This window comes from Xenopus laevis, chromosome 6L (assembly GCF_017654675.1).
Source record: "Xenopus laevis strain J_2021 chromosome 6L, Xenopus_laevis_v10.1, whole genome shotgun sequence".
Classification (NCBI taxonomy): Eukaryota; Metazoa; Chordata; class Amphibia; order Anura; family Pipidae; genus Xenopus; species Xenopus laevis.
In genome coordinates, this window is record NC_054381.1 from 164,112,954 (window position 1) to 164,223,596 (window position 110,643).

Sequence of the window (110,643 nt, forward strand, 5' to 3'; positions counted from 1 at the left end):
CTTTCCCTGCCATTACCTCTACAAATGTGATGTTTATTTCTATAAATGTGCTGAGGGTCGTGTTTGTGCTCATTAACCATTTGGTACAATGATTTTGCCGTTATAGTAAAGCTTTCAATCTGCCCATTTTCTGCACTAATCTCTCTGGCATATTTTGGGTTAATGTGTTTATAATCCATAATTTACAGTGATCTTACTAAGTGCAGTTAATGTCATCATAATGCAGTGATCTTATTGGCTTATATGGGTAATTATAGCTAAAGGGTTTTATCTATTGCATTTTGGGGAGTTTCAGGCTTCGTTTTCACCTTCGACCTGTATTTAGTTGAGAAAGCCCCACTCAATCATGTACATAGCAGGGTGCAGTGAAAGCTGTAAGGGGTGGTGATTGTGGCTGCACGTTTGTGTTCAGGGGGCCCCAGGGGTTTCTGTGTGAGAGACTGAGTGACATTGTGTTAGACAACAGCTTTCCTTCAGTGTGTTGGACAGGCAACATCTGATTGTCTATATGACAGATACTGAGTGTGGCTTATATAATAGTAGCTGACCAGTCTTGGATAGACACCTGACCCTCTGCTTCTCCTCAAATAATTTCCCAATAGATTTTTTAGCTGTTAGTGTCCTGTATAGTTCAGCACATTCTCATGATTTATACTCTCTACTTATACTGCCCTAGTTATACAATTATGTTAGTTGTGAGGTTTTGACAATTTATTTGATTTCCTACAAATGTGACACCTTGTTATTTGTATTCAGGCTTAGTCTAGAAATACAGGTTGTTTTTTGACTGATAACTTTGCCCCCCCTGGAAAATTTTCTGCGGATGCCCATGAGCCCAAGTCATCAGGCCTGGGGCAATGGGGTGATAGTGGAATTGTTAACTATGATAGATACTTCTAGGATGTTATGAGTTTTATTTGGGGGAAAAAGAAGAATTTTAGAAAGTTTTCATTTAGCATTGGGACATAGAAGTAGAGAAAGACAGGCAGGAAGAGAGTTATACGTGTTGGGTTGAGATCATGAGAGGAGAATAGATCTGAGTATCAATAGCATAGAGGTGGGATTGGAAACCATATTAATATGTTTATTTGTTTTGCAAGGGAGGAAGTATAGAGAGAGAATACTAAGGGGTCAAGGATAAGCCCTTGAGGAAATGGGGAGAAAATGATATTATATTGTAAGAGACACTGAAGGAACAATTAGTGAGACAAGAAGAGAACCAGGACAGTAATGTGTGGCCAGGCCAAGAGAATGAAGGTAGTGGAGGAGGAGAGGATGATCCACAGTGTCAAATGCAGCTAAGAGATAAAGTAGTGTTAGTAGTAAGAAGTGACTGTTGGTTTTCACTATTACAAGGTCAATTAAGGCACCATCAGTGGAGTGTTGTTGCCTGAAACCAGAATGTAGGGGTCCAGCAGGTTATTGTCAGTCAGTTATAGACTGGGTGTTGAAGCAGTTTAGAGAGGAAAGGTATCAGAAGTTATTGAGATTGGAGGAATAATGTGTAGATATTATATATAAGGGTTATGTATGAACTACAATGATTATAGAACAGGACACTGCCACAGAACAACTGTGTTAAACTTCAAGGTTAGAGGCCTTTCTACTAAGAACAGGGAATATATCTGTTGCCTCAAATCAGAAGAATTCTTAGTGCAAAGTTAGGAAAGACACATATAGTCTCAGCCACTGCTCACATACCAGTCTGGACACTCACTGTACTAGCACAGCACATGGACTTATCTGCATACTATACTAAGCTTAGAAAGTCTATACAATGGTTAAATCATTGAATGTTAAATTACTAAAATATCCCGCAACATCCTCATGAGCTTTCAGGACATATGAGCATTTATTTAATACTTTAATGGCTGGTTAAGTTCCTGAGTAAATCTGATTGGTTCAAGTCAGGCCCAGGGGGAACTTTGGGTTCCAGGCTAGATTTGAGTAAGTATTTATTTAAATCCAAGAGAGACTTACTCATTGTGAGGGAGAATCTTATATCCCTGGAGGACTATAGGAGAATAAATCCGACATCAAGAGAGGTTTTTTTTTTCAGAATGGGGGTAACAAGTGCACATTTTAGCTCAGAAGAAAAGATTCCAGTTGAGACTTAAATAGGTGAGTTAAGGCTTTAATTAGACAGGGATTGGCATTGGGAGGTTTGGAAGGAATGGGATCAAGTGAGCAGGTAGTAAGGTGAGAGTAAACTAAAAGTATTGATACTTCATCATAAATCACAGAGAAGGAGGAGCACAGAAGAGATTTGGGAGTATGGACAGGGGGTGGTGATTGTCTGGGGGGTTTAGTAGTGATGTAATGTCACTTCTCATGCTTTTGTCACCAATATCTGATTAGAGACAGATGCAAACAGAGGGGGTGGGGAACAAAGAATGTTAAAAGTAGAGAAAAGTAGAGTGAAGTAAAGTAGGTTTGTTTGGCTTGGGAAAGGCTGGTGTTATAGGAGAGGAGTTCAGATTTGTATCTGCAAAAGTCTGATTCTAAATAGGATTTGTGTCAGTGAAGCTGCCCATAGATGTTGAGATTAATAAAAGATCAGATCCTGATCGTGAGACCACGATCTTCTCAGAACGATCGTACGAATTTACCATCAGCTAAAAAGACCAATTTGGCAGGAAAACAAAGAGGAGCTGCTTGTCCCTGCAGACATAGATACATTGCACTGGGACCCACAAACTGGGACCTGGCCGATCAATTTCCTGACAGATGTCGGCCGAAAAATCGTAAAATGTACGATCGTTCGAATCCCACTAACCGCACGATAATTTCGAAGGATTGGTCGGACTTCCCTAAAATCAGTCGTTCAGCAAGAAGAATCGTCACGTCTATGGGGAGCTTTCCACTTAAGTGCATGTGAATGTGTTTGAGAAGCTTTTGTATGAGCAGTTTGCCAAGGTTGAAGCTGTTTGGGTCTAGCGCATTTAGTTTTGGCAGGAAAAACCTCATTAAGGACAGAGGTATAACAGCTATAGTAGTTGGATTAGGAGAAGAGGTGGCTGAGATATTAGAGGGAAGAGAGAAGAGAGAGATGTGACACGTCTAGTGTTTATAAGACATGGTAGGTACATGTTTGGGGAGGAGCAGGGGGTGTGGAGGCAGTTGGGAGAGTTAAATGTTTGCAGATTGTGGTCAGAGTGGGAAAATGGAAAATCAAATCAAATTTACCAAGATTTTCGTTTCCTGTACTGAAGCATGGCAGTGGGTACTAATGGGTTAATCCCTGGTCATGTGACACACAGGAAATAGCAATAAATTTGAATTCCAGCCCCAGTAATCCATCTTTATTTTTCTGTAACACAAGGGCCGGGAAACTTGTAGCCACTGCCATGCTTCAGTACTGGAAACCAAAATCCCGGTAAGTATCATTTGATTTTCCATTTTCCTGTACTTCACATGGCAGTGGGTACTAATGGGACATACCCAAGCAGTATACATTCAGTATTAGGGAGGGAAATACCTGCAACACCATATCTATAGTAGTTAAATTATACAACCACTGAGATACTAACATGGCTATAACACCCCACATGAATAATTATACTGTACCATAATATCAATAGTATAATTAGAGTAAGACCAACTAATACTTGCAGTAATCTTTGGGTCTCTTTTACTGTAGAAAAAGGACAGTAGAACTTATAGTACCTTACAACACCATAGCCTATTGAGAACAACCAGTCCATAGATGTTTGTGGTTGAATTCATACTCACCACTTTGTAACTTTGTGATGCTCCTTATTACTAGCAGGGATGATGAACCCTTCCATACTTACAAGTTAAATAAAAAGGGTAGATGAGCTAGTTAAAGGAACTTAAACCTGTTGAAAGATAGATCATTTTTTAAAACCTTCAGATAAATAATGTTAATTATTATACTGAATAACATGTTGGTAAGATTATGCAGTGTAAAGTAGTAGACAAGAAAGCATTGTGTAAAAATGTCTATAGAAGACCAACTGAGCCAACATGAGAGCATAAATGATGAAACTATATACAACATATTGTGTTGAATTGGCTACACTACAACAAATAGTACTAAAGATGAACTACAGAAGGTTAAATATATCAAACCCACATTACAAGGTGATTTATTGACTTGGTGCACATTATATTTACCTGTTGCAGCCGAAACAAGTGTCATTGTAATAATGAACTGAAAAGAAAATGCAAAATATAAAGGTAAAAAGGGTAAGGCAGGAGCATGGATACTTCAGTATCAATCTGCTGAAAGGTAAAAAGATACTATATACACATACTACAGGTATTGACATTTTTCCTCATTACTGATATACTGATAAATAACTTACAAGTCTATAGCACCATTTTGAATGAACTTACTCATTTACTACTGTAAAAGAAAAGAAAATGGTTTGGAACATTAGCTGTAGCTTACATACACAGAATCAGTAATGTAATGTCAACCCCCCCTATATTAAGAACATAGATGTTACACAATGTAGAATTGTAGAAGAGCAATACACAATATAGATCCTTTGTTAGTGTCATTTAGTGTGACAATGCCTAAGCAAATCTCAACTATTTTATCAGAGTTTTACGATAACCCTTAATAATGTCGTAACCTGCAGCATCACTCCATGCAGAGAACCCTGTATGACTATAGACTTATGTATTACAACTTCTCTACCTTCTTATTACAAAATAGATACACTAACAGCTGAAACTGGAATATACTACTGAAACAAGCTGCTAAACTTACAAGCAGAATCTCTGATATGGTATAATAATCTGTATATGAGAGAGATCACTTGCAGATCTAGAACTAATAATATAATGAATTTACCATGTGTTGGTTTACTGAAGTTGTACCATTATAAATTGAATTATAATTGATAGTATAAACCATTGAAGTACAAGATGTAACCTGTAACAACAATAATTAATTGCAGATACCAAAGTATTAACACCTTGCTTGATTACTACAGGGTCATTGCTCATAATTGGAATTGTTCTGCACAAAGTTACCTGCACCACATCCGATGTATTTGCAGAGATGATGAACCAGGAGTAACATGAATAATTCTGTTATGTTAGTTACATATGATAGTGCTGAACTGCAAGAAGTATGCAGTATTAATACAAAAAAAATGTACTTAATAGAACTGTAGAAACCATCACTAGTGAACTAAGTGAATTAAGGATGATCGTTGTGAAATAAAATCTTGATAATAATCAGATGGTACAAAAACTATGAATGTATGGAATTAATATGCCAAGAATTTATATATGTATTAAGTATTTAGTAGTAACATATAGTACATATGGATAGTAAAATGCATGGCTTAAATTAATGAATAATTATATCTGCCATGTTAACTGCACATTGTACAGTAACCTGCCTGCTTATAGACTGTACGATATATATACATATATATATATATTTATTTATATTTATTAAGCCATTTATTAAGCCATTGCATCATGAAAAAAAGGAAGAACTGCAAATGTCCAGTATTAATATAGTGTGTAGTTGACAATTATTCTAATCTATAGAATACCCAGTATATACTGAGAATTGTCACAAATTGACCCTTTAACTGCAGAACATATGTTGCACTAAGTAGTTGCAATCTAGTTATAAATATGACTTTATGTGCACCTTTATCATTTATAGTGACACCCAGAAAAAAGATGGACTGCTGAATGCAGATTATTTAAATGTTGAAAAGTTGCAGCCAGTAAATGAGCTGGTGAATCCGCACCTGTGTATGTATAGTGTTTGCACTAATTATTAGCCTTAGAAATGTTGTAGAACTACATATGTACAATATTTATACTTCTTCATTTGCCTCATGCAGTGATTTAGTGATCTCTAATGAGCCAGAACTTATAGCAAATGTGCAAGTCATTGAACCCCTGGGTAATAGTGACCATAATGTTATATCATTTAATGTCTCGTGCAAAAAACTAATATATACTGGGGCAACAAAAACCAGGAATTTTGGAAAAGCTAATTTTAGTGCCTTGAGGGCTGCCCTACAGAGTATTGATTGGGGCATTAGGTTTTCAGCTAAAAATACAGAACAGAAATGGTTGTCCTTTAAACTGATATTAAACTGATATTAAATCATTTGTGTTCTCAATTTATTCCCTTAAGGACTAAACGTAGAAGCTCTAAGAATCATCCTGTGTGGCTTAATACAGAAGTAAAGAAGTTAATGGGAAAGAAGAGAGAGGCATTTAATAACTACAAATCTGTAGGGACAGAAGCTGCATTTAATGAATATAAACACTGTAATAAATGTTGTAAATCAGCAATCCGGAAGGCAAAGCAAGGAAATGAAGAGTTAATTGCGGTGGAGGTGAAAACTAACCCTAAAAAGTTTTTTAAATATATTAATAGTAAAAAGATGCAGGTTGAGAGTGTTGCTCCATTAAATAATGGTACCAGTATGGTTGTAACAGATACAGATAAGGCAAATGTGTTAAATCAGTTATTTTCTTCAGTGTATACAATAGAGGAGTGTGAGTTCCCAGGCTCACTTTATAGCTGCACTAATGGCTCAGCTCAATCTAGTCAGTGGCTGACTCAGGATATGATTCATAAAGCTTTAATATAAATTAATGTAAACAAGGGTCCAGGGCCTGATGGCATACACCCCCGGGTTCTAAGATCTATTTCTGATTTTCTCAGATTCAGTCATCTGGTATGGTGCCTATGGATTGGAGAAAAGCTGATGTTATTCCAATATTTAAAAAGGGATTACGATCTCAGACTGGCAATTATGGGCCAGTAAGCTTGACATCTGTGGTGGGCGAATTATTTGAAGGCTTGTTAAGGGATCACATTCAAAATTTTGTCCTAGTGAATGTCATTATGAGCAACAATCAGCATGGCTTTATGAAGAATAGGTCATGTCAGACTAATTTGATTGCATTTTATGATGAGGTAAGTAAGATACTGGACAGTGGGGGGGCAGTAGATCTATTTGGATTTTGCCAAAGCCTTTGATACCGTGCCCCACAAACGACTGCTTTCTAAACTAAGGTCTGTTGGGCTTAATGAAGTCGTTTGCACATGGATAGGAAACTGGCTACAGGATCGGGTACAGAGGGTGGTTGTTAATGGGACATTCTCTACGTGGAGTAAGGTTCTTAGTGGGGTCCCCCAGGGCTCAGTATTGGGTCCACTTTTATTTAACTTGTTCATTAATGACTTGGGGGAGGGTGTTGTAAGTAATGTATCAGTGTTTGCAGATGACACAAAACTATCAGCCCAATTAATTCCATCCAGGATGTGGCACTTGCAACAGGATCTTGACTAACTGGCAATCTGGGCAGCTAAGTGGCAAATGAGATTCAATGTTGATAAATGTAAAGTCCTGCACCTGGGATGTAACAATATCCACTTATACCCTTAATGGGACTGCACTAGGCAAATCCATAATGGAGACGGAGCTTGGAGTCCTTGTAGATAATAAACTTGTCTGTAGCAAGCAATGCCAGTCAGCAGCATCAAGGGCAAATAAGGTCTTGACTTGTATTAAATGGGAACAAGAAAAGCGAAGCACCGGGAGAATTCAGTAAAATGTAAAAAAATGAAATTTTATTCAATAGACATGTAAAAACCAGTTACAGCAGCAACCCGTGGCTGCCCGCTTAACGCGTTTCGTGGCGTCCTGCCACTTCATCAGAAGCTCTGATGAGCTTGAGCTTCTGATAAAGTGGCAGGACGCCACGAAACGCGTTAAGCGGGCAGCCACGGGTTGCTGCTGTAACTGGTTTTTACATGTCTATTGAATAAAATTTCATTTTTTTACATTTTACTGAATTCTCCCGGTGCTTCGCTTTTCTTGTTCCTGGAATTCTTGTGACCGTGTGGGATGGCGGCTAGCTGTACAGCACGTCTGAATTCAGTGTCCGGTAAGTGCTCCCACTAAAACATACTTTTTCTTGTATTAAATGGGGCAGAGAGTCACAGGAGGAGGGAGTCCCACTGTATAGAGCACTGGTAAGGCCCCATCTAGAATATGCCCTACAGTTTTGGTCTCCATCACTCAAACAGGACATTATTGTATTAGAGAGGGTACAGAGAAGGGCAACTAAGCTGGTAAAGGGGAAATCTTAGCTATGAGGAAAGACTGGCCAAATTGGGGATGTTCACTCTGGAGAAGAGGCGCTTAAGGGGAGATATGATAACTATGTATAAATATATAAGGGGATCATATAATAATCTCTCTAATGATTTATTTACCAGTAGGTCTTTCCAGCTGACACAAGGTCACCCATTCCGATTAGAAGAAAAGAGGTTCCAGCTAAATATTGAGAAGGGGTTTGTTACAGTGAGAGCTGTGAAGATGTGGAATTGTCTCCCTGAATCAGTGGTACAGGCTGATACATTAGATAGGTATAAGGAAGGGTCGGATGCTTTATTCACCAGTAGCTCCTCCCAGCAGACAGGAGGGAGCCAATGAGATTAGAGGACGGAAAGGGGTGTTACAGGGAGAGCTGGGAAGTGAATCAGTGGTACAGGCTGATACATTAGATAGGTACAAGGAAGGGTCGGATGCTTTATTCACCAGTAGCTCCTCCCAGCAGACAGGAGGGAGCCAATGAGATTAGAGGAGGGAAAGGGGTGTTACAGGGAGAGCTGGGAAGTGAATCAGTGGTACAGGCTGATACATTAGATAGGTACAAGGAAGGGTCGGATGCTTTATTCACCAGTAGCTCCTCCCAGCAGACAGGAGGGAGCCAATGAGATTAGAGGAGGGAAAGGGGTGTTACAGGGAGAGCTGGGAAGTGAATCAGGGGTACAGGCTGATACATTAGATAGGTACAAGGAAGGGTTGGATGGTGTTTAGCAAGTGAGGGAATACAGGGATATGGGAGAGAGCTCATAGTACAAGTTGATCCAGGGACTGGTCCCATTGCCATTTTGGAGTCAGGAAGAAATTTTTTACCCTCTAAGGAAAATTGGAGAGACTTCAGATGGGTTTTTTGCCTTCCTCTGGATCAACTGGCAGATAGGTAGTTAATTAAAAAAAAAAAAAAAAAAGATGGACATGTGTCTTTTTTCAACCTTACTTACTATGTTACTATGTTACTATGTTACATACTACATTATGTTTAATGCTGAGTAATTGCCACATGGTAAAATGATGATGTATATGCACAGTGTATATATCTACACACATATACCTACACACATATACCTACACACATATACCTACACACAGAGTGATTGCACCCGGTAGTAATAAAGAACTACAGAACACCATAATTAAATGGGGATAGACTTAACATGGAATGCTTAATGTACATTAATACACTGAGTAATCTCCATCTAGTAGCAATTGTGAATCAAAAATAATAATGATCACTGGATGCATAAATATATACCAAGTAGCTGCATAGATAATATAGAGTCGTTACAGACTATAGATTGCATAATATAAACTTGCTGAGAAGATATAACATGGTATTTACTGAATAGTTGCTTGTAGTAATTATAATGAACTACAACATACACAGTATTAATATGCGGAGGAGGTTTCAACACTGGAATATGATGAGTACAAATGTACAGCATTAGATATTGAGGATTTGTCACATTGTAGTAGTGAAACCTAAATGTCCAGTATAAAACTATTAGTTGCTCCATGTTGCCATAGTGGGCTCTCCTGTCTACTTAACCACAGCTCTATGAGATAAATAAGCCTGGCATCTCATCTTCTACCAAATGAACAGTTATCACATGTATACAGAGATACCGACAGTATAATCTACTGGTGACAACCTGGTAGCACAATAACTTCAGAGAGACAATAATATAACATACTGATTGCAACAGTGACTACAAGCATGAGATGTTATTGTGCGAGTTGAGTTAATCTGTCCATACTGATCAACTGTTGATATAAACAATATGAACATATTAAATTTACACGTGGTAATATAAATATGGAGATGCAAACAGGCCTCCAACTCATATTAGTAGGAATACAAGCTGCAAGTCCTAGTCCACCAAAGACAAAGGTGATCATATCAGAATAGATAATGGCTTGCCTAGCCCTGGAATAAAGGGATTCATACCTGTAGTCTGTATAAAACATACGTTGTGCTTATACACACCTTGCACACTGCAAATTACCGGACTCTGAGATTCACATAATGCAGGTTCCTCCCAAGATGCTGAATTTCTCAAGATATATCAACGACACTCTGATATTCTCCTGTAACTCACCCACTTAACTAGAATTCCTCCCAGTACCCATAACTGGGGGTAAGGAAAAATCACTATTTAAATCACTATGTGGCATAGAAATTTGCCTATTGTACTTACATAGCAGGCTTCAAGCTATTAAACAGAATGTACCTGAGGAGAGACCTTGTCCTTGTTACATTCTCAAATCATTTGGAATTCAACCATCGACTTACTGTGCGACTTCAACTTACTTTTGGAGAGAGAGAGTCTGAGCACAAGGTTGTTCAGATTGTTAACAGGTATATTAAAGATATATTAATATGATGGATGGATGGGGTGTCAGATAAAAGGTAATAAGGAGACAAAGCAGTGAAATTCAGAGGTTGGCCCAGCAGTCGATATATGACAGCAGTGCAAAATGATACAGGAGAAAAGACCCTCAAACGAGGAAAAAGACTCAGAAGAAACAGGTGGAAGAAATGTAAAAGTGAAGCAGGAAGAGAGAAGTAATTCTACCCAACCCCCTATGAGTGAGGTGTAGGCCCCAATAGTATAGGGCACCTGGTGATGCAGCATCAGTGGGACAAAGCCAGGTTTGGAATTAAAGGAATTAATAAAGAAATGGTTATATTCAGCAAATGGAGCGGCTGTTCCATAGAGTACAGGTAAGATGAACTATGTTTTTGTGTATAAGGATAGTAGTTCTGTGATACTGGCATTTATTTAAAACAAAAAGTAAAGAGGCCTTGGCTGTGAAATAACTTGGATGGTGTAAGGGCCAGGGTTGAGGAAAATCTCACCATCTGAAATCAATCGAAAGAAGAGAAAAGCTAAATGAGAGTGGGATTTGTAAGTTCTAAATTTGAATGAAGAAAAGGAGTTTCGTGGAACAACAAAAGAATACTTTGTATAAGTCATATGTTAAACGTGAAAGGAGGAGAGAAAAGGAGAGAAGCTAAAATTTCTATATTTTCCTGAATTGTTGGAGTAGGTGCAAGAAAATCTTTTTGGAAGGATAAAAGTACAAAGAGGAAAAATACAGGCTTAAACAATGGTATAGTATGGAGTAAAAAATTACCAACTACAAACCTGCAAGTTATCCCAGTTGGTTCAATGAAGATTGCAGAGAATTTTGTGCCTTCAGCCTTGTCAGTGCCTTGTCCAACTGCCGTGTTTAACTGCCATATAGTAACACTTGTGAAATATTAGCACTTAGGAAATGTTAGCACTAGTGCCATGCCCCTGACACTAGTGCCATCCCCTAGATTGAGTCTAAAATTATAAGAAGATAATTTAGAAAACCAGAGCCTAATTAACTAATTAATCAATAAAACAGAGATCAAACAGTAGAGTTTTAAAGACCCAAGAACAAGGATTGGCCATATAGAAAAACCCTCTACATTTATCAATTAGAAATGTGTGCATGAGATAGCTATCACAAAAAGGCCTAACAAACATAACTTAAAAGTCATAAAACAATAGTCAAAGTTGACCAATCACAAGAGGACTTTCCAATCCATGTTAAAGACTGCCTGTCAACAACATAGCCCTTTGCCTAGACTCTATGACAATTTGACATTGCCGCTATCCCGTAATACCATAGGGAGAGAGAAAAAACAGCAAAGTCTTCTTCATTTCCATATCGGTCAAAGTTGACCAATCACAAGAGGACTTTCCAATCCATGTTAAAGACTGCCTGTCAACAACATAGCCCTTTGCCTAGACTCTATGACAATTTGACATTGCCGCTATCCCGTAATACCATAGGGAGAGAGAAAAAACAGCAAAGTCTTCTTCATTTCCATATCGGTCAAAGTTGACCAATCACAAGAGGACTTTCCAATGCATGTTAAAGACTGTCTGTCAACAACATAGCCCTTTGCCTAGACTCTATGACAATTTGACATTGCCGCTATCCCGTAATACCATACGGAGAGAGAAAAAACGGCAAAGTCTTCTTCATTTCCATATCGGTCAAAGTTGACCAATCACAAGAGGACTTTCCAATCCATGTTAAAGACTGCCTGTCAACAACATAGCCCTTTGCCTACTATAGATTCCTCCTTGCCATACAAAGAATAGGAAGACCCACAGCCTTCTATGACAAGAGCTGTCAGTCCCATATCCCTTTGCCTAGGCTCTAAGGCAAATTTTTTTTTTTTATAGCTGTACCTATAAAATAGGCACGCTTTCTTTATTTTGAAAAAATTTCAAATGGAACAAACATTTTAGAAAAATTACATATTTTACAATATATTCAACATTACAATATTTCAAATAACAGAGGCCCATTTCTTTACATACCATTTCTTTGCTAAAACATTATCACGTTTTTTGTCAATTAGGTAATATAAATACATTTCACTAAAAGCAAGACTTAAAACATTGTTTACAGATAAAATCTTATTTTGAAAAATGAGGATATTTCTGGCCTTCCATAGCGCTTCTTTACAACAGTTGATTATTTTCCATGCAATAAGTTTTTGATCATAAAAGGGACAGTCCAGTAAACCGTACAAAATCATAAAATAGTCCATGTTGTTTGCATTTAAAATTTTTAAAAGAAGAGGTTTGATTTTAGTCCATAGTTCTTTTGCAAATTTGCAAGTCCATAAAAGATGAAGAACAGTCTCCTCTTCGCTGCAGTAATCCCTTGGACATTTGGAAATTTTTACTATACCCCGCTTATACTGGAAAGCTCTACATGGTAGACATTGATGAATACACATCCATGAAAAGTCTTTTTGTACATTAAAACAATGTGTAAAATTAACCATTTTCCAAATTTCTTTGCTTTTTGTTTCATTAAAATTACCCACTAAAGAAATGTCAGCCTCTTGTTTCAAATTACTTAACAATTTTTTTCCATCTGATAAAACCTTAAGCTCTTTTCCTTTTAAGTTGTATAAAGACACAATTTTTTCCAAAATCTTGTAGCTTTTTGGTAACTTAAAAGCATATGGACAACTCAAAACCGTTTTAAACCAACCACATTTTCTCATAAAAAAACCAGTATTAAAACGGATAAAAAAGGACCAATAGTTATCTTTAAAAAGAGCATTTAGACACATAGTAAAAAATCTAAGTAAAAGAAATGCCTTAAAATCTGGAAAATCTTTTCCCCCTTTTTCTTTGGTTTTTACCACAATTTCTCTTTTGAGTTTTTCAGCTTTTGAACTCCAAAAGAAAGTAAAACAAACCCTTGTAATTTTTTTTAGAAGATATTCTGGGGGAGGGAAAACCAGACTTAAATACAGCAAAATTGGTAAAATGACCATTTTGATAATTAAAATTTTTCCTTCCATTGACAGAGTCCTCAAACCCCACATACAAACTTTTTGATTTATCTTTTTTGCTACAAGATCCCAGCTTTCAAGACCATTGTTGAAACCATCAAAAATAACACCTAAATTTGTAATTTTTTCTGATACAGGCACCGGGACGTCCCTTAAATCCAGATTTCCAAGGTTCAAAATTAAACTCTTATTTAAGTTAATTTTAAAACCGGAAGCACAAGAAAAAAACTGGATTTGCCTTAAAACTTTTTTCAACGAAAGGCTATCTTTACAAAAAAAAATCACATCATCCATATAAGCAGATATTTTTGCTTCTATCCCACCTCCACCCGGCAAAGACACACCACGTATTTGTTTGTCTTTACGAATTGAGCATAACAAAGGTTCTAGAGCACATATAAAAAGTAAAGGTGACAAAGGACATCCCTGTTTTACTCCAGACTTAAAAAAAATGTCTTTTGTTGTAAAACCATTGACTAAAATCTTACTTGAACAGTCAGTATAAAAGGATTTTACACACAATAAAAATGACTCTGGAATACCCATATGACTTAAAACTTTAAAAAGATAAGAATGTGAAACCATATCAAAAGCTTTTTCGAAATCCACCGACAAAATTGCAAGGTTATCTTTCCTATCTTTAGCATCCTCAATGATATCCTTTATGAGATTAAGGTTTTCCCATACACTTCTACCTGGAACGCCACAGACTTGGTTTGCGTGAATCAACTTTTCAATAACCATTTTTAATCGGTTTGCGCATATTTTTGCAAAAATTTTGTAGTCACAATTCAACAAAGTTACTGGTCTCCAATTTTTTAAGTTTGATTTATCACCTTTTTTATGCAATAGCGTGACTACACCTTTTTTCCATGACACTGGTAGAATATTTGAATTAAAAACCTCTAAAAACATTGATAATAAATCTTCTTTAAGAATATCATAAAAAACCACATAAAATTCAATTGGTATACCATCGTCCCCGGGGACTTTACCTTTTTTAAAACCTTTAATTGCATCTAAAACCTCCTGTTTGTTTAAAGACCTGGATAAAAACCTTTGAGAAACATCATCCAGTTTATGCTCAATTTGTTTTAATGAATCTTCAACAAAATACTCATCAATTTTTTTTTCCTTAAAAAGATCAGAATAGAATTCCTGAACCTTCCTTATAATACCTTGTGAATCTGATACCCCATCAACATTATTAATAAAACCACGATTTTCAACTTTTTTCTTAAAAAAATATCTGGAACATGTTTCACTTTCTTCTATATGTTTGACTCTTGAATTGAAAATGATTTCTTTACCTTTTTGTTTCAGACATTTAGAAATTTCCTTTTTTAATTCCACAATGTCACTTGAAACCTCAATACCACAGCTTTCCATTTTATAAAGTGCTTCTAAGCGACAATTAAGAGTAGCAAAGAAATCCCTTCTTTGCTTAGCCTTCCGAATGCCAGCTTTAATGAAAAAATGTTTTATCTTTTTTTTCATTTGTTCCCACCATATACAATATGAAGTATTTGCATTTTTCCTTTTCTTACAATTTTCATAAAACTTTTTAAAATCTGTTATAACCGTTACATCATCTAAAAGGGATATATTCATTTTCCAAGCAGGTTTTCCCTTAAAACTTTTAGTACCTGTTTTGATACCAAAAGATAAAATCTTGTGATCGGAAAAAACATTGGTTAAAAGTTTACAAGAAATTGGTTGAACATTTTTGGAGGTAAAAACAAAATCTATCCTGGAGCTATACAAGGAATTGCTCCAGGTAACTCCATCTTCTTCCGGTAAATCCTTATTACAAAGCTTATAAACATCATTTAAGTTAAAATCAGAAACAATATTTTTTAACATTGCAGATGTTTTGTCATAACTCCGGTTTTTAGATTGTTTAAAACGTTTTTCCCCCTTAAGAATACAATTAAAATCACCAGCTAAAACCAAAGGGCAAGAATTATCAATAAATAAAGGTAAAATTTCCAACATTTCAGATCTTTCTACCCTATCTGGTGACCCATAAACATTTAAAAATTGCCATTTGACACCATCAATAAAAACTTTAACCAATAAAATCCTGCCTGGTAAAATTTCTTGTTTAAAATCCACAGTAAAATTTCCCTTAAAAAGTATGGCAATTCCCGCACAAGAAGATGTATTGGAGCCAGACCACACTGAAGGCCCATATACCCAGTCATCTTCATATTTTTTATAATTCAAGCTATGCGGAATGCCACACTCCTGTAAAAAGAATACAGATGCGGTTAAAACAGATAAAAAGCTAAAAAGAGCAGATCTTCGAACCTTGGACTTTAACCTTCTTACATTAAAAGAAATACCATTAACCAATGACATTTCAATTAATTAGAAGCCATGAAAAAGACCATTTAAACCTCCTCATTTTCACCGGTCAGACAATCCATGTCACCGGAACTAGATTCTTCTATTTCCCCAGATTCAACAGTGCAGAGTGTTGATGTTGGAGAACTTCCACTCTCACTGATATCAAAAAAACCCTCAAAAAAAGGAGCTGGCCCATAATGTGACAAAACAGACACTACATTTTCTTCGTCAGCTGTCTTTTTTTCCTTCCTGGAAAAAGGATGTCCCTTCCCCAACCCCATCACCACCCACCAAAGGGTCTTCTGGGTTCAAGTTGGGTGTTTGCATCACTGAAGGAATTTTTGCCAGCTGACTCACTGAAGTCTCAGGGATCATGGAAGTCTCAGGGCCCTTTTCCTCTGTGCTGAAAGAAGAAGGGACTGTAACTGACTGCTCACCTTCTGTACTTTGGCAGGGCTCATCCTGCTTGTCTTTTGCAGTACGCCGTCTTTTAGTTTTAACCTCTGGGTTTATCTCTGGTAATTGAATGGCAGCTGGTTCAGCATCATCCGACTTCCCAGCAACCCCTACAACAAGGGGGGGTACTCTCGTCTGCTGTCCGCTGGCTGCCATTCGTTTCTGTTTACGCTTCTTCTTTTTGGAGGTCAAAACAGGTTGGAACTCTTCCTCAATTGGATCAGATAACTCTGTATCCTTGTCTGCCGTTGACTGCTCTTCCGAAGGAGGAGGTTGGGCCACAGGAGCTGAGGACACCACCACTGGAGTAGACACAGGAACAGAAACAGGAACAGGCAAAGCAGAGACAGGTTTGGGTGCTCTTAGAGGGCAGTCCCAGAAAAGATGACCAGTCTTTAAACACAGTCTACAGTCCTTACTTTTACCTTTAGGACACTCCTTGTCCGGATGTTCCTGGCTGCCACACCTTGTGCAGAGAGCTTCACAGTCCTCCTGCAGGTGTCCATGCTGTTTACACTTTCGGCAGAAAAGTGGCATTCCTGTGTAAAACAAATCTCCATTTACAGTTCCCAACCTAATTCTGCTAGGGGGGTGTTTCTTCCCTTCGTATCCATTTGGGTCTTTAACAAAAGTAACTTGGTACCGCCATTAACAAGTCCAGAAACCAAATTGATTGCTAATTTTACCCAGGTTTTTAATGTCTTTGAAAAAATTCCCTAAAAAGGTTCGAATTACATGTTCTGGGACAAAAGGGGAATACATTTTAACCACTAAAATAACGCTTTCGTCTGGAAAATGTGGTATTACATGTACACCCTTTAGGACAGGACTTCCTTTTGAGGTTTCGGCTTTGCGAACAAAGTCTTTGTATATTCCTTCTTCAGTGAAAGTAATATCAAAAATTCCTCTTTTAGGATAGTCTTGTATTGACAATACCTCAGTCTTTTGGATGGAGAAAAGATTGAAAAGAATATCCTCCACCACGTATCTGAGTCCACGACCATCTGCTCCTCCGTCTTTGTACTGGATCCGAACGGTGTTCTTTAGCCGAGCATAGGCAGGAACTACATCGGAATCAGGATCCATGATGATCGAAGGGCAGACCAGCACTCGTCAGTGAAAAAAGGGATTGCGACTTGTTAATCAGAGGAATGCCCCCTCCCCAATTGCAGCATGCAGGTGAAGTCCACTAAAAGTGGGCGATCCTGCAAAGGCAGAGGAGGGGGGTCTCCGAGAACCAAAATGGCCAAGAAGCAAGAAATTACTATCCCATCAATCAGGATAACAGCAGGGCGTCGTCTCTCATTTCTCCAAGGAATGCCCCCTCCCCAATTGCAGCATGCAGGTGAAGTCCACCATATGGTGGGCGATCCCGCTAAGGCAGAGGGGTCTCAGAATTTTAATCAGCCAAGGTGTCAAGTATTGCTACCATTCACACTTAACCAAAAAGCCGAGAAACGACAATGTTTGGAACATCAAACCATGATATAATCTAACATTCCCACACATTGCCATGTGTTGACCTGTGCCTACTAAGCCTCAACTTCCCTATCCCGTATTACCATAGGGAGAGACAAAACGGCAAAGTCTTCTTCATTTCCATATCAGTCAAAGTTGACCAATCACAAGAGGACTTTCCAATCCATGTTAAAGACTGCCTGTCAACAACATAGCCCTTTGCCTAGACTCTATGACAATTTGACATTGCCGCTATCCCGTAATACCATAGGGAGAGAGAAAAAACGGCAAAATCTTCTTCATTTCCATATCGGTCAAAGTTGACCAATCACAAGAGAACTTTCCAATCCATGTTAAAGACTGCCTGTCAACAACATAGCCCTTTGCCTACTATCGATTCCTCCTTGCCATACAAAGAATAGAAAGACCCACAGCCTTCTATGACAAGAGCTGTCAGTCCCATATCCCTTTGCCTAGGCTCTATGGCAAATTAGCCATTGCCTAAGCACTCCCAGGATAAAATCTTACATTCCAATACATTGCCATGTCTTGACCTGTGCCTACTAAGCCTCAACTTCCCTATCCCGTAATACCATAGGGAGAGAGAAAAAACGGCAAAGTCTTCTTTATTTCCATATCGGTCAAAGTTGACCTATCACAAGAGGACTTTCCAATCCATGTTAAAGACTGCCTGTCAACAACATAGCCCTTTGCCTAGACTCTATGATAATTTGACATTGCCGCTATCCCGTAATACCATAGGGAGAGAGAAAAAACGGCAAAGTCTTCTTCATTTCCATATCGGTCAAAGTTGACCAATCACAAGAGGACTTTCCAATCCATGTTAAAGACTGCCTGTCAACAACATAGCCCTTTGCCTAGACTCTATGACAATTTGACATTGCCGCTATCCCGTAATACCATAGGGAGAGAGAAAAAACGGCAAAGTCTTCTTCATTTCCATATCGGTCAAAGTTGACCAATCACAAGAGGACTTTCCAATCCATGTTAAAGACTGCCTGTCAACAACATAGCCCTTTGCCTAGACTCTATGACAATTTGACATTGCCGCTATCCCGTAATACCATAGGGAGAGAGAAAAAACGGCAAAGTCTTCTTCATTTCCATATCGGTCAAAGTTGACCAATCACAAGAGGACTTTCCAATCCATGTTAACGACTGCCTGTCAACAACATAGCCCTCTGCCTACTATAATTTCCTCCTTGCCATACAAAGAATAGGAAGACCCACAGCCTTCTATGAGAAGAGCTGTCAGTCCCATATCCCTTTGCCTAGGCTCTATGGCAAATTAGCCATTGCCTAAGCACTCCCATGATAAAATCTTACATTCCAACACATTGCCATGTGTTGACCTGTGCCTACTAAGCCTCAATTTCCCTATCCCGTATTACCATAGGGAGAGAAAAAACGGCAAATTCTTCTTCATTTCCATTACGGTCAAAGTTGACCAATCACAAGAGAACTTTCCAATCCATGTTAAAGACTGCCTGTCAACAACATAGCCCTTTGCCTAGACTCTATGACAATTTGACATTGCCGCTATCCCGTAATACCATAGGGAGAGAGAAAAACGGCAAAATCTTCTTCATTTCCATATCGGTCAAAGTTGACCAATCACAAGAGGACTTTCCAATCCATGTTAAAGACTGCCTGTCAACAACATAGCCCTTTGCTTAGACTCTATGACAATTTGACATTGCCGCTATCCCGTAATACCATAGGGAGAGAGAAAAAAACAGCAAAGTCTTCTTCATTTCCATCTCGGTCAAAGTTGACCAATCACAAGAGGACTTTCCAATCCATGTTAAAGACTGCCTGTCACCAACATAGCAATTTGCCTAGACTCTATGACAATTTGACATTGCCGCTATCCCGTAATACCATAGGGAGAGAGAAAAAACGGCAAAGTCTTCTTCATTTCCATATCGGTCAAAGTTGACCAATCACAAGAGGACTTTCCAATCCATGTTAAAGACTGCCTGTCAACAACATAGCCCTTTGCCTAGACTCTATGACAATTTGACATTGCCGATATCCCGTAATACCATAGGGAGAGAGAAAAAACGGCAAAGTCTTCTTCATTTCCATATCGGTCAAAGTTGACCAATCACAAGAGGAATTTCCAATCCATGTTAAAGACTGCCTGTCAACAACATAGCCCTTTGCCTACTATAGATTCCTCCTTGCCATACAAAGAATAGGAAGACCCACAGCCTTCTATGACAAGAGCTGTCAGTCCCATATCCCTTTGCCTAGGCTCTATGGCAAATTAGCCATTGCCTAAGCACTCCCATGATAAAATCTTACATTCCAACACATTACCATGTGTTGGCCTGTGCCTACTAAGCCTCAACTTCCCTATCCCGTAATACCATAGGGAGAGAGAAAAAACAGCAAAGTCTTCTTCTTTTCCATATCGGTCAAAGTTGAGCAATCACAAGAGGACTTTCCAATCCATGTTAAAGACTGCCTGTCAACAACATAGCCCTTTGCCTAGACTCTATGACAATTTGACATTGCCGCTATCCCGTAATACCATAGGGAGAGAGAAAAAACGGCAAAGTCTTCTTCATTTCCATATCGGTCAAAGTTGACCAATCACAAGAGGACTTTCCAATCCATGTTAACGACTGCCTGTCAACAACATAGCCCTTTGCCTACTATAGATTCCTCCTTGCCATACAAAGAATAGGAAGACCCACAGCCTTCTATGACAAGAGCTGTCAGTCCCATATCCCTTTGCCTAGGCTCTATGGCAAATTAGCCATTGCCTAAGCACCCCCATGATAAAATCTTACATTCCAACATATTGCCATGTCTTGACCTGTGCCTACTAAGCCTCAACTTCCCTATCCCGTATTACCATAGGGAGAGAAAAAACGGCAAAGTCTTCTTCATTTCCATATCGGTCAAAGTTGACCAATCACAAGAGGACTTTCCAATCCATGTTAAAGACTGCCTGTCAACAACATAGCCCTTTGCCTAGACTCTATGACAATTTGACATTGCCGCTATCCCGTAATACCATAGGGAGAGAGAAAAAACGGCAAAGTCTTCTTCATTTCCATATCGGTCAAAGTTGCCCAATCACAAGAGGACTTTCCAATCCATGTTAAAGACTGCCTGTCAACAACATAGCCCTTTGCCTAGACTCTATGACAATTTGACATTGCCGCTATCCCGTAATACCATAGAGAGAGAGAAAAAACGGCAAAGTCTTCTTCATTTCCATCTCGGTCAAAGTTGACCAATCACAAGAGGACTTTCCAATCCATGTTAAAGACTGCCTGTCAACAACATAGCCCTTTGCCGAGACTCTATGACAATTTGACATTGCCGCTATCCCGTAATACCATAGGGAGAGAGAAAAAACGGCAAAGTCTTCTTCATTTTCATATCGGTCAAAGTTGACCAATCACAAGAGGACTTTCCAATCCATGTTAAAGACTGCCTGTCAACAACATAGCCCTTTGCCTACTATCGATTCCTCCTTGCCATACAAAGAATAGGAAGACCCACAGCCTTCTATGACAAGAGCTGTCAGTCCCATATCCCTTTGCCTAGGCTCTATGGCAAATTAGCCATTGCCTAAGCACTCCCATGATAAAATCTTACATTCCAACACATTAGCATGTGTTGACCTGTGCCTACTAAGCCTCAACTTCCCTATCCCGTTATACCATAGGGAGAGAGAAAAAACGGCAAAGTCTTCTTCATTTCCATATCGGTCAAAGTTGACCACTCACAAGAGGACTTTCCAATCCATGTTAAAGACTGCCTGTCAACAACATAGCCCTTTGCCTAGACTCTAAGACAATTTGACATTGCCGCTATCCCGTAATACCATAGGGAGAGAGAAAAAACGGCAAAGTCTTCTTCATTTCCATATCGGTCAAAGTTGCCCAATCACAAGAGGACTTTCCAATCCATGTTAAAGACTGCCTGTCAACAACATAGCCCTTTGCCTAGACTCTATGACAATTTGACATTGCCGCTATCCCGTAATACCATAGGGAGAGAGAAAAAACGGCAAAGTCTTTTTCATTTCCATCTCGGTCAAAGTTAACCAATCACAAGAGGACTTTCCAATCCATGTTAAAGACTGCCTGTCAACAACATAGCCCTTTGCCTAGACTCTATGACAATTTGACATTGCCGCTATCCCGTAATACCATAGGGAGAGAGAAAAAACGGCAAAGTCTTCTTCATTTCCATATCGGTCAAAGTTGACCAATCACAAGAGGACTTTCCAATCCATGTTAAAGACTGCCTGTCAACAACATAGCCCTTTGCCTAGACTCTATGACAATTTGACATTGCCGCTATCCCGTAATACCATAGGGAGAGAGAAAAAATCGGCAAAGACTTCTTCATTTCCATCTCGGTCAAAGTTGACCAATCACAAGAGGACTTTCCAATCCATGTTAAAGACTGCCTGTCAACAACATAGCCCTTTGCCTAGACTCTATGACAATTTGACATTGCCGCTATCCCGTAATACCATAGGGAGAGAGAAAAAACAGCAAAGTCTTCTTCATTTCCATATCGGTCAAAGTTGACCAATCACAAGAGGACTTTCCAATCCATGTTAAAGACTGCCTGTCAACAACATAGCCCTTTGCCTAGACTCTATGACAATTTGACATTGCCGCTATCCCGTAATACCATAGGGAGAGAGAAAAAACGGCAAAGTCTTCTTCATTTCCATATCGGTCAAAGTTGACCAATCACAAGAGGACTTTCCAATCCATGTTAACGACTGCCTGTCAACAACATAGCCCTTTGCCTACTATAGATTCCTCCTTGCCATACAAAGAATAGGAAGACCCACAGCCTTCTATGACAAGAGCTGTCAGTCCCATATCCCTTTGCCTAGGCTCTATGGCAAATTAGCCATTGCCTAAGCACTCCCATGATAAAATCTTACATTCCAACACATTACCATGTGTTGACCTGTGCCTACTAAGCCTCAACTTCCCTATCCCGTATTACCATAGGGAGAGAAAAAATGGCAAAGTCTTCTTCATTTCCATATCGGTCAAAGTTGACCAATCACAAGAGGACTTTCCAATCCATGTTAAAGACTGCCTGTCAACAACATAGCCCTTTGCCTAGACTCTATGATAATTTGACATTGCCGCTATCCCGAAATACCATAGGGAGAGAGAAAAAACGGCAAAGTCTTCTTCATTTCCATATCGGTCAAAGTTGACCAATCACAAGATGACTTTCCAATCCATGTTAAAGACTGCCTGTCAACAACATAGCCCTTTGCCTAGCCTCTATGACAATTTGACATTGCTGCTATCCCGTAATACCATAGGGAGAGAGAAAAAACGGCAAAGTCTTCTTCATTTCCATATCGGTCAAAGTTGACCAATCACAAGAGGACTTTCCAATCCATGTTAAAGACTGCCTGTCAACTTCATTTTTCCACAGTGCCGCTGACAAGTCAAGAAGCCGAAAAGTGCCGCTGTTCATCGCCTACGGCCACACCACCCTGAAAGTGCCTGATCTCGTCTGATCTCAGAAGCGATACAGGGTCGGACCTGGTTAGTACCTGGATGGGAGACCGCCTGGGAATACCAGGTGTCGTAGGCTTTTCAAAGTTTTCAACTTTATTTTGCCACAGCATCGCCGACAAGTCATGGAGCCAAAAGGTGCTGCTATTCATCGCCTATAGCCACACTACCCTGAAAGTGCCTGCTCTCGTCTGATCTGTGACGTGATACAGGGTCAGGCCTGGTTAGTACCTGGATGGGAGACTGCCTGAGAAGTTTTCAAAGCTATATATTTTCAACTTTTTCAAGGTTTGATTTTTTAAAGTTTTCAAACTTTGAGTTTTCAAACTTTGAGTTTTCAAAGTTTTCAAAGTTTAATTTTTCAAAGTTTTCAAAGTTTAAGTTTTTTCAAAGTTTTCAAAGTTTGATTTTTCAAAGTTTTCAAAGATTGATTTTTTCAACGTTTTCAAGGTTTGATTTATCTATGTTTTCAAAGTTTCATTTTTTCAACGTTTTCAAGGTTTGATTTTTCAACGTTTTCAAAGTTTAATTTTTCAGTTTTCAGTTTCATTTTTCAAAGTTTTCATTTTCATTTTTCCACAGTGCCGCTGACAAGTCAAGAAGCCGAAAAGTGCCGCTGTTCATCGCCTACGGCCACACCACCCTGAAAGTGCCTGATCTCGTCTGATCTCAGAAGCGATACAGGGTCGGGCCTGGTTAGTACCTGGATGGGAGACCGCCTGGGAATACCAGGTGTCGTAGGCTTTTCAAAGTTTTCAACTTTATTTTGCCACAGCATCGCCGACAAGTCATGGAGCCAAAAGGTGCTGCTGTTCATCGCCTATAGCCACACTACCCTGAAAGTGCCTGCTCTCGTCTGATCTGTGAAGTGATACAGGGGCAGGCCTGGTTAGTACCTGGATGGGAGACCGCCTGAGAAGTTTTCAAAGCTTCATTTTTTCAAGGTTTGATTTTTTAAAGTTTTCAAAGTTTGAGTTTTCAAAGTTTGAGTTTTCAAAGTTTGAGTTTTCAAAGTTTGAGTTTTCAAAGTTTCAAGTTTTCAAATTCAAAGTTTTCAACGTTTTCAAAATTTGATTTTTCAAAGTTTTCAAAGTTTAAATTTTTTCAAAGTTTTCAAAGTTTGATTTTTTCAACGTTTTCAAGGTTTGATTTTTCAACGTTTTCAAAGTTTCATTTTTTCAACGTTTTCAACGTTTTCAAGGTTTGATTTTTCAACGTTTTCAAAGTTTAATTTTTCAGTTTTCAGTTTCATTTTTCAAAGTTTTCATTTTCATTTTTCCACAGTGCCGCTGACAAGTCAAGAAGCCGAAAAGTGCCGCTGTTCATCGCCTACGGCCACACCACCCTGAAAGTGCCTGATCTCGTCTGATCTCAGAAGCGATACAGGGTCGGGCCTGGTTAGTACCTGGATGGGAGACCGCCTGGGAATACCAGGTGTCGTAGGCTTTTCAAAGTTTTCAACTTTATTTTGCCACAGCATCGCCGACAAGTCATGGAGCCAAAAGGTGCTGCTGTTCATCGCCTATAGCCACACTACCCTGAAAGTGCCTGCTCTCGTCTGATCTGTGAAGTGATACAGGGGCAGGCCTGGTTAGTACCTGGATGGGAGACCGCCTGAGAAGTTTTCAAAGCTTCATTTTTTCAAGGTTTGATTTTTTAAAGTTTTCAAAGTTTGAGTTTTCAAAGTTTGAGTTTTCAAAGTTTGAGTTTTCAAAGTTTGAGTTTTCAAAGTTTTCAAAGTTTAATTTTTCAAAGTTTTCAACGTTTTCAAAATTTGATTTTTCAAAGTTTTCAAAGTTTAAATTTTTTCAAAGTTTTCAAAGTTTGATTTTTTCAACGTTTTCAAGGTTTGATTTTTCAACGTTTTCAAAGTTTCATTTTTTCAACGTTTTCAACGTTTTCAAGGTTTGATTTTTCAACGTTTTCAAAGTTTAATTTTTCAGTTTTCAGTTTCATTTTTCAAAGTTTTCATTTTCATTTTTCCACAGTGCCGCTGACAAGTCAAGAAGCCGAAAAGTGCCGCTGTTCATCGCCTACGGCCACACCACCCTGAAAGTGCCTGATCTCGTCTGATCTCAGATACAGGGTCGGGCCTGGTTAGTACCTGGATGGGAGACCGCCTGGGAATACCAGGTGTCGTAGGCTTTTCAAAGTTTTCAACTTTATTTTGCCACAGCATCGCCGACAAGTCATGGAGCCAAAAGGTGCTGCTGTTCATTGCCTATAGCCACACTACCCTGAAAGTGCCTGCTCTCGTCTGATCTGTGAAGTGATACAGGGGCAGGCCTGGTTAGTACCTGGATGGGAGACCGCCTGAGAAGTTTTCAAAGCTTCATTTTTTCAAGGTTTGATTTTTTAAAGTTTTCAAAGTTTGAGTTTTCAAAGTTTGAGTTTTCAAAGTTTGAGTTTTCAAAGTTTGAGTTTTCAAAGTTTTCAAAGTTTAATTTTTCAAAGTTTTCAACGTTTTCAAAATTTGATTTTTCAAAGTTTTCAAAGTTTAAATTTTTTCAAAGTTTTCAAAGTTTGATTTTTTCAACGTTTTCAAGGTTTGATTTTTCAACGTTTTCAAAGTTTCATTTTTTCAACGTTTTCAACGTTTTCAAGGTTTGATTTTTCAACGTTTTCAAAGTTTAATTTTTCAGTTTTCAGTTTCATTTTTCAAAGTTTTCATTTTCATTTTTCCACAGTGCCGCTGACAAGTCAAGAAGCCGAAAAGTGCCGCTGTTCATCGCCTACGGCCACACCACCCTGAAAGTGCCTGATCTCGTCTGATCTCAGAAGCGATACAGGGTCGGGCCTGGTTAGTACCTGGATGGGAGACCGCCTGGGAATACCAGGTGTCGTAGGCTTTTCAAAGTTTTCAACTTTATTTTGCCACAGCATCGCCGACAAGTCATGGAGCCAAAAGGTGCTGCTGTTCATCGCCTATAGCCACACTACCCTGAAAGTGCCTGCTCTCGTCTGATCTGTGAAGTGATACAGGGGCAGGCCTGGTTAGTACCTGGATGGGAGACCGCCTGAGAAGTTTTCAAAGCTTCATTTTTTCAAGGTTTGATTTTTTAAAGTTTTCAAAGTTTGAGTTTTCAAAGTTTGAGTTTTCAAAGTTTGAGTTTTCAAAGTTCGAGTTTTCAAAGTTTGAGTTTTCAAAGTTTCAAAGTTTAATTTTTCAAAGTTTTCAACGTTTTCAAAATTTGATTTTTCAAAGTTTTCAAAGTTTAAATTTTTTCAAAGTTTTCAAAGTTTGATTTTTTCAACGTTTTCAAGGTTTGATTTTTCAACGTTTTCAAAGTTTCATTTTTTCAACGTTTTCAACGTTTTCAAGGTTTGATTTTTCAACGATTTTCAAAGTTTCAATTTTTCAGTTTTCAGTTTCATTTTTCAAAGTTTTCATTTTCATTTTTCCACAGTGCCGCTGACAAGTCAAGAAGCCGAAAAGTGCCGCTGTTCATCGCCTACGGCCACACCACCCTGAAAGTGCCTGATCTCGTCTGATCTCAGAAGCGATACAGGGTCGGGCCTGGTTAGTACCTGGATGGGAGACCGCCTGGGAATACCAGGTGTCGTAGGCTTTTCAAAGTTTTCAACTTTATTTTGCCACAGCATCGCCGACAAGTCATGGAGCCAAAAGGTGCTGCTGTTCATCGCCTATAGCCACACTACCCTGAAAGTGCCTGCTCTCGTCTGATCTGTGAAGTGATACAGGGTCAGGCCTGGTTAGTACCTGGATGGGAGACCGCCTGAGAAGTTTTCAAAGCTTCATTTTTTCAAGGTTTGATTTTTTAAAGTTTTCAAAGTTTGAGTTTTCAAAGTTTGAGTTTTCAAAGTTTGAGTTTTCAAAGTTTTCAAAGTTTCAAGTTTCAAAATTGATTTTTCAAAGTTTTCAAAGTTTAAATTTTTTCAAAGTTTTCAAAGTTTGATTTTTTCAACGTTTTCAAGGTTTGATTTTTCAACGTTTTCAAAGTTTCATTTTTTCAACGTTTTCAACGTTTTCAAGGTTTGATTTTTCAACGTTTTCAAAGTTTAATTTTTCAGTTTTCAGTTTCATTTTTCAAAGTTTTCATTTTCATTTTTCCACAGTGCCGCTGACAAGTCAAGAAGCCGAAAAGTGCCGCTGTTCATCGCCTACGGCCACACCACCCTGAAAGTGCCTGATCTCGTCTGATCTCAGAAGCGATACAGGGTCGGGCCTGGTTAGTACCTGGATGGGAGACCGCCTGGGAATACCAGGTGTCGTAGGCTTTTCAAAGTTTTCAACTTTATTTTGCCACAGCATCGCCGACAAGTCATGGAGCCAAAAGGTGCTGCTGTTCATCGCCTATAGCCACACTACCCTGAAAGTGCCTGCTCTCGTCTGATCTGTGAAGTGATACAGGGGCAGGCCTGGTTAGTACCTGGATGGGAGACCGCCTGAGAAGTTTTCAAAGCTTCATTTTTTCAAGGTTTGATTTTTTAAAGTTTTCAAAGTTTGAGTTTTCAAAGTTTGAGTTTTCAAAGTTTGAGTTTTCAAAGTTTGAGTTTTCAAAGTTTGAGTTTTCAAAGTTTGAGTTTTCAAAGTTTTCAAAGTTTAATTTTTCAAAGTTTTCAAAGTTTGATTTTTTTCAACGTTTTCAAGGTTTGATTTTTCAACGTTTTCAAAGTTTCATTTTTTCAACGTTTTCAACGTTTTCAAGGTTTGATTTTTCAACGTTTTCAAAGTTTAATTTTTCAGTTTTCAGTTTCATTTTTCAAAGTTTCATTTTCATTTTTCCACAGTGCCGCTGACAAGTCAAGAAGCCGAAAAGTGCCGCTGTTCATCGCCTACGGCCACACCACCCTGAAAGTGCCTGATCTCGTCTGATCTCAGAAGCGATACAGGGTCGGGCCTGGTTAGTACCTGGATGGGAGACCGCCTGGGAATACCAGGTGTCGTAGGCTTTTCAAAGTTTTCAACTTTATTTTGCCACAGCATCGCCGACAAGTCATGGAGCCAAAAGGTGCTGCTGTTCATCGCCTATAGCCACACTACCCTGAAAGTGCCTGCTCTCGTCTGATCTGTGAAGTGATACAGGGGCAGGCCTGGTTAGTACCTGGATGGGAGACCGCCTGAGAAGTTTTCAAAGCTTCATTTTTCAAGGTTTGATTTTTTAAAGTTTTCAAAGTTTGAGTTTTCAAAGTTTGAGTTTTCAAAGTTTGAGTTTTCAAAGTTTGAGTTTTCAAAGTTTGAGTTTTCAAAGTTTTCAAAGTTTAATTTTCAAAGTTTTCAAAGTTTAATTTTTCAAAGTTTTCAAAGTTTGATTTTTTCAACGTTTTCAAGGTTTGATTTTTCAACGTTTTCAAAGTTTCATTTTTTCAACGTTTTCAACGTTTTCAAGGTTTGATTTTTCAACGTTTTCAAAGTTTAATTTTTCAGTTTTCAGTTTCATTTTTCAAAGTTTTCATTTTCATTTTTCCACAGTGCCGCTGACAAGTCAAGAAGCCGAAAAGTGCCGCTGTTCATCGCCTACGGCCACACCACCCTGAAAGTGCCTGATCTCGTCTGATCTCAGAAGCGATACAGGGTCGGGCCTGGTTAGTACCTGGATGGGAGACCGCCTGGGAATACCAGGTGTCGTAGGCTTTTCAAAGTTTTCAACTTTATTTTGCCACAGCATCGCCGACAAGTCATGGAGCCAAAAGGTGCTGCTGTTCATCGCCTATAGCCACACTACCCTGAAAGTGCCTGCTCTCGTCTGATCTGTGAAGTGATACAGGGGCAGGCCTGGTTAGTACCTGGATGGGAGACCGCCTGAGAAGTTTTCAAAGCTTCATTTTTCAATTAAAGTTTTCAAAGTTTGAGTTTTCAAAGTTTGAGTTTTCAAAGTTTGAGTTTTCAAAGTTTGAGTTTTCAAAGTTTGAGTTTTCAAAGTTTTCAAAGTTTAATTTTTCAAAGTTTTCAACGTTTTCAAAATTTGATTTTTCAAAGTTTTCAAAGTTTAAATTTTTTCAAAGTTTTCAAAGTTTGATTTTTTCAACGTTTTCAAGGTTTGATTTTTCAACGTTTTCAAAGTTTCATTTTTTCAACGTTTTCAACGTTTTCAAGGTTTGATTTTTCAACGTTTTCAAAGTTTAATTTTTCAGTTTTCAGTTTCATTTTTCAAAGTTTTCATTTTCATTTTTCCACAGTGCCGCTGACAAGTCAAGAAGCCGAAAAGTGCCGCTGTTCATCGCCTACGGCCACACCACCCTGAAAGTGCCTGATCTCGTCTGATCTCAGAAGCGATACAGGGTCGGGCCTGGTTAGTACCTGGATGGGAGACCGCCTGGGAATACCAGGTGTCGTAGGCTTTTCAAAGTTTTCAACTTTATTTTGCCACAGCATCGCCGACAAGTCATGGAGCCAAAAGGTGCTGCTGTTCATCGCCTATAGCCACACTACCCTGAAAGTGCCTGCTCTCGTCTGATCTGTGAAGTGATACAGGGGCAGGCCTGGTTAGTACCTGGATGGGAGACCGCCTGAGAAGTTTTCAAAGCTTCATTTTTTCAAGGTTTGATTTTTTAAAGTTTTCAAAGTTTGAGTTTTCAAAGTTTGAGTTTTCAAAGTTTGAGTTTTCAAAGTTCGAGTTTTCAAAGTTTGAGTTTTCAAAGTTTTCAAAGTTTAATTTTTCAAAGTTTTCAACGTTTTCAAAATTTGATTTTTCAAAGTTTTCAAAGTTTAAATTTTTTCAAAGTTTTCAAAGTTTGATTTTTTCAACGTTTTCAAGGTTTGATTTTTCAACGTTTTCAAAGTTTCATTTTTTCAACGTTTTCAACGTTTTCAAGGTTTGATTTTTCAACGTTTTCAAAGTTTAATTTTTCAGTTTTCAGTTTCATTTTTCAAAGTTTTCATTTTCATTTTTCCACAGTGCCGCTGACAAGTCAAGAAGCCGAAAAGTGCCGCTGTTCATCGCCTACGGCCACACCACCCTGAAAGTGCCTGATCTCGTCTGATCTCAGAAGCGATACAGGGTCGGGCCTGGTTAGTACCTGGATGGGAGACCGCCTGGGAATACCAGGTGTCGTAGGCTTTTCAAAGTTTTCAACTTTATTTTGCCACAGCATCGCCGACAAGTCATGGAGCCAAAAGGTGCTGCTGTTCATCGCCTATAGCCACACTACCCTGAAAGTGCCTGCTCTCGTCTGATCTGTGAAGTGATACAGGGGCAGGCCTGGTTAGTACCTGGATGGGAGACCGCCTGAGAAGTTTTCAAAGCTTCATTTTTTCAAGGTTTGATTTTTTAAAGTTTTCAAAGTTTGAGTTTTCAAAGTTTGAGTTTTCAAAGTTTGAGTTTTCAAAGTTTGAGTTTTCAAAGTTTGAGTTTTCAAAGTTTTCAAAGTTTAATTTTTCAAAGTTTTCAACGTTTTCAAAATTTGATTTTTCAAAGTTTTCAAAGTTTAAATTTTTTCAAAGTTTTCAAAGTTTGATTTTTTCAACGTTTTCAAGGTTTGATTTTTCAACGTTTTCAAAGTTTCATTTTTTCAACGTTTTCAACGTTTTCAAGGTTTGATTTTTCAACGTTTTCAAAGTTTAATTTTTCAGTTTTCAGTTTCATTTTTCAAAGTTTTCATTTTCATTTTTCCACAGTGCCGCTGACAAGTCAAGAAGCCGAAAAGTGCCGCTGTTCATCGCCTACGGCCACACCACCCTGAAAGTGCCTGATCTCGTCTGATCTCAGAAGCGATACAGGGTCGGGCCTGGTTAGTACCTGGATGGGAGACCGCCTGGGAATACCAGGTGTCGTAGGCTTTTCAAAGTTTTCAACTTTATTTTGCCACAGCATCGCCGACAAGTCATGGAGCCAAAAGGTGCTGCTGTTCATCGCCTATAGCCACACTACCCTGAAAGTGCCTGCTCTCGTCTGATCTGTGAAGTGATACAGGGGCAGGCCTGGTTAGTACCTGGATGGGAGACCGCCTGAGAAGTTTTCAAAGCTTCATTTTTTCAAGGTTTGATTTTTTAAAGTTTTCAAAGTTTGAGTTTTCAAAGTTTGAGTTTTCAAAGTTTGAGTTTTCAAAGTTTGAGTTTTCAAAGTTCGAGTTTTCAAAGTTTGAGTTTTCAAAGTTTTCAAAGTTTAATTTTTCAAAGTTTTCAACGTTTTCAAAATTTGATTTTTCAAAGTTTTCAAAGTTTAAATTTTTTCAAAGTTTTCAAAGTTTGATTTTTTCAACGTTTTCAAGGTTTGATTTTTCAACGTTTTCAAAGTTTCATTTTTTCAACGTTTTCAACGTTTTCAAGGTTTGATTTTTCAACGTTTTCAAAGTTTAATTTTTCAGTTTTCAGTTTCATTTTTCAAAGTTTTCATTTTCATTTTTCCACAGTGCCGCTGACAAGTCAAGAAGCCGAAAAGTGCCGCTGTTCATCGCCTACGGCCACACCACCCTGAAAGTGCCTGATCTCGTCTGATCTCAGAAGCGATACAGGGTCGGGCCTGGTTAGTACCTGGATGGGAGACCGCCTGGGAATACCAGGTGTCGTAGGCTTTTCAAAGTTTTCAACTTTATTTTGCCACAGCATCGCCGACAAGTCATGGAGCCAAAAGGTGCTGCTGTTCATCGCCTATAGCCACACTACCCTGAAAGTGCCTGCTCTCGTCTGATCTGTGAAGTGATACAGGGGCAGGCCTGGTTAGTACCTGGATGGGAGACCGCCTGAGAAGTTTTCAAAGCTTCATTTTTTCAAGGTTTGATTTTTTAAAGTTTTCAAAGTTTGAGTTTTCAAAGTTTGAGTTTTCAAAGTTTGAGTTTTCAAAGTTTGAGTTTTCAAAGTTTGAGTTTTCAAAGTTTTCAAAGTTTAATTTTTCAAAGTTTTCAACGTTTTCAAAATTTGATTTTTCAAAGTTTTCAAAGTTTAAATTTTTTCAAAGTTTTCAAAGTTTGATTTTTTCAACGTTTTCAAGGTTTGATTTTTCAACGTTTTCAAAGTTTCATTTTTTCAACGTTTTCAACGTTTTCAAGGTTTGATTTTTCAACGTTTTCAAAGTTTAATTTTTCAGTTTTCAGTTTCATTTTTCAAAGTTTTCATTTTCATTTTTCCACAGTGCCGCTGACAAGTCAAGAAGCCGAAAAGTGCCGCTGTTCATCGCCTACGGCCACACCACCCTGAAAGTGCCTGATCTCGTCTGATCTCAGAAGCGATACAGGGTCGGGCCTGGTTAGTACCTGGATGGGAGACCGCCTGGGAATACCAGGTGTCGTAGGCTTTTCAAAGTTTTCAACTTTATTTTGCCACAGCATCGCCGACAAGTCATGGAGCCAAAAGGTGCTGCTGTTCATCGCCTATAGCCACACTACCCTGAAAGTGCCTGCTCTCGTCTGATCTGTGAAGTGATACAGGGGCAGGCCTGGTTAGTACCTGGATGGGAGACCGCCTGAGAAGTTTTCAAAGCTTCATTTTTTCAAGGTTTGATTTTTTAAAGTTTTCAAAGTTTGAGTTTTCAAAGTTTGAGTTTTCAAAGTTTGAGTTTTCAAAGTTCGAGTTTTCAAAGTTTGAGTTTTCAAAGTTTTCAAAGTTTAATTTTTCAAAGTTTTCAACGTTTTCAAAATTTGATTTTTCAAAGTTTTCAAAGTTTAAATTTTTTCAAAGTTTTCAAAGTTTGATTTTTTCAACGTTTTCAAGGTTTGATTTTTCAACGTTTTCAAAGTTTCATTTTTTCAACGTTTTCAACGTTTTCAAGGTTTGATTTTTCAACGTTTTCAAAGTTTAATTTTTCAGTTTTCAGTTTCATTTTTCAAAGTTTTCATTTTCATTTTTCCACAGTGCCGCTGACAAGTCAAGAAGCCGAAAAGTGCCGCTGTTCATCGCCTACGGCCACACCACCCTGAAAGTGCCTGATCTCGTCTGATCTCAGAAGCGATACAGGGTCGGGCCTGGTTAGTACCTGGATGGGAGACCGCCTGGGAATACCAGGTGTCGTAGGCTTTTCAAAGTTTTCAACTTTATTTTGCCACAGCATCGCCGACAAGTCATGGAGCCAAAAGGTGCTGCTGTTCATCGCCTATAGCCACACTACCCTGAAAGTGCCTGCTCTCGTCTGATCTGTGAAGTGATACAGGGGCAGGCCTGGTTAGTACCTGGATGGGAGACCGCCTGAGAAGTTTTCAAAGCTTCATTTTTTCAAGGTTTGATTTTTTAAAGTTTTCAAAGTTTGAGTTTTCAAAGTTTGAGTTTTCAAAGTTTGAGTTTTCAAAGTTTGAGTTTTCAAAGTTTGAGTTTTCAAAGTTTTCAAAGTTTAATTTTTCAAAGTTTTCAACGTTTTCAAAATTTGATTTTTCAAAGTTTTCAAAGTTTAAATTTTTTCAAAGTTTTCAAAGTTTGATTTTTTCAACGTTTTCAAGGTTTGATTTTTCAACGTTTTCAAAGTTTCATTTTTTCAACGTTTTCAACGTTTTCAAGGTTTGATTTTTCAACGTTTTCAAAGTTTAATTTTTCAGTTTTCAGTTTCATTTTTCAAAGTTTTCATTTTCATTTTTCCACAGTGCCGCTGACAAGTCAAGAAGCCGAAAAGTGCCGCTGTTCATCGCCTACGGCCACACCACCCTGAAAGTGCCTGATCTCGTCTGATCTCAGAAGCGATACAGGGTCGGGCCTGGTTAGTACCTGGATGGGAGACCGCCTGGGAATACCAGGTGTCGTAGGCTTTTCAAAGTTTTCAACTTTATTTTGCCACAGCATCGCCGACAAGTCATGGAGCCAAAAGGTGCTGCTGTTCATCGCCTATAGCCACACTACCCTGAAAGTGCCTGCTCTCGTCTGATCTGTGAAGTGATACAGGGGCAGGCCTGGTTAGTACCTGGATGGGAGACCGCCTGAGAAGTTTTCAAAGCTTCATTTTTTCAAGGTTTGATTTTTTAAAGTTTTCAAAGTTTGAGTTTTCAAAGTTTGAGTTTTCAAAGTTTGAGTTTTCAAAGTTTGAGTTTTCAAAGTTCGAGTTTTCAAAGTTTGAGTTTTCAAAGTTTTCAAAGTTTAATTTTTCAAAGTTTTCAACGTTTTCAAAATTTGATTTTTCAAAGTTTTCAAAGTTTAAATTTTTTCAAAGTTTTCAAAGTTTGATTTTTTCAACGTTTTCAAGGTTTGATTTTTCAACGTTTTCAAAGTTTCATTTTTTCAACGTTTTCAACGTTTTCAAGGTTTGATTTTTCAACGTTTTCAAAGTTTAATTTTTCAGTTTTCAGTTTCATTTTTCAAAGTTTTCATTTTCATTTTTCCACAGTGCCGCTGACAAGTCAAGAAGCCGAAAAGTGCCGCTGTTCATCGCCTACGGCCACACCACCCTGAAAGTGCCTGATCTCGTCTGATCTCAGAAGCGATACAGGGTCGGGCCTGGTTAGTACCTGGATGGGAGACCGCCTGGGAATACCAGGTGTCGTAGGCTTTTCAAAGTTTTCAACTTTATTTTGCCACAGCATCGCCGACAAGTCATGGAGCCAAAAGGTGCTGCTGTTCATCGCCTATAGCCACACTACCCTGAAAGTGCCTGCTCTCGTCTGATCTGTGAAGTGATACAGGGGCAGGCCTGGTTAGTACCTGGATGGGAGACCGCCTGAGAAGTTTTCAAAGCTTCATTTTTTCAAGGTTTGATTTTTTAAAGTTTTCAAAGTTTGAGTTTTCAAAGTTTGAGTTTTCAAAGTTTGAGTTTTCAAAGTTTGAGTTTTCAAAGTTTGAGTTTTCAAAGTTTGAGTTTTCAAAGTTTGAGTTTTCAAGTTTTCAAAGTTTGATTTTTCAAAGTTTTCAAAGTTTGATGTAGGCAGTGGTACATGACATGAAGCCATGCGAATGGTCACCGCAAGTATTCATGGACTGTTCAACATATATAACATATAAACCATTTTAACAACCAGTGTGGAAGTGATGACCAGTACCGGATCTCTATGTTTGTCGCTATGTCTCAGAAGTGCTAGGTGTCGCAGTGCCGGAGGTGCCAGTTACCCACGTTGTGGGTGTTCGTCACAAGCTAATAGGAGGATCCCCACTTATAGTTCTCAAGGAAAACCATTCTGTGTGTTGGAAGCATTCTTGTAGCCTAACCTTTATTGCCTGTGGAATGATGTCAATAAACGTCTCCCACGTTTCGAAAAATCGTTGAACTATTGTGTTTTTATTTAAGGACGATTCTACCCAGTCCATATAAAAAACTCTGACTAATTTCTCCAGAAATATCTTGACAGTGGGCGGTGTATTCAATATCCAGACCTGAAGGATCGTTTTCTTAGCTACTGCGGATATAATTAGTAGTAATCTTTCAGTTTTTCAGTTTCATTCAAGTTTTCATTTTTTCCACAGTGCCGCTGACAAGTCAAGAAGCCGAAAAGTGCCGCTGTTCATCGCCTACGGCCACACCACCCTGAAAGTGCCTGATCTCGTCTGATCTCAGAAGCGATACAGGGTCGGGCCTGGTTAGTACCTGGATGGGAGACCGCCTGGGAATACCAGGTGTCGTAGGCTTTTCAAAGTTTTTCAACTTTATTTTGCCACAGCATCGCCGACAAGTCATGGAGCCAAAAGGTGCTGCTGTTCATCGCCTATAGCCACACTACCCTGAAAGTGCCTGCTTCTCGTCTGATCTGTGAAGTGATACAGGGGCAGGCCTGTTGAGTTTCAAGTTTGAGTTTTCAAAGTTTGAGTTTTCAAAGTTTGAGTTTTCAAAGTTTGAGTTTTCAAAGTTCGAGTTTTCAAAGTTTGAGTTTTCAAAGTTTTCAAAGTTTAATTTTTCAAAGTTTTCAACGTTTTCAAAATTTGATTTTTCAAAGTTTTCAAAGTTTAAATTTTTTCAAAGTTTTCAAAGTTTGATTTTTTCAACGTTTTCAAGGTTTGATTTTTCAACGTTTTCAAAGTTTCATTTTTTCAACGTTTTCAACGTTTTCAAGGTTTGATTTTTCAACGTTTTCAAAGTTTAATTTTTCAGTTTTCAGTTTCATTTTTCAAAGTTTTCATTTTCATTTTTCCACAGTGCCGCTGACAAGTCAAGAAGCCGAAAAGTGCCGCTGTTCATCGCCTACGGCCACACCACCCTGAAAGTGCCTGATCTCGTCTGATCTCAGAAGCGATACAGGGTCGGGCCTGGTTAGTACCTGGATGGGAGACCGCCTGGGAATACCAGGTGTCGTAGGCTTTTCAAAGTTTTCAACTTTATTTTGCCACAGCATCGCCGACAAGTCATGGAGCCAAAAGGTGCTGCTGTTCATCGCCTATAGCCACACTACCCTGAAAGTGCCTGCTCTCGTCTGATCTGTGAAGTGATACAGGGGCAGGCCTGGTTAGTACCTGGATGGGAGACCGCCTGAGAAGTTTTCAAAGCTTCATTTTTTCAAGGTTTGATTTTTTAAAGTTTTCAAAGTTTGAGTTTTCAAAGTTTGAGTTTTCAAAGTTTGAGTTTTCAAAGTTTGAGTTTTCAAAGTTTGAGTTTTCAAAGTTTGAGTTTTCAAAGTTTTCAAAGTTTCAAGTTTTCAAAGTTTGATTTTCAAAGTTTTCAAAGTTTAATTTTTCAAAGTTTTCAAAGTTTTCAAAGTTTGATTTTTCAAAGTTTTCAAAGTTTGATTTTTTCAACGTTTTCAAGGTTTGATTTTTCAACGTTTTCAAAGTTTCATTTTTTCAACGTTTTCAACGTTTTCAAGGTTTGATTTTTCAACGTTTTCAAAGTTTAATTTTTCAGTTTTCAGTTTCATTTTTCAAAGTTTTCATTTTCATTTTTCCACAGTGCCGCTGACAAGTCAAGAAGCCGAAAAGTGCCGCTGTTCATCGCCTACGGCCACACCACCCTGAAAGTGCCTGATCTCGTCTGATCTCAGAAGCGATACAGGGTCGGGCCTGGTTAGTACCTGGATGGGAGACCGCCTGGGAATACCAGGTGTCGTAGGCTTTTCAAAGTTTTCAACTTTATTTTGCCACAGCATCGCCGACAAGTCATGGAGCCAAAAGGTGCTGCTGTTCATCGCCTATAGCCACACTACCCTGAAAGTGCCTGCTCTCGTCTGATCTGTGAAGTGATACAGGGGCAGGCCTGGTTAGTACCTGGATGGGAGACCGCCTGAGAAGTTTTCAAAGCTTCATTTTTTCAAGGTTTGATTTTTTAAAGTTTTCAAAGTTTGAGTTTTCAAAGTTTGAGTTTTCAAAGTTTGAGTTTTCAAAGTTTGAGTTTTCAAAGTTCGAGTTTTCAAAGTTTGAGTTTTCAAAGTTTTCAAAGTTTAATTTTTCAAAGTTTTCAACGTTTTCAAAATTTGATTTTTCAAAGTTTTCAAAGTTTAAATTTTTTCAAAGTTTTCAAAGTTTGATTTTTTCAACGTTTTCAAGGTTTGATTTTTCAACGTTTTCAAAGTTTCATTTTTTCAACGTTTTCAACGTTTTCAAGGTTTGATTTTTCAACGTTTTCAAAGTTTAATTTTTCAGTTTTCAGTTTCATTTTTCAAAGTTTTCATTTTCATTTTTCCACAGTGCCGCTGACAAGTCAAGAAGCCGAAAAGTGCCGCTGTTCATCGCCTACGGCCACACCACCCTGAAAGTGCCTGATCTCGTCTGATCTCAGAAGCGATACAGGGTCGGGCCTGGTTAGTACCTGGATGGGAGACCGCCTGGGAATACCAGGTGTCGTAGGCTTTTCAAAGTTTTCAACTTTATTTTGCCACAGCATCGCCGACAAGTCATGGAGCCAAAAGGTGCTGCTGTTCATCGCCTATAGCCACACTACCCTGAAAGTGCCTGCTCTCGTCTGATCTGTGAAGTGATACAGGGGCAGGCCTGGTTAGTACCTGGATGGGAGACCGCCTGAGAAGTTTTCAAAGCTTCATTTTTTCAAGGTTTGATTTTTTAAAGTTTTCAAAGTTTGAGTTTTCAAAGTTTGAGTTTTCAAAGTTTGAGTTTTCAAAGTTCGAGTTTTCAAAGTTTGAGTTTTCAAAGTTTTCAAAGTTTAATTTTTCAAAGTTTTCAACGTTTTCAAAATTTGATTTTTCAAAGTTTTCAAAGTTTAAATTTTTTCAAAGTTTTCAAAGTTTGATTTTTTCAACGTTTTCAAGGTTTGATTTTTCAACGTTTTCAAAGTTTCATTTTTTCAACGTTTTCAACGTTTTCAAGGTTTGATTTTTCAACGTTTTCAAAGTTTAATTTTTCAGTTTTCAGTTTCATTTTTCAAAGTTTTCATTTTCATTTTTCCACAGTGCCGCTGACAAGTCAAGAAGCCGAAAAGTGCCGCTGTTCATCGCCTACGGCCACACCACCCTGAAAGTGCCTGATCTCGTCTGATCTCAGAAGCGATACAGGGTCGGGCCTGGTTAGTACCTGGATGGGAGACCGCCTGGGAATACCAGGTGTCGTAGGCTTTTCAAAGTTTTCAACTTTATTTTGCCACAGCATCGCCGACAAGTCATGGAGCCAAAAGGTGCTGCTGTTCATCGCCTATAGCCACACTACCCTGAAAGTGCCTGCTCTCGTCTGATCTGTGAAGTGATACAGGGGCAGGCCTGGTTAGTACCTGGATGGGAGACCGCCTGAGAAGTTTTCAAAGCTTCATTTTTTCAAGGTTTGATTTTTTAAAGTTTTCAAAGTTTGAGTTTTCAAAGTTTGAGTTTTCAAAGTTTGAGTTTTCAAAGTTCGAGTTTTCAAAGTTTGAGTTTTCAAAGTTTTCAAAGTTTAATTTTTCAAAGTTTTCAACGTTTTCAAAATTTGATTTTTCAAAGTTTTCAAAGTTTAAATTTTTTCAAAGTTTTCAAAGTTTGATTTTTTCAACGTTTTCAAGGTTTGATTTTTCAACGTTTTCAAAGTTTCATTTTTTCAACGTTTTCAACGTTTTCAAGGTTTGATTTTTCAACGTTTTCAAAGTTTAATTTTTCAGTTTTCAGTTTCATTTTTCAAAGTTTTCATTTTCATTTTTCCACAGTGCCGCTGACAAGTCAAGAAGCCGAAAAGTGCCGCTGTTCATCGCCTACGGCCACACCACCCTGAAAGTGCCTGATCTCGTCTGATCTCAGAAGCGATACAGGGTCGGGCCTGGTTAGTACCTGGATGGGAGACCGCCTGGGAATACCAGGTGTCGTAGGCTTTTCAAAGTTTTCAACTTTATTTTGCCACAGCATCGCCGACAAGTCATGGAGCCAAAAGGTGCTGCTGTTCATCGCCTATAGCCACACTACCCTGAAAGTGCCTGCTCTCGTCTGATCTGTGAAGTGATACAGGGGCAGGCCTGGTTAGTACCTGGATGGGAGACCGCCTGAGAAGTTTTCAAAGCTTCATTTTTTCAAGGTTTGATTTTTTAAAGTTTTCAAAGTTTGAGTTTTCAAAGTTTGAGTTTTCAAAGTTTGAGTTTTCAAAGTTTGAGTTTTCAAAGTTCGAGTTTTCAAAGTTTGAGTTTTCAAAGTTTTCAAAGTTTAATTTTTCAAAGTTTTCAACGTTTTCAAAATTTGATTTTTCAAAGTTTTCAAAGTTTAAATTTTTTCAAAGTTTTCAAAGTTTGATTTTTTCAACGTTTTCAAGGTTTGATTTTTCAACGTTTTCAAAGTTTCATTTTTTCAACGTTTTCAACGTTTTCAAGGTTTGATTTTTCAACGTTTTCAAAGTTTAATTTTTCAGTTTTCAGTTTCATTTTTCAAAGTTTTCATTTTCATTTTTCCACAGTGCCGCTGACAAGTCAAGAAGCCGAAAAGTGCCGCTGTTCATCGCCTACGGCCACACCACCCTGAAAGTGCCTGATCTCGTCTGATCTCAGAAGCGATACAGGGTCGGGCCTGGTTAGTACCTGGATGGGAGACCGCCTGGGAATACCAGGTGTCGTAGGCTTTTCAAAGTTTTCAACTTTATTTTGCCACAGCATCGCCGACAAGTCATGGAGCCAAAAGGTGCTGCTGTTCATCGCCTATAGCCACACTACCCTGAAAGTGCCTGCTCTCGTCTGATCTGTGAAGTGATACAGGGGCAGGCCTGGTTAGTACCTGGATGGGAGACCGCCTGAGAAGTTTTCAAAGCTTCATTTTTTCAAGGTTTGATTTTTTAAAGTTTTCAAAGTTTGAGTTTTCAAAGTTTGAGTTTTCAAAGTTTGAGTTTTCAAAGTTTGAGTTTTCAAAGTTTGAGTTTTCAAAGTTTGAGTTTTCAAAGTTTCAAGTTTTTCAAAGTTTTCAACGTTTTCAAAATTTGATTTTTCAAAGTTTTCAAAGTTTAAATTTTTTCAAAGTTTTCAAAGTTTGATTTTTTCAACGTTTTCAAGGTTTGATTTTTCAACGTTTTCAAAGTTTCATTTTTTCAACGTTTTCAACGTTTTCAAGGTTTGATTTTTCAACGTTTTCAAAGTTTAATTTTTCAGTTTTCAGTTTCATTTTTCAAAGTTTTCATTTTCATTTTTCCACAGTGCCGCTGACAAGTCAAGAAGCCGAAAAGTGCCGCTGTTCATCGCCTACGGCCACACCACCCTGAAAGTGCCTGATCTCGTCTGATCTCAGAAGCGATACAGGGTCGGGCCTGGTTAGTACCTGGATGGGAGACCGCCTGGGAATACCAGGTGTCGTAGGCTTTTCAAAGTTTTCAACTTTATTTTGCCACAGCATCGCCGACAAGTCATGGAGCCAAAAGGTGCTGCTGTTCATCGCCTATAGCCACACTACCCTGAAAGTGCCTGCTCTCGTCTGATCTGTGAAGTGATACAGGGGCAGGCCTGGTTAGTACCTGGATGGGAGACCGCCTGAGAAGTTTTCAAAGCTTCATTTTTTCAAGGTTTGATTTTTTAAAGTTTTCAAAGTTTGAGTTTTCAAAGTTTGAGTTTTCAAAGTTTGAGTTTTCAAAGTTTGAGTTTTCAAAGTTTGAGTTTTCAAAGTTTTCAAAGTTTAATTTTTCAAAGTTTTCAACGTTTTCAAAATTTGATTTTTCAAAGTTTTCAAAGTTTAAATTTTTTCAAAGTTTTCAAAGTTTGATTTTTTCAACGTTTTCAAGGTTTGATTTTTCAACGTTTTCAAAGTTTCATTTTTTCAACGTTTTCAACGTTTTCAAGGTTTGATTTTTCAACGTTTTCAAAGTTTAATTTTTCAGTTTTCAGTTTCATTTTTCAAAGTTTTCATTTTCATTTTTCCACAGTGCCGCTGACAAGTCAAGAAGCCGAAAAGTGCCGCTGTTCATCGCCTACGGCCACACCACCCTGAAAGTGCCTGATCTCGTCTGATCTCAGAAGCGATACAGGGTCGGGCCTGGTTAGTACCTGGATGGGAGACCGCCTGGGAATACCAGGTGTCGTAGGCTTTTCAAAGTTTTCAACTTTATTTTGCCACAGCATCGCCGACAAGTCATGGAGCCAAAAGGTGCTGCTGTTCATCGCCTATAGCCACACTACCCTGAAAGTGCCTGCTCTCGTCTGATCTGTGAAGTGATACAGGGGCAGGCCTGGTTAGTACCTGGATGGGAGACCGCCTGAGAAGTTTTCAAAGCTTCATTTTTTCAAGGTTTGATTTTTTAAAGTTTTCAAAGTTTGAGTTTTCAAAGTTTGAGTTTTCAAAGTTTGAGTTTTCAAAGTTCGAGTTTTCAAAGTTTGAGTTTTCAAAGTTTTCAAGTTTAATTTTTCAAAGTTTTCAACGTTTTCAAAATTTGATTTTTCAAAGTTTTCAAAGTTTAAATTTTTTCAAAGTTTTCAAAGTTTGATTTTTTCAACGTTTTCAAGGTTTGATTTTTCAACGTTTTCAAAGTTTCATTTTTTCAACGTTTTCAACGTTTTCAAGGTTTGATTTTTCAACGTTTTCAAAGTTTAATTTTTCAGTTTTCAGTTTCATTTTTCAAAGTTTTCATTTTCATTTTTCCACAGTGCCGCTGACAAGTCAAGAAGCCGAAAAGTGCCGCTGTTCATCGCCTACGGCCACACCACCCTGAAAGTGCCTGATCTCGTCTGATCTCAGAAGCGATACAGGGTCGGGCCTGGTTAGTACCTGGATGGGAGACCGCCTGGGAATACCAGGTGTCGTAGGCTTTTCAAAGTTTTCAACTTTATTTTGCCACAGCATCGCCGACAAGTCATGGAACCAAAAGGTGCTGCAGTTCATCGCCTATAGCCACACTTAGGGATGTAGCGAACGTCGGAAAAAATGTTCGCGAACATGTTCGCGAACTTCCGGACAAAAATGTGAACGGTTCGCGAACGTCACAAACCCCATAGACTTCAATGGGAAGGCGAATTTTAAAAGCTAGAAAAGACATTTCTGGCCAGAAAAATGATTTTAAAGTTGTTTAAAGGGTGCAACGACCTGGACAGTGGCATGCCAGAGGGGGATCAAGGGCAAAAATGTTTCTGAAAAATACATTGTTGACACAGCACTGCGTTTTGTGCTGTAAAGGGCAGAAATCACACTACGTCACTCAGGTGATGTTTCTGGACACGGAATGTGAAAAAGCTCACAGAGCTAGGTGGCACTTGGTTAAAGACTGGGCAAACAATGCCTGCAAAGGCAACGTATACAGTAGTGGATATGGAATATATTATTGCTGCTGTAAAAACATCACTCAGGTGATGTTTACGGACACGGAATTATTATTGTTATTATTTAGACAGAATGTGAAAAAGCTCACACAGCTAGGTGGCACTTGCATACCTCCCAACGGTCCCTCTTTTGACCACTCAACCCCCTGTCCCTCTTTTGTACTGGAAAGTCCCTCTTTTCTCTGCACTGAACAGCCAGAAAAAAACCAGTTTCTAACTTAATTAGCTTTTGGCAGAGAGCTCAGAACAGCTAACAGGTGCAAATAAGATACTTTGTAACAATTTTTATGAATGATACCGTCAAGTGAGCAAATAATAGTTTTTAATTACTAGTTGCTTGTCACCTCCATGATGTTCGTCCTGTTGGTGGCAATATTTCTGTAGTGGTGTGTTTAGCAGTCACCGTGCTTGTGCGCACGTGCACGGTCAGGCAGAGGTAATTCAATGTACAGTGAAGTGAACCAAAAAACACTGATTCTGCAGTGTGGGCCCAGTTTTGGTCTACTTTATTGATCACCTGCGGTGACCATAAAAGATGCGATTTTGCCACTGTTGCAGAACCCTGAAAAATTAGGCATGTGTACTTTCCTGAAAAATTATGTTTTTTTTGTCGCAGCCACTGAAGCACAGAGGCCAGAAAAAATATGCCATATGAATGCTAAAAATATAAATTTTTTCTGTCGCAGCCACTGAAGCACAGAGGCCAGAAAAAATATGCCATATGAATGCTAAAAATATAATTTTTTTTTGTCGCAGCCACTGAAGCACAGAGGCCAGAAAAAATATGCCATATAAATGCTGAAAAATTGTTTTTTTTTTTGTCGCAGCCACTGAAGCACAGAGGCCAGAAAAAATATTCCATATGAATGCTAAAAATATAAAAAAAAAATTGTCGTAGCCACTGAAGCACAGAGGCCAGAAAAAATATGCCATATGAATGCTAAAATATAAAAAAAAAATTGTCGCAGCCACTGAAGCACAGAGGCCAGAAAAAATATGCCATATAAATGCTGAAAATAGTCATTTTTTTTGTCGCAGCCACTGAAGCACAGAGGCCAGAAAAAATATGCCATATAAATGCTAAAAATAGTCATTTTTTTTGTCGCAGCCACTGAAGCACAGAGGCCAGAAAAAAATATGATATATAAATGCTGAAAATAGTCATTTTTTTTGTCGCAGCCACTGAAGCACAGAGGCCAGAAAAAATATGCCATATAAATGCTAAAAATAGTCATTTTTTTTGTCGCAGCCACTGAAGCACAGAGGCCAGAAAAAATATGCCATATAAATGCTAAAACTAGTCATTTTTTTTGTCGCAGCCACAGAAGCACAGAGGCCAGAAAAAATATGCCATATAAATGCTGAAAATAGTCATTTTTTTTGTTGCAGCCACTGAAGCACAGAGGCCAGAAAAAATATGCCATATAAATGCTGAAAATAGTCTTTTTTTTTTGTCGCAGCCACTGAAGCACAGAGGCCAGAAAAAATATGCCATATAAATGCTGAAAATAGTAATTTTTTTTGTCGCAGCCACTGAAGCACAGAGGCCAGAAAAAATATGCCATATAAATGCTAAAAATAGTCATTTTTTTTGTCGCAGCCACTGAAGCACAGAGGCCAGAAAAACTCAGGATTTACCTGTCCAAAAAGTTTTGATTCAAATGAAACCAAACCAGTAGGGTTTGCACCCTAGTTTGTAACGGTGGCGGAGGGAGGAGGACGCTAAAGGACAGCTGTGTGTGGAGTCATGCGGCGTGCAGAGAAGGACAGCTGCATGGGGAGTCAGAACAAGTCTTCCGGCGTGCAGTAACCCTCCGAGATCCATGCCTCGTTCATTTTAATAAAGGTCAGGTAATCCACACTTTTGTGACCTAGGCGAGTTCTCTTGTCAGTTACAATCCCTCCTGCTGCACTGAAGGTCCTTTCTGAGAGGACACTTGAGGCGGGGCAAGACAAGAGGTTCATGGCAAATTGTGACAGCTCTGGCCACAGATTAAGCCTGCGCACCCAGTAGTCCAGGGGTTCATCGCTCCTCAGAGTGTCGATATCTGCAGTTAATGCCAGGTAGTCCGCTACCTGCCGGTCGAGGCGTTCTTTGAGGGTGGATCCCGAAGGGTTGTGGCACTGCCTTGGACTGAAAAACATTTGCATGTCTGACGTTACAGAGTGGCCAAAGTGCATTGTCCTTGCAGGTGCGCTCGTGGCAGGATTACTGGCACCTCTGCCCCTGGAATGTTGATGAGTTCCTGAAGTGACATCACCCTTAAAAGCATTGTACAACATGTTTTGCAGGCTGGTTTGTAAATGCAGCATCCTTTCGGACTTGTGGTACGTTGGTAACATTTCTGCCACTTTATGCTTGTACCGAGGGTCTAGTAGCGTTGCGACCCAGTACAGGTCCTTCTCCTTAAGCCTCTTCATACGGGGGTCCTTCAACAGGCATGACAGCATGAAAGACCCCATTCTCACAAGGTTGGATGCAGAGGTATCCATCTCCGCTTCTCGTTATCAAGGACTACATCATCCACGGTCTCCTCCCCCCAGCCACGTACAAGACCAGGGGTCCCCAAACGGTCACCACAAGCCCCCTGGGAAGCCTGCTCCTGTTGGTCCTCCTCCTCCACAAAGCCACCTTCCTCCTCTGACTCCACTTCTGACACCTCTCCCTGCGTTGCAGCAGGTGCCTGGGCTCGTTCTGGTGATTCCGACCAGAAATCGTGCGCTTCCTGCTCCTCGTCACGCTGGTCTACAGCCTCATCTGTCACTCGTCGCATGGCACGCTCCAGGAAGAAAGCAAAGGGTATTAGGTCGCTGATGGTGCCTTCGGTGCGACTGACCATGTTTGTAACCTCTTCAAAAGGGCGCATGAGCCTGCAGGCATCGCGCATAAGCACCCCGTAACGGGGGAAAAAAATCCCCAGCTCTGCAGATCCAGTCCTACCACCCAGTTCAAACAGGTATTCATTGACGGCTCTTTGTTGTTGCAGCAGACGTTCAAACATGAGGAGCGTTGAATTCCAGCGAGTCTGGCTGTCGCAAATTAAACGCCTGACTGGCATGTTGTACCGCTGCTGAATGTCAGCAAGGCGTGCCATGGCTGTGTAGGAACGTCTGAAATGGGCCGACACCTTCCTGGACTGCCTGAGAATGTCCTGGAATCCTGGGTACTTCGAGATAAAACGTTGGACTATTAAATTCAGAACATGTGCCATGCAGGGCACATGTGTTAAATTGCCCAGTCTCAGTGCTGCCAACAGATTGCTTCCGTTGTCACACACCACTTTTCCGATCTTCAGTTGGTGTGGGGTCAGCCACCGATCGGCCTGTGACTGCAGAGATGACAGGAGTACAGATCCAGTATGGTTTCTGCTTTCCAGGCATGTCATCCCCAAGACAACATGACAATGGCGTACCTGGCACGTCGAATAGCCTAGGGGGAGCTGGGGGTGCACAGGTGTGGAGGAGGAGGACCCAGCAGCAGAGGAGGAGGAAGCAGAGGAAGAAGACGAGGTAGAGAGCGAAGGAGGAGTAGAGGTGGTGGCAGAACCGCGTGCAATCCGTGGCGGTGACACCAACTCCACTGTTGTTGTTGAGCCACGCATTCCCTGCTTCCCAGCCATAACCAAATTCACCCAGTGGGCAGTGTAGGTGACATACCTGCCCTGACCATGCTTGGAGGACCATGCGTCAGTAGTCATATGGACCTTTGCCCCAACACTAAGTGACAGAGATGCGGTGACTTGGCTCTGCACATGGTGGTACAGGTGTGGTATTCCCTTCTTTGAAAAAAAATTGCGGCTGGGTACCTTCCACTGCGGTGTCCCAATTACTACAAATTTGCGGAAGGCCTCAGAGTCCACCAGCTGGTATGGTAAAAGCTGGCGGGCTAAGAGTGCAGACAAGCCAGCTGTCAGACGCCGGGCAAGGGGGTGACTCGCAGACATTAGCTTCTTACGCTCAAACATGGCCCTCACAGAAACTTGGCTGGGGGCAGATGACTGGGAACTGGTGGTCAAGGTGGAAGGCGGAGTGGAGGGTGGTTCAGACGGGTCAAGGACAGCAGAGGTAGAGCAGTAAGATGCTGGACCAGAAGGAGGGTGGCTTTTAGTTTGTCTGCTGCCTTTGAGGTGTTGCTCCCATAGTGCTTTGTGCTTGCCGTTCATGTGCCTTCGCATAGAAGTTGTACCTATGTGGGTGTTGGGCTTCCCAAGACTCAGTTTCTGACTGCACTCATTGCAAATTACAACTCTTTTGTCAGAGGCACACACATTAAAAAAATCCCACACTGCTGACCTATTTGAAACTGGCAATCTGGCGGTAATAGTAGAAGTTGGCGGCAATGGCGGGTGCGTTGGCCGGCTGACCACAGGTGGCGATACATGTTGTTGCCCTACTGTTCCCTGCGAGCTGTCCTCCCTGCTTCTTCTAAGTCTTATTCTCCTCCTGCCTCTCTGACTCTCCGTCTCTCCATCTGAACTATCCTCCTCTTGCTCTCTTCTACTGGGCACCCACAAAACATCAATCTCCTCATCATCATTCTCCTCAGATGCATCAATTTCTTCTAACAGCTCACAGAAGGAAGCAGCAGCGGGGACCTCCTCATCACTCATTATGTCCATCTCTGTTGTGTTGTCTGCCAGAATTATATCTGGTGTAACGTCCTCATCTCCTTCATCTTCTTCTGCCAATAATGGTTGCGCATCACTCAGTTCAAAAAACTCATGTGTAAATAACTCCTCTGACTCCAGTGAAGAAGGGGCACCGGTGGTGGAGGAAGTGTTACGTGGGGTGCCCATAGCAGAGGAGGATGAGGATGTTGTGGCAAAGTTAGAAACGGTAGAGGATGGGGTGTGCTGTGTAAGCCAGTCAACTACCTCTTCAGCATTTTAGGAGTTCAGGGTAATTGCCTTTGTAAAACTGGGCAATTTCCTAGGGCCACAGGATAGCATAGCAGCACGGCCCCTAGTGCCTCTGCGTGGCGGCCTGCCTTTGCCTGGCATTTTTTTTAAAACAACAACAACAACAACAACTCAGGTGGTGTTTCTGGATTTAATATTATTATTGATATTTAGACAGAATGTGAACAAGCTCACACAGCTAGGTGGCAGTTGTTTGAAAATGAAGAACACACTGGGCAAACAATGCCTGCAAGGTCAACGTATACACTACAGCAGTGGATACGGAATATATTATTGCTGCTTGAAAAACATCACTCAGGTGGTGTTTCTGGAGACGGTATTATTATTGATATTTAGACAGAATGTGAACAAGCTCACACAGCTAGGTGGCCGTTGTTTGAAAATGAAGAACACACTGGGCAAACAAATTAAAACAATGCCTGCAAGGTCAACGTATACACTACAGCAGTGGATACGGAATATATTATTGCTGCTTGAAAAACGTCACTCAGGTGGTGTTTCTGGAGACGGTATTATTATTGATATTTAGACAGAATGTGAACAAGCTCACACAGCTAGGTGGCCGTTGTTTGAAAATGAAGAACACACTGGGCAAACAAATTGAAACAATGCCTGCAAGGTCAACGTATACACTACAGCAGTGGATACGGAATATATTATTGCTGCTTGAAAAACGTCACTCAGGTGGTGTTTCTGGAGACGGTATTATTATTGATATTTAGACAGAATGTGAACAAGCTCACACAGCTAGCTGGCCGTTGTTTGAAAATGAAGAACACACTGGGCAAACAAATTGAAACAATGCCTGCAAGGTCAACGTATACACTACAGCAGTGGATACGGAATATATTATTGCTGCTTGAAAAACGTCACTCAGGTGGTGTGTCTGGAGACGGTATTATTATTGATATTTAGACAGAATGTGAACAAGCTCACACAGCTAGGTGGCCGTTGTTTGAAAATGAAGAACACACTGGGCAAACAAATTGAAACAATGCCTGCAAGGTCAACGTATACACTACAGCAGTGGATACGGAATATATTATTGCTGCTTGAAAAACGTCACTCAGGTGGTGTTTCTGGAGACGGTATTATTATTGATATTTAGACAGAATGTGAACAAGCTCACACAGCTAGGTGGCCGTTGTTTGAAGAACACACTGGGCAAATAATGCCTGCAAGTGCACTACTATTGGTGCACTACTATGAAGAACAGCAAACAGCACTGGACACGTTAAAGAACAGTGAGATAAGTAAAATAAAAAAATATATATATATTAAAAAAAAAAATTACTCTGGTTGGTGCTGAACTACTAGGAGCAGCACACCAGTCCCACTCCCCACCCCAACACAGCTAGACTAATAGCACTGGGCTCTTATAGTAGCAAAGTAAAAAAACAAAAAGGAAATAAAAGCAGTCCTTACAAGGACTATTGGGTTACAGGCAGCAGTCAGCAGATGAGAGATCAGCAGCAGTGCCCACAGCAGCTACACACAGAGCACTGCAGTAGAAGGTAGATTACTAGTCAGCAAAGCTACCTAACCTAAAATGTCCCTCAAATCCCTGCAGAGTTCTGTCCCTACAATACAGAGCAGTATCAAGTAGATTACTAGCCAGCAAAGTTACTATCAACTGTCCCTCAAATCACTAACAGCTCTCTCCCTACACTAGCTCTTCCAAGCACACACAGGCAGAATGAAAAAACGCTGCAGGGCTTCAGTTTATATATGGAAGGGGAGTGGTCCAGGGGGTGTGGGGGTGGTCCAGGAGGGAGAGCTTCCTGATTGGCTGCCATGTATCTGCTGGTCTGGGGTGAGAGGTCAAAAATAAGCGCCAGCTATGGCGAACCCAAATTGGCGAACGTTGCGCGAAGTTCGCGAACATTCGGCGGACGCGAACACCCGATGTTCGCGCGAACACCCGATGTTCGCGCGAACTAGTTCGCGGGCGAACAGTCCGCGACATCCCTAGCCATACTACCCGGAAAGTGCCTGCTCTCGTCTGATCTGTGAAGTGATACAGGGTCAGGCCTGGTTAGTACCTGGATGGGTGACCGCCTGAGAAGTTTTCAAAGCTAAATTTTTTCAAGGTTTGATTTTTTAAAGTTTTCAAAGTTTGAGTTTTCAAAGTTTGAATTTTCAAAGTTTGAGTTTTCAAAGTTTGAGTTTTCAAAGTTTGAGTTTTCAAAGTTTTCAAAGTTTGATTTTTCAAAGTTTTCCAAGTTTCATTTTTTCAACGTTTTCAAGGTTTGATTTTTCAAAGTTTTCCAAGTTTAATTTTTTCAACGTTTTCAAGGTTTGATTTTTCAAAGTTTTCAAAGTTTCATTTTTTCAACGTTTTCAAAGTTTTCAAGGTTTGATTTTTCAAAGTTTTCAAAGTTTAATTTTTCAGTTTTCATTTTCATTTTTCAAAGTTTTCAACTTCATTTTTCCACAGTGCCGCTGACAAGTCAAGAAGCCGAAAAGTGCCGCTGTTCGTCGCCTACGGCCACACCACCCTGAAAGTGCCTGATCTCGTCTTATCTCAGTAGCGATACAGGGTCGGGCCTGGTTAGTACCTGGATGGGAGACCGCCTGGGAATACTAGGTGTCGTAGGCTTTTCAAAGTTTTCAACTTTATTTTGCCACAGCATCGCCGACAAGTCATGGAGCCAAAAGGTGCTGCTATTCATCGCCTATAGCCACACTACCCTGAAAGTGCCTGCTCTCGTCTGATCTGTGAAGTGATACGGGGTAAGGCCTGGTTAGTACCTGGATGGGAGACCGCCTGAGAAGTTTTCAAAGCTTCATTTTTTCAACTTTTTCAAGGTTTGATTTTTTAAAGTTTTCAAAGTTTGAGTTTTCAAAGTTTGAGTTTTCAAAGTTTTCAAAGTTTAATTTTTCAAAGTTTTCAAAGTTTAATTTTTCAAAGTTTTCAAAGTTTGATTTTTCAAAGTTTCATTTTTTCAACGTTTTCAAGGTTAGATTTTTCAAAGTTTTCAAAGTTTCATTTTTCAAAGTTTTCAAAGTTTGATTTTTCAAAGTTTTCAAAGTTTCATTTTTTCAACGTTTTCAAGGTTTGATTTTTCAAAGTTTTCAAAGTTTCATTTTTTCAATGTTTTCAACGTTTTCAAGGTTTGATTTTTCAAAGTTTTCAAAGTTTCATTTTTCAGTTTTCAACGTCATTTTTGCACAGTGCCACTGACAAGTCAAGAAGCCGAAAAGAGGTTCGGCGCCTGAGGTGATGGAGGCACAGAGGTAGAGCTCCTGCTTACCAGGGTAGAGAGTCGGCACATAGAAGCTGTTCTCTTCATTTGAAATTTGTTCGTGTTGGTTCCCGGAGTGAGGAGAGCCAGAGGAGCAGAGAGGAAGCAGGTTTTTTGGTGATTTGGCTTCGTATGACTGCTGAGGTGTTCCTGATGTGCTGAGCTCTTTAGTTACCTCACATTCTGCCATTGCATTTGTCAAGCCCACGCTGTTTTCCAGATTCACCTGTGAACTTGCGCTTCTCTTAACCGGGGGCTCTGCTGCATACTGGTTATATACTACATTTTGAGTCAGTTGTGGCAAGTTCTAAGCAACATATTTCTAACAAAATGGTGGCCTGTGATTTCCTGCTGGGACACTGAGTTATCAGCTAATTAGTCAGAGCTGCTGAGTCTTATTTTGTGTCACATTGTTTCAATCTTAGTGACAGGAATTTGTCACAGAAAAACAGTTATCTCTCTGCTGACTAAGACTAAACATTGTTAGTGATTGCTGTCATTACTGAGACTTTTGTTACACCTTTATTGTATACAATGTTGCAATTGCTTGAGGAGGATTGTAACCATAGCAACAAACCAATGGTTACTTCTTTGTGAAAGGAAAACAGTGACAAAGAATAAAACAAGAAGGAAAAATTGACTTGTAATAAAAGTTTTATTAATATTGGGATTGTTGCTCAGGTTTTCTAATATATGAAAACGTATTCTCCTTCCTTGACAATGTCTTCTAAAGCTAATGGCAAAACATATGAGAAGGCTAACAAGAAAAATATAAAGCTACAGGATAGGGATACAAATAGTATTTTCTTATCTCACAACTCTGCTCCTACAAGAACATCTTTATCTGACGACTACTCTCTTATTGCGGCTGAAGTAGCCAGACTCATTAATCCAGTTATAGAGTCAACAATTAGTAAGGCCATTGACAAACTGCAGATCAAAATTACTAGCATCTCTGAAAAGCTCTCTACACATGATAAAAGATTTGGCGAGATCGAGGATGTGGTTTCTCAACTCCAAGATGATATGATTGATTCTTTATCCAGGTTGGACTCTTTAGAGAAACAAAATCAAGAGCTTAAGTTGAAAGTGGATGACCTGGAAAATAGATCTCGGAGAAACAATCTCAGATTCATAAACATTCCTGAATCTTTCCAGAATGATTCCTTAAGCATGTTAATTTCCAAAACAATTCCCATCAAATTGGGTCTTCCTCAGGATTGTCAATGTTTCAAAATAGAGAGACTTCATAGGATTGGTCCACCTAAAGATCTCCAACCCATGAGACCAAGAGCAGTAATTGTCAAATACCTGGACTACACAGATAAAAATAGATTATTTCAAGCCTACAAAAAATTGAATACACTTGATGTTGAAGGAAATAAAATTTTGATATTTCAAGACTACTCATTGCTTCTGTCTCAAAAACGAAAGGAATTTTCCAAAACTTGCCAATCACTGGCTAATCTTCATATCAATTTTGCCTTGATGTATCCTGCTAAACTTAAGATTTTTCTGCCTTCTGGAGCCAGGGTTTTTAGTGATCCTAGAGAGGCGCACACTTTTGTTTCACATATGGAAAAGAAGAATAGTGGAAATCTTGCTTTGGTAACACCATCTAACTCAAAATGTGGCTCTCCCCCAAAGGATCAAAGACGGAAGAGATACGATACCCCTCGACAGTCTAGATTTTCTAAGGACACAAAACCTTCTCAAGTTCAGACCAAATCTAGGTCTAGGTCGAGATCTCCACTTCCTCCTAGAATAGGCAGTCTTCCACATTCCAGTGAAGAAGATATGATCCCTGATACTTGACTCTAAAAGGGAATAAACTTTTTCTTCAATATGACCCTGTAGTGGGTGTTATATTCTCTGTTTAACTCGTCTCATAGAGAGAGAGTTGTTAGTTTTCCATCCTTAGGGAAAAAAGGAAGTGTCCTATTACTTAGTATACCAAATTTGTTATTCGGTTCTATAAGTCACTATCTTTTAAATTTTACATGTTATTACTGATCAGTATTGTTTGCTCTGTTTTGTTTATACCAGTGGATGTAGCTATATATGTATTATTTTACTTAAATCAGCTCAAGCTCATCTTTCAGGTTGATGTCTTCATCTAGATCATATTCCTTGTCCTTTGTTTCCTGGAATGTCAATGGATTAAATCACTTTTCTAAGAGAAGGAGTATACTTAGTAGTTTAAAAAATACCAAATGTGACATAGCATTCCTACAAGAAACCCATCTTAATGGTTCAGAGAATGCTTGGTTGAAAAAAGATTGGGTTGGTGAGCTAGTCTTCTCCCCTGCTGTTAAGAAAAAATGTGGAGTAGCTATTTTATTTCATCGTAAACTGAATGTTGCTATAACAAAGTCGATAGAAGATGAACTTGGCAGATTTATTTACACTGAAGTACTCATTAATGATGTTGTGTGGCACTTGTGTTCCGTTTATGCTCCAAATAGTTCTAAGTCTGATTATTTTAATTGGCTCAAAAAACAAATTTCTATGCTTCCTGCTAACAATATAATTCTAGCAGGAGATTTAAATGAGTCTTTTCTTAGTTCTTTAGACAGATCGGATTGGAAATTGAATAATCCTTGTAAGAAATCTATGCTCCTACATAATTTTTGCAGAGATACTAACCTTAATGATGTTTGGAGACTTTTTCACCCTGCTGAAAAAGATTTTACCTTTTTCTCATCTGCTCATCATGTAGGTACAAGAATAGATTATTTTCTAATTTCCAATAATCTGATAAATAGAACTATTGAAGCAACTATAGGAGACATTAATATCTCAGACCATGCACCAATCTCATTTGTGGTCTCCATTTCACCTGCACCTCGAAACTATGTCTCTTGGTCCTTTCCTGATTCGCTTAAAGATAATCCAGACTTCATTAAGATGCTACATAGCAGATGGGATTTGTTTTTCAAGGAAAATAAATTACATTCAAAAGATCCATCCTTATTATGGGAAACTTGGAAGGCAGTGGTTAGAGGGGAAATATCTTCTTTTAAATCTCACTTCTTTAGGAAAGTTCACAAAAACTTTCTTGAGTTGAGTAAAAGACAAAGCATTTCTTACATTCGATTTAAACAACATCCCTCATTTGAGAATGCTCAAAAATATAAGAATATTTTAGATGAACTTAAAATTTGGATTAAATTTAGACAAAAATTTTTTGCATCTTTTTCGCAGGCTAGGCTTAAAAACTTAAGTAACAAAGCAAATAATTTGCTTTTTAATCTTACTAAGGCTGAAAATAAGCAGGCTAAACTTATTAAGATTAAAGATACTCATGATCAGCTAACAAATGATCCCAATAAAATTGTAAGCATTTTCAAAGATTTTTATAAAGATTTGTACTCTAATCCAAATATAAACTCTGAGAAAATGCAAGAATTCTTTGTAAATTGTAAAATCCCCCAGATTTCAAAGGGTCAGTTGGAAAAGCTAAATAGTCCAATTTCCTCTGAGGAAGTGTCCACTATTATTAATAATCTGAAAACTGCAAAGGCAGGTGGCCCTGATGGCCTAACTCCTTCTTTCTACAAAATTATGAAAGATAAAATCTCACCCTTTTTAACAAACCTATTCAATGATATATTATTCTTTGGAAAGAGCCTACCTTCTAGTGAAATATCAAATCTTAGAGTTATCCCAAAAAAAGACAAAGACTTATCCCTTCCCTCCTCCTATAGGCCTATTTCCTTGTTAAATCAAGATATCAAGATACTATCCAAGGTCCTTGCCGATAGGCTTTCTTTAATTCTTCCCTCTATAATATCCGAGGCCCAAAATGGTTTTATTAAGAATAGGTCAGGAGTAAAGAATATTAGGGCTCTGATCCATATCTTATACTTCGCCAAAAAACATAAAATCCCCAGTTCTATTTTTAATATTGATGCTGAAAAGGCGTTTGATAATATTACCTGGTATCACCTTTTTGTTTGCCTTAAGAAATTTGGTATCACAGGCCCCTTTTTCCAATATATCAAATATCTTTACAAAAATCCCAGAACACAAATAATTTTGGGGGAGCTAGGTCGCCACCTTTTGAAATATTTAAAGGGACAAGACAGGGCTGTCCTTTGTCGCCCCTTTTATTTAATATTGCTCTAGAACCGCTAATTCGTTTCCTTGATCAATCCAAGTCAATTCCGGGAATTACCATTAATAAAAGACATCTCAAGGTATTAGCCTTTGCCGACGACTTATTACTAATTTTAAAAAATCCTGAGTCCTCACTTAAGGTTGTCTTTGATTTATTCCGAGACTTTCAGTCCTTCTCTGGTTATAAAATTAATGTTGAGAAATCGGAAGTAATGAATATTTATGGTTCTTTTTCTAAATCTTTACTTAAGAAATTCCAACTTAAAAACCCAAAGAATCAGATCAAATATTTAGGATTAATAATTTCATCAGATCTAAATAATTTATATTCTTTGAATATCACTCCAGCCTGTCAAAAGGTTTTTTCCATGTGTGAAAAATGGGCTAATTCTCCCCTTAATATAAAGGGACGAGCACTCTTTTTTAAATCTTTGATATTTCCCAAGTTAATATATCCATTAATTAATCTCCCCTTGCTTATAAAACATTTTGATATTAAGAAACTTGACTCTGCCTTAAATAAATTTATTTGGAATGGTAAAAAGGCAAAAATTGCACTTCATAAATTAAGAGCTCCAGTTAAACTAGGAGGGTTAAATCTTCCTAACTTTAGAGCTTTTAATTTATCAGCCCTCACTAGATACTGTATTGAGTGGATCTCTCAAGGCAATAAATTTACAAACCCTGACATCGAGATCTTTCAAGAACCCTTCTTTGATATTTTATCTGTTTTACATAGCAAATGGGGAAATGTTCCTTGTGACTTTAAAAGGAATCCTCTTTATCGTGATTCTATTTTTGTGTGGAAACATTTATTCTCTCAACATGGGTATAGTTATACAGAAACCCCTTTCATGCCAGCAAAGCTCTTACTTAAACCCTCAGATTATCAAAAGTCTGATTCCTTTCTATTTTCTGCTAAGAGAAATTTACTAGTCTTAGTTAAAGACTTATTTGATCCACATAAGAAAACTTTACTGTCTTGGTCAAAACTCAAAAATGAGTACAAGCTTAATGAATCTGATAGATATTATTACTTAGCTTGTCAATGCGGTCTTTCTCTACTGCATGATAAAAACAATTTGATTTTAGCTGACCACAAGCTAGCAGATGATTTGGCAGAATTTTTGGAACTCCCCTGTTTGATTTCAATTAACTCTTTATCTAAAAAATTTTGGAATATTTATGGTACAGACTCACATCCATTATCTAAATCGTCCATTAAATGGACTGAGTTTTTACAATGTCAAGTGTCTCCCTCAGATTTGGTGAAATCTATTAATACTTATAATAAATTAATTTTGGCAGAGAGTTGGAGAATACAACACTTTAAGCTTATTCATTTAGGATATGGGAAAATGTTTGCTAAAAGTACCTCTAATAGTCCTATATCATTTTGTCCTAAATGTGACGAGACTAATGTGTCAATTTTTCATTATTTATGGTCCTGTCCAAAAATTAACCTTTTTTGGAGGGAAGTTACTAATTTTTTGAATTCTAGACTGAAGATAAAAATTAAACTATCTCCGTGTATTGCTTTACTGCATCTAGATATTAATATGCTTTCTGCAAATCCTAAGTCAAATATTATCTCCCATGAGAGTAAATTATTGACTTCCTTTTTTCTAGCTGCTTCTAGGAAAGCTTTATTTAATTTCTGGTTACAAAAGGAACCCCCCTCATTATCGGACATCATCTCTTATATGAATCAGCTTAGTTGGCAAGAAGCCTTAATAACTAAAACTAAAGGTAGTATTTCCAAAGATTCTTTTAGGCTGGTTTGGTCTCCTTATTTTGAAATCTGTAACTCCAATACTGGCGATCAAATAATGCGCTTTCTTCAATAGTTAGATGACCTATCTGACACTCCAGATGATAAATGGGCTTTTTCTTTCTTTTATTACTTGTGCATCCACTGGCTTAGTTAATTTTTAGTTCGTTTTTTGTTATTTTTCATGAATGATATAGTTTTGATACTATCATGCCATTGTCTCCTTTGCAACATATTTTCTTCATCTGCATAACATTTGTTGTCATTTTGATTTCATTTGTTTAATATGAAAATCAAATAAAATATTTTAAACAAAAGAAGCCGAAAAGTGCCGCTGTTCAATGCCTGTGGCCACACCACCCTGAAAGTGCCTGATCTCGTCTTGGATGGGAGACCGCCTGGGAATACTAGGTGTCGTAGGCTTTTCAAAGTTTTCAACTTTATTTTGCCACAGCATCGCCGACAAGTCATGGAGCCAAAAGGTGCTGCTATTCATCGCCTATAGCCACACTACCCTGAAAGTGCCTGCTCTCGTCTGATCTGTGAAGTGATACGGGGTAAGGCCTGGTTAGTACCTGGATGGGAGACCGCCTGAGAAGTTTTCAAAGCTTCATTTTTTCAACTTTTTCAAGGTTTGATTTTTTAAAGTTTTCAAAGTTTGAGTTTTCAAAGTTTGAGTTTTCAAAGTTTGAGTTTTCAAAGTTTTCAAAGTTTAATTTTTCAAAGTTTTCAAAGTTTAATTTTTCAAAGTTTTCAAAGTTTGATTTTTCAAAGTTTCATTTTTTCAACGTTTTCAAGGTTAGATTTTTCAAAGTTTTCAAAGTTTGATTTTTCAAAGTTTTCAAAGTTTGATTTTTCAAAGTTTTCAAAGTTTCATTTTTTCAACGTTTTCAAGGTTTGATTTTTCAAAGTTTTCAAAGTTTCATTTTTTCAATGTTTTCAACGTTTTCAAGGTTTGATTTTTCAAAGTTTTCAAAGTTTCATTTTTCAGTTTTCAAAGTTTTCAACGTCATTTTTGGCCTGGTTAGTACCTGGATGGGGGACCGCCTGGGTATACCAGGTGTCGTAGGCTTTTCAAAGTTTTCAACTTTATTTTGCCACAGCATCGCCGACAATCGTGGAGCCGAAAGGTGCTGCTGTTCATTGCCTATGGCCACACCACCCTGAAAGTGCCAGATCTCGTCTGATCTCTGAAGCAATACAGGGTCGGGCCTGGTTAATACCTGGATGGGAGACCGCCTGGGAATACCAGGTGTCGTAGGCTTTTCAACTTTTGACATTTTTTCAAAGTTTTCCACTTTGTGTCTTTGTGATTCCTCCTCGCTGTTTTCAAGTTTAATTTTTCAAAGTTTCATTTTTTCAACCTTTTCAACATTTAATTTTTTCAACGTTTTCAATGTTTTCAAGGTTTGATTTTTCAAAAGTTTCAAAGTTTGATTTTTCAAAGTTTTCAACGTTTAATTTCTTAAAGTTTTCAAAGTTTAATTTTTTTCAGTTTTCAAAGTTTAATTTTTTCAAACTTTTCAATGTTTTCAAAGTTTGTTTTTTCCAAGTTTTCAAAGTTTGATTTTTTCAAAGTTTTCAACATTTTCAAAGTTTGATTTTTCAAAGTTTTCTGTTTCTTTTTTTTAGTTTTTAAAAAAATTTTTTTTCAAGTTTTCAGTTTCATTTTATCAAAGTTTATAAAATTTCATTTTTCAAAGTTTTCAAAATTTCATTTTTTCAACGTTTTCAAAGTTTTCAAGGTTTGATTTTCAAAGTTTGAGTTTTCAAAGTTTGAGTTATCAAAGTTTTCAAAGTCTGAGTTTTCAAAGTTTTCAAAGTTTAGAGTTTTTTTCAGTTTTCAATGTTTTCAAAGTTTGATTTTTCAAAGGTTTCAAAGTTTGATTTTTCAAAGTTTTCAAAGTTTAATTTTTTCAAACTTTTCAAACTTTTCAAAGTTTTCAAAGTTTGATTTTTCAAAGTTTTCAAAGTTTCATTTTTTCAACGTTTTCTACGTTTAATTTTTCAAAGTTTTTTAAGTTTCTTTTTTTTAGTTTTTAAAAGAAGTTAGACTACCCAATGGATACTTGATGACAGCAATTGCAGATGGAAGCAATATAACTTAGAATAGGTGATTATTCATACAATAAATACAACCAAAAAAGTCAGTACATACAGTCTGCAAATATACAGGCAAAAATCAATAAATTTTTCAGTCTGAGCAAAAAAGACTGCTTGTTCAAAGATATGAAAGTACTCCTGACAAAACAATTTAAACATTTTCTTATAAAAATATTGTTGCTTAGTGATGTCAGGACTGGGTTTCAAACTCTGGACATTGTGCAGAGCTACTCATACATTTACCTTTTGTGTAACTGGAGGGCATTAGTGTCCTTTTACTATGAATTCTTGTTGTACCTATGATACTCCTACCTTTTGCTTCCTCTTTCTTCCCATCTCGTTATCTCCATATGTATTTCATTATTCAATCCTGAACCCCAATTTGTGAGTCTTTCTCTTAAAAAACTGTCCCCAGCTCCTTTACCAAAGTCTCCTATTAGCTCTCCTGCTCTTGTGCCAGTGCTCCAGTCACCTGCCTCTGTGCCAGTGCTCGAGATACTTGCCTCTGTGCCAGCACTCTAGTCACCTGCCTCTGTGTCAGCTCTCTGTCCAGTTCCAGCTCCTGTACTGGCGGTCTGTCCAGTTTCAGCTCCTGTGTCAACTCTCCGCCTAGTTCCAGCTCCTGTGCTGGCTCCCCATCCAGTTCCAGCTCTTGTGCCTGCACTTAATTACCTTAAACTAAAATTATAATATTCTGTTGACAAATATCTGGACTATAATCTTCTAGAACTCTTGTTTCTAAAAAGCAAGTACCCACCGGATCCTAGAAGTGCCCAGTGGTCAATCCTCAAGGTGTGTGTGTGTGTGTGGGGGTAATGTCAGGACTTACTGGGTTTCAAACTCTGTGCAGAACTACTTGTGCATTTACCTGTTATGCCACTGGAGGTCCTTAGTGTTCTTTTGCTAGGAATTCTGGTTGTACCTATTATATGTCTACCTTATTCTTCTTCTCTCCGTCCATCTTGTTATCCCCATTTGTATTTTATTATTCAATCCTGACTCTTTATAAGCCTGCCCGTTACCTTTGCTCAGCATAGTAACATAGTAACATAGTAAGTAAGGTTGAAAAAAGACACACGTCCATCAAGTTCAACCTTTTTGTTTTTTATCTGCCTAACTGCCAGTTGATCCAGAGGAAGGTAAAAAAAAACCTCTGAAGCCTCACCAATTTGTCTCAGAGGGGGGGGGGAAATTCCTTCCTGACTCCAAAATGGCAATTGGACTAGTCCCTGGATCAACTTGTACTATGAGCTATCTTCCATAACCCTGTATTCCCTCACTTGCTAAAAAGCCATCCAATCCCTTCTTAAAGCTATCTAATGTATCAGCCTGTACAACTGATTCAGGAAGAGAATTCCACATCTTCACAGCTCTCACAACTGTAAAAAAACCCTTCTGAATATTTAGGCGGAACCTCTTTTCTTCTAATCGGAATGGGTTACCTTGTGTCAGCTGGAAAGACCTACTGGTAAATAAAGCATTAGAGAGATTATTATATGATCCCCTTATATAGTTATACATAGTTATCACATCACCCCATGAGCGCCTCTTCTCCAGCGTGAACATCCCCAATTTGGCCAGTCTTTCCTCATAGCTAAGATTTTCCATATGTTTCACCAGCTTATTTGCCCTTCTCTGTACCCTCTCTAATACAATAATGTCCTGTTTGAGTGATGGAGACCAAAACTGTACGGCATATTCTAGATGGGGCCTTACAAGTGCTCTATACAGTGGAAGAATGACCCCCTCCTCTCGTGACTCTCTGCCCCATTTAATACAACTCAAGACCTTATTTGCCCTTGATGCTGCTGACTGCTATTGCTTGCAACAGCCAAGTTTATCATCTACAAAGACTCCAACCCTAACCCTAACCCATAATGGATTTGCCTAGTGCAGTACCATTAAGGGTGTAAGTGGCTTGGATATTTTTACATCCTAGGTGCATGACTTTACATTTATCAACATTGAATCTCATTTGCCACTTAGCTGCCCAGATTGCCAGTTTGTCAAGATCGGGATGCCACATTCTGGATGGAATTAATTGGGCTGGATAGTTTTGTTTCATCTGCAAACACTGATATAACACCCTCCCCTAAGTCATTAATGAACAAGTTAAATAAAGGTGGACCTAATACCAAGCCCTGGTGGACACCACTAAGAACCTTACTCCAAGTAGAGAATATACCATTAACAACCACCCTCTGTACCCGATCCTGTAGCCAGTTTCCTATCCATGTGCAAATGACTTCATTAAGCCCAACAGACCTTAGTTTAGAAAGCAGTCGTTTGTGGGGCACAGTATCAAACGCTTTGGCAAAATCCAAATAGATCTACTGCCCCCCCACTGTCCAACATCTTACTTACCACATCATAAAAAGCAATCAAATTTGTCTGACATGACCTATCCTTCATAAAGCCATGCTGATTGCTGCTCATAATGTCATTCACTAGGACAAAATTTTGAATGTGATCCCTTAACAAGCCTTCAAATAATTTGCCCACCACAGATGTCAAGTTTACTGGCCTATAATTGGCAGGCTGAGATTGTAATCCCTTTTTAAATATTGGAATAACATCAGCTTTTCTCCAATCCACAGGTACCATACCAGATGAAAGTGAATCTGAGAAAATCAGAAATAGGGGCTGGTCTAAAACTGAACTAAGCTCTCTTAGAACCCGGGGGTGTATGCCATCAGGCCCTGGAGCCTTGTTTACATTCATTTTTATTAAAGCTTTATGAATCATATCCTGAGTCAGCCACTGACTAGATTGAGATGAGCCATTAGTGCAGCTATAAAGTGAGCCTGGGAACTCAGACTCCTCTATTGTATACACTGAAGAAAAGAACTGATTTAACACATTTGCCTTTTCTGTATCTGTTACAACCATACTGGTACCATTATTTAATGGAGCAACACTCTCAACCTGCATCTTTTTACTATTAATATATTTAAAAAACTTTTTAGTGTTAGTTTTCACCTCCATCACAATTAACTCTTCATTTCCTGTCTTTGTAACATTTATTACAGTGTTTATATTCATTAAATGCAGCGTCTGTCCCAACAGATTTGTAGTTGTAGCCTTTCTCTTCTTTCCTATTAACTTCTTTACTTCTGTATTAAGCCACATAGGATGATTCTTAGAGTTTCAACATTTACCTCTTATGGGAATAAATTGAGAACAGTAAGGATGTAATATCATTTTAAATGACAACCATTTCTGTTCTGTGTTTTTAGCTGAAAACTTAATGCCCCAATCAATACTCTGTAGGGCAGCCATGAAGACACTAAAATTAGCTTTTCCAAAATTCATGGTTTTTGTTGCCCCAGTATATATTTGTTTTTTGCACCAGACATTAAATGATATAACATTATGGTCACTATTACCCAGGGGTTCAATGACTTGCACATTTGCTATAAGTTCTGACTCATTTGAGATCACTAAATCCAGAATAGCAGTTTTTCTGGTAGGCTCCTCAACAACCTGTGCCATAAAATTTTCATGCAACAAGTTTATAAATTTGTTCCCATTAACTGATCTGTCAGTACTGTTGCTCCAGTCAACATCTGGGTAATTAAAATCTCCTATTATCATTACTTTACCCAAACTAGCAGCCTTTTCTATTTGCATGAGGAGCTTCGCCTCCTCCTCCTCACTTACATTAGGGGGTCTATACCATACGCCTACAATTAATTTGCTGGACTCTTTACAATTGGTGAAGAACTCCACCCATAAGACCTCTGCCCCCTCATTTTCTAACATAACCTCCTCCTTTATATAAGCTTTTAAATCCTGCCTAACAAACAGACATACCCCTCTACCTTTTATATTGCCTCTGTCCCTCCGAAACAAAGTATAGCCACTGATATTTACTGCCCAGTCATGTGACTCATTCAGCCATGTTTCGGCAACACCAATCACATCATATTTCCCTCCAGCACCAGCACCTCCAGCTCACCCATTTTACCAATCAGACTCCTTGCATTTGCAAACATACATTTAATACTGGTACCATATTGAACATATGACATGTGGTCCTCCCTATCCTTAACAGTATCCCCAGCCAAATCTCCTCCCCCATTTTCCCTTTCTTTGCCCACTATCTTATCTAACCTGTCTTCCACTGAATCTTTTACTGAACCCTCCCCCCCACACCTAGTTTAAAATCTCCTCCAACCCTCTAGCCATCTTCTCTCCCAAAACAGCTGCCCCATCATCATTGAGGTGCCCCCATCCCTAGCAAAGAGCGTGTAGCCGACTGAGAAATCAGCCCAGTTCTCCAAAAACCCAAAACCCTCCTCCCTACACCAATCTCTTAGCCACGCATTAATCTCCCTATGCTCCCACTGTCTCCTTAGCATTGCTCGTGGCTCAGGTAATATCTCTGAGAAAATTACCTTGGAAGTCCTCGCTTCAACTTTACCCCTAGTTTTTTTAAATCATTCTTGAGGTCTTCACTACCTCCTCTAACTTTGTCATTGGTACCTATGTGTACCAAGACCGCTGGGTCTTCCCCAGCCCCTCCCAATAATCTGTCCACTCATTCCACCACATGCCGAACCCTAGCACCAGGCAAGCAGCAGACTGTTCCACCACATACAGAACCCTAGCACCAGGCAAGCAGCAGACTGTTCCACCACATGCAGAACCCTAGCACCAGGCAAGCAGCAGACTGTTCCACCACATGCAGAACCCTAGCACCAGGCAAGCAGCAGACTGTTTGGCATGCAGGGGCCTTACGACAGATTACCCTATCCACCTTTCTAATAATTCAATCCCCTATAACTATAACCTGCCTTTCCTTCCTTGCACTCCCCCCACCACCAGTATTAGAACCACTGCCTCCCAGGGTGCGCTGAGAGTCAGTCTGCTCCATACACGCCAGTTCAGAGTTTTCCTCCCCAGCATCTTCAGCCAAAATTGTTAATTTTCTATTTTGGACAAGCTGTAGACCAGCCACCCTACCCTTCTGCCCCCTACTTCCCCTCCTGACTGTCACAAACCTTCCTCCCTCATTAGCCTCTTCTCCTCCCCCCGACTCCACTAGCCCCTGCCAGTGGTTGCTCTGCGAGCCTCCTTTCTTCCCCCTCATTTGCCGCTGCTCTCAGTGCTGCAAGTTCACCCCTAGAGTCTGCAGTTCAGATTCCAAGATGAAAACCCAAGACATCTCTCACATGTAAATACTGCCTGGAACTGCTGCTCCAACACCACATACATGTGACACTGACTGATACCAGCAAACCCACTTGCACTCATATTTACACTGGTACTTACAGTCTCCCAAATGCAATTCCTCACAAACGCCTTTTCAGTTTTAAACGCCTTAAGGTTTTTAACGCTGCTTAACACAATTCACATGCAACACTTAGATCACATGCAACACTCACTTAGCAGCTCCCACACTGGCTTTGAATTCCCAAAGTTAAGGTTTCAACCAGAGCACACAAAGCCTGATCAGACTTTACCTGATTAACTCCTCCCCCTTAATTAGAAGAAAGAGGGAATAAAAATGTTGTTTGCTACCAGCAGTAAAATAACAACCCCTTATTAACTTTTTTAAAAATGCTCCCCTTAGAAACTCTAAAGCACTTGGTCATAAAGCTGTTGCCTTGATCTAGTGCCTGGTTCTTGTGATCTTGTGATCTTGTTCTCATTACCCCCTTCTCATACCTCCCAACTGTCCCATTTTGAGCGGGACAGTCCCACTTTTGACAGCTCAATCAGCAGTCCCGGATATGTACTGATATGTCCCAACTGCTGCACTGAGCCATCAGAAATAGACACAAAGTTTCTAACTTAATTAAAAGTGCTTCAATGAGGCAGCAATGATCTTCCCTTTTCACTACGGGCTACTTGGTACAATCCTCCAGACACCCCCCAAAAAAACAAGAAAGCCAGCCAATCCTAATGCTCTGCAATTCGGGACCCTTTCTGCCTCAGGTGCCTCTGACATAATCACACAGCTCATCAGATCATGCGATATCATCAGCCAATAATCATCATCGGCAACTATAACCAGGGAGCTCAGGAGGGAGACTAGGAACTGGAAAGCCGTCGGTGCGGTGAGAGTAGAATCACGGGGAGCTGCTGTAAGAAAGAAGCAGAGGGAGCGGGGGGGCTCAGAAGTGACAGAGGAGAAGCGCAGGGAACAGAGGAGGTGTGTGAGAGCTGGAGGAGAGGAGGGAGCAGAAGAAGAATGGAAACCGAAGGAGTGGGAGATAGCCAGAGAGAGATAGCAGAGAGGAGGCAATGTAGAGAATCGGTATGAAAAAAAAGACATTTCAGCTTTACAAATAACTCACACAGAGCAATCAATAATGGAAAACTGCTGGTAAATGAGCTGTGGAGGGAAAAAAAGGCATGTGGTAAAGTCACATTAATCTGCATGCTGACTGCAAGTAAGGGAAAATCTAAATTTGGCATCCTCACACTTTATGAGTCAGATTTTAAAAGACCGCTGCAGAATATACAGTCGGGTTACGGATCTTCAAAAGGCTCTACTTGGAAATATAAACAGTTTATGAAAAAATGGCAACATGACCTAGGACCTAGGTATATTTTCATGTAGATTCTTATTTTGAGAAGTATAATTCTGGGTGTCAGTATCACTTTAATTCACCTTCATTAACAAGACTGTATTAACATATTAAAACCATAGAAATGTGTTCAAACTTTCATAACCTGCCAAATGTTGTAAAATGGACATGGTAATCAGGCCACAAAAATGGGCATGGTCAAAAAATTTCACTGCATTGCGCGCGCCAGATCTTTTCGTCAACCTTTCTGTTTCCAGAATGTTGGGAGGTGTACCTTCTGGTTCCTTGTTCCTGATTCCTAGTCCTGTTCCAATTTTCTGCCTTGGTCCTGGTTTGTGTCTCTGCCTGCTCATTTCTGCTATTAAAGTTTGTATTTTCATTGTGAGCACCGTTACTTGTATAACTTTTCTTAGTTATTAAAGGATTCTTCACTGTTTATCATGAAACTCAGTACTGCTGTATGTGGCTATATTCCTGTATACTCCTGTCTTTAGGCTGCCAACTTCCTGGTACTTCATGTCGCCTCCCCAGGAAAGATGTTTCAAGTGTTCTATGGGATAGAGCAATTAATAAAAGGAATTTTTTGAAAGAATGTCTTGATTTAAATACAGAAAAGCTAACCCTAACCCTAATACAGGGCCGCCATCAGAAATCAGGGGGCCCGTTCAGCAAAATTTTCTGGGCTCCCTGACCAACCCAGATTCTGCCCTCCCCACACTACAGTAAAAAGTCCACACAGACACCAGCGCTAAAAACAGTAAACACACTCACAAGCCCACTCCAGATCCCACCCACACCAAAGTAAAAAGTCCACACAGACACTAGTGCTGAAAACAGTAAACCCCCGCACTCACAAGTTAGAAAAAGCAATTGGTGGTCAGGGCCCCCTTATAATTTCAAAAAAATTATTGACGGCCAGGGTCACACAGAAAAGTTTTAAAAAACATTGGTGGTGAGGGCCCCCTACAAGTTAAAAGAAATCATTGGTGGTCAGGGCCCATCCTATAAGTTAAAAAAAAACATTGGTGCCAGGGCCCACATTAAAATTTAAAAAAAAAAACATTGGTGGTCAGGGGCCCCCTACAAGTAAATAAAAATCATTGGTGGTCAGGGCCCCTCCTATAAGTTAGAAAAACATTGGTGCCAGGGCCCCCTTTAAATTTTTTTATAAAACATTGGTGGCTTCAGGACTTCAACTTTGGGTCTTTTGTGGCTTTGGGTCTTTTGTGGCTTTGGGTCTTTGGCGCGGCTTTGGGTCTTCGGTACAGCTTCGTCAAAGACAATATTATGATTATGTAAAAAGAAGGTTTCTGTAAGACGCGCTGGGAGATTTCCTGGAATTCTTACCTCCCGCTACCTCTCTTCTCAACTGATAGGGCGCAGATGCTTGCTGACATTATACGCATCGGCGTGAGTGATCCAGACTTAGGTTCGCTTGCGTTTCATGCTGAGCGTTGTGACACTCGAGTTTTGAAGGCCGAGCATCATGACGTTATCTTTCGTCACGGATTTCAAATTTTGTTGCCAAATTCCCCTTTAAAAAGGCCTTTCCCCAATTTTACAATGCCCAAGCTGGCTTCTGTTTACAGACCCTGCTGAAGCGTTATTTTGCTATTGGTTTTTGACTTCTGCCTGTTTTTGACTTTGACTTCTGCCGCCTGCCGGTTTTGTGACTATGATTTGCTTGATCCTTGCTGGTACCTTTTTTACAGACTTTACACTACCAAAAGCATGAAATCTTTGTTGGTTCCGCAGCAGAAAGCCCAGTGCCCCAAAAGGGCGTTGGTGAACATCGGAATCCACAGGGTTCTACTTGTGCATCTGAGTGTACCAGCTGCCTTCAAGGCTCCTAAATGACGAGTATGTTACAGTTTCATTTCTGTTGTCAGTATCTCTTTAAGGTACATCATTTGGACAGGGCCCCTCTGGAAATTCCAACCTTTGGTCAGAACCCCCATAGTTCATGAAATGAGTATAGCTATAGCATTACATCAGTAATTCTGTCATGCTTAATATCTAGGGCAGCAAATACATATTTCCCCCTTTCCTACCTTAACTGACCTTCAAGGTAGACTTTTTATTTCTTTAGTAACGCTGCTTATGGTTCAGTTACTAAATTTTAATTGTAAACTTTTTTAACTTATAGAATCAGCAAGCACTAGAACACTATAAAGATTTGCATCTGCCAAATAATTACGTACCAACAGACCTGCTATGATAGAATGAGAGCAACACAGTAGCTGCCTCTTCTTAACAGCTCAGTCTGGAGTCACAGGGTTAAAAGCTTATGTTAGCTAGTTTCCCTACTCTCTCCTTCTCCTCCACTCCCACATCAGTCTTAGCCTCTGTATCAGCAGCAGCATAGCCGGGCCAGGCCGGCCAAACGCCCTTGACAACCTGGGCGATCAAAGCACCAGCTGGGCATGCGCTCATGCGTGGATTGGTGCTTACGCGCATGTGCAGAAGCCCAAGTAGACTGTAATGTAGCACAGACAGTCAGGGAGAGAGGGGACCAGAAATGGGGTAGGCGATAGTGAAGGTACGTGCCTGGCATCCCCCCAACTTTGCACCCTAGGCACGTTCCTACTCTGCCTACCCCTAGTTCTGGCCCTGAGCAGCATCACCAGAAGAATTAAGCAAGAAGTGAGCAGCAGAAGCAGCAGAAGCAGCAGGTCTTTGGCGCGGCTTTGAGTCTTTTGGTGTAGCTTCGGGTCCTCGGCAGCACATGAACTTCGGAGCTAAGGGGGGCCCAGCTAATTTGAGAACTGAAACACAGCTAGCCCCCCCTTCAGACCCGGGCCCAGTACAGCTGTACCCCCTGTGCCCACCTGATGGTGTTCCTGTCCTAAAATATAAACAATCCAAGGCTATATAATGCACAACAATACATCAGAATTGTAAAATGCAAAAAGCATTCATTCTATAAAATATCTTACTGTATAATGACATCAAATTATACACTTGTGTAATATCCTAATGCAGCTGTTGCCCTGATAACACACAGGTACAGTATGCATGTGCAGAACTGTTCCTGCTGGAGGCTATTAAAGAACTGGACTTATTTTAGGAAATGAACAAGAGTTTTGTTATGGGGGGCAGAAAATATTCTGTCTACCATGCCCTTAGCCGGGGGCAGGGCATGTAAATAGGTATAGGCAGACTCAGTGAAAGAAACAATGTGGCAGAACAGCTCGAGATAACTGAGTTGAGTGTGGTCTATGGCACAGGTGCCTTATTGGTTATATTTTTACAATAACACCTTCAAAATTTATATAACTTTTCCCGCTCATATTACTTTTCTCTCATTCTTAGAGTGTCTACGCTTCATAATTTAACATCTTAAAACTGTTAAACACAGCAACTTTATCTAAACCTTTATTTATTCCTACTTCATTGTATATTGCCCATCACATACAAATGCTATCTTTACAAGCAAACCAGCAAACAATATCTTATTTTTAATACCCGAAAAAGGGAGCAAACTTGCCACAGTTTCCAAAACAAAAGCAGTTATACTGCAAAATATCCACATGTTTGGTTTCTTATTTACATAGCCTAAATCACATTCAGAAACTTTCTGCAAACCTTTAAGCTATAGTTCACAATGCCAAAAATTCAACCTACTCTTTGCAACTATACTTAACCTATTCACACACTTAATGTTTTCCCTTGCATTTGCACATAATGCTTTTAATCAAATAATATCACATTCTATTGAAAAATTTGTATCTGATATACATTGTATCACAGCATTATGCTAAACATTAGCAGACATAACATTATTAGACATAACAACTGATACTTCATTATTTAAACCAGTATGTTCAATATACATTTTAGAAAGAATTTTAGAAAGGTTGAATTAAGCAGAGGGGGATGACTATAAAACACAGAGAAAAGATTTGCTTATCAGTTTCTGCTTCAACACATTTAAAACATTTAAAGGAGAAGGAAATCCTGTAGAAAAAACCCTGTACCCCCACCCCACATAGACCTCCCTACCCCCTCCCCCCAAGCTAACTGACCCCCCGGGGAAATGCCCCATACTTCATAGTTACCCCTCGTCGCAGATTCTGGCAGCAATGTCATAGTATCCATCTTCCGGGTCCCTGGGGGGGGGGTCTATGTGGGGTGGTGGCTATGTTGCCCTTGTGGATTGAGATGCAGCTCCATGCATGTTGCAAACATAAAAATGTGGATATTGTATTGTGCTATTGCCAACATAAAAACAAATATATTTCCTTTTTGAGCAGCCAGGGGCCACACAGTCTGGCCTCAATGTTACCCATCACTGGCTAAAAGATCACATTATTACAATTATTACATATTTTCACTCTTTACTGTCATCTGATTTCATTTACTTTTTCACTCCACATAAGAGTGTGGGTATGCCCCCTAAATTCCCAAAATATTAACAGGAAAAAGTCTGTGCACAATGCTGGTCAGTGAGGAAACTAAGCACCTTCACCAGTGGCTCCACCAACACCACCAGTGAATTGAGGGGGGGCTTCACAAATACACCATATCTGCGGCCACTGCAATATTTCAAAAATACAACCTAATGTTGTTACAGAAAGGCTTATGTCACGTGAATAAACTTGGAAGACATTGTCTTAAATGTAGCTTTTAGGCATCTACAGTAAGCTTTATGGCTGCAGTCAGATATCCCAGTGCACACAAAGGGGAGATTGCTACAATCAGAGATGGCCAGTCCAAACGTCATGTGGGGTTCTGAGCAAAAGTCTCTGGATTGTGGGGCATATTTCTCAAGATTTGGGATTTGTCTCACCCCTGGGATAATTAATAAAGCTGCTCACACACCGGAAGATTTGGCACTTTGGTCCTCACAAGTGGATCTTATCAAGCTGAGCTGGAAAAATTCACTTGCTGAAAAATTACTTTGTGTAAAAAAATGTTACTGAATGTTAGAAAAGCATTTATTTGTGGATTTCTTCACCTTTAATGGGGTCCCCTTACATGGAAGATAATAAAGGATAAACAGATTGCCTTACCTCTGTCTGCACCATAGACATTCTGTAAGACCGCAATTCACTCACAAGTCCCAAAGCATCAACAAATTCATGATCTCTGATGTGTTGCATTAGCCAGTCCAGCGCTATGAAGGTTCCTGTCTGGCCCACACCAGCGCTGGCACAGAGAGAAACATGCGTCATTGGCACAGAGACAAACTTGCACCATTGGCACAGAGATAAACATGATATAAACATGATACAAAAAGCAGATATTCAGAATAGAGAGAAGAGTTTTATTGGCAAAGCCCTAAGGGCTCATTAGTGAAAGTGAAAAACTTGCGCAAATCACAACTTTTTTTCTTACAAATTGCAGCATAATGACAGGGATAGAATTGCAACAGCAGTAACATTTCTGCTTAGTCAATAAGAGTGTCAATTTTGGGTGCACCAATGTGCGTATGCTAGAAACAAGTATCCCACAAATGAAATTTATGCATCTCCATTGCATGTGTAGGTGCAACAGACTAGGAAGTCATGTCTCCTGAAGGCATGGGGTCACTACATGGTAGCTGCATGTCTGTGTGCCCTGTGCTACACCTTGCACATCATTCACAAGAGCAAGTTGCAGTGGGTGGATGGAGCACCCACATATATGCTAGTATCTATCTGTAAAAAAAAGCACTCAAGTCTGAGCACAGCAGAACTGGTATTTTCACCTAATAACCGGGGAGACGAATATCCACATGCTAGAAATAGGAATGTTCACTATTTCTTAATGTCCTAAACTGTTGGGAATTCTGGTTTACTCCAGCAATGGAAGAGTTAACCCTTCCCGGAGAAGTAACCAATCAACTTTGAGGGGCAGCTATAACTATCCCTTGGTCAGGTGATCCCACTGCCTGAGTTACAAGTTATGGAGAGAGTGAGAGGTGATTACAGTTCTCAAGACTTTTCTTATGTATCTTGAGAGATTTTAGGTTACTGATATAAATTTATATATTATATTATATCATTAATAATAATATCAATATACCTCAACCCACTTACTAGGGTTTTGGTTCTTTTGAGCAAGCAGACAATGAATCCACACCAATGAGCGTATAGTATGTGATGTATTGTAAAATAAATCAATTGATTGTTCTACATAAATGATTACACTTATAGACTAAACAAAAATTACAATATTTACAATTCCACATTACACAAGTCTACATTGTTGTTACCAAAAAGGTAGGGAAATAGAGTTCAGCTTCATCTCTGCCTTCCCCTCTGGTCTTCATTCCTCACATGTTGGCTTGTCCTAGGCTCCTCTGGCTTCTCCAGCTCTCTAGCTGCCTTCTCTCAGCTGCCCAGCTCCCTCACATTTGTCCAGCGTTCTTTTATCCTGGGTTCTCAAATGCCCCCACAGAAACCCTCCCAACTGCCAAGATGCTGTGATAAACCCCCAACTTGCCTACATCCTGTTGAGCAAGTTTTCTCGCATACAAAATCCATTTTATGGTCCCCACAGCAGACATAGGCCTTAGCAGTCACAGGAAAACCTTTGTTATGATAATCAGGGCTTCATGTAAGTACCCTGAACAACAGCTTTCATATTAAATAACAAAATCAAGATGGCAATTTCTTACACTGAGTCTGACTCCTGAAGTTGTTATTTCTTGCAGTTCTGTCTGTCCCAGCCCATTTGTGCGGCTGCATTGAAAATTTCCTGAGCTTTGTCTGTAAATACATAGTTACATAGTCAAATTGGATTGAAAAAAGACAAAGTCCATCAAGTTCAACCCCTCCAAATGAAAACCCAGCATCCACACACCCCTTTCTACTTTAAATTAAATTCTATATACCCATACCTATACTAACTATAGAGCTTAGTATCACAATAGCCTTTGATATTATGTCTGTCCAAAAAATCATCCAAGCCACTCTTATTAATGTATTAGTCATTAACTGAATCAGCCATCACAACATCACCCGGCAGTGCATTCCACAACCTCACTGTCCTGACTGTGAAGAACCACCTATGTTGCTTCAAATGAAAGTTCTTTTCTTCTAGTCTAAAGGGGTGGCCTCTGGTACGGTGATTCACTTTATGGTTAAAAAGGTCCCCTGCTATTTGTCTATAATGTCCTCTAATGTACTTGTAAAGTGTAATCATGTCCCCTCGCAAGCGCCTTTTTTCCAGAGAAAACAACCCCAACCTTGACAGTCTCCCCTCATAATTTAAGTCCTCCATCCCTCCAACCAATTTAGTTGCACTTAGTCTCTGCACTCTCTCCAGCTCATTTATATCCCTCTTAAGGACTGGAGTCCAAAACTGCACTGCATACTCCAGATGAGGCCTTACCAGGGACCTATAAAGAGACATAATTATGTTTTCATCCCTTGAGTTAATGCCCTTTTTTATGCTAGACAGAACTTTATTTGCTTTAGTAGCCACAGAATGACACTGCCCAGAATTAGACAACTTATTATCTACAAAAACCCCAAGGAAACTCCCAACACACTGCCATTTAGTGTATAACTTGCATTTATATTTTTTTTGCCAAAGTGCATAACCTTGCATTTATCAACATTGAACCTCATTTACCAACACTATTTGTAGTCTGTCTTTTAGCCAGTTCTCTATCCAGGTACAAATACTATGTTCCAGGCCAACATTACTTCATTTAACCAGTAACCTTCTGTGTGGCACTGTATCGAGGTCTCTACTTACCTTCTTATAAAAAGAAATTAAGTTAGTCTGGCAAGATCTATTACGCATAAAACCATGCTGGCACAAACTCATAGTATTATGATTTGCTATGAAGTCCAGTATCTTATCCTTCATTAACCCTTCGAAAAGCTTTCCTACCACTGACGTCAGACTAACTGGCCTATAGTTTTGAGGTTGAAACGGGATCCTTTTTTGAATAGAGGCACCAATTTAGCAATTTGCCAGTCTCTCGGCACTATGCCAGATCTCAATGAATCCTGAAAAAGTAAGTAAAGAGGTTTGGCAATCACAGAGCTAAGCTGGCTAAGTACCCTGGGATGAATACCATCTGGCCCCGGACCTTTGTTAATCTTAACATGTTCTAGTCTCTTTAGAATTTCATCATGTGTGAACCATGCATCATTAGTTGTATTACTAGAATTGGGACTATTAAGAAGGAAACCTTCACTTATTGGTTCCTCATTTGTGTAGACAGATTGTAAGGAACGTACCTGGTGGTCTAGTGGGGGGACGGCAGGGACGCCTGCCGCCCCCTCGGCGGGGACGACCACCGCGACTAGCAGCTTCCTTTAGGCCGCAGACGCCGGCGTTTTAGGGCGCGCGCGACGTGCTCTTGTGTAATTTAAAGGCGCGCTGACATAATTCAAACACAATTTAAAGCCCATTAGGGCTGTGGGACCTTGCCCGTGATAGGTTTATACCTAGTGCTTTTGAGCTTTTGCTATCTTGTATCCTGAACCTGTTTGATTCCTGTTGTGACCCCTGCCTGGCTTTTGACTATTCTGACCTCTGGATCCTGACCCTCGCCTGTATACCAACTACCCCTTCTGCTAAATCCCTTCTGATTGACTTCCTGGTTTGAACCTTGCCTGCCTGATAACGTTTATTCTCTGCCTGCCTCGACCCGTCCTGATTTGACTACTCGTTTGCTTAACGCCTTGTACTACGATCTTCTGTCCAAAGACTTTGCTTTGCAGTCGTGCCCCTCTGCCTATCCAGAACCCTCATCTTGCACCTCTCATTTAAGTCCAGGTGGCATCCAAGTAAGCCGAGGGCTCCTCCCCCAAAGGCGGTCACACTACTGGTTAAGCAAGAGCCGAGACCAGGGTGCCTGGTGTTTGTTCTGGTGTTGGGTGCCGACCGTGACATTATCACGGGCCTAAGATGGACGAAGAAGGTCGAGCTGCCGCTGCTCCTTCCACCACTGAAGCGCTATTTACCACACTGTTACAGCGCCTGGAAGAACATGAGCAGAGGCAAAATTACCTGATGCAAGGTTTCCACAGTTTCACCCGTCGACTGGATGCTTCTGTTCAGTCTCCAGCTCCAGTAGTCACCCCTCTTGTGGCCACTCCTGTGGGTTCTCCTGCTCTGTTGGGTAATGTATCCAAAACCCATGAACCCAAAATTGTGTTTCCTGATGAATTCAATGGGGACAGGTCAAAATTTTTCGTGTTCCAAGAGGCATGTAAATTATACCTCAGCTTTTTCCCCCACTCATTCACTACTGGCGAGGAAAAAGTGAGGTTCGTAATGACCCTATTACAGGGTGATCCCCAAGTTTGGGCTCTCAGATTGCCCCTCTCAGATCCTGCCCGTTTCTCCCTTGATTCATTTTTTAAAACCATGGCTGTACTTTATGATGCCCCGGATCGTGCATCGTCTGCCAACTCCGCAATTTGAAAATTGCGCCAGGGGAAACGGGATGCAAAAAACAAATAAAAACAAAAATATACTGGGGCAACAAAAACCATGAATTTTGCAAAAGCTAATTTTAGTGCCTTGAGGGCTGCCCTACAGAGCATTGATTGGGGCATTAGGTTTTCAGCTAAAAACACAGAACAGAAATGGTTGTCCTTTAAAATGATATTAAATCATTACTGTTCTCAATTTATTCCCTTAAGGACTAAACGTAGAAGCTCTAAGAATCATCCTGTGTGGCTTAATACAGAAGTAAAGAAGTTAATGCTTTAATACAAATTAATGTAAACAAGGCTCCAGGGCCTGATAGCATACACCCCCGGGTTCTAAGAGAGCTTAGTTCAGTTTTAGACCAGCCCCTATTTCTGATTTTCTCAGATTCACTATCATCTGGTATGGTGCCTATGGATTGGAGAAAAGCTGATGTTATTCCAATATTTAAAAAGGGATTACGATCTCAGCCTGGCAATTATAGGCCAGTAAGCTTGACATCTGTGTGGGCAAATTATTTGAAGGCTTGTTAAGGGATCACATTCAAAATTTTGTCCTAATGAATGGCATTATGAGCAACAATCAGCATGGCTTTATGAAGGATAGGTCATGTCAGACGAATTTAATTGCATTTTATGATGTGGTAAGTAAGATTCTGAATAGTGGGGGGGGGGCAGTAGATGTGATCTATTTGGATTTTGCCAAAGCATTTGATACTGTGCCCCACAAACGACTGCTTTCTAAACTAAGGTCTGTTGGGCTTAATGAAGTCGTTTGCACGTGGATAGGAAACTGGCTACAGGATCGGGTACATAGGGTGGTTGTTAATGGGACATTCTCTACTTGGAGTAAGGTTCTTAGTGGGGTCCCCCAGGGCTCAGTATTGGGTCCACTTTTATTTAACTTGTTCATTAATGACTTAGGGGAGGGTGTTGTAAGTAATGTATCAGTGTTTGCAGATGACACAAAATTATCCAGCCCAATTAATTGCATCCAGGATGTGGCATCCTTGCAACATGATCTTGACCAACTGGCAATCTGGGCAGCTAAGTGGCAAATGAGATTCAATGTTGATAAATGTAAAGTCATGCACCTGGGATGTAAAAATATCCAAGCCACTTATACCCTTAATGGGACTGCACTAGGCAAATCCATTATGGAAAAGGACCTTGGAGTCCTTGTAGATGATAAACTTGGCTGTACCAAGCAATGCCAGTCAGCAGCATCAAGGGCAAATAAGGTCTTGAGCTGTATTAAAAGGGGCATAGAGTCAAGGGAGGAGGGGGTCATTCTTCCACTGTATAGAGCACTTGTAAGGCCCCATCTAGAATATGCCGTACAGTTTTGGTCTCCATCACTCAAACAGGACATTATTGTATTAGAGAGGGTACAGAGAAGGGCAACTAAGCTGGTAAAAGGTATTGAAAATCTTAGCTATGAGGAAAGACTGGCCAAATTGGAGATGTTCACGCTGGAGAAGAGGCACTTAAGGGGTGATATGATGACTATGTATAAATATATAAGTGTCAGGCTTACCGGTGTGATCCAGGCGGAGAAGGAGCTGGAGCTGAAGATTTCGAACTCACAAGCGCCTCACACAACCACTACCCACCTGAGATGGAACAGGGAGCAGGGTTGTGGAGAGTAGCCAATGAGACTATCAAACGCGGTACAGAGGATGAGGCAATGTCGTAGTCAGGAAGTCCGAGGTCAAGCGAGGTTCGTAATGATAAGACAAGCAGAAGAGTCGAGGCAGGCAGCAGAAAGCATAGTCCAGGTTCAGGCCGGGTCACAACAGGAAATTCAAGTAATAAGCGATGCTAGGGTTTCAGTAATTAACCTAATAACCAGGCAATGCATGTTAGTCTGGATCTGGTTTAAATACATGTTTTTTGGCGCCAAACTAGCGTCCTCATGCTGACGTCGCGGAACTGACGCCATCACATCCGTCACAGGCGTTTCCGCCTACGTCCCTGCGCCCGCGACCGTCGCCGCCGCGTCCCGCGCTGGCGTGCATTACCGCGCCCGCGCCTGCGCCGAACAGGACGCATGCGTACATTCTTACATTGCCCCCCATCAAGGAGCGGCCTCAGGATGCGACAACCAGCAGGCTTACCAGGATAGGTTCCATGGAATCTGTCCAGCAACTCAGAAGCGTGGATGTTGGATGCCGGTTCCCAAGAATTTTCTTCCGGACCATAACCCTTCCACCTCACCAGGTACTGGAGCCGCTTGCCACTTAATCTGGAATCCAGGATCTCTTCCACCTCAAATTCCTCTTGACCGTTAACCACCACGGGAAGCGGCGGAGGAGCCGAACGCCCAGGAAATCGGGACATCGAGACCGGTTTTAAAAGAGCAGCATGAAATACAGGATGTATTTTCCAGGAAGCTGGAAGTTTAAGCTGGAAGGTCACAGGGTTGATTTGGCGAATGATAGGAAAAGGACCCAGGAAACGTTGACCCAACTTCCTACTGGGACAAGAAAGCTTAAGGTTAACAGTTGATAACCACACACGGTCACCCACCTTGAACTCTGGGTCGCCTCTCCGCCTCCGATCAGCGTAAGTCTTGAAATTTTGTTGCGCCTTCCTCATGTTTTCTTGGAGCCTTTGAAAATTATTCGATAGAAAAGTTAATCTGTCTTTGACAGCAGGAACTAAAATATCAGAAACAATGGCAGAGGGAAAAGTTACTGGATGAAGACCATAATTTGCGAAAAAAGGGGACTGATAAATTGATGAGTGATGGGAATTATTATAAGCAAACTCCGCAAAAGGAAGAAGATTGACCCAATCGTCTTGGAGGTAAGAAGAATAACACCTCAGGTATTGCTCGAGAGTTTGATTAGTTTGCTCGGTCTGGCCATTGGACTGAGGATGAAACGCGGAGGAAAGAGACACCGAAATCTTGAGTGCTTTGCACAATGATTTCCAGAACTGTGATGTAAATTGTGGTCCCCGATCAGACACTACTTCATCTGGAAGTCCATGGAGTCTTACCACTTCTTTAATGAAGGTATCGGCAGTCTCGGAGGCGGAAGGAAGTTTTGGTAGAGATTTAAAATGTGCCATCTTGGTTAACCGATCAACAAAAACAGCAATGGTGGAACAATCACAGGACAGTGGTAAATCGGAAATGAAGTCCAACGAAACTGATCCCCATGGACGGGAAGGAACTGGCAGAGGTTGAAGAAGACCAATAGGTCTAGAGTGAGAGTCCTTAGATCTAGAACAAATTTCACATGAAGCAACAAATTTAAAACAGTCCTTAGCCATCCCAGGCCACCAAAATGATCTCTTAGCCAAGACAATAGTCTTCTTTATACCTGGATGACCTGCCAATTTAGAATCATGACTATTTTTAAGAACCTCCAAACGCATTGATTCTGGAACAAAAATTTTGCCTTGATGAAAACGAAGACCTTCCTTAGGCAGTAACGATGGTTTGGAAATGTTTAAAGAAGCGTCTTTAATTCTATCCACCAGAGTTGATTGAAGCAGAAGAAAGTTATTAGAATTTAGAATTGTCTCAGGGGCCAAGGAAACCTCGTTTTCAGAAGAAAACATTCGGGATAAAGCATCTGCTTTAACGTTTTTTGATCCAGGTCGGTAAGTAAGATGAAAATTAAATCTCATGAAAAATAACGCCCATCTTGCTTGTCTGGGTCTAAGCCTTTTGGCTGAACGTACGCAATATGTTGGCGCTATATAAATACATGTTAATAATAATAACGTAAATATTCCAGATTCCTGTGATCAGTAAAAATGAGAATCGGATGTTTAGACCCTTCGAGGAGGTACCTCCATTCTTCAAGTGCCAGCTTGATAGCGAGTAATTCACGGTCAGCCACATCGTAATTACACTCACTCTTGGCCAGTTTACGAGAAAAGAAGGCAACAGGATGAAGATCCTCTTGAAACCCAGTTCTCTGAGACAACACAGCACCCACCGCAAGTTCTGAAGCATCTACCTCCAGAATGAAAGGAAGGGAAACATCAGGATGGTGAAGAATTGGACCTGAAGTGAAGAGTGTCTTCAGTTTCTCAAAAGCCTCCTGAGCCTGTGTAGACCAAACAAACCTTTGATTATTGCGCGTCAGTTCAGTGATTGGAAGGATGACTTGATAATTTTTTTTTATAAATTTTTTATAAAAATTTGCAAAGCCGATAAAACGTTGAACGGCCTTCTTAGAAGACGGAATCGGCCAGTTAAGAATTGCAGAAATCTTCCTTGAGTCCATCTGGATACCCTGAGGAGAAATACAGAACCCCAAAAAATCTACAGATGATTGCTCGAACACACATTTCTCAACTTTAGCATATAACTGATGAGTGCGTAGACGGGCCAGAACCTTCTTCAAATGAAATCTGTGTTCTTCCAAAGAATTAGAAAAAACAAGAATATCATCTAAATAAATGATGACAAATATATCGAGGAAGTCTCTGAAGACGTCGTTAACGAAATGTTGAAAAGTTGCAGGAGCGTTGCAGAGACCAAAGGGCATGACCAGGTATTCAAAATGCCCGTAACCAGTACGAAAGGCTGTCTTCCATTCATCGCCCTCTCTTATTCTGACCAAATTGTAAGCGCCCCGAAGATCCAGTTTAGAAAAGATCTTAGCCTCCGCCAATCATTGAAAAAGTTCAGGAATGAGAGGAAGTGGGTAACGATTCTTAACTGTGATCTTGTTCAAATCCCGGTAGTCTATACACGGCCTTAATGAATGATCTTTCTTCTCGACAAAGAAAATCCCGGCTCCTGCTGGAGAAGAAGACTGTCTAATGAACCCTTTAGCCAAATTTTCATCTAAATAAGAGCGAAGTTCCCCAAGTTCTGACTCAGATAAAGGGTAAACTCGACCAAACGGAATCTGGGCCCCAGGAAGAAGATTAATAGGGCAATCATAAATGCGATGAGGGGGTAACTTGTCAGCCCCTTTCTTATTGAAAACGTCCAAAAACTCCCAATTAACCTGAGGAAGAAGTTCATGAATTTCTGAAGTAGAGGATAAAAAACAGACCTTTTTTGAAGAAGAAATACAACGAGAAGAGCAAAAATTTGAAAGGAATTTTACTTCACCGGTAGCCCAATTGATGGATGGGTTGTGATTCTGTAACCAAGGTAATCCCAGAATAACGGGGAATAAAGGAGAAGAAACCACATCAAAGTTCATCATTTCAGCATGCCCTTTATTCAACAAAACGAAAAGAGAGACGGTCTCTTGCACCACAGGGCCTGAGGTAATCAGAGACCCGTCAGCCACCCGGAGAGCTACGGGATTCTTTTTGGCTTGAAGCGGTATCTGGAACCATAGTGCTACTCTATTGTCCAGAAAGCATCCGCTGGCCCCAGAGTCAAGGATTGCTTGGAGTTCTACCTGTTGGTCTCCCCACTGTAAAGACAAAGAGACTGTCAGGAGAGAAACAGGAACATGGCAGGGGGTAAAGTCTTTTTCGAGCAACTTCTTACCCGCTGGGCGGACCGGACAACCCCGAAGCAGATGGCCTGCTTGACCACAGTAAAGACAGAGATTCAGTCTGCGGTGTCTGATGCGTTCCTCTGGAGATAAAGCAGATTTAATAGCACCAATCTGCATAGGCTCTGGGGCTGTACCGAAGACAGGTGGAGGCATGGCTGAAGAGAAGGTGGACGGCATCCGAACCGGAGGAGGAGCGGATGGTAAAATCCAGGTCTGAGGTGAAAGACCTGCTTTCTCCGCCTTTTCTTCCTCTCTATGCTCTCGGAGCCTCTGATCAAGTTGAATAGCGAGAAGGATGGGGTCTTCCAAACTGTCCGGAATGCCAGTATGGGCCAATTCGTTCTTTAACTCAGAGGAAAGTCCGAAGCGGTATTGGTTTTTTAGAGCGGCAGGGTTCCATTCTGTGTCGTCCGCCCACTGCCAGAACTCCAAGGTATAATCCTCAGCAGGACGGACCCCTTGCTTCAGGGCACGTAAGGCAGCCTCAGCAGTAGCGACTCTGTGGGGATCATCGAAAATGACCGCCATTGCATCAAAAAAGGAATCCACCGAAGCCAAGACTGGACTGTGGCGGTCCATGAGACGAAAGGCCCAGGTCTGTGGTTCTCCCGTAAGGAAAGAGATAATAACCCCGACCCGGGTTTGCTCAGTAGGGTAAGTGTGGGGCTTTAAGGAGAACAGCAGTTTGCAGTTGCTCCTGAAATTTCAAAACAGCTTCCGGTCTCCGGCAAACTTCTCTGGGAAAGCCACCTTGGGTTCATAGATTTCCGATGTGATAACTTGAACCTCTGTTGGCGCAGGAGGAGTGGCAGCAGAAGTGGAAGGCAGAGCCGCTGGCGGATGAGATCTGATATGCTCCTGTAGCTGAGCATATCCACTTTGCAGCTCCCGGACCGCTTGCGTCAGTGAAGACAGCTGCTGGGTTAGAACAGCAAACGGAAAGGCCCCTTCAGCTGGATCCATCTTTGGGCCTGGTTATACTGTCAGGCTTACCGGTGTGATCCAGGCGGAGAAGGAGCTGGAGCTGAAGATTTCGAACTCACAAGCGCCTCACACAACCACTACCCACCTGAGATGGAACAGGGAGCAGGGTTGTGGAGAGTAGCCAATGAGACTATCAAACGCGGTACAGAGGATGAGGCAAGGTCGTAGTCAGGAAGTCCGAGGTCAAGGCAGGCAGCGAGGTTCGTAACGATAAGACAAGCAGAAGAGTCGAGGCAGGCAGCAGAAAGCGTAGTCCAGGTTCAGGCAGGGTCACAACAGGAAATTCAAGTAATAAGCGATGCTAGGGTTTCAGTAATTAACCTAATAACCAGGCAATGCATGTTAGTCTGGATCTGGTTTAAATACATGTCTTTTGGCGCCAAACTAGCGTCCTCATGCTGACGTCGCGAAACTGACGCCATCACGTCCGTCACAGGCGTTTCCGCCTACGTCCCTGCGCCCGCGACCGTCGCCGTCGCCGCAGCGTCAGCGACCGTCGCTGGCGTCCGCGTCACGCGCCGGCGCGCATTACCGCACCCGCGCCGAACAGGACGCATGCATACGTTCTTACATATAAGGGGATCATATAATAATCTCTCTAATGCTTTATTTACCAGTAGGTCTTTCCAGCTGACACGAGGTCACCCATTCCGATTAGAAGAAAAGAGGTTCCGCCTAAATATTCGGAAGGGGTTTTTTACAGTGAGAGCTGTGAAGATGTGGAATTCTCTCCCAGAATCAGTTGTACAGGCTGATACATTAGATAGCTTTAAGAAGGGGTTGGATGGCTTTTTAGCAAGTAAGGGAATACAGGGTTATGGGAAATAGCTCATAGTCCAAGTTGATCCAGGGACTAGTCCGATTGCCATTTTGGAGTCAGGAAGGAATTTTTCCCCCTCTGAGGCAAATTGGAGAGGCTTCAGATGGGTTTTTTGCCTTCCTCTGGATCAACTGGCAGATAGGTAGTTAATATAAAAAAAAGGTTGAACTCGATGGACATGTGTCTTTTTTCAACCTTACTTACTATGTTACTATGTTACTATGTTACTATGATGCGGAGGTGTATTGCACCGAGTTCCGCCGGTGGGCAGTGGAGACTGGGTGGAACGACATGGCGCTTCACAGCCAGTTCCGTATTGGGCTGTGTGATTCTGTCAAAGATAGCTTGGTAAATTACCCTTTATCTTCCAACCTGGATGATCTCATGTCACTTGCCATCCAGGTAGATAGGAGGCAGAGGGAAAGAAGGGGTGAAAGGGGTTCTCCTTTGCATTCTGGGTTTACCAATGTTAAGTATAACTTTTCTAATATGGTGTCCAATGTTAAATCCCCTAACCCTTCCATGGTTCAACCTCAGGAGGAACCCATGCAATTGGGCATATCCCGTCTAACCCCTGAGGAAAAAACCCGCAGGCATTCCCTTGGTCTTTGCATTTACTGTGGGGAGAAGGGTAATTTCCTGAATTTATGTCCTAAGAGGCTGGGAAACTTCCAAGCCTAAATGGAGAAGGGGAGCTCCATTTGGGTGCAGAAGTTTCCTCTCCCCAGTCTACCTCTAGGATTTTGATACCTGTTAAACTCACCTGGTCTACGGGCTCTGTCAAGGTGTCCGCTTTTGTGGATTGAGGGGCGGAGGGGAATTTTCTGGATGCCACCTTTGCGGCAAGATTTGGTATTCCCTTAACCCCTCTAATTCCTCCTATGAGGATTTTGGCAGTTGATAAAAAACCCTTAGGGTCGGGTCTGGTAAATAAAAAATCTGTGTCCCTTTCCATGTGCTCTGATAATCATCACAGTGAGAGGTTAGCCCTTTTTATCATTGAGGGTGCGTCTTCTCCTCTTATTTTGGGGTTACCTTGGCTTCAGACCCATAATCCTCATATTGACTGGGTATCGGGGAAGGTTCTTCAATGGGGTCTTAAGTGTGGTGGTTCATGTATTCCTCAAGTGGTGGCAACTACTTCTTTAGAAGGTTTACCTGCAGCATATGCTGAATATGCTGACGTATTTTCTAAGAAAGCCGCAGAAACCCTACCTCCACACAGGCAGTATGATTGTTCTATAGATCTAATTCAAGGGTCTACTCCCCCTCGGGGTAGAACATACCCTCTTTCCTTGCCGGAGGCCCAGGCAATGAAGGAATATATAAAGGACAACCTTGAAAGAGGGTTTATCAGGCCTTTTAGTTCCCCTGCGGGGGCGGGCTTCTTCTTTGTTAGGAAAAAGGATGGTGGTCTATACCCCTGTATTTATTATAGGGGTCTCAATAAGATCACCATAAAAAACGCTATCCCCTGCCTATCTTGACGATATTTTAGTTTTCTCCTCTAACTTGGGTAAACATAGAAATCATGTTTATCAAGTCTTGTGCAGACTCAGGGAAAATGAACTTTTTGCAAAACTGGAGAAATGTATCTTTTTAAGACCCCAGCAAGGGTCTTGAAATGGATCCAGGCAAGGTGAGAGCTGTACTGGATTGGACCCAACCCCAATCATTGCGTGCTACGCTACCCAAAGGTTCCTAGGGTTTGCAAATTACTATCGTCAGTTTATTAAAAATGTTTCCCTAATTGTGGCCCCCATTACTGATTTAACTAAGAAGGGTGCTGACCCCAGCATCTGGCCTCCTGAAGCTGTACAAGCTTTTGACTTCCTCAAGAAGGAATTCAGTTCTGCCCCCATTCTTCGACACCCCGACACTGCACTTCCTTTTATTGTAGAGGTAGATGCTTCTGAAGTTGGGGCAGGAGCAGTCCTTTCTCAAAGGCATCCAACAACCAACAAGGTGCATCCCTGTGCATTCTTCTCTAAGAAATTTTCCCCTGCTGAGATCAACTATGATATCGGGAATTGAGCTGTTAAATGGGCCTTTGAGGAATGGCGGCATCTGCTGGAGGGAGCAAAACACATGATTACGGTTTATACTGATCATAAGAATCTTCTGTACATTGAGTTGGCCAAGCGACTAAATCCTAGGCAGGCCAGATGGGCGCTATTCTTCACCAGGTTCAATTTTTCTTTAACGTTTAGGCTTGGTTCCAAGGATACTAAAGCGGATGCACTCTCTAGAAGCTTCGAGTCCAAGTCCTCTGAGTCTAGCGAGTGCATTCTCATCGTCCCCAGGGAGGTAATTGTAGCAGCACTTGAATCTGACCTTTCCTCTTTATTGTCCCCTGTACAATCATCTGCTCCGGTGGATACTCCCTCTGGGAGGCTGTTCGTTCCACGGGAGTTAAGGGAACAAGTATTGAAGGAGGTTCATGATTCTAAGATGGCAGGGCATCCTGGCATTTCTAAGACGGTGTCTCTGTTATCCCGTTATGTCTGGTGGTCTTCCTTTAAACAGGATGCAAAGGCCTTTGTTAACTCCTGTCCGATCTGCCAACGGTCAAAATCATCTTATAACTCTTCCCAGGGTCTGTTAATGCCTTTACCAATTCCTGTGAAAATTGGTCCCATCTTTCAATGGACTTCATTGTAGATTTGCCCTCATCCCAAGGGAAGACTGTGATTTGGGTGGTGGTGGATAGGTTCAGTAAGATGGGTCATTTTATTCCCCTTCCACACCTCCCTTCTGCTAAAACCTTGGCTGATCTGTACATTACTCACATTTTTAAGTTACATGGTTTTCCTGAAAATATTGTTTCTGACAGGGGGGTTCAGTTTGTCTCGAAGTTTTGGTGTGCTTTCTGTTCTTTAGTAGGGATTGAGTTATCCTTTTCCACTGCATATCACCCCCAAACAAATGGTCAAACCGAAAGGGTAAACCAGTCCCTAGAACAATATCTTAGATGCTATGTGTCCGATAATCAGTCTACATGGTCCGAACTGTTACCCTGGGCGGAATTCGCATACAATAATGCTACCCATTCCTCCTCAAGAGAGTCTCCATTCTTTATTGTCAATGGGTTACATCCCAAAGGGATGTACCCTCTGCCAATTCCTCTGTCGTTAAATTTTCTGAAATTTGGTCTCAGGTGCAAAATTGTCCGCAGCTACCCTTGCTCAGAAAAGAGCTTGATAAATCCCGTAGGGAAGCACCCCAGTGCAAGGTGGGGGACTTAGTATGGTTGTCTACAAAGAACATCAAGCTGAAGGTTCCCTCTCCCAAATTGGGTCCCAGGTTTATAGGTCCATACCCCATCACTGCAATAATTAACCTATCCTCTGTTCGTCTTCAGTTACCTGCTAATTTTAAAATTTCTAATTATTTTCATGTCTCCCTCTTGAAACCTGCCACTCATGTTCGTCATTTGTCTGTTCCTCCCCCAGTATTGGTTAAAGGTCAGCCTGAATTTGAGATCCAAGAGTTCCTAGATTCCCGTCTCGTATGAGGTAAACTTCACTATCACACTAAGTGGAAGGGCTTTGGTCCTGAGGAGAACTCTTGGGTCTCAGTAGAGGACATCAAGGCTGACCGCCTCAAGAAGCAATACCATGCTAAATTTCCCGGTAAGCCTAGAGGTCCAGTGGCCCCCCCTAGAGAGGGGGGTAATGTAAGGAACGTACCTGGTGGTCTAGCGGGGGACGCCCGCCGCGACGAGCAGCTTCCTTTAGGCCGCAGGCGCCAGCTTCTTAGGGCGCGCTCTTGTGTAATTTAAAGGCGCAGGCGCGCTGACGTGGTGACGTCAGCTGTGGGACCTTGCCCGTGATAGGTTTATACCTGGTGCTTTTGAGCTTTTGCTATCTTGTATCCTGAACCTGTTTGATTCCTGTTGTGACCCCTGCCTGGCTTTTGACTATTCTGACCTCTGGATCCTGACCCTCGCCTGTATACCAACTACCCCTTCTGCTAAATCCCTTCTGATTGACTTCCTGGTTTGACCCTTGCCTGCCTGATAACATTTATTCTCTGCCTGCCTCGACCCGGCCTGATTTGACTACTCTTTTGCTTAATGCCTTGTACTACGATCTTCTGTCCAAAGACTTTGCTTTGCAGTCGTGCCCCTCTGCCTATCCAGAACCCTCATCTTGCACCTCTCGTTTAAGTCCAGGTGGCATCCAAGTAAGCCGAGGGCTCCTCCCGAGGCCCAAAGGTGGTCACACTACTGGTGAAGCACGAGCCGAGACCAGGGTGCCTGGTGTTTGTTCTGGTGTTGGGTGCCGACCGTGACACAGATGAAAAATATGAGTTCAGAATCTGCACTTTTATTTTGTTTTTATCAACCAGCTGACCCTCCTCTGATAGTAAGGGTTGCTGCTGTTACTGATACTGTTCTGCCAATTGTTTCTTTCCTCTTCGAACTTTTATTTTTGAGCAGCAAATTTTGTTTCTCTCGAATTCTCCATTACCATTACTGATGTTTTGTTGCAGATTTATCAGGACTAGTTGTGTTCTGTGTGACTTCAGAGTTTGATTCATTTGTCTACACTCAAGTCACTGCTAGTGGGTGCTTAACCCTTTCAGCTCAACTCCTACCAACCACTTGCTAGTTATTTGTATACAATATTACCACAACCAATTGCTCCTTAATCATTATTAATCTGGAGCTAAAGCAACTTGGCTTTCATTGCTGAATTACCTTATCTGAAGCAAAGTTAAATCTGCAGAAACCCTAAATCTCTCTTCAACTTTTTTTAAGAAAACAAACACAAGGTGCTGATTTACTAAACTATTAACAATTAACTATTAACCAAACTATAAACCATTAACAGAGCCAGTAAGCTGTAAGGGAGGCGGGGCAGGCTTTAGCTCACTAACCACATTAGAGGACATTATAGACAAATGGCAGGGGACCTTTTTACCCATAAAGTGGATCACCGTACCAGAGGCCACCCCTTTAGACTAGAAGAAAAGAACTTTCATTTGAAGCAACGTAGAGGGTTCTTCACAGTCAGGACAGTGAGGTTGTGGAATGCACTGCCGGGTGATGTTGTGATGGCTGATTCTGTTAATGCCTTTAAGAATGTCTTGGATGATTTTTTGGACAGACATAATATCAAAGGCTATTGTGATACTAAACTCTATAGTTAGTATAGGTATGGGTATATAGAATTTTAATTAAAAGTAGGTAGGGGTGTGTGTATGGATGCTGGGTTTTCATTTGGAGGGGTTGAACTTGATGGACTTTGTCTTTTTTCAACCCAATTTAACTATGTAACTATAACTATGTAACTATGTAACTATGTAACTATGTAACTATGTAACTATGTAACTATGTAACCACACCTCCTCCAATCAGTGCCATTCCCTCTTTTTTATTTGAATTCATCAGCAATGTAAGCTAGGCAGGAAATAGAAACTGGGGAGGCGGGCGGGCCCTGAATCTCCTCCTCTCCTGCTGAGGAACAGAAGATGGAGCCGGAAGGGGAAGAATTTTTATGTGTCTAAACTGCTTTCTCAATGGACAGAGGCACCCTGTTAGTATTGCTACTTCTTTACATGTACAGCTACTTCCCAGTCACACATTACAGCAGCACTACTAACTAATAGAACCATAGCCCGACATGTACTAGTACTACCACCAGGGTTGCCCCTTTTCCTAATTTTCATTTGGCTGGTGGGGGGAGGGAACAAAAAAGGGGCTGGGTGTGATGTCAAAAGGGGGGGGCATGACATAAAAGGGGCCTGGTCACGGCACAGAAGATTTCAAGGAGGAGGACATAAGATAAGTTTACAGGGGATTGGGGGCAGGCCGAGGGGTCTTTTTAAGGGTATTACAAATTTACCGGCAGCTACATTGCCAGTAAATTTGTAATACCGGCCCCGGCCTTGGCAGGGTGGCAACCGTAACTACCACTTATCCACTGAATTACAGAGCATGCTGGGAAATATTGTTCAAATTATTCCACCCTTTCCCATTATCTTTTGGTTTATGGAGCTTGCTGGGAAACATAGCCAACTTGTATTACTTCTTTGTATCAGCAGTTCCCATGATCCTTCCATTAATAGAGATTTCTGGGATGGCTAGCCCATCACTTCCCATTATGCTCTGCCCTGTTGGGCATAGTGGAAAATAAAACCCATATTGTCATACCCATATCATTGGGTTAATGGAGTATAGGGAAGTGTTATTTGCCCTTTACCTAACTGCATAACCCTGTGACTTTAAATCTGGAGCCACCAAAAACATGGCTGCTGCTTGCACTGCAGTGAGACAGTTTTCTGCCACAGCCTGGCCAATCAGCAAGAAGGATTTGCTTCTGACCTTGTGAACTCTCTGAAAGAAGTTTGGAGCCAAAATGAAAGTGAGGCTGAGGTTAAGCAGGAAGAAGAGAAGAAGAAAGCATGGTCTCTGCACAGCAGCCTGAGATTTCTTCTCTCTGCTGTAAGTGTTCCTGCTGATTTATCTGAGTAGGAAGCCAGGGATTTCACCTATAGAATATTTACCCATATAGGGAATCCCATAGTCAGAGCACAGGGAGTTAGTTAACCCTTTCCAGTCAGCCATCATAGTGAGTGGAACTAGTGCAGCTGAGCTATTGCTAGGGGAGTAATCCCTGTAGGATAGATAGGACTTCAGCCCTGTAGTGAGTTGCCAGCGTGTACACCCGATCTGGACTGTGGATTTCCCATCAGCCTCTGTGACACGTACAGTGGATCCTCAGGAATTCAGGAAGCCTTTCCCTACACCAGCATTCCAAGCTCAGTGTGGATTAAAGCTGCCAGACTGCTTCCCTGTATCTGCTCTGCCTCACAGGATCCTTCTTCTTTCACTATCACTGGGAGTTGGTGAGACCTTCACTTTACACATCCCGGGGGCATCAATCTGGTGTTGCAACACATAATTCTCATCATATTACTGTAGGGTTAGGGTTATATCCCCTCAGACCCCTAGTGTGCACACTCACCATTCTTAAAGTGACAGTGGACATTTTCATACAAATGGTGATACTTCTTATATTGTCTAATATTCATTGTATTATTGTTATTTCACTGTTCTTATTGCATTGCATATATTACATTACATATTACTGCATATCTGCTTATTGTGTGGTTTATTGTCTGCTACAATTGGTACCAAAATCACTGCTATTGCAGTTCCCAGTGAGTTATATGCCACCAACATCTGGTTTTAGCCCTGGCTGGAGGCACTTAACTTATCCAAACCCCTAAATCTCCCACTTAGCGGAGGCTTGGGATCTATATTGTTAGCGCCACAGTGTGGCCCTGGATATTCCTACCAAGAAAGGGTTACAGGAGCATGCTGGGAAATGTAGGCCCAGGTTCATTTATATTCCTTAAAAATAAAATCATGCCTGCATTCTTCCAGTCAGTGTAACTTGTGCCCCTGTGTGCATTGGTATCAGCAACTAGTGGTGTATAATACATACTCCAGCAGGACAGAGAATACTCACTGCTTTTATTTCTTATTTATCTTTTTGTACTAAGCACCACTCATTTGCTATGTGTATAATGCATAATACAGTGTGTCTCACCCCACTTGTACTGTACTGGCTCAAGTTATACTAACTGCCTTTATTATACTGAGCACCCTCATATTATATGTGTATTATCCATGCTACAGTGTGTCTCACCCCACTTGTACTGTACTCGCTCAAGTAATACTAACTGCCTTTATTATACTTAGCACCCCCATATTATGGGTGTATAATACATTCTACAGTGTGTCTCACCCCACTTGTACTGTACTGGCTCAAGTAGGGCCGCCATCAGGTGTCACAGGGGGGACAGTTGACCCGGGCCCGCAGGATTTTGTGTCTTAGGGGGGCCCGGCCATGCTTCACTTACTTGATTAGCCAGGCCCCCCTGTCTTCCGCGTGCTGCACAGCAGGTCTGTGCACAAAGCGTTTCTCCTATTAAAATTTCCTGTAACCTCATTGGTCCTTTAAGAATAAGTCCTGGTAAATCTGCATTGGGATTGATTCCCCTTATCCAATCCCTGTACAGCTTTACTGGGACTTATTCTTAAAGGACCACAAGGGTACAGGAAATCTTAATAGGAGAAACGCTTTGTGCATACTGTGCAGCACGCTGAACACAGGGGGGACCGGCTAATCAAGTAAGTGAAGCATGGCTGGGCCCTTAGACACAAAATCCTGGCAAGCAATTTTTTAAGAAAATTGGGGGGATCTGGACAATTGTTTTTTTATACTTGCAGGGGGGCCCCTGATCACCAATGTTGTAAAAAAAAAAAAAAAAACTTTTATGGGGGGCCCTGGTGCCAATGTTTTTTTATTTTTAACTTATAGGGGGCCCTGATCACCAAAGTTTTGGATTTTTTTTTATACTTGCAGGGGGGCCCCTGATCACCTATGGCTTTTTATAACTTGGGGGGGCAGGACATAATTTTTTTTTTACTTGCAGGGGGGCCCCTGATCACCAATGTTTTTTTTAAAAAAACAAAAACTTTTATGGGGGGGCCCTGGTCAACAACTATTATGTTTTTAATTGCAGGGGGGCCCCTGATCACCAATGTTTTATTTTTTAAAAACTTTTATGGGGGGGGGCCTGGTGCCAACTGCTTCCCTGTATCTGCTCTGCCTCACAGGATCCTTCTTCTTTCACTATCACTGGGAGTTGGTGAGACCTTCACTTTACACATCCCGGGGGCATCAATCTGGTGTTGCAACACATAATTCTCATCATATTACTGTAGGGTTAGGGTTATATCCCCTCAGACCCCTAGTGTGCACACTCACCATTCTTAAAGTGACAGTGGACATTTTCATACAAATGGTGATACTTCTTATATTGTCTAATATTCATTGTATTATTGTTATTTCACTGTTCTTATTGCATTGCATATATTACATTACATATTACTGCATATCTGCTTATTGTGTGGTTTATTGTCTGCTACAATTGGTACCAAAATCACTGCTATTGCAGTTCCCAGTGAGTTATATGCCACCAACATCTGGTTTTAGCCCTGGCTGGAGGCACTTAACTTATCCAAACCCCTAAATCTCCCACTTAGCGGAGGCTTGGGATCTATATTGTTAGCGCCACAGTGTGGCCCTGGATATTCCTGCCAAGAAAGGGTTACAGGAGCATGCTGGGAAATGTAGGCCCAGGTTCATTTATATTCCTTAAAAATAAAATCATGCCTGCATTCTTCCTGTCAGTGTAACTTGTGCCCCTGTGTGCATTGGTATCAGCAACTAGTGGTGTATAATACATACTCCAGCAGGACAGAGAATACTCACTGCTTTTATTTCTTATTTATCTTTTTGTACTAAGCACCACTCATTTGCTATGTGTATAATGCATAATACAGTGTGTCTCACCCCACTTGTACTGTACTGGCTCAAGTTATACTAACTGCCTTTATTATACTGAGCACCCTCATATTATATGTGTATTATCCATGCTACAGTGTGTCTCACCCCACTTGTACTGTACTCGCTCAAGAAATACTAACTGACTTTATTATACTTAGCACCCCCATATTATGGGTGTATAATACATTCTACAGTGTGTCTCACCCCACTTGTACTGTACTGGCTCAAGCAGGGCCGCCATCAGGTGTCACAGGGGGGACAGTTGTCCCTGGCCCGCAGGATTTTGTGTCTTAGGGGGGGCCCGGCCATGCTTCACTTACTTGATTAGCCAGGCCCCCCTGTCTTCCGCGTGCTGCACAGCAGCTCTGTGCACAAAGCGTTTCTCCTATTAAAATTTCCTGTAACCTCATTGGTCCTTTAAGAATAAATCCTGGTAAATCTGCATTGGGATTGAATCCCCTTATCCAATCCCTGTACAGCTTTACTGGGACTTATTCTTAAAGGACCACAAGGGTACAGGAAATCTTAATAGGAGAAATGCTTTGTGCACACTGTGCAGCACGCTGAACACAGGGGGGACCGGCTAATCAAGTAAGTGAAGCATGGCTGGGCCCTTAGACACAAAATCCTGGCAAGCAATTTTTTAAAAAAATTGGGGGGATCTGGACAATTTTTTTTTTATACTTGCAGGGGGGCCCCTGATCACCAATGGCTTTTTATAACTTGGGGGGGCAGGACATAAATTTTTTTTTACTTGCAGGGGGGCCCCTGATCACCAATGTTTTTTTTTTTTCTTTTAAACTTTTATGGAGGGCCCTGGCGCCAGTTTTTTTTTTTTAACTTATAGGGGGGCCCTGATCACCAAATTTTTTTTAGCCTGTAGGGGGGCCCCGACCACCAATTTTTAAAAAAATTTGGGGGGATCTGGCCAAATTTTTTCTTTATACTTGCAGGGGGGGCCCTGATCACCAAAGGCTTTTTATAACTTGGGGGGGGCAGGCAGGCCATCAATTTTTTTTACTTGCAGGGGGGCCTCTGATCACCAATGTTTTTTTTTTAAAAAAAAACTTTTATGGGGGGCCCTGGTCACCAATTATTATTTTTTAAATTGCAGGGGGGCCTCTGATCACCAATGTTTAAAAAAAAAAAAAAAACTTTTATGGGGGGGCCCCTGGCGCCAATGTTTTTTTGTTTTGTTTTTTTTAACTTATAGGGGGCCCTGATCACCAATTATTATTTTTTTAAATTGCAGGGGGGCCCCTGATCACCAATTTTTTAAAAAAATTTGGAGGGATCTGGCCAATTTTTTTCTTTATACTTGCAGGGGGGCCCTGATCACCAAAGGCTTTTTATAACTTGGGGGGGCAGGCAGGCCATCAATTTTTTTTACTTGCAGGGGGGCCTCTGATCACCAATGTTTTTTTTTTTTTTAAAAAAAACAAACTTTTATGGGTAGGCCCTGGCGCCAATGTTTTTTTAACTTATAGGGGGGCATTGGTCACCAATTATTATTTTTTTAAATTGCAGGGGGGCCCTGATCACCAATGTTTTTTTTTGTTTTTTTTAAAAACTTTTATGGGGGGGCCCTGGCGCCAATGTTTTTTTTGTTTTTTTTAACTTATAGGGGGCCCTGATCACCAATTCTTTTGTTTTTTAAATTGCAGGGGGGCCCCTGATCACGAATTTTTTTTAAACTTGTAGGGGGGCCCTGACCACCAATTTTTTTTAAATTTGGGGGGATCTGGTCAGTTTTTTTGCCGGTAAATTTGTAATACCGGCCCCGGCCTTGGCAGGGTGGCAACCCTAACTACCGCTTATCCACTGAATTACAGAGCATGCTGGGAAATATTGTTCAATTTGTTCCACCCTTTCCCATTATCTTTTGGTTTATGGAGCTTGCTGGGAAACATAGCCAACTAGTATTAGTTCTTTGTACCAGCAGTTCCCATGATCCTTCCATTAATAGAGATTTCTGGGATGGCTAGCCCATCACTTCCCATTATGCTCTGCCCTGTTGGGCATAGTGGAAAATAAAACCCATATTGTCATACCCATATCATTGGGTTAATGGAGTGTAGGGAAGTGTTATTTGCCCTTTCCCTAACTGCATAACCCTGTGACTTTAAATCTGGAGCCACCAAAAACATGGCTGCTGCTTGCACTGCAGTGAGACAGTTTTCTGCCACAGCCTGGCCAATCAGCAAGAAGGATTTGCTTCTGACCTTGTGAACTCTCTGAAAGAAGTTTGGAGCCAAAATGAAAGTGAGGCTGAGGTTAAGCAGGAAGAAGAGAAGAAGAAAGCATGGTCTCTGCACAGCAGCCTGAGATTTCTTCTCTCTGCTGTAAGTGTTCCTGCTGATTTATCTGAGTAGGAAGCCAGGGATTTCACCTATAGAATATTTACCCATATAGGGAATCCCATAGTCAGAGCACAGGGAGTTAGTTAACCCTTTCCAGTCAGCCATCATAGTGAGTGGAACTAGTGCAGCTGAGCTATTGCTAGGGGAGTAATCCCTGTAGGATAGATAGGACTTCAGCCCTGTAGTGAGTTGCCAGCGTGTACACCCGATCTGGACTGTGGATTTGACAGTGGACATTTTCGTACAAATGGTGATACTTCTTATATTGTCTAATATTTATTGTATTATTGTTATTTCACTGTTCTTATTGCATTGCATATATTACATTACATATTACTGCATATCTGCTTATTGTGTGGTTTATTGTCTGCTACAATTGGTACCAAAATCACTGCTATTGCAGTTCCCAGTGAGTTATATGCCACCAACATCTGGTTTTAGCCCTGGCTGGAGGCACTTAACTTATCCAAACCCCTAAATCTCCCACTTAGCGGAGGCTTGGGATCTATACTGTTAGCGCCACAGTGTGGCCCTGGATATTCCTACCAAGAAAGGGTTACAGGAGCATGCTGGGAAATGTAGGCCCAGGTTCATTTATATTCCTTAAAAATAAAATCATGCCTGCATTCTTCCTGTCAGTGTAACTTGTGCCCCTGTGTGCATTGGTATCAGCAACTAGTGGTGTATAATACATACTCCAGCAGGACAGAGAATACTCACTGCTTTTATTTCTTATTTATCTTTTTGTACTAAGCACCACTCATTTGCTATGTGTATAATGCATAATACAGTGTGTCTCACCCCACTTGTACTATACTGGCTCAAGTTATACTAACTGCCTTTATTATACTGAGCACCCTCATATTATATGTGTATTATCCATGCTACAGTGTGTCTCACCCCACTTGTACTGTACTCGCTCAAGTAATACTAACTGCCTTTATTATACTTAGCACCCCCATATTATGGGTGTATAATACATTCTACAGTGTGTCTCACCCCACTTGTACTGTACTGGCTCAAGCAGGGCCGCCATCAGGTGTCACAGGGGGACAGTTGTCCCTGGCCCGCAGGATTTTGTGTCTTAGGGGGGGCCGGCCATGCTTAACTTACTTGATTAGCCAGGCCCCCCTGTCTTCTGCGTGCTGCACAGCAGCTCTGTGCACAAAGCGTTTCTCCTATTAAAATTTCCTGTAACCTCATTGGTCCTTTAAGAATAAGTCCTGGTAAATCTGCATTGGGATTGAATCCCCTTATCCAATCCCTGTACAGCTTTACTGGGATTTATTCTTAAAGGACCACAAGGGTACAGGAAATCTTAATAGGAGAAATGCTTTGTGCACACTGTGCAGCACGCTGAACACAGGGGGGACCGGCTAATCAAGTAAGTGAAGCATGGCTGGGCCCTTAGACACAAAATCCTGGCAAGCAATTTTTTAAAAAAATTGGGGGGATCTGGACAATTTTTTTTTATACTTGCAGGGGGGCCCCTGATCACCAATGGCTTTTTATAACTTGGGGGGCAGGACATCAATTTCTTTTTACTTGCAGGGGGGCCCCTGATCACCAAGGTTTTTTTTTTTTTTAAACTTTTATGGAGGGCCCTGGCGCCAGTTTTTTTTTTTTAACTTATAGGGGGCCCTGATCACCAAATTTTTTTTTAGCCTGTAGGGGGGCCCCGACCACCAATTTTTAAAAAAATTTGGGGGGATCTGGCCAAATTTTTTCTTTATACTTGCAGGGGGGGCCCTGATCACCAAAGGCTTTTTATAACTTGGGGGGGCAGGCAGGCCATCAATTTTTTTTACTTGCAGGGGGGCCTCTGATCACCAATGTTTTTTAAAAAAAAAAACTTTTATGGGGGGCCCTGGTCACCAATTATTATTTTTTTAAATTGCAGGGGGGCCCTGATCACCAATGTTTTTTAAAAAAAAAAAACTTTTATGGGGGGGCCCCTGGCGCCAATGTTTTTTTTTGTTTTTTTAACTTATAGGGGGCCCTGATCACCAATTATTATTTTTTTAAATTGCAGGGGGGCCCCTGATCACCAATTTTTTAAAAAAATTTGGGGTGATCTGGCCAATTTTTTTCTTTATACTTGCAGGGGGGGCCCTGATCACCAAAGGCTTTTTATAACTTGGGGGGGCAGGCAGGCCATCAATTTTTTTTACTTGCAGGGGGGCCTCTGATCACCAATGTTTTTTTAAAAAAAAAACTTATGGGGGGCCCTGGCGCCAATGTTTTTTTAACTTATAGGGGGGCCCTGGTCACCAATTATAATTTTTTTAAATTGCAGGGGGGCCCCTGATCACCAATGGTTTTTTTTTAAAAAAAAAACTTTTATGGGGGGGGCCCTGGCGCCAATGTTTTTTTTGTTTTTTTTTAACTTATAGGGGGCCCTGATCACCAATTCTTCCTTTTTAAAATTGCAGGGGGGCCCCTGATCACCAATTGTTTTTTTAACTTGTAGGGGTGCCCTGACCACCAATTTTTAAAAAATTTGGGGGGATCTGGTCAGTTTTTTTTATACTTGCAGGGGGCAAGTTCCAATGGCCAATGGCTTTTTATAACTTATGGGGGGGGCGGCCATCAATCTGTTTTTTACTTGCAGTGTGGCCCCTGATCACCAATGTTTTTTAAAAAAAACTTTTATGGGAGAACCTGGCAACAATGTTTTTTTGTTTTTTTAACTTGTAGGGGGCTCTGACCACCAATTTTTTTTAAAAAAATTTTTTGGGGGGCCCTGGCTCCACAGTTATTATTAATTTATAAGGGGGCCTGACCATCAATAGCTTTTTATAACTTTTGTGTGTGGGGAGGGGCTACCTTTTTTAGCACTGATGTCTGTGTGGTCTTTTAACTGTAGTGTGGAGTGGGCTGGATCTGGGGTGGGTGGGGCCCAGGATGCCCTGAACATTTTGTTGTACGGGGCCCCGTGATTTCTAATGGTGGCCCTGGGCTCAAGTAATGCTAACTGTCTTTATTATACTGAGCACCTCCCCTATATTATATGTGTATTATCCATGCTACAGTGTGTCTCACCCCACTTGTACTGTACTGGCTCAAGTAATACTAACTGCCTTTATTGTACTGAGCACCCCCCATATTACAGGTGTTTAATACATGCTACCGTGCGTTTCACCCCCACTTGTACTCCACTGGGTCAGGTGATACTAACTCCATTTATTGTACTGCACACCCCAATATTATGGGTGCATAATGCATGATAAATTAGGGGTGCACAATGCATGTCTTGCCCCCTCCTTGGGTCATTTAGTATTAATATTTTTTATTCTTCTCATTGCTACAGTGTCTCATCCCCTCCTTGGGTCAGGTAGTAGTAATTATTTTTATTGTTTTGAGAACCCCATTATTATGGGTCCATGATGCATACTATAGCATGCCTCATCCCCACTCACACTCTACAGGGTCAAATAATGCCAATGCCTGTATTGTACCGAGCACCCCTATATTATGGACACATAATACATGCTACAGTGTGTCTCATCCCCTCATACTCTACTGAGTAAAATAACAAGTGAGTTTGTACTGAGCACCCCAATGTTATTGTAGTATTATGCATGCTACAGTGTGCGTCACCCCCACTTGTACTCTACTTGGTCAAGTAACACTAACTTCTTTTATTGTACTGAGAACCCCCTTATTATGCATGTATAATACATTCTACAGCTTATCTTACCCCCACTCTACTGGGTATAGTAATCAGAAATGGCTTTCATTGTACTGGGCTTCTCTATATTATTGGTATATAATACATGCTACAGTGTGTCTCATCCTCTACTGGGTCAATTTGTACTAACTGTTTTAATTGTACTGGGCACCCCCATGTTATGGGTGTATGATGCATGCTGAAGTGGGTCTCACCCTTACTTGTACATTAACCCTAATATACATGCTACAGCGTGTCTTAACCCACTTGTACTCTACTGGGGCAAGTAATACTAACTCCATTTTTTGTACTGCTCGACCCAATATTACGGAGGCATAATGCATGATATAGTTGGTCTCACCTCCCACTTGTACTCTTCTGTTTAATGTCATGCTAGCTGCTTTTAATGCATTGATCACCCCCATGTTATGTATGTTTTATACTACAATATGCCTCACCCCCTCCTTGGGTCAAGTAGTACTAATTATTTTTAGTTAATTGCTAGATTGGTTTATTTTACTCAAATTTTATTGGTTTAGAATTTATACTACAGCATCTCACCCCCACTTGCACTCTACTCTGTCAAGTAATGCTAACTGCCTTTATTATATTGAGCACCCCCCATATTTTGGGTGTATATATTACATGCTGCAGTGTGTCTCACTCCCACTTGTACTCTAATACCTTTATTGTACTGGACACCCCATCATTTGGGTGTATAATACATGATGCAGTGTTTCTCACCCTATTTGTACTCTACAGGGTAATTTAATAATAAAGTGGCTTTGCTTGTAGTGGGTACCCCTTATTATTGGTGTTTTGTGCAAGCTACAATGTGTCTTACCCCCTACTTGGGTCAATTAATACTAATTGCTTTACGGTACTGAGTTCCCTGATATTATGGGGGTATATTATATGCTATGGCATGTCTTATCCCTACTTACTGTTTGAATTCTTTATACTAAAGTGTTGCTCACTTGTTTTCTTATTCCAGTTTATTTATGATATAACACCCATAATAAATACAAGGTATAATGAGGACACTGCCCTCATTTGATTTTGGATTTAATGCAGATGCGTTCCCACACTAAGCCACAAAGTAATTTTTTAAGTTGCCTTGTGGCACACCCTTAAACCTGTGTAAACAACAATCAATAATAATAATAAATAGCCATGCTTGCAAAAACTGCTGCCCTTACAAACATCTCAGATTAAGTGACAGGATGAAGTTAGCAAGCCCAGCCTCCCCGCCCACTTTGCAGCACACCAATGAGCTCATTCCAGCTGACATCATTTCTGTGTGCCATTAACAGAGCCAGTAAGCTGTAAGGGAGGCGGGGCAGGCTTTAGCTCGCTAACCACACCTCCTCCAATCAGTGCCATTCCATCTTTTTTATTTGAATTCATCAGCCAATGTTATTGCTGCCTGTGTGTATTCTGTGCATGTAGAGATACTTCCCAGTCACATGTAGCCCAGTCTGTAGCAGCACTTTCCATTTTCTACCAGCTATAGCCCAACTTGTACTAATATTACAGTCCATTGAATAGCAGAGCATGTTGGGAAAAGCAGTCCAATTTGGTCCAGCATTTCCTATTATACTTTGGTTGATGGAGCTTGCTGGGAAACATATCAAATGTTTATTAGCTCCTACAGTTACATGCTGTGTATAGAGCATGCTAGAAAATATAAACCAGTATGTACCAAAATTGCTCATCATCCTCTAAGTTATGGAGTTTGCTGGGAAACATATTCAACTTGCATTCATTTATATAGTGATTTATAGAGCATGCTGGGAAATGTGATTCAATTTGTACCACCATGTCTCATTATCCTTCCAATAATAAAGGTTGCTTGGAAACACAGCCAACTTGTAGAAATTCTTCCATTTGTGTACTGATTTATAGAGCATGCTGGGAAATGTGGTCCAATTTCTTCCACCATTTCACTTCTGATTATGAGTGAATTGTCTTTAATGTTTGTGGTCGTCCAGTCTCAGTACACTCGCCCCACTCCATTCTCTGTGCTCTTATAGGCGACTGTTCTGTGACTCCTCCACCCCAACCACACACGGGCATGTCTCCATAATGCAGTTATGTAGCAACATATACCTTTGCATTATAGCATGTTTGGTTAAAACAAACTCCCATTTGACTTAAATCATTATAAATCCAAACAATAAAATGCATGTTTAAAGTACCACTTATGGGACAGAGCTGTCCCTATCACTACATAAAATATTTATATATATTTATCTATTGATATGAATAGAGTTAGTCGTGCCAAAATCAAAGCTTGCCATTCAGTGACAAGATTAGTAATATTTTTGTGTAAAGTTATTGTTTACTGTGAATCTGTATTATGAGGAAAATGTCATTAATGGCTGTGGTTATCAAAGGCCAGTACACTCACCTGACTCCATCACTTACCAGCATACCTCCATAATCCAGTTCTGTACTAATGTATACATTTGCATTCAAGTACTCCGAAGTTGTTCTGAATCAAGAACAAATCTTTAGAAAGCAAAAATAATATCCATTGTAAAAATATCAATCATGGGACAGATGTCCCTATCCATACTTTAAAATATGGTAAAGTAAATAGTGAAGTTTTTGCCAGAAGGTTGCAGGGAGTTCAAGGGGTTAGGTTCTGTTGGCTCTTTTGGCAGACAAATAGGGTAACATAGTTTTTCAATTTCAAGGAGTTTAGCATATAGGTTTTGTGTATCTTATTTTTTTTTCTACCTTTCCAAGTGCTGGAGTAGTTTTACTAGAAGTAAACTTTCTTTTTATGGCTACAGGTCATACTATGAAATTCCTTTTTTTTTCTTTATTTGTCCCTCTGTTTGTGAGGTTTTTAGACTAGGGTATATATAGAGTATGTTTGTTGGCAGCATGGCCAGAAGGTTTTCTTCAGTTGAAGATGGTGCTGCTCTATGCATGGCATCTAGCTCAGATGAGTTTAGTGACTCTGATTCTGAGTATGTGCCCCCTGCATCAGACAGTGACTCCTCTACTGATGAGTCAACGTCTGGCAGCTGTAGTACTGTTACTGCCCTTGAGGAGCCAATGGAGCTTGAGCAGGATGTGGTTGATCAGGGTATTGAAGATGAGCAAGAGGGCAATAGGGCTGATACTGCAAATGGAGGAGAGCCTATGTGGGGGCCTCTTTTATAATTTCTCCCCTTAAATCCCACCATTTACTGCAGTCTTAGGTGTAAAGGTGGACGCTAGGAATTTTGATCCAGTTGATTTGTTACAGTAATTTTGACTGATGACATTCTACAGGATATGGTCCTCTATACAAATGTATATGCAGAGTAATATCTTGCCCAAAATCCTGCTCAAGCACATGTGTGTGGGCCTCACTTAAGCAATGGGTAAAAGCAAATTCTTTGGAGACCTACTGGGATACCATTACTGCAATGCATATCCCTATTTTTTCAGCCACGATATCTAGAAACCAGTATCAGCTACTGCTCTGGTTTCTACATTTTAATAATGCTGCTGCTGTACCCCCTAATAGGCCCAGATATGGCAGGCTGCATAAATTGAGGCCCCTTATACACATCCTGTCAGAGCGCTTTGGAGAAGTGTACATCCCCTCCAAAAACATTTGTATAGATTTATCACTTCTCTTCAAAGGGCGCCTAAAATTCCAGTAGTACATCCCAAGCAAAAGCTCTGCAAAAGCTCAGGGTACACCAGCTATTTTATGATTTATGAGGGCAAGGACTCCAAATTAGACCCCCCTGGTTGCCCCCTTGACTTGACTGTTAATACACTGCAAAATTGTGTGGGAGCTCATCACTTCTGGGCCAAGGTTACCACTTATATGTGGATAACCTTTATACAAGCATCCCCTTATTCAGAACCCTTTATTGTTTATACCCCCCCAACCTGTGGCACAATAAATCGTAACCGAAAAGGAGTCATGGAGAACTGGACAGGATGAGCCCAGAGACAGGATGAGCTCCTTACCAGGCCCCAAATTATCCTATTACAAATACCAGTTGCAGATACTCTCTGCCCTGTAGTTTTGTGGCACTGAGATTCCAGAGATGCCTGCATGTAACAATGTGGCCCGATTGATGGATGAAGCATTTCAGAGACATGCTTCCATCCATTCCTGGCAAGCGATTCACCCAAAAAGCTTGCAAAGGGGGTATCAGACAAGATACACTGTACTTTTGGCCAAAGTGCCCTCGCAACCTTGGGTTATGTTTCAAACCATGTTTTGAAATATACCATACGCAGCTACACTATTGAAAGATACATTGTTGTGTGTACTGATTGGCTATACTGTATAACAAGAATTGTTGTATTGTTTACATCTGGTTTATATGTGTTCAGGGCAATAATAGAATTTTTCTGTTGTGTTTAGTTTGGTATTTTTTCCCCCACTGCACTGGAAGGCGTAATTATTTGAGGTGTAGGTGAAGGACAAGGGCGCCTAAAAGTGTGTGGTGCATGAGATAATTTCATCTTGCCTACTGATGATTTCATCTCTCTGATGCCAGGATTTTTTTTACTGACACCTCATCAGCTCTAACCCTTTCACTACAATTGCTAAGTCGGTATTTCTGGGCCAAATTTTCAAGTTTTACTAGTAAATTAGGTCTCCCTAGAATTTTTTTTAGTAAGGGCTTCAGTCTGCTTTGGAAAGTGTTCTTGGCACATGGGGATATTTTTCATTTCAAACATTTAGTCTAGATTTAGGTTTTAGGATCAGCTTCCTCTACAGCCACTTTACTCTTTCATTTACCACTTTGTTATACTGCCAGAGCACAAAGATACCCTGGAGACATCCAGTTGGAGGGGGAATGAAGGCAAAGCACGCAGTGTGGATGCCCATTCCAGCCTCAGTGAAGGAATAAGAATAAATAAATAATAAAATAAATAAAAGAGAAAAACAAAAACTCAAAACTGATCTGGCTCTGCCTGGGAGCTGGGGTATAGCAGGAGGAGGAGGGGTTAGTTTCTTTTTTGTTGTGTCCTGCCTCCTAGTGGTGTTAGCTATACCCCATTGTTCCTGTGTCCCCCAAGCCACTGGAGAGAAAGAGATTTAATGGTGAGTTCACAAAATCTCCTTATTGCTTGAGAGTCCACACCTTTAGCTATTCAGTGGGCACAGTTCTCATTGAAAGTTTGTGGTTTGACCTGAAATAAAGAAAAGAAAATTCCAAATTTCTATGAAGAACTGTGCCTACAGATCAACATATAGGAAAGCAAAGATGGCTCCGCTGAATAGCTACAGGTGTGCAATTTCAAGCAATATATAGTTTGTGGGGGGTATTTCACAGGTAATGGGGTGTTTAGACTGAAGAACTGCAAGGTGTGCACCTAGAGCACAGCCCAATACTTTACAACTGAAATGGCTCGTATATTGACCCAGTTTTGGGGTGTTTGGAGGTCATGTCTTTAGGTGCACCCATACATGCAGGGCGTCATATTGTTCTTGTCATGACAATTTTGGTGAGAAATCTAACTTTGGGAACCTTTTTTTCTTTATTTTAGGTTAAACCACAAACTGCTATGGAGAACTGTGCCCACAGATCTGCATGTAGGAAAGCAAGGATGAATAGCTGAATAGCTGCAGGTGTGCACTTTCAAGCAATATATCATTTGTGGGTGGTATTTCACAGGTAAGGGGGTGTTTAGACAGAAGAACTGCAAGGTGTGCACCTAGAGCACAGTCCCAAGCTTTCCAGCTGAAATGCTCTTGTGTATTGACCCTGTTTTGGGTTGTTTGGAGGCCGCATATTTAGTTGCACCCATACATGCAGGGTATCAATTTGTTAAGGAGAAGTTGGATATTGATTCTTAGCAGGTTGTTTTTAGTTTTCATGGCAATTTTGGGGAGAAATTTAACTTTGAAACTTTTCTTTATTTTAGGTCAAACCACAAACTTCTATGGAGAACTGTGCCTGTAGATCTGCATGTAGGAAAGCAAGGATGGCACCGCTGAATAGCTACAGGTGTGCACTTTCAACCAATATATAGTTTGTGGAGGTTATTTCACAGGTAAGGGGGTGTTTAGACTGAAGAACTGCAAGGTTGTGCATCTGGAGTGCAACCACAAACTTTCCAGTTAAAAATGCTCTTGTGTATTGACCCTGTTTTGCAGTGTTTGGAGGCCGTTCCTTTAGGTGCATCCGTGTGCACTTAAAGCACAGCCCTAAACTTTTCAGCTACAATTGCTCTTGTGTATTGACCCTGTTTTGGGGTGTTTGGAGGCCGTGTCTATAGGTGCACCCATACATACAGGGTATCATTTTGTTCAGGAGAAGTTGGAGATTGGCAGTTTTTTTTTTCTTGTCATGACAATTTTGGGGACAAATCTAACTTTTGAACTTTTTGTTAGGTCAAACCTCAAATTGCTATAGAGAACTGCGCCCACAGATCTGCATGTAGAAAAGTAAAGATGGTGCCTCTGAATAGCTACAGGTATGGAGTTTCCAGCAATATATAGTTTGGGGGGGGGTATTTCACAAGTAAGGGGGAGTTTAGACTGAAGAACTGCAAGGTGTGCACATGGATAGCAACCCCAAACTTTCTAGCTGAAATTGCTCTTGTGTATTGACCCTGTTTTGGGGTTTTTTGAGGCTGCATATTTAGTTGCACCCATACATGCAGGGTATCATTTTGTTAAGGAGAAGTTGGAGATTGATTCTTAGCAGGTTGTTTTTAGTTGTCATGGCAATTTTGGGGAGAAATTTAACTTTGGAACGTTTCTTTATTTAAGGTCAAACCACAAACTGCTACAGAGAACTGCACCCACAGATCTGCATGTAGGAAAGCAAGGATGGCACTGCTGAATAGCTACAGGTGTGCACTTTCAAGCAATATATAGTTTGTGGGGGTATTTCACGGGTAAGGTGGTGTTTAGACTGAAGAACTGCAAGGTGTGCACCTTGAGCGCAGTCCCAAGCTTTCCAGCTGAAATTGCTCTTGTGTATTGACCCTGTTTTGGGGTGTTTGGAGGCCGCGTCTTTAGGTGCACCCATACATGCAGTTCTACAGAGAACTGCGCCCACAGATCTGCTTGTAGGTAAGCAAGGATGGTGCCACTGAATAGCTACAGGTGTGCACTTTCAAGCAATATATAGTTTGTGGGGGATATTTCACATGCAAGGGTGTGTTTAGACGGAAGAACGGCAAGGTGTGCACCTAGAGCACAGTCCCAAGCTTTCCAGCTGAAATTGCTCTTGTGTATTTACCCTGTTTTGGGGTGTTTGGAGACCGCATATTTAGTTGCACCCATACATGCAGGGTATCATTTTGTTAAGGAGAAGTTGGAGATTGATTCTTAGCAGGTTGTCTTTAGTTGTCATGGCAATTTTGGGGAGAAATTTAATTTTGGAACTTTTCTTTTCTTATTTTTAGGTCAAACCACAAACTTCTACGGAGAACTGCGCCCACAGATCTGAATGTAGGAAAGCAAGGATGGCACCACCGAATAGCTGCAAGTATTCACTTTTAAGCAATATATAGTTTGTGGGGGATATTTCACAGGTAAGGGGGTGTTTAGACTGAAGAACTGCAAGGTGTGCACCTGGAGTGCAACCAAAAACTTTCTAGCTGAAATTGCTCTTGTCTATTGACCCTGTTTTGGGGAGTTTGGAGGCAGCAGCTTTAGGTGCACCCATACATGCAGTTCTTCAGAGAACTGCGCCCACGGAGCTGCTTGTAGATAAGCAAGGATGGGTGCCGCTGAATAGCTGCAGGTGTTCACTTTCACGCAATATATAGTTTTTTGACGGTATTTCACAGATAAGGGGGTGTTTAGACTGAAGAACTGCAAGGTGTGCACCTGGAGCGCAACCACTAACTTTCCAACTGATATTGCTCTAGTGTATTGACCCTATTTTGGGGTGTTTGGAGGCCGCATCTTTATGTTCATCCATAGATGTAGTTCTACAGAGAACTGGGCCCACAGAGTGCATGTAGGAAAGCAAGGATGGTGCCACTGAATAGCTGCAGGTGTTTACTTTCACGCAATATATAGTTTTTGGGGGTATTTCACAGGTAAGGTGGTGTTTAGACTGAAGAACTGCAAGGTGTGCACTTTGAGCGCAGTCCCAAGCTTTCCATCTTAAATTGCTCTTGTGTATTGACCCTGTTTTGGGCTGTTTGGAGACCGCATATTTAGTTGCACCCGTACATGCAGGGTACCATTTTGTTAAGGAGAAGTTGGAGATTGATTCTTAGCAGGTTGTTTTTATTTGTCATGGCAATTTTGGGGAGAAATTTAACTTTGGAACTTTTCTTTTCTTTATTTTAGGTCAAACCACAAACTTCTACGGAGAACTGCACCCACAGATTTGAATGTAGGAAAGCAAGGATGGCACCACCGAAAAGCTGCAAGTATTCACTTTTAAGCAATATATAGTTTGTGGGGGTATTTCACAGGTAAGGGGGTGTTTAAACTGAAGAACTGCAAGGTGTGCACCTAGAGCACAGCCCCAAGCTTTCCAGCTGAAATTGCTCTTGTGTATTGACCCTGTTTTGGGCTGTTTGGAGACCGCATATTTAGTTGCACCCATACATGCAGGGTACCATTTTGTTAAGGAGAAGTTGGAGATTGATTCTTAGCAGGTTGTTTTTATTTGTCATGGCAATTTTGGGGAGAAATTTAACTTTGGAACTTTTCTTTTCTTTATTTTAGGTCAAACCACAAACTTCTATGGAGAACTGCACCCACAGATTTGAATGTAGGAAAGCAAGGATGGCACCACCGAATAGCTGCAAGTATTCACTTTTATGCAATATATAGTTTGTGGGGGTTATTTCACAGGTAAGGGGGTGTTTAGACTGAAGAACTGCAAGGTGTGCACCTAGAGCACTGTCCCAAGCTTTCCAGCTGAAATTGCTCTTGTGTATTGACCCTGTTTTGGGGTGTTTGGAGGCCGCATCTTTAGGTGCACCCATACATGCAGTTCTATGGAGAACTGCGCCCACAGATCTGCATGTAGGAAAACAAGGATGGCACCGCTGAATAGCTGCAGGTATTCACTTTCAAGCATTATATAGTTTGTGGGGGTTATTTCATAGGTAAGGGGGTGTTTAGACTGAAGAACTGCAAGGTGTGCATCTGGAGGGCAACCACAAACTTTCCAGCTGAAATTGCTCTTGTCTATTGACCCTGTTTTGGGGATTTTGGAGGCCGCATCTTTATGTGCACCCATACATGCAGTTCTACAGAGAACTGCGCCCACGGAGCTGCTTGTAGGTAAGCAAGGATGGTGCCACTGAATACCTGCAGGTGTTCACTTTCACGCAATATATAGTTTTTTGACGGTATTTCACAGATAAGGGGGTGTTTAGACTGAAGAACTGCAAGGTGTGCACCTGGAGCGCAACCACTAACTTTCCAACTGATATTGCTCTAGTGTATTGACCCTATTTTGGGGTGTTTGGAGGCCGCATCTTTATGTTCACCCATAGATGCAGTTCTACAGAGAACTGTGCCCACAGAGTGCATGTAGGAAAGCAGGAATGCTGCCACTGAATAGCTGCAGGTGTTCACTTTCACGCAATATATAGTTTTTGGGGATATTTCACAGGTAAGGTGGTGTTTAGACTTCAGAACTGCAAGGTGTGCACTTTGAGCTCCGTCCCAAGCTTTCCAGCTTAAATTGCTCTTGTGTATTGACCCTGTTTTTTGGGGTGTTTGGAGGCCATGTCTTTAGGTGCACCCATACATGCAGTTCTATGGAGAACTGTGCCCACAGATCTGCATGTAGGAAAGCAAGGATGGTGCCGCTAAATAGCTGCAGTTGTGCACTTTCAAGCAATATATAGTTTTTGGGGAGTATTTCAAATGTAAGGGGATGTTTAGATGGAAGAACTGCAAGGTGCGCACCTAGACCACAGCCCCAAGCTTTCCAGCTGAAATTGCTCTTGTGTATTGACCCTGTTTTTGGGTGTTTAAAGGCCGCATATTTAATTGCACCCATACATGCAGGGTATCATTTTGTTAAGGAGAAGTTAGAGATTGATTCTTAGCAGGTTGTTTTTAGTTGTCATGGCAATTTTGGGGGAGAAATTTAACTTTGGAACTTTTCTTTCTTTATTTTAGGTCAAACCAAAAACTTCTACGGAGAACTGCGCCCACAGATCTGCATGTAGGAAAGCTGAATAGCTACAGGTGTGCACTTTCAAGCAATATATAGTTTGTGGGGGGTATTTCACAGGTAAGGGGGTGTTTAGACTGAAGAACTGCAAGGTGTGCACCTTGAGCACAGTCCCAAGCTTTCCAGCTGAAATTGCTCTTGTGTATTGACCCTGTTTTGGAGTGTTTGGAGGCTGCGTCTTTAGGTGCACCCATGCATGCAGGATATTATTTTATGAACTATATGATGCCCTACATGTATGGGTGCACCTAAAGTCATGACCTCCATATGCCCCAAAACTGGCTCAATTCACGAGCCATTTCAGTTTCAATGTTTGGAGCGGTGCTCTTGTGTATTGACCCTGTTTTGGGGAGTTTGGAGGCCGCGTCTTTAGGTGCACCCATGCATGCAGCTCTACGGAGAACTGCGACAAGAAGATCTGCATGTAAGGAAAGCAAGGATGGTGCCTGCTGCAGGTGTGCATTTTCAAGCAATATATAGTTTGTTGGGGGGTATTTCACAGGTAAGGGGGTGTTTAGACTGAAGAACTTCAAGGTGTGCACCTAGAGCGCAGCCCCAAGCTTTCCAGGCTGAAATTGCTCTTGTGTATTGACCCCGTTTTGGGGGTTTTGGAGGTTGGCGTTCTTTAGTTGCAGCCCATACATGCAGAGTATAATTTTGTTTGGAAGAAGTTGGAGATTGATACTTAGCATGTTTTTTTTCTTTCCGTGGGAATTTTGGGGAGAAATATAACTTTGTAACTTTTTTTTCTTTTTCTTTTGGTCAACCACAAACTTCTACAGAGAACTGCACCCACAGATCTCCACGTTGGAAAGCAAGGATAGCGTCCCTGAAATAGCTGCAGGTGTGCACTTTTAAGCAATATATAGTTTGTGGGGGTAAGGGGAATGTTTAAACTAAAGAACTGCAAGGTGTGCACATAGAGTGCTGCCCAACTTTTTTAGCTAGAACTGCCCTTCTGTATTGCCCTTGTTTTGGGACATTTGGAGGCCACTTCTTTAGGTGCACCCATACATTGGGGCAATTGTTTCTCACCAAAAACTTGTTTTTTGATATTTGGGTTAATTTGAAAATTTTTTATTTGAGTATTTTCCCAAATTCACTTCTGTCTTTGAGACTTTGGGTGATATTTAAGAAATAAAACTAAATTCCAAAAAATTATGTTGCGTTTTAGGTGATCTGTAGGATGGAAGCTACAATTTATAGCAAAACTACACCACATCTAAAAACCTAGACGTATGTGGTTTCTGAAAAACTTAAGGGGGGTATTTCAGGTTTCTATCGTTAGATATGCTATGTTAACCAAGAGATGCCCTATCTATTTGTGTTCCTCAATGTAAAATTGTACAAAATGCTGTTTTATATTGGGGTGTCTTCTGGACAAGAAAAGGGGGATACCAATACATATCTGGTATCCCGTTAGTCAATGTAATTCTTCTTGAAAATAAAACACACACTATAAAATACTTTATTCGTTATATTTCACTTTTTTTTTTTTTTTTACATATTTCACTCCAGATGTTTGCTACATGCTATACCTAATGCTTGATGTGTTTTCAGGAGCAGAAGATTATTGGAATGAGAGAAGGGTTTTCTGAACCTGTGAATGATGAGGTATTTTATGGCTTTTTGTTATGTTAGGTTCTGGTCCTGTCAGCACCCCAGAGACTTTCCTATAGGAGTCGAGAGGATGGAGTGGGGAGACCCCTCTTGTGAGTTAACTGCACAACTGCTCACAACAATCCCATCATAATAAAGCTGCATTTTTAAGCATAGTCAACTGCAAAACTACCGGGGGTTGTGATCACACCAAGGCCTGCACCCTCAACCTGGGTCTGACAGATGCGCTGACAGGAAATCTGGGCTCTAAACTTCATTCAGAAAGGTTAGTTACATTACTGTAGCATATTGATTTCTTATGATTAAAATATTTCAATATTTTTCTTAATTCTGTTGCTCTACTTAACTAAAAGTAATGAAAACATTTTAAAATATATAATTGTCATTCTAAAATAGGTGTGCTCTAAGAAGGGATCAATACTGAACCCACTTTAAAATTTCCCATTATGCTAAAGTGATGAAAATGACATGGAATAAACATTTACTTGTGATCAGAGGTCTGTATTGAGATTAAACAGCCCTTTTAAAGAGCAGCCTTCTTCTAGACTAACGATTTATAAAATTTCAGGAACAGGAGATGATTTTTTAATTGGCTGTCATTTATAGTTTTACATTTTTTAAAAATATTTTACTCTTTTCAGCTTTCCAATGGGGCTGGCTGACTCCATCTAAAGAACAAATGCTCTGTAAGGCTCTGTAAATTAGTAAGGAATGAAAACCAACTGTCACTGTCTGTCAATACTTAAAGTTAACTCAAAGGGTACACAACCCCATTTATTAAACTAAGGTTCGATTAAGATTGACTATTTTTCAGTGGCTCTGGTGCAAAATACAGTGTGTCTCACCCCTATGTGTACTATTTTGGCTCAATAAATACGAACTACCTTTATTATACTGATCATTCACTTATTATAGCTTTATAATACACAAAAGCCATGAATATCTTGTAAATTATATCCTTATAAATAGTGAGTTCTGATGTCATCAGTTATAAACGGTGAGTTCTGATGTCATTTCTGTCACATGACTCACTGAAATTTGTGTATTATAATAAATAAAGTACACCCAGTTGTAAAATATGAGGATATTAGAAGTTAACTCTGAGTTCCATGACCTGTATAAAAATACTCGGCCTTCGGCCTCGTGTTTTTATATGGTCATGAAATTCCTCGGTAACTTATAATATCCTTATATTTTACAAGAGGGGGTACTTTATTCACTATATAATATATGTTACTGTATGCCTCCCACTCCCTGTACTCTACTGGGTAATTATAAATGTTTTTTTGTTCTGGGCACCCCAATATTATTGTTGTATTATGCATCCTACATTATGTGTCACCCCCACTTGTACTCTACTACCTTTATTACACTGGACACCCCATAATATGGGTGTATAATACATGATACAGTGTTTCTTACCCAT

General features: G+C 40.7%; 26 non-coding genes and 3 pseudogenes across 26 annotated transcripts; all 29 read left to right on the forward strand.

Moving 5' to 3' along the window:
* The first annotated feature begins 23,245 nt into the window (after nucleotides 1-23,245).
* On the forward strand, nucleotides 23,246-23,364 carry LOC121394965. Its single transcript, XR_005962136.1, has one exon. It is a non-coding gene; the product is annotated as a 5S ribosomal RNA (ribosomal RNA).
* A 546-nt stretch (nucleotides 23,365-23,910) lies between these two features.
* Nucleotides 23,911-24,029, forward strand: LOC121394937. The gene has a single exon (XR_005962108.1). It is a non-coding gene; the product is annotated as a 5S ribosomal RNA (ribosomal RNA).
* A 583-nt stretch (nucleotides 24,030-24,612) lies between these two features.
* Nucleotides 24,613-24,731, forward strand: LOC121394938. Its single transcript, XR_005962109.1, has one exon. It is a non-coding gene; the product is annotated as a 5S ribosomal RNA (ribosomal RNA).
* Nucleotides 24,732-25,316: 585 nt separating this feature from the next.
* Nucleotides 25,317-25,430, forward strand: LOC121394968 (annotated as a pseudogene).
* Nucleotides 25,431-26,015: 585 nt separating this feature from the next.
* Nucleotides 26,016-26,134, forward strand: LOC121394940. Its single transcript, XR_005962111.1, has one exon. It is a non-coding gene; the product is annotated as a 5S ribosomal RNA (ribosomal RNA).
* Nucleotides 26,135-26,735: 601 nt separating this feature from the next.
* Nucleotides 26,736-26,854, forward strand: LOC121394941. The gene has a single exon (XR_005962112.1). It is a non-coding gene; the product is annotated as a 5S ribosomal RNA (ribosomal RNA).
* Nucleotides 26,855-27,405: 551 nt separating this feature from the next.
* LOC121394942 lies at nucleotides 27,406-27,524 on the forward strand. The gene has a single exon (XR_005962113.1). It is a non-coding gene; the product is annotated as a 5S ribosomal RNA (ribosomal RNA).
* Nucleotides 27,525-28,080: 556 nt separating this feature from the next.
* On the forward strand, nucleotides 28,081-28,199 carry LOC121394943. Its single transcript, XR_005962114.1, has one exon. It is a non-coding gene; the product is annotated as a 5S ribosomal RNA (ribosomal RNA).
* Nucleotides 28,200-28,762: 563 nt separating this feature from the next.
* On the forward strand, nucleotides 28,763-28,881 carry LOC121394944. The gene has a single exon (XR_005962115.1). It is a non-coding gene; the product is annotated as a 5S ribosomal RNA (ribosomal RNA).
* Nucleotides 28,882-29,469: 588 nt separating this feature from the next.
* On the forward strand, nucleotides 29,470-29,588 carry LOC121394945. Its single transcript, XR_005962116.1, has one exon. It is a non-coding gene; the product is annotated as a 5S ribosomal RNA (ribosomal RNA).
* Nucleotides 29,589-30,188: 600 nt separating this feature from the next.
* LOC121394946 lies at nucleotides 30,189-30,307 on the forward strand. The gene has a single exon (XR_005962117.1). It is a non-coding gene; the product is annotated as a 5S ribosomal RNA (ribosomal RNA).
* Nucleotides 30,308-30,907: 600 nt separating this feature from the next.
* Nucleotides 30,908-31,026, forward strand: LOC121394947. The gene has a single exon (XR_005962118.1). It is a non-coding gene; the product is annotated as a 5S ribosomal RNA (ribosomal RNA).
* A 615-nt stretch (nucleotides 31,027-31,641) lies between these two features.
* Nucleotides 31,642-31,760, forward strand: LOC121394948. Its single transcript, XR_005962119.1, has one exon. It is a non-coding gene; the product is annotated as a 5S ribosomal RNA (ribosomal RNA).
* A 600-nt stretch (nucleotides 31,761-32,360) lies between these two features.
* LOC121394949 lies at nucleotides 32,361-32,479 on the forward strand. The gene has a single exon (XR_005962120.1). It is a non-coding gene; the product is annotated as a 5S ribosomal RNA (ribosomal RNA).
* Nucleotides 32,480-33,079: 600 nt separating this feature from the next.
* On the forward strand, nucleotides 33,080-33,198 carry LOC121394951. Its single transcript, XR_005962122.1, has one exon. It is a non-coding gene; the product is annotated as a 5S ribosomal RNA (ribosomal RNA).
* Nucleotides 33,199-33,798: 600 nt separating this feature from the next.
* Nucleotides 33,799-33,917, forward strand: LOC121394952. The gene has a single exon (XR_005962123.1). It is a non-coding gene; the product is annotated as a 5S ribosomal RNA (ribosomal RNA).
* A 615-nt stretch (nucleotides 33,918-34,532) lies between these two features.
* Nucleotides 34,533-34,651, forward strand: LOC121394953. Its single transcript, XR_005962124.1, has one exon. It is a non-coding gene; the product is annotated as a 5S ribosomal RNA (ribosomal RNA).
* Nucleotides 34,652-35,602: 951 nt separating this feature from the next.
* LOC121394954 lies at nucleotides 35,603-35,721 on the forward strand. The gene has a single exon (XR_005962125.1). It is a non-coding gene; the product is annotated as a 5S ribosomal RNA (ribosomal RNA).
* A 548-nt stretch (nucleotides 35,722-36,269) lies between these two features.
* On the forward strand, nucleotides 36,270-36,388 carry LOC121394955. Its single transcript, XR_005962126.1, has one exon. It is a non-coding gene; the product is annotated as a 5S ribosomal RNA (ribosomal RNA).
* Nucleotides 36,389-37,016: 628 nt separating this feature from the next.
* Nucleotides 37,017-37,135, forward strand: LOC121394956. Its single transcript, XR_005962127.1, has one exon. It is a non-coding gene; the product is annotated as a 5S ribosomal RNA (ribosomal RNA).
* Nucleotides 37,136-37,750: 615 nt separating this feature from the next.
* Nucleotides 37,751-37,869, forward strand: LOC121394957. The gene has a single exon (XR_005962128.1). It is a non-coding gene; the product is annotated as a 5S ribosomal RNA (ribosomal RNA).
* Nucleotides 37,870-38,469: 600 nt separating this feature from the next.
* On the forward strand, nucleotides 38,470-38,588 carry LOC121394958. Its single transcript, XR_005962129.1, has one exon. It is a non-coding gene; the product is annotated as a 5S ribosomal RNA (ribosomal RNA).
* Nucleotides 38,589-39,188: 600 nt separating this feature from the next.
* LOC121394959 lies at nucleotides 39,189-39,307 on the forward strand. The gene has a single exon (XR_005962130.1). It is a non-coding gene; the product is annotated as a 5S ribosomal RNA (ribosomal RNA).
* Nucleotides 39,308-39,922: 615 nt separating this feature from the next.
* On the forward strand, nucleotides 39,923-40,041 carry LOC121394960. The gene has a single exon (XR_005962131.1). It is a non-coding gene; the product is annotated as a 5S ribosomal RNA (ribosomal RNA).
* Nucleotides 40,042-40,649: 608 nt separating this feature from the next.
* Nucleotides 40,650-40,768, forward strand: LOC121394962. Its single transcript, XR_005962133.1, has one exon. It is a non-coding gene; the product is annotated as a 5S ribosomal RNA (ribosomal RNA).
* A 600-nt stretch (nucleotides 40,769-41,368) lies between these two features.
* Nucleotides 41,369-41,487, forward strand: LOC121394963. The gene has a single exon (XR_005962134.1). It is a non-coding gene; the product is annotated as a 5S ribosomal RNA (ribosomal RNA).
* A 599-nt stretch (nucleotides 41,488-42,086) lies between these two features.
* Nucleotides 42,087-42,205, forward strand: LOC121394964. Its single transcript, XR_005962135.1, has one exon. It is a non-coding gene; the product is annotated as a 5S ribosomal RNA (ribosomal RNA).
* Nucleotides 42,206-50,111: 7,906 nt separating this feature from the next.
* LOC121394969 lies at nucleotides 50,112-50,230 on the forward strand (annotated as a pseudogene).
* A 7,681-nt stretch (nucleotides 50,231-57,911) lies between these two features.
* Nucleotides 57,912-58,030, forward strand: LOC121394966 (annotated as a pseudogene).
* The last annotated feature ends 52,613 nt before the right edge of the window (nucleotides 58,031-110,643 follow it).